The 139,915-nt window shown below is 42.9% G+C and overlaps 2 protein-coding genes across 8 annotated transcripts; one reads left to right on the forward strand and one right to left on the reverse strand.

Annotated features, from left to right (window-relative positions):
* The first annotated feature begins 38,929 nt into the window (after positions 1-38,929).
* Positions 38,930-91,779, forward strand: CREB1 (cAMP responsive element binding protein 1). 6 transcript variants are annotated; one of them, XM_084892976.1, is made up of 9 exons: positions 38,930-39,160; positions 57,732-57,853; positions 64,736-64,882; positions 65,617-65,658; positions 72,045-72,145; positions 74,609-74,751; positions 79,571-79,753; positions 81,634-81,784; positions 87,475-91,779. In XM_084892976.1, exons 2-9 carry the CDS (start codon positions 57,740-57,742, stop codon positions 87,617-87,619), a joined length of 1,026 nt encoding a protein of 341 aa, XP_084749102.1. In that variant the 5' UTR covers positions 38,930-39,160; positions 57,732-57,739; the 3' UTR covers positions 87,620-91,779. The 6 variants fall into 6 exon arrangements, with proteins under 6 accessions (XP_084749102.1, XP_084749104.1, XP_084749103.1 ...); XM_084892977.1 differs by having other exon boundaries at positions 38,932-39,044; XM_084892978.1 differs by lacking the exon at positions 65,617-65,658 and having other exon boundaries at positions 38,931-39,160.
* A 3,104-nt stretch (positions 91,780-94,883) lies between these two features.
* Positions 94,884-101,054, reverse strand: METTL21A (methyltransferase 21A, HSPA lysine). 2 transcript variants are annotated; one of them, XM_084892994.1, is made up of 3 exons: positions 100,057-101,054; positions 99,123-99,234; positions 94,884-96,716 (listed from the first exon to the last, which is right to left on the reverse strand). In XM_084892994.1, exons 1-3 carry the CDS (start codon positions 100,201-100,203, stop codon positions 96,319-96,321), a joined length of 657 nt encoding a protein of 218 aa, XP_084749120.1. In that variant the 5' UTR covers positions 100,204-101,054; the 3' UTR covers positions 94,884-96,318. The 2 variants fall into 2 exon arrangements, with proteins under 2 accessions (XP_084749120.1, XP_084749121.1); XM_084892995.1 differs by lacking the exon at positions 94,884-96,716 and adding an exon at positions 96,731-97,057.
* Between the last annotated feature and the right edge of the window lie 38,861 nt (positions 101,055-139,915).

Genomic DNA, 139,915 nt, shown 5'->3' on the forward strand with positions numbered 1-139,915 from the left:
TCTCTAAGATGTCCTTATGGTTAGCGGGGGCCGTGGGAATCACTGCTGGCTGATTCCTACAAATGGAAACAAAAGCCACAGGGTGGAGAGCCCAGGAAACCAACTCCACAGGCCTCTGGCGTTCACCTGCGCACCAGGATGATCCTGTTTTCTTGCCTGGAGCATACACAGAATGCCTGGTAGTGAGCCAAGATAACGGGACAGCAGCAGGAAGGAGCCCAGGTCCTCGGTGACACCTGCTCTGGACTGCCTAGCCCAGACCCTGGACACAAGAAGAAAACATCCCCTTCCTTCTCGGAGCCAGAGGAGCGAGGCCGCTCAGCCTTGCAGCTGAACATAAACCCGACTGAGGGTCCCTGCTTGCTGGGTCTGTCCTTTCTCTCCTCTTACTGGTTTTGAGAAGCATGTGTCTTCTCATTCTGCCTCTATGGCCACAGGCAGAGATATGAGGAGGAAAGGGGGGAAGAAAAACTAAAAGAGGTGCAATAAAACATTATTTATTGCACATTATGTAACTCTTACAAGTTTATTATTTTTGGATATTATTTAGAAAGAAAACAGTTGATATGTGATCACATTTTTTCCTGCAATGTCCTCCATCTGTTTATTTTGACACCACATTTTGATGAAATCACTTTTCGTGTTCTTTTCCTCCCACCGTTTGTTTAACAGGAGGTTTTTGAATGATCTCCCAATGGACTTTTCCAGTCGGTGTTAATTACTATCTCTTGCTCCATAACTGAACTCTATCATGACATCTAGGTATTTTGGACCACAATGGATAAAGATTATGTAGTTTATTCTTACAGTTGAAAACTTTTATCACTCCTAAATTACAGCACCAAAAAAGTTTCATATAACTTCTAAGGAATTCATTGACATGATCATTTAAAAAGTATTGCTAAAGGAATCAACACATTCTTTCAGATGTTCAAATAGTACCCTAGGCATCACTTAGATAGGCTTAGACTCATATTGTAGAATCAAAAGTATTTAAATCAAGTTCCACTACTTTATATATATATTTTTATTGATTTCGGAAAGAAAAAGGGGGAGAGAGAGAGAGAGAGAGAGAGAGCATCAATGATGAGAGAGAATCATTGATTGGCTGCCTCCTACACGCCCCCTACTGGGGATCAAGCCCAAAACCTGGGCATGTTCCCCGACCGGAAATCCAGTGTTGAACTCCTGGTTCATTGGTCGCTAAACCACGGAGCCACACCAGCTGGGCTAAAACAACCTCTATTAAAAAAAACAAAAACAAAAAAACTTTATACATTTCTTAACAGAGTTTAAAAAGTTAGAAGAGCTGTTTTTAAAGACCTTACAAAGTTGACATGTCAATATATCATCTGCTAAACCTAGTGACAGTTATTCATATATCTCAAGTAAAAACACCAGCTCACTTTTAATCGCTTCATTATTGAGCAAAAAAAAAAAAAAGGTTTGAGATTAAGAGTTATCATAATCATGGCCTTATTTGCCCAAACTCTTCACCGTTTAATGTGTGGACCTAACTTTTAACTTGGTCATGGGGGAAAAATGTTCCAAAATAAACTTACTAAATGAAGACCCAAACTCAAAAAAAAAAAAAAAAAAAAAAAAAACTTGCCTGGTGTTTATTTGAGTTATATAAACTCATAAATAACCAGGAGATGAGGCTCAGGGTTGATGAATTGCTGTGCAGCATGGGAAATTTATTTTCTAGGACAGTCTCTGGCTTTCAGATGCCTAAATTACATGCATGTCTTAAATACAAATGACAGTGCCAGCCAGGTAGCTCCAAATACTTTCTCCTCCTCTCCTCTCCGCTGTCATTACTTGGTTTCTTTCTTCTGTCTCTTCTTTCCTCCTCATTTCCCCAACTATGACCCTTGTAGGCTATTGCAGGAATCTCTGGAAGGGCCGTAGAAGAGGAAACAAAAGAAGATGTGAGGGAGAAAAGAGTAAACCTTCATCATCCATTCCTTCTGTCCCTTACAACTTCCTACATCACCTGTGGGGGCGAGAGAGCCTCCTATCACAGCAGATGAGGTGCCCCCGGACCTGGCTCCTGAGTATCTTTCCTAATGTCTAAGTCTAACAGGTTGACTATTCCTAAGAAGAGTCTTCCAGCTCAGCTTGAGCACCAGCCCAGCATGTGTTAGGCCCCTCCCTGAGCTCCTAGGATGTGCATCTTCCCCCTGAATTTAATATCTCCCTCTCTGCACAGTGAGCAACTGGAGAGCAGAAATACAAGTCTTTCCTTTGTATTTTCGGGCCCTAGCAGCCTTGCTTGGTGAATGGCTCAGGGAAAAAGGAAAACAAAGGTGTTGCTGGAAAAATATCTGTTGTAGCACAAATGAATGAGAATGAATGGCCCCGGGACCTCTGCAAATGCCTGTCTGCTCTAGCCCCACTGACCCATTGAAAGTTATTCTTTAGTGGAAGAAGGAAGATGAAGATAATTGAGTTACTGAGATCCAGAGTTATCAACTATGCTCACCTTTGTCTCCCAGTGGATAAGAAGCAGCAGCAGCTGTCACTGAAGAGGCCCAGACTTTCGGACTTTCATTACAGGGGTGGGGTTTCCTAAAAGAACACATGTGAAGATATGGCTATAGATAATAACAGCCAACACTCAGTCAGCCTTTATTCTGTCTAGATACCGTTACAACTATGCTGTAACTAGTGTAACTTTTAATTCTTGACTCAACTCCAAGAGGTCTTCATGGTCTCCCTGAATTAGAACAAAGAACACTTTCTCTGACTCATTAATATGCACTCAGCAGACTATTGCCATGCATTAGGAAATGTGTGTAGAATATAAAAAAAACAAACTCGCCCTAGCCTGCGTGGCTAAATGGTTAGAGCGTCAGCCCACAAACCCAAGGGTCTCGGGTTTGATTACGGTCAAAGGCATATACCTGGGTTGCAGGTTTCCTGCCCCAGTTATGGAGCATTCTGAAGGCAACCAATTGATGTGGCTCTCTCACACCAATGTTTCTCTCTCTCTTTCTTCTCTCCCTCTCCTTAGTCCCCCCTTCCTCCCACTCTCTAAAATAATCTTCCAGTGAGGATTAAAAAAAACAAAAACAAAAAAAACTCATAGAAACAGAGACCACATTGGTAGCTACCAGAGGCAGAAGATGTGGGGGTTAAATGGAGGAGGTCAAAAAGTATAATTTTCCAGTTATACGATGAATAAGTTCTGGGGATATAAGATACAGCCTGGTAACTATAGTTAACAATACTGTATTATATGTTTGAAAGTTGCTAAGAGAATAATTATTAAAAGTTTTCATCACAAGAAAAATATTGTAACTCTGTGATATGATGGTCATTAACTAAACTGATTATTGCAATAGTATATATAAAATGTTATTATGTGATCTGCCTGAAACTTACACAGTGTTATATGTCAATAATATCTCAATAAAACTGGAAAAAACAGAGCTGCTTCTAAAAGAAAAAAAATAAGTACGAGGACTAGGAAGGAGCATCGAGAAATGCGGAGTGAGAATAGTGAGATAAAAAGCTTATGCCCTGATCATCTACAGCCATATAAACATGCCAGTGTAAGAAAGCCTGAGAAGGAAGGTCCAAAAAGGAGAGCATTTGGGTTGGAATGATGAGTAGAGTCTTTTTTATCAGTTCAATTCCCGGTCAGGGCACATGCGGGGTTGCAGTTTTGATCCCAAGTAGGAGGCGTGCAGAAGGCAGCTGATCCACAATTCTCTCTCAGCATTGAGGCTTTATCTCTCTCTCCCTCTCCCTTTCTCTCTGAAGTCAATAAAAATACATTTTTTAAAAAACTTGTAATATAACTTAAAATGTCCTTTTAAGTCATTGAACGTGTTTCTTTCCTTCTTCCTTCCTTCCTTTCTTTCTTTCTTTTCTTTTTCTTTTCTTTTTTTTTTTTTTTTTCTGAAGGCACATTTATTCAGCTTCATGATCAGACTATGACATTTAGAATCCACAGCATGGGTGCCAAAAAAAAAAAAAAAAAAATCTACACGAAAACCCTTTGTTGGACTGCTTTACACTTTCCACAGAACAGAAACCAAAATAACCTGTTTTACAATTAGTCACAAAAACAGCCCTGGCGGGTTTCTGCTCATTCACATGAGTGTTGTCTGAGACATGTCTTTGCAGCAGCGAGGCCCTGCCACCACGGAGCTTGGCTGGGGTCACACATCTGTTGTAACCTGCAGCTGCCCTTCTGTGGCTCTCCTCTCCTGCTGAACATTTCCTGGCGGTAATATAATAAAACCTGCTGCCACTGCCACAGCTGCTGCTGCTGCTGCTGCCGCTGGAACGGCCACACCCACCTTGGTTTCGTGGTTTGGCAAAGAATTGGCCTCCACCACCACAGGGGCCAGCGCCTCTGCCTCCAAAGGGCCCTCCTTCCATGGGCTCCAAACTTGAAGAGCGAGGGTTGCAATTGCCAGATTCACTGCAGCCTCTGCCTCCTCCAGCATCACTTCCCCGATTACCAAATCCATGACAGCCATCTCACTGCCACCGAGGCCACCTCAGCCGCTGAAGTGTCCTCCATGACTGGAGTGTCATTTTCACCACAGCCCCTCCGTGACTGCACCCTCGGACACATTGGATGGAGTCAGACTAAACTCTGCTCCTGGGATGGAGGAGAAATGCAGCCTCATTTTGGGCCTGGTCCTCATTCACGGGTTGAAAAGGCTTTGTTTTTGTGTTTCTCAAGAGGACCGTACAGGTGGATGGTTCTCTAAGTGTGGTCTGGGGAGCCCTGCAGGCGGCCTCGGAGGCCCCGACTGTTTCACAATGGCACCCAGACACCCTCTGACTGTGTGACTCTCCTTCTCTCACCGTGTGTGGTGGTGCTTTTAGGAGGCTACTCAGCATGATGCTGCCACAGGCCGCAGGACTGTCCGGCCGTCTTCAGTGAAGCAGACATTAAGGCGATCTACAGGAAACACCAACCCATGCCGCTCTTCCAAACACTTTTGGAAAAACGTGATTATTTTTCATTTTATGGTGCAACCACTTTATTAGACATGACCAATGTCCAGCCTGGCTGGTGTGGCTCAGCAGTTGAGCATCAACCCAGGAACCAAGAGGTCATTGGTTCAATTCCCGGTCAGGTCTATCCCCAGTAGGGGTCGTGCAGGAGGCAGCCTAAGGATGTTTCTATCTCTCTATCCCTCTTCCTTCCTCTCTCTCAAAATCAATAAAAATATTTTTAAAATAGTGAAAAATTTTTCCGTACTCTACCACCCAGATCTCCCACTCCTCAGGAGAATTAGAATGTTTACGTAATAGAATACTACAATTAGAAAATGTGTCAATGGGCTTTTATTGTTCTGCTGTGAGTTAATAGATATTTTTAAATATTGAGTTTTAATTTACAACGTGGTAACTATCACCAGATAAGCATGAAAAGGTCTTTGGGGAACTCAATAATTTGAGTGTAAAGGAGCCCTCCTGACACCAAACAACGTGGACGTCTCTGGTGGAGGGCATACCTTCCTGTGGTCACTCCTCACTCCAATGAATGACAGCTGGCTTTTCCGGGTGCTTCCGGCCCTGGGCATTGTGCTCAGGGCCTGAGAGCACTTTCCCTTTGACCCTCAGAATACTTTTGCAAAGCAGGTACTGCTGTGATTGGCCCACCGGAGGGGAGTGGGCTGAGGCTGGGGCTGGGGGAGGGAGGGGGGGAGGGGGGGAGGGAAGAAGGGGGCAATCACAGCAGTACCTGCTCTACAGGAGTGAGCAGGGCTGCGGAAGGGGGGAGGGAGCAAGGGAGAGGGATTGATGGTGCCAAGGTCAAGCACTGGGACTGAAGTCTGGCCTTGCTGCCTCCAGAGTCCTCCTGCCCTTCAAGGTCCAGGCATCGTCCTCCCTCCAGATTTCTTCTCTTCGTCATCCTCTGAGTCAGTCACCTTGAAACCATCTACTCGTCTTTGAATCACCCCGTCCTTTTTCCTTGAAATGATTTGAACTCTCTTCCCAAGGCTGCAGACTGGGGGGCGGGGGAGGGGGGGGGGAAGGGGGGGGTCTCTGAGGCTGGCTTCCCGGCCCTGGGACTGCAGTGAAGTGACCAGGCCCAGGGGGCAGCAGGGCTGGGAGGCGATGAAGATGCACAGGATGGAGGCCTGGACACTGACCCTCCAAAGGGCAGCAGCTGAGAGGAGGAATATCTGCCAGACAGGTTCTAGAAGGAAAGACTGCCAGGCCCCGGAATGGGGTTCTTTGCCTCGGGCCTATAGGTGGGGAGGAAATGTTAAAACCAAACATCTGCTTATTAATCACATCCATCGCTGAATCTCTCTTCCTGCTCGCTGACGTTCTTCGTTCAGTGGTTTAATAAGCCGGTTGTGACGGGGTAATAACAACAGCCAACGTTTACTGGTGTGAAAGGGCTCAGACGCCTAGAGATGGGGCTGAGAGGACGCGGGCAGGAAGGGCCTTGAACCTGAGCTTGGATTTTACGTGGAGATTTAATCCAGAGAGTGACATGCTCCCACTTGTTCTTCATAAAGACCCTCTGGCCGCAGAGAGGAGGATGGGTTGCAAGGGAACAAGACAGGAGGCAGGAAATAACGGGGCCTGGGATTAGCAAAGAACAAGAAGGGATGGATGAAACCCAGTGATGGGAAGGCAGGAAGCGAAGATTAAAACGGTCTCTGGCATGTCCAGAACTACTGCCACAGCCTTCTCACCAGATTTCTCATCACCAAGGCTTGTTTCCTCCTAATCAACCCTGAACAACACCACCAGACTAACCTTCCTTTATTTTTTTTTAAATATACTTTTATCGGTTTCATAGAAGAAGGGAGAGAGGGAGATACAAACATCAATGATGAGAAAGAGAATCATTGATTAGCTTCCTCCTGCATGCACTGGGGATCAAGCCCCCAACCCAGGCATGGGCCCCTGATCAGATTTGAACCGAGGACTCTTCAGTCTGCAGGCCTATGCTCTATCCACTGAGCCAAGCCAGCGAGGGCCAAACTGACTTGCTTCAATACCACTCAGCACGTTGAGGATTACTAGATAGATGGCTGATTAAGTGTTTTGGCTTGAGCTGAACTGCCTGAGTTCAAATCCTACCTCAGCGACTTTACTGTGCCCTTTTCTGTATCTAAAAAATGAGGCACTGCCCTGACTGGTTTGGCTTAGTGGATAGACTGTCTGGCTGTGGACTGAAAGGTCGCGGGTTCAATTCCAGTCGAGGCCATGTACCTTGGTTGTAGACTCGATCCCAGTAGGGGGCATGCAGGAGGCAGCTGATTGATGTATCTCATCGTTTCTAACTCTCTATCCCTCTCCCTTCCTCTCTGTAAAAAAAATCAATATATATGAAACAAGATCTTTAAAAAATAATAAAGTTAAATTAAATTAATAAAAAATGAGATACTGAAAATAGTTACAGGGGATTGGACCTGCAACTCAGGATGGGAGCCCAAGTATGTAAGAGCACTCGTATCATTACCTCTGTGCGGTGATACTTCAACAACAATTACTATTGATAGATTAAATAGAGAAGGTAGCCAGAGACCCGGATGGCAGGACACACAAGCTTTATTGGAGGGAAGAGTACCCCTGCCTGCTGCTTCCACAGAGAGGGGCGGAAGATATCTAGAGCCCGGGTACAAGCACCTTTAAGGATGGGGGCGGGGCTCAGGGCACTCAGCACACGATGATTGGTGATTAGGGACCCAGGGACTTAGGAATTGGGGGCTTAGGGTATTTGGCAGGTGCTGATTGGTGGTTCAGAGCTCAGGAATGTCTGGCCGCAGGTGGGTTTGCGTCTGTCCATTAACTGGAGGAAGGGAGGATCTATCAACTATGATGGCATTCCTCCATTCTGAAACCTTCAATAGAAAGAAACCCTTCTTGGAGCTCCAGTGGTGCAATCAGTGACCGCGTGGTACTCATAAGAAGGAAACCCTTCCATTTCCATCTGACAGAATCCCAAGGCCGGCCTCTCCACAGCCCTCATAATCCGGGCCTCCCTCACTGCTCGATCTCAATTCATTCTATCCCCCCACGTACGTCCCATAAATACACCAGGTCTGGTACCTTGGAGTCTTGGTCATGCTGTTTCCCTCCTTGCAAATGCCTTTCTTTCCCCATCCATCCTCCCCAATCCGCCTGTCCCTTAAATGCTCATCACGACTTGTAGAAAAATGACTCCCAACGCAGTGACTGGTGACCATCCCCGGTGTAATCATTTCCCCCAAGCAGGACATCATGTCATTCCTACCCAGAGGCCATCATCCCGAATAACTCCCAGAGCCGCTCATGCTCAGCCCCGTCGCTGCCATCTAAATGCTAAGCACTCACTAAGAAGGTCTAGCATAAACGTGTCTTCTCCGCGCTTCATGGAGCACCGCGGACGCCCAGAAGCCCATCAATGAAAAATAGCTTTGATGCGAGGTACGTCTCATCGGGACAATCAGCCGTGAAATATTTAAAGGCTCTCTTGGGTTGTTAAAGCAAACCAATGTTGTGTATTAGAAAGAAATAGGGCCGCCGGCGGATGTGACTGAGTGCTTGAGCATCAACCTATTATATGAACCAGGAGGTCAGGGTCCGATTCCCAGTCAGGGCACATGCCAGGACTGCGGGCTCCATCTCTAGTGTGGGGCGTGCAGAGAGGCAATGTCTCTCTCTCATCATTGATATGTCTATCTCTCCATCTTCCTCTCCCTTCCTTTCTGATATAAAAGATATGTATTTAAAAAGAAGAGATAGGACCAAAAAATATATGAACCAATTGACCAAACTATATTTTAGGGGAAGCAAAGTCTCACCCGGAGAGGGACTTCATAAAGCACATGTGTCCTGTGCTTTATGTCCCTCTGTTTGTACAGCTTTCCTTAAACCACAAAGCTTTATAATAATTAACACTTATATTGGACTCCTTAAAATTCTCTTCCATGTTCAAACATGATGGTGTAGCCCTGGCCAGTGTGTATTGTGGTTAGGGCGTAGGCCCTTGCACCAAAAGGTCACAGGTTCAATTCTGGTCAAGGGTGTGTACCTGGGTTACAGATTCAATACCCAGCCCTGGACAGAGAGCATGAAGGAGGCAATCAATCAATGTATCTCTCAGACAATGATGTTCCTCTCTCTCTCTCTCTCCTCCCTCCCTCCTTTCCACTCTCTCTCTCAAAAAAAAAATCAATGGACTTTCAATAATAAAGATTTAAAAATAAATAATCAATGGAAAATATATCCCTGGGTGAGGATTAAAAAAGAAATGATAGTGTAATGATAAAATCCAAGTGTGTCTACAATGAGGCTTTCCACACCTGTAACTTACTAGAAATTCCCCTTGGTTGGGAAATTTCTGGGAAATGTGTTCCAGAACTTGAGATTCAGAAACCAAAAGAATTTCTATTTTTAATAAAAAATGGGCCAGTGTCCTAGTTGCTAGATGGGATGCTGTCTGACTCACAAATCGATAAAGCCAGTTAGCTCTCCAAATAAACAAACAAATGGATGGTCAGACAAGCGAACGAATGAATGGATAAATAAATAAATAAATAAATAAATAAATAAATAAATAAATAAAGCCTTGCGTGTTAAACCGATGCATCAGAGGCATTTAGTTTGCTTTTGGCTAGTAATGAAAGATTTTCTCTAAATAAATGATAATACCTCTGCAGAGTGCACGGGGCCCAGGGGGGAGTGCTGAGAGACAGAGAGCTGCTCTCCACGCTCTCAGGGAGGCTACGAGGAGGAGAGTGCATGAGGTGGCATCAAGCACCAGACCCTGTTCACCTCTCATTCATGGACTTCCTCAACCAACACTCACTGAGGCCCTGCTGTGGCCTGGCCCGGGTGGCTCTGCCCCATCCGCAGCTTACATACTAGGATCCAGCTTCTGGGGCTGGGGAGGAAGCGGAAGGACGGTGGTGGTGGTGGTGGTGTGGGAAACCCAGGATACATACTTCCCCTACTCTGCCATGGCAGCCCGGTCTATATGGTTTGGTTTCTGACTTGGTTTCCCAGGTTCTTCCTAACTTCCTAATATTTTCTCCCTGAGAATATTTCCTCTGGAACTGAAAGATTTCCCTGAATTTTAGCATGCTTAGATGAGTCCTATCGCCAATGCCTTTCCCCAAGAACTGGCTCTTATTTCCTGAGCCCATAGCTGCTGGCTAATGTCCAGTTGGGAATGGACTCGTCATGAAAAGTGCCTGATGCTAAGCGAAGAATCACCGTGGGTGCTTTCCAAAATTCCAGATTCCTAGGCCCTGACCCCAACCTGTTTAATTCTGTGGGAAGAGGAATTAAATTAATTCTGAGGCTCAGAAAGCCTCACGTGTGTGAGAGACAGGTGCAGAACACATATCTACTCAAACCCACCTTCTTCTGTGTTATAATTAGACAAATGAGAGGGTATGAGGTCATATTTGAGGTCATATTCCACCCCACCCCCTATCTTCAATCACAGCCTCCTGTTCCATGTCTGTTTCTTCAAGAAAGCAATCCTGGCCGAAACCGGTTTGGCTCAGTGGTAGAGCATCGGTCTGTGGACTGAAAGGTCCCGGGTTCAATTCTGGTCAAGGGTATGTACCTTGGTTGCGGCACATCCCCGGTAGGGGGTGTGCAAGAGGCAGCTGGTCGATGTTTCTCTCTCATCGACGTTTCTAGCTCTCTATCTCTCTCCCTTCCTCTCTGTAAAAAATCAATAAAAATATATTGGGTCGGCAACTAAGTAATTGCGGGTTTCACACATATATGGCTTCAGTTGAATTTTTAGGTTTGCAGACGTAGTACAAATGTAAAACACATTTTGTATTTGATAGTTGACTATTCAGCTGTTAATCAGTAAAAAAAGTTTTTTGATCTGTTTTGTAGTTTTTGTTTGGCGTTCGTTGAAAAATGGAAAATCAAAAGGAACATTTTCGTCATATTTTGCTTTTTTATTTCCGCAAGGGAAAAACGCATCACAAGCTCATAAAAAGTTATGTGCTGTTTATGGTGACGAAGCCTTAAAAGAACGGCAGTGTCAAAATTGGTTTGCCAAATTTCGTTCTGGTAATTTTTCACTCAAAGATGAAAGACGCTCTGGTCGTCCAGTTGAAGTTGATGACGCCCTAATCAAAGCAATAATCAATTCGGACTGTCACAGTACAACACGTGAGATTGCAGAGAAGCTTCATGTATCACATACATGCATTGAAAATCACTTAAAACAACTTGGCTATGTTCAAAAACTCGATACATGGGTTCCTCACGAACTGAAAGAATCACAGTTAACGCAACGCATTAGCAGCTGCGATTTGCTAAAGAAACGTAATGAAAATGATCCATTTTTAAAACGACTGATAACTGGCGATGAAAAATGGGTTGTTTACAACAATATCAAGCGGAAAAGATCGTGGAGCAGGCCAGGTGAACCAACTCAAACAACATCAAAAGCTGATATTCATCAAAAGAAGGTTTTGTTATCAGTTTGGTGGGATTACAAAGGAATTGTCTACTTTGAACTCTTACCACCCAACCGAACGATCAATTCTGATGTCTACATTGAACAACTAACGAAATTAAACAATGCAGTTGAAGAAAAGTGGCCCGAATTGACAAATCGAAAAGGTGTTGTATTCCATCATGACAATGCAAGGCCACACACATCTTTGGTCACTCGGCAAAAATTAATGGAGCTTGGTTGGGATGTTTTGCCACATCCACCATATAGTCCTGACCTTGCACCATCTGATTACTTTTTGTTTCGATCTTTACAAAACTCCTTGAATGGTAAAAATTTCAATAATGATGATGATGTCAAATCGTACCTGATTCAGTTTTTTGCTAATAAAAAACAGAAGTTTTTTGAACGTGGGATTATGATGCTGCCTGAAAGATGGCAAAAGGTCATTGATCAAAATGGGCAATACATTAAAGAATAAAGTTATTTAGTTCCATGAAAAAATTGTCTTTGATTTTCTTTAAAAAATCCGCAATTACTTAGCTGCCGACCCAATATTTTAAAAGAAAAGAAAGCAATCCTGGGTTACAGACTCCAATATCCATGACAGACAGAAGGGCACGGTAAGTGGCTGACTCGGTGTGTGTGTGGGGGGGCCAGGGTGGAGGGAGGCCATGCATGTGCAGTCCCAGGGGAGGCAGGGACTCTGGAAACCTGGAGTCCCTCCCTGTCCAAGCTGCTCAGCTGCTGCTGCTCCTCAGCTCCCACCAGCTCTTTCCCAGGGAGAAAGTGGGCCCAGATTCCCTGAAAGATCTAGATTTCCAGGTGAAATCTCAAAATGTCATACCACACTGCATCTTAGAGACGCGAGAGAGGAAATCCGAGGCTGGCCTTGAAGAAGCTCGTGGCTATGACGTGAACTGCCTACAGAGAGGGCCCTGTGGCAAGAACTGAACATGCCTCCGGGAGCCTTCAGGCCTGTAACCACGAGGAACCAAGTCCTGCCAACACCATGTGAGCTGGAAAAAGAGCCCAGTTCCACAAAGGAATGCAGCCCAGCAGCATTTTTTTATTTTTATTTTTATTGTAACTCCCACTTGATAGCCCAGTTGGGCAGATGTTGCGGGTGACCTGGAGACTCACTACTCATGAAGTGAGGGTAGTCTCCTGGGATTGAGCCCTTCACCTGTGGGATCTGACACTATCTTCACGTAGAGAGTGTCAGAACTGAGTTGAATTATAGGGCTTTTTTTCACATTCGGGGAGGAAACCACATGTGAGGGGGGGAATACCCTCACACCGGTGACCAGAGTACCAGAGGTGCTGTGCATGCGATAGTCTTGTGAGAGTAACGGAAAGACACAGCGGGGGAAAGACAGTTTTTCTGCTCATTGTGAAAGCATTGTGTAAGCAAAAAAAAAAAAATACATATTCACAAAAATAGATTGAAGTGATGCAGCAACCACAGGTATCGGGGGCCAGAGACCCGGCGCTCACTCCTGCCTTTGTCTCTGCAGCTGTGGCGCTGACCTTGCCCGCGTCTGCTGTCAGGCTCCCGTTTCTTGACACCTTTCAGTGTCCGCCAGAGGCTGACGTCCACCCTCCCAGCTTCCACCAGCTGCCAAAAGCCCTCAGCCCTCTCCCATCCCAGCACGTGGCTGACTAACCGGGAGGAGGAGGCCTCCAGGAAGGTCGCACAGATGCAGGGTGAGTGCCCCTGACATCAGACCAAACACTGCTCCATCCAGCTCCCCGGGCTTCTCCCCTGGGAGACCGGGAGCCTGAGTCCTCCCAGCCCAGCAGCCAAGCCCCCAAGAGCTCCAGAACTTGCCGGCAGGGCCCCGCCACGTCCAGCTCCATCATTTCACACCGAGAGGGCACATGCCTGGATTGCAGGCTTGATCCCCAATGCGGGGTGTGCAGGAGGCAGCCAATCAGTGATTCTCTGTCATCACTGATGTTTTTCTCTCTCTCTCTTCCTCTCTGAAATCTATAAAAATCTTTTTTTTTAAATGTTTAACTTGTTGAAATTTTTTTGGCCTGTTTATTCCCCTCTATATTTATCTTAGAGCAACCTAAGGAGCTTTTACCGAAGAAACTCAGCCAAACGCTTCTACAGACGACTGAGTCAGAGTTCTCAGGGGCAGGTCCAGGCATTGTAGCTTTACCTGCCCCTCCACACCCACAGCGAAGACTTTCGCTTACATCGCTGGTTGAAAACCTCGGCGCCTCTCTTTTGTGGATTTGAAGAAGTCTGAGGAATGGGGAGGGTGGGAAAAAATTGCAGGGGCAGCATATGGGGCACAGTGGAGATGAAGAATTCTGCTTGGTCGTATTAGGTAAGTGCAGCTTTTTCATCCGTGTACCTCACTTATCTTTGTATGCACGATGCCTGGCAGTGAGAAGCCACTAATACATGTGGATGAGTAGATGAAATCAGAAGTTACCTATGCAACTATGAGCATCACATGTTGCTGGCTAAAGGTCTGTGTAATAGAAATCAAACCCTAGTTTGTATGTTCTGAAATATCAGTGGTTGTGAGGTGTGACATCATTAATACTACTTTTGTATCTTTTCCCCGTGTACAATGTTGAGTCTATAATAAACACTTCATAAATATGCCTTAAATGTAATTTTTTTAATATATATTTTATCGATTTTGTACAGAGAGGAAGGGAGAGAGATAGAGAGTTAGAAACATCGATGAGAGAGAGTCATCGATCAGCTGCCTCTTGCACACCCCCTACTGGGGATATGCCCACAACCAAGGTACATGCCCTTGACTGGAATCGAACCCGGGACCTTTCAGTCCCCAAGGTAACGCTCTATCCATTGAGCCAAACCAGTCTCAGCGCCTTAAATGTAATTTATGACCACGTGTATTAAGTTTCCTACCGCAACTAGACCAAATTATCACAAACTCAGGGACTTGAAACAATGCAAATGGACCATCCCAGAGTCCCGTAAGCCAGAAGCTCGAAGTGGGTCTCCCTGGGCTAGGTGAGGTGCTGGCAAGGCTGCTCCCGGTTCTGGGGGCTCGGGGAGAGAACCCGTGGTCTTGTCTCTTCCAGCCTCAAAAGGCTCCCACGGCGCCTTCCCATCTTCAGAGCCGTCGACGGCAGGCCTTTCTCACAAGGCCATTTCTCCTTGTCTAACTTGTCTCTGCCTTGCTCATTTAAGGACCCTTGTGATTACATGTGACTGAATATTCCAAGATAATCTCCATATTTTAAAGCTGGCTGACGAATGACTTTAATTCCCTTTGCCAGGTAACATAACATAGTCACAGGCTGGGGGGAGGGGAGCTTATTCTGCCCACCACATCATGGAAAGCAAACAGAAAGGAAGAAGAATAGAGGGAGAAATGACAATGAATGGGCAGAATGAGGTGGTAATATTAATAACAGTAAGAAGATTAGAGAGTATAAGGGTTGGCACATTAGACTATAACATTTTGGAACAAAGCAAAAAAAAATTTTTCTATCCAAAGCAATCAGCTAAGTGCAAGTGCAGACACACACACACACACACACACACACACACACACACAGTAATATCCTGGCTAGCTGATGCCACAGCTGGGATAATACTGTCATGTCAAACATGATTGTCAAGCTAATCAGACAAACTAAACAAGAAATGACTGTCATGTTAGTAGCAAATGTTCTCAAGTTCCTTTCTTCCTGAAGGAAGATTAATTTCTTGCCCCTTCCAGTCTAGTGCGCCTCTAGTATTTTTGGAAAATGTCTAGGAGGCTGGATAAACGTCTCAGCATTTGTCTGCCCTGCTTAGCCTGTCCCTGTGTAGAAGAACAGCTAGGGACTGTCCAAGCGCCCTGCAGAGAGATGCAGCACGCTGGCTGAGTCAGAGGGGAGGCTGGACCACATCGCCCCCTGGTGCGGGGAAGCGGAGAAACCGTCCCCTGTGGCTACCCCACCTGGAGGAATTCCTTGACTTTGGAGAACAGTGTTGAGAGTGAGCTTCCCCGGGGGTTTCAGAAGCTACTTTTCTCGTTATTTTAAACCTATGTATTGGGAAATTCTCTAAAATATATTACACAAAAAGAATAACCATACCGAGTTAATACTGCGTCAGAGGACATAATAGCATGGAATAAATTATTCATTTCCTTGCTTGTGAAGAGTACTCTAAAGGCAATGTTAACAACGCTTTCTGGCTGTGAGTCTCAGTTCTTTTACTGTTCCGCAGAGTAGACAGAATACCAATATTCCTTTCTTAAAGGCGAAGGGGGTGTTTTTTGTTACTGCAGTTGTTTTGGTCTCTCACCTCCTCTGTTGCTGTCCGTGGTCACGTCTTGACTTTGAGTTGGCCAGTGTGGCTTCCTTTCAAAGCTTCCTTCCCTTTCTCATTTGCTGTGGAAACAGTAACCAGGATACCAAGCTAGTGAGTTTAAGTGACAATGAGGTTAAAAAGGCCCCTAGTAAGCTCCCTCTCACAAGCGTGTGAGATTTAAGACAAAACCCGAGTGACTCTGCACACAGGACCTCCGGTCCCATCTGGAATGTGTGACAGTTTGACATCTCTTTGGCTACTTGGGAGCTATTTTTACCTCGCTTCTATTTTTGCTCTGAATAGGTTAGTGTGAAACAGTTGTTTTGGCAAGATGGACTACTGCTGTATTTTTCCAATTTGCCGGAGATTTGAAAAGGGATAAACGTTCCTCAGTCCAGGGACCAGGGGAAGAGGAAAAGGATGACCTTCCAATGCTTAGGGCAATTTGATATGAAACCAGGGTTGCAGGCGCATTAAAGACCATACAAAGGATGGCTTGTCTGCTGATGGAAAACCACGCAGCTATGAGCTGAGTATACCACACATACACTAACTGGTACGTTCATTGTTGTGGGGGAAGTACACTTAACGTTTTTTCAATGCTGCTCTCCTTGCCCCCAGGGGACAGTTCTGAGGTATATGCCACAAGATCCCTCAGGCAATGCCAGCAGGACCTAGCTCATCACCTAGCACTGCCCCACTCCTGGTGTTTTATATGAGCGCTCTCTCTCTCTCTCTCTCTCTCTCTCTCTCTCTCTCTCTCTCTCTCTCTCTCTCTCTTCCCTTCCTCCTCAGTCCTTTCTTCTGCTCCCTGTGATCACTTCCCCAAGTTGCTGACACAAGCCTGGGTCCCAGGCTTTGCCTTTGACAGAAGCCACCTAACGACACTGTCGAGAGAGAAAATGGTATTTATTTAAAGCTGCTGCACCCCCCTCGCCAAAACCGGTTTGGCTCAATGGATAGAGCGTCGGCCTGCGGACTGAAAGGTCGCAGGTTCGATTCCCGTCAAGGGCATGTACATTGGTTGCGGGCACATCCCCAGTAGGGGGTGTGCAAGAGGCAGCTGGTAGATGTTTCTAGATCTCTATCCCTTTCCCTTACTCTCTGTAAAAAATCAATAAAATATATTTATTTATTTATTTATTTATTTATTTATTTTAATATATTTTATTGATTTTGTACAGAGAGGAATGGAGAGAGATAGAGAGTTAGAAACATTGATGAGAGAGAGTCATAGATCAGCTGCCTCTTGCACACCCCCTACTGGGGATATGCCCGCAACCAAGGTACATGCCCTTGACCGGAATCGAACCCGGGACCCTTCAGTCCCCAAGCCGACGCTCTATCCATTGAACCAAACCGGTCTCGGCTATATTTAAAAAATAAAAATAAAAAATAAAAAAAGCTGCTGGACCCACCTTGCCTTTCAGTCCTTAGGCCGGTGCTCTATCCACTGAGCCAAACCGGTTTTGGCCCGTTTCCCTTATTCTTGTGAGAACACCAGTCGAATTGGATTAGGGCACCACCCTTATTCACTTAACCTTTTACCTTCTTAGAGGCCTTATCTCCAAACGCAGCACTTTGGGAGGGAGGGCTTCCACCTAGGAATGGAGGGCGGGGGTAGGAACAGGGCTCAGTCCCTAACAGCTAGTAGGTAGCAAACACAGACAGTCTGACTCCAGAGCCTCTTTTTTTTTAATTTAATTTTTTGTTAAATCTTGATTGTTGAAAGTATTACATATGTCTCCTTTTTCCCCCATTAACCCATACTAGCCCACCCTATTGTGTGTCCACGGGTTATGCATAAATGCACACAAGTTCTTCGGTTGATCTCTTCCCACCCACCCTCCCCTGCCTTCCCTCTGAGATTCCGCAGTCTGTTCTATGCTTCCATGTCTCTGGATCTATTTTGTTCTCAGTTTATTTTGTTCATTAGGTTCCACGTATGAGTGAGATCACGTGACACCTGCCTTTCTCTGACTGGCTTATTTCGTTCAGCATAACGCTCTCCAGTCCCTCCACGTTGCTTCAAAGGGTAAAGAGATCCTTCTGATTACGGCAGAGCCTAACTCTTTTTGCGTGTATATTTTTCTATTTCGCTGAGGTAAAATTTAAATTTTACAGTTCAATAAGGTTTGAATAAACGCATGCATCTATGTGACCCACGTTCCTGGCAAGGACGATAGGGTGCTCCTATCCACTGCCCTCTGCCAGGCCATGTGCTGGCAGGAGGTAAGGCCGCGGAGCCACCCTGGCCCCGGAGACACAGCCTAGATTAGGCGCTATCTGCCCTGCACCCCCACACGGACTCCCGCCTGTGCCAGCCCCAACTTTGTCAGAAAGCACCTCCTCTCTGTGCGCCTCCAGTTTAGAAGCAGCTTCGTCCTCCTGCTGCTGCTGTTCTTTAGGTCATCTTGCCATCCACTGGCTTCCCAGCTCTTCCAGCTCCTGCATCAACAGTTATTTGCATTAGATTCCCCATTTCAACTATTCAGCCCGATGTCTCTCTACCTGGCCACACTTTCATAGTGCACTGATACCTGCCCACTGGTCAGGACTGGCTCAGAAACTGGGGGGGGAGACGGAGAGGGGTCCCGGGATTGGGGGGGGGGGGTCCCTCACAGAGGCTGGGAGGTGACAGGTTCGGAGGCAGAGGTTTCTCCAAGAGGATGTGAGATCACATAACGGTTGTTCGCCACACCTTGTTGGCGTCTGGGTGGCCCATCTTGCTAGCAAGTCAGTACTCTCCTCCAGTTCACTCATTGCCCGTGGCTCACCTGGTTTTCAGGGCTCACCTGGTTTTCAGGGTTCACCTGGTTTTCAGGGGCTCACCTGGTTTTCAGGGGTTCACCTGGTTTCAGGGGTTCACCTCGTTTTCAGGGGTTCACCTGGTTTTCAGGGGCTCACCTGGTTTTCAGGGGCTCACCTGGTTTTCAGGGGTTCACCTCGTTTTCAGGGGCTCACCTGGTTTCAGGGGCTCACCTGGTTTTCAGGGGCTCACCTGGTTTTAGGGGTTCACCTGGTTTTCAGGGGTTCACCTGGTTTTCAGGGGCTCACCTGGTTTTCAGGGGTTCACCTGGTTTTCAGGGGCTCACCTGGTTTTCAGGGGTTCACCTGGTTTTCAGGGGCTCACATGGTTTTCAGGGGCTCACATGGTTTTCAGGGGTTCACCTGGTTTTCAGGGGCTCACATGGTTTTCAGGGGCTCACCTGGTTTTTAGGGGCTCACCTGGTTTTCAGGGGGACCTCTCAAAGCGGTCAAGACTAGAGATGCTATTAGCACACGATTCTTCAGCTAATGTCACGACACTAAGCTGCTAATTGAATCTGTCCAATTGCCACGTATTTTCAAAAAACATATTTGTCCAACCGAAACCAGTTTGGCTCAGTGGAGCATTGGCCTGCAGACTGAAGGGTCTCGGGTTCGATTCCAGTCAAGGGCACGTACCTTGGTTGCGGGCACATCCCCAGTAGGGGGTGTGCAAGAGGCAGTTGGTTGATGTTTCTAACTCTCTATCCCTCTCTCTTCCTCTCTGTAAAAAATAAAAATATATATATATTTTTAAAAACATGTTTGTCCAAATGAGGGGTTTGGGGAGAAACCAGGGACCAAGGAGGGCACGACAGGGCACTCCGACACTGAGGAAACGTCAGCAGCTTGTGGGCACCCTGGCATGCTGCCAACCAGCTGGGCTCAAGGAGCATGCGGCCGCAGAGGCTGGAAAGAGGCAAAGTGCCTGGTCCGCTGTCCGTGCAGTGTGCAGCAGGCTCGGCTGGCTGTGAAAGCGCATGGAGTAGGCCCAGGACTACCGCAGGGGGACGCCCGCCTTCGGGTGGGCTGCACAGCTGTCTTGTCTTCCAAAGGCCTGTGGCTTTAGAAGGGAGGACCAGGGAGGACTGCACCCTGGCTCGCGACCCCACGTCCGGGACTTCTCCAGAACTGCCATGGGCGTGAGTCAAGCCTCCCGGCCTCAGCTCACACCACCTGAGCAGCCAGCCACTGGCCGGCCCTGACTGCAGGCCTGGAAGCCCCTCATTGGGGGGTCACAGGGCACAGACAGTCCCCACTTCTTCACCCTATAAGTATGTAGATCACTTCGGCCAGGTGTGTCATGAAAGGACCAGGCTGCTAATGGGAGGACCGTGATACACACCCCTCCTCTCCCCAACACACACACACACACACACACACACAAAAAAAAAAAAAAAAAAAAAAAAAAAGGAAGAAAGAATCCTGTTAGTCACAGAGCTTTTCATCTGAACCGCAGAGCAGGCTCTTGCTCTCCGAGAAGAATTAAATCGAGTCTCTGCACTATATTGGCTCCTCAAACAAAAGCAGCTTCCCGGAATGTAGCTCTTGGGAATGTGTGAGCTGGATTCGGTGTTCGCTGGGGAAAGGCGCACATTCAAAGGAGAGAGAGACTGGCCCTAAGCCAGCCAACGGAGTAAATAGCTTCTATTCACAAGAGGAAAGCCCAGGCCAGTGGGCAGTCCCTCGGCTGATTCACACCTGCTGAACAAACAGTGCCTCCGTCCAGGCAGAACTTTCCCACAGGGGGCCTTGGAAAAGGGGGTGAGGAGAGATACTTACTGCAAAGAAAGAATCACAGAAGTTAAAAATTATTATGAGAGAAGGACCTCAGATAAAACAAAACAAAACAAAATAAAAGACCGCCCAGTCGGTGTGACTCAGTGGTTGAGGGTCAACCAGGAGGCCATGGTCAAGGGCACACGCCCAGGCTGTGGGCTCAATCCCCAGTGGGAGGGTGTGCAGGAGGCAGCCAACCAATGATTCTCTCTCATCACTGATGTTTCTATCTCCCTCTACCTTCCTCTCTGAAATCAATAAAAATATATTTAATAATAATAATAATAATAATAATAATAATAAAGGAGAGATCTGAAACTGGTTTGGCTCAGAATAGAGCGTCGGTCTGCAGACTGAAAGGTTCCAGGTTCGATTCCGGTCAAGGGCATGTACCTTGGTTGTGGGCACATCCCCAGTAGGGGGTGTGCAAGAGGTAGCCGATCGATGATTCTCTCTCACCGATGTTTCTAACTCTCTATCCCTCTCTCTTCCTCTCTGTAAAAAATCAATAAAATATATTTTAAAAAATAAATAAATAAAATAAGGAGAGAGAAGGACCTCAAAGCAGGTAGTTGGAGCTATTTTAAGGGTAAAGAAATACTCTTTGTGGAAAAATGTTTAAGGAAAAAACAAACACAAAGAGTGCATGAGTGCATAGGATAGGAACAGAATGTTCTCTTCAAGACAAAAAGCCGTTATGAAATTGATTGTTTCAACATCACGTAATCCTAATGCATGCCACCTAAGCAGCAGTCCGTGTGATGTAAAAAAAATGTGGGCTCAGGCCCAGCTGGCGTGAGTCGGTGGTTCAGCACCAACTGATGAACCAGGAGGTCATGGTTCCATTCTCCATCAGGGCACTTGCCAGGTTTTGGCTCAATCCCCAGTGTGGGGTGTGCAGGCGGCAGCCAATCAATGATTCTCTCTCATCATGAATGTTTCTAACTCTCACTCCCTCTCCCTTCCTCTCTGACATCAATAAAAAAATAAAAATAAAATAAAATAAAATAAAATGTGGGCTCAGTACCTGACTCTGTCCACCATCCTTCATCCACCCCCTCCCATTTCACCCAGCTCCTGGCTTTAGCACCCCCTTCCTCCATAGTCATCCAGGACTCTCAGACATCTCTGAGAGAAGAGTGTTCCTCTAAATTATTCATAGTACAGTGCACCTGACTTCCCACCCATCCCTTCCCAGAAGTATCTGCTATGTAAGAATCCAGTGAAAACGAGCAAGGCTTGAGATATGACTCACTCCTGGTAAAACTTCAGGCGCTTGTAGAGATTTCCTTGGGGGCAAGGGGTGAGTCTCTTAGCCACGCCCTAAATGATACCACTTATAAAAATATTCTATCAACTTGGCCTCTTTTAGAGCATTAAACCACATTGTATCTGTGTGAGACCATTATTTTTAAAATGCTGACTTTCCAAAGTTGAGGTCGCAACTTTTCAATCAAAATAGCCACGCGTCTAAAGAAGGCCAGCAGAAAAATGTGGATGAATTTGTTTTTGAATCTGTGTTCTCCTCCTCATGTTTGAACTTTTTTATCAATAAAGGTATGAGAAAGCCTTTCTAAAACCCTGTTTGATCTTGCCACGCGTCTTTTCTACTGGGTGGGAAATGTTTTACCCAAGCCACACTCCGGTCCTCATAGGGGTAAAACCCCCTGAATGACAGATCTTGTGTCCACACTCACAATGATAAGGGGCTGCTACTATTATATAATACTGGCATCCTCACTCCTGACTGTGGCAGATACTGCCGGAGACAGCACGATACAACTGCGCGCTGCTTCTTCCATGTGCCTGTGCCATTCCTCCCATCAATAGCTGGTGTCCACTTCCTCCCCCCTGGAATCGGAGCTGGCTTTGTGACTCAGTTTGACCAAGAGAATCTGGCAGAAGGGACTGAGTGTGGCTTCTAGGCTTAGGTCTTAAGAGGCCTTTGAACTTCCCAATAGCTCTCGTGGGGCCCCAAGACTTCACGTGTAAGCAAGTCCAGGTGGCGGAGCAAAGAGGTGCCCCCGCTGACAGCCCCAGACGTGTGAGGCCATCCTGCATCCTCCAGTCCTGGTCACGACCAGGCAGCACAGGTAGAGCACAGGCAGGCCTTCTCCACGGAGTCCTGCCCAAATTGCACATCTATAGGATCATGAGCAAATGACTGCTTTCAGCTACTTTGTTTGGGGGTTATTTGCTATCCAGCAGCAGATAGCCAAAACACTGACCTCCTACAAAAATTACTGAATGGTGTACAAGTATCCAGATTTGACACGTAAAAGGTGAGATACTTGACCCCAGAAAGCATAATGTGTCTCAATACAAAAATGTAAATGATTAAAGTCTGAATCATGCTCTGAATCAGACTGTTCTGAATAGCCATCTCCCCTTCTTCTATGATGTGGTCCTGGACCAACACTGTCAACAAAACATGGGAATTTGTTTACAATGCAAATTCTTGGCCCACTACTGAATGAGAAACTCCAGGGGTGGAGCCCAGCAATCAGTATTTCAAGGAGTCTTGCAGATGATTGTGGTGCGTGCTGAAGTTTGAGAACCACTGCTCTATAGCAATCCGAGTTCTGATGTTTAACTGGCGAACCTGGCCACCTGCATAAAGACTAGCGAAGGTGGCTGGTAAAGGCCATGACTGAGTTCTAGCCACTTAGAAGCAGAAATGGGAGAATAGTTGCTCCTTTCCCTGCCCCTTTCACTAGAATTCAGATGTGGTGGCTAGAACTCCAGAAACTGTCTGAGATCATGAAGTGATCTGGGAAGTAAATGTGTGCATAGCTGAGCAACAAGATGGAAGGAGCCTGGGACACTATAGACATGCTACATTAGCTCTAGTCTGACTCCCTAACTTCCTGAACATGGGAGAGACTTGTATTTGTTTAAACCCCTGATTTTTAAAGTCCTGCCCCTCACTGTTAAAAATGATCCTAACTTCTACACCATCCTAACAAAGAAGTCCCCCCTTCCCCTCTCCTGAGATATTTTAAAAATTAAGAATAAATTTATTTTCTTTGCTTGTCACAAGATATCTTTTAGATTATTTCCTAGTTAATTCTTTTAACTCTCTCCCTATTTGACTGGAAGCTCCATGAGGGTGGTTTTGCTTTATCATTCAGTCCCCAGCATCCAACATACTTATGCCCTCACAGTACAGCCTTGGTGAATATTTACTGAGTCAAATGGACAGATGGAAAGAGAAATGTAAGCAAACAAAATTTTGTCCAGACAGTCTTTCAGCACTGATAACTCGACCAAGCCTTAAAATAAATCTTTCTTTTAAATATTCAACATGCAGCAAAACTATCCCTCCCTCTTTTAATCTGCATATAAAGCAATAACAATAATAACCAATAGTTTAATATGCCTTAACATGTGTCACGTACAAATTCCAATGGGGCATCTTAAAATATACCTAACCAGTACTCCTCAAAACTGTCAAGGTCATCAAAAATAGGGAAGTCTTAGAAACTTTCACAGCCAAGGAAGCCTAAGAAGACAAGATACTAAATATAACGTAGTATCCTGGATGGGATCCTAGAACAGAAAAGGACACAAGGTTGAAACTAAGGAAACCCAAATAAACTACAGACTTGAGTCAGCAGTAATAAGTCAATATTGGTTCATTACTTGTAACGAACGTACCATATTAACGTAAGATGTTAATAATAGGGAAACTGGGCATGGGGTGCCGAAACCGGTTTGACTCAGTGGATAGAGCGTCGGCCTGCAGACTGAAGGGTTCGATTCCAGTCAAGGGCATGTACTGTGGTTATGGGCACATCCCCGGCGGGGGGTGTGCAGGAGGTAGCTGATTGATGTTTCTAGGTGTATATCCCTCTCCCTTCCTCTCTGTAAAAAATCGATAAAATATTAAAAAAAAAAAAAAAAAAAACCGGGCATGGGGTGGGGTAGAAGATATAAGTAGTATATGTTCTCTGTACCACCTACTCATATTTCCTCTAAATATAACACTGTTCTGAAAAATAAAGTCTATTAATAAAATAAATATGCCAAAGACTTACATATATTAACTTCTATTACATACATACTCATAAAGACTAAGATAGATGCCATGATGAGCCCTTTTTTACAGACATAAAGAGTGTACAAAGTTCAGCTTCCCCAAGTCCTGAGGCTTAGAGTTTGTGTTTTTCCTGGATCAAAATTCATTAGATTCAGTCATTTAAATAATGTGGATTGGTTACTGTGCCATTCAGAGACTGAGCTTAGGAGATTCTATGAAAAGAATCAATACTGGAAAGGCAGATAGGGGTGTGTATCTGCCTACTGAAATTTAAAGGGCACAGGCAAGCATTGTAGAGTACACAACTCTAAAATGTGTTATATTTATATATTGACAGCACATACATCCCTCCAACGGCTATAAACAACTAAGCTTGACATCTAATTACCAAGAACAGTTATTTAAATATGAAGCCACCAGATGGTACATGTTGTTAAGGACACATAAATCATATTTCCTAAGTGACACAGCTGATTCGAGAGTGGATTTGTGTCTGATCCCAGGTACCAAAATAGCTAAGGCTCTATCTCTGAGGGTAATCCCTGGTCCAAACTGAAAGAACACCTCGAAGGAGAAAGATCTCTATGTCACTGCATTCCTTTCTAAAGATAAATACTGTAAACTTCCTTCGCCACTATTTTGGCTAGCAGGCCTGTACATTTCCCTTACTGACCACTATGTTGGCAAAGATGTGGCCCCTGGGCTGGTCAAGCTGACATTCCTGGCCCATGCAATCTGATCACGGAATGTTATGAGCGATCACTGATGATGTGGTACACCTGGACATACATAAGCCATGAAAATTTCTTTTGCAGAGTGTATTATCAATGGGGTTTGACTTCCATACCCTGAACAGCAATCAGGTTCCACTTAATAAGCTACGGGAAACAATACCCTATGGTTCCTTCAGCTGCCTCACTACTTATCCTTAAAAGTTCAGCTGACCTTTTTTATAGGAAGACTAGAGGCCCAGTGCATGGATTTGTGCTCCCGTGGGGTCTCTTGGCCTGGCCTGTGGGGATTGGACCGAAACCAGTTCTCCAACATCCCCCGAAGGGTCCCAGATTGCCAGAGGGTTCGACCCTGGTTGGGGCAGGTACAGGAGGCATCTGATTGATGTTTCTCTCTCACATTGATGTTTCTCTCTCTCTCTCTCTCTCTCTCTCTCTCTCTCTCTCTCTCTCTCTCTCTCTCTCTCTCCCCCCCTCCTTTCCTCTCTCTCTCTAAAAATTCAATATAAATATATCCTTGGGTGAGGATTTTTTTTTAAATGCCTACCCTTGTGAGGAAAAGCAGAAAATAAACTATAATAAATAAGTACATTTTATACTAGTTAAACAGTACTGATAAATGCTATGGAAAATTATTAATTAGAGGCCAAAATAGGTTTCAGCAAAGACTTGAGAGAGGTGAGAGAGTTACCTCTATAAATCCTGAAGAAGGAGGCTCTCAGGCAGAGGGAAGACCAGACTCTCAGGCAGGAGCAGGCCTAGTGAGACAGACCAGCCTGGAAGCCAGTGAGAGGGGAGCAGAACGCTCCAGAGGGCAGAGGAGGGAGAGGGCCGGTACAAAGACTCTGCCTTTTGCTCCTGGGAGCCGTGCCGGGTTTTGGATAGAGGAGACTTACTTTTGAGATTCACTGGGGCCACTGTGTTGAGAATAGGATTGCAGGGGGCCAAGACAGAAGCAGAAAAACCTGTCAGGAGATAATTACAGGTGAGGTCTGAGGAGGCCTTGGGCTAGACAAGTAGCAGTAGAGGAGGGCAGATGGAGCCGGATTCCAGAGTCGCAGTCTGAGGGGCTGTGGGTGGAACAGACAGAGGGGAGCCAAGGACTCCAGGGATGCTGCCCCGCCCCGAGAAACAGCTGCCATGGCCGTGCCGTGACCTAACGTGGGGATGGCCCTGGAAGGAGCAGGTTAGGGATGAGGAGCAGGGATTCAGAACAGAATATGGATGTGGCTGTGGTCTGAAAATACTCTGCTGGCACCTCCTGGGAAGAAGGGAGGACCATGAGGAGAGTGGGTGTCGGCGGTTTGAAAGAAAATCTGGGATTTAGCAGAAGACATTTTAAAAGTGCTGCGTTTCTCATTTCTCGCAATTGATATCACAGGCAACATTAGGAGGGGGGAAACCACACAGAAATCAAAAAAGTGATGCTGAAGAACTAGACTCAGTGATTTTAAAAAGCCATCTAAATAAGTCTAAACGTTCTTCGATAAATAAAAATAATTTTGGCCCTAGTCAGTTTGGCTCAGTGGATACAGCATGGGCCTGAGGACCCAAAGGTCCCGGGTTTGGGTTCAAATCCAGTCAAGGGCATGCACGTACCTCAGCTGCAGGCTCCTCCCCGGCCTAGGTCGTGGTTGGAGCTCCTGCAGGAGGCAACCAATCGATGTGTTTCTCTCACATCGATGTTTCCCTCTCTCTTCTACTCTAAAGAAAAAAAGGGAAAATATCCTTGGATGAAGATTAAAAGTGAAATTAAAAAAAATAATTTTTAGCCGGACCGGTTTAGCTCAATGGATAGAGTGTCGGCTTGGGGACTGAAGGGACCCGGGTTCGATTCCGGTCAAGGGCATGTACCGTGGTTGCGGGCATATCCCCGGTGGGGGGTGTGCAAGAGGCAGCAGATCGATGACTCTCTCTCATCGATGTTTCTAACTCTCTATCTCTCTCCTTCCTCTCTGTACAAAATCAATAAAATATATTAAAAAAAAATAATAATAATAATAATTTTTAAAAATATATATTTTATTGATTTTTTTACAGAGAGTAAGGGAAAGAGATAGAGAGCTAGAAATGTCGATGAGAGAGAAACATCGACCAGCTGCCTCTTGCACACCCCCTACTGGGGATGTGCCTGCAACCAACGTACATGCCCTTGACCGGAATCGAACCTGGGACCTTTCAGTCCGCAGACCAACGCTCTACCACTGAGCCAAACCGGTTTCGGAAGGAAAAAAAAATAAATTAAAAATAATAATAATAATAATAATAATTTTGATGATAAGAAATCATTGTGCAATAGTTTACTAGACCGTTTTTTCTTAGTGACACAAAATTGTCACCTATTGGATGTAATGAAATACAATAAAAATATCAAATACTTACTAATCGCTTACCCTCAGCCAGGGGCAGTGCTAAGTCCCATATAGGAAACTTTCCATCTTGTCCCGGTAGCAATCCTATGACATAGCTCCCACGCATTCTCCCTCACCCCCCTCCATCCCTTTTCTAGAGAAAGCTCCAAACAGCACAGAAAACCCTTGTGTCTTCTGCGCATCCCCAAAACTTTTTGCACGTTGCTATTTTGTTCCCCCTGGGAAGACATGATCAGCCTCTTATTGAGTAATTCCTCGCCTGTAAGAATTTTGAGAAGGGAATCCTTACCATGGGATGAGTAAAACTTTATCTGGCCTTGAGGCACCTGAAGTCTAACGGGCTGGACAAGTACATGAACGGGCGATATATTTCCTAACACGCGACGGCTGCCCGGCCCGCGGGGGCAGCAAGCGCCGGCAGCGAACCGACAGCGCAGGGCAAGCCCTGACGGGAAGGAAGAGAGGATGTTTGTTAAACCCTCTGGCTTCGGGGCAGCTCGAGTAAACATTCTTGAGCTGCAGCGAGCCACTTAGGCAGGGGTTTTATTACAGCCTTGTCATACCTTGCGGCATAACGGGCCACAGGGGCATATGCTACCGGACTAAAGACGACAGACCATAAGCCCTAAAAATGATTCCCTTCTGGCCGAAACCGGTCTGGCTCAGTGGATAGAGCCTCGGTCTGCGGACTGAAAGGTTCCAGGTTCAATTCCGGTCAAGGGCATGTACCTTGGTTGCGGGCACATCCCCGGTAGCGGTGGTGCAGGAGGCAGCTGGTCGATGTTTCTTTCTCATCGACGTTTCTAGCTCTCTATCCTTCTCCCTTCCTCTCTGTAAAAAACCAATAAGATATATTTTTTAAAAAATATTTCTTCTCTCCTTCCCCATCTCCCAACAAGTCACCTCTTTCTCAATTCCTTATAGGAGGAGGACGAGGGGATAAAAGTCTGGGTGGAAGGAGCTTTTGAAAACAGACTGGGTCCTTAGCCCCGCGCCGTCTTTGGGTGTTAGGGATGTAAATGTGTCAGTTGTAGGAGCTGCAGTGACTCTGACCTCCGACGCCACCCAGGTGCGGAGAGCCTTTCGTGACGCAGACACGGGGGTGCTTCCTGGGACGGGGTTGGCGCCGCTGCATCCTGCCGCAACACGAAGGCCGTGAGTCAGCGGTGCTGTTTCCAGCATCACCAAGACAACGCACACGACTGAACAACCAAACAGAGACCAGGAAAGTTTAATCAAGATGCATGCGAGTCCTGGCCGCTGAGGCTCCATTGGCTGAGCTTCGTCCATGCACCGAAAAGTCACTGGTTCGGTTCCCAGTCCGGGCACATGCCCGGTTGCAGGTTCAATCCCCAATAGGGGCTGTACAGAAGGCAGCCAATCCAATCTCTCTCTCTCTCTCTCTCTCTCTCTCTCTCTCTCTCTCTCTCTCTCTCTCTCTCAAGATTAATAAAAACATATTTTTTAAAATAAAAAAAAAAGATGCATGTGAACTTCAGCCTTGGGATTGACCGTTAATGACGACTTCCTCCTTTTCACTCATATGTTGCAAGAAATGTCACTCTTCTGGAGAAGATCCGGGCTCGGGTGCTTCTGAAATACCTCCCCTGGCAAACTGTATTCCACATTATCACACGACAGCACCAGTTTGCAAGCCCCAAAGACATGCAGTACAAATGTTTTGTTTCCTTTGAGTAAGTACAGGGTAGCATGGGCATAAAACCTGAAGGAAAAGGAGTCAGAAACTAGTGAGACAGTTTAAAAGGCGAGAGAATTCCAATCTTTGTATATTATTGTTACTATTTGACTAGCAACACTCACCTGAGAGTAATGCAGTCAAAAAACTAAGAATTTGGACAGGACTGAAAGCTTGTTAACCTTACAAAGTCAAATGTCTCCACCTTCCTAGGGTTAGTGATGCTGTTTTCCCACGGCTCCTCAGAAAATGCCGATATTTCCTTTGGGTTCTTTCCAGATATGGTATTGAGAGGGCAAGCAACATGGAGGATGAGGAAAATGTTATGAACATGGGGAATGCTGGCCTCAATATGCTTCTGTTTGTTCTATATAAAATTCTCAAAATATAACTGTGGAGGGAAATGTTGCATGGGTCATTTGCTGATGGTTCTAGCACAGTAATTTCCCAAATATATTCAGCCCAAAGCCTTAATTTTATATCCCAGATCAATGCTTCTAAAATTATCTGTGGCAAAGGACCATTGTTAAAATCCTCAACAGAGGATATTCATTGATTTTTATTTTTTTAAATATATTTTTTGATCTTTTTTTTAAAAATATATTTTATTGATTTTTCACAGAGGGGAAGAGAGAGGGATAGAGAGTTAGAAACATCGATGAGAGAGAATCATCAACCAGCTGCCTCTTGCACACCCCTATTGGGGATGTGCCCGCAACCAAGGTACATGCCCTTGACCGGAATCGAACCCGGGACCTTTCAGTCCGCAGGCCAACGCTCTATCCACTGAGCCAAACCGGTGCCGGCTATTTTTTGATCTTTTACGAGAAAAGGAGAGGGATGGAGAGTGAGAAACATCGATGAGAGAGAAATATGGATCAGCTGCCTCCTGCACACTCCCCACTGGGGATATGCCCGCAACCAAGGTACATGCCCTTGACCAGAATCGAACCCAGGACTTTTCAGTCTGTTGGCCGACACTCTATCCCCTGAGCCAAACCGGTTTTGGCATATTCGTTGATTTTTAGAGAGAGGGAGGCATGGCCCCTAATTCCCCAAACTGCTCTGGGCTTGTAAAGGGCAAACTGACTTCCTTATTAGTGATATCCCTCCTGCGGGCACTTAGGTATCCACTTCCTTCTCCTGCCGAGTCAGCTGCCTTTCCTGCAACTGTCCTGTCTTCCAAACATGCATTGAATTCTCTCAACTATTTTATCTCCTCCTTTCCCATTTTGCTCCCTGAGGGGCTGTAGTAGAATCTTATTGCCACTGTAACAAATTACCACAGACTTCATGGCTGAAGACAACCACAGTTTATATTATCTTACAGTTCTGGAGGACTGAAGTTCAACATCAGTCCAGGGGGCTAGAATCAAGCCGTTGGCAGGAATGCAGCACGTGAGGCCAGTCCAGGGAAGACACTGCTTCTTTGCCTATGTGAGCTCGTGGAGGCCGTCTGCAGCCCTTAGCTCAGGACCTCATGTCCTCTCTTCAAAGCCAGACTGGAGCATCTTCCGATTTCTCTCTCCCCTGCCTCCCTCTTCCCCTTATAAGAATCTTTGTGATGACATTGAACCCACCAAAATAATCCAGGATAATAGGCTATCTCAAAATCTTTATCTTAATTATATCTGCAAAGTCCCTTTGACCAAGTAAAATAACATATTTGCAGGAATTAGGACAGGAGTATCTATGGGGGAACCATACTCTATCTACCAAAGGGGTTTACACTTGTCTTATTCCTTTACTGTGAGGGGTCAGGAATGAGCAAAGCCAAAGCATGTGTTCAACCACCTTGCTTAACCAGAAGCCCCAATAGTATGTGTCCTGCTTCCAATCCCTGGGGTTTTTGTTGTTGTTGTTGTTAATCCTCTCCCAGGGATATTTTTTCCCATTGATTTTTAGAGAGTAGAAGGGAGGAAGAGAAAGGAGAGAGAGGGGGGTGTATATTGATTGGTTGCCTCCTGCACACCCTATGACCGGGGTCTGGAGCCTGGGAAGAGCCTGTAACCCAGGTATGTGCCCTTGACCAGAACTGAGCCCGAGACCCTTCAGTCTGCAGGCCAACGCTCTAACCACTGAGCAAAACCAGCCAGGGATCCCTGGGACTTGTATATCTATTTCTGAAATAAATATAATGATAGTGTGGGAATGATAGAAATAAACAAATATTACAAAAGCCTTCAATCCATACACAGGATTAGGATAGGCCCCAAAAATGTTTTCAAAAGCCCTGAGTGCCACTGTTTGGGATAAAAAAATGGCAGAGTGAAAATGGAAAGAAAATGAATAAAAGTGGAAAACAGAACAAAGGAAGAAGAAAAAAAGATTTTGAAGGAGGTGCATATAATGCAGTTATGAAATATGGTTATTACTCAGTAATATGTGTGATAGCCATGAACTCGTAGCCAAGATCAGAGATAGGAACAGAATATGCCTTTCTGTTCCCATCTCTGATCTTGGCTACGAGTTCATGGCTATCACACATATTACTGAGTAATAATCAATTTAGAACTTCCGAGTCTATAGTATAGACTCGGAAGTTCTAAATTCAAACCCAATTCTCAGATTTACAGCTTGATCTCCCACAAGTCAATCCGGTTGGCTGTATGGCTGAGGAAACTGAAACCCTGAGAAAGTATCTCGCTTTAAAGGAGCAGATATAGATAGAAGAGGGAAACATCACATAACAGCTGAATGTCGGCTGAATTGGAAGCCAAGAGCGGCACTAATTGGAAACCAGCTTTGGGGCGTAGACAGTGATAACATGAAAACCCAACAACTGGGAGGCAGATGAAAGGCAAGCTACCCTTTCCATTTCTAAAAAAAAATGGACTAGCCTGGACACAAGAAAAATCACCTTCATGCATGGTTTTGATTGAAGATAGTCTATAGAAATACAGCTTTTATTCATGCGAAACAACTGTTCTGAACTGTGCCCTCACAAAGATTACCATCTAGTGGAGAACTAGACATTAAACAAATAGCAGGAAGTTGTGATAGGCACTTTGATGGAACAAAAAACATGTGTTCAAGCACCTAAACCAGACTAGGGTGTTGTTAGGGACCTGGGGAAGGGAAACGGGGTGTGTGTGTGTGTGTGTGTGTGTGTGTGTGGGTGGTGGTGGTGGTGGTGGTGGGAGGGCCGAGGGGAGAGAAGGGACTTAGGCAAGGCGCTCAGGAGCAATGCCATACCATTCAGAGCTCAGCTAGAGAGCAGGAGCCAGGCAAGCAGAGATGAAGGGGAGCGGTTTGGCAGTGTTTCAAGGAGCCTCCTCCTTCGCCTGGAGAGAGTGAAAAGGTATCTTGGAAGCAATTTAGCCTGATTCCTGTGTCATGCATGACAATGGCAGTAAGGCTGATGCAGGAAACAGTACTTGGGTTACTATGGTGCTTTCAGCAGGACAGAGTTGCATGGATGGAATTATAATTATTTTGCTTTCTTTTCAATGCAAAGCCCTCCCCACTCCCCCACCTTCATATTCCACAACCAGACAGTGGAGCACCATGGCTAAGAATGCAGGCTCTGGGGCCAGACTGCCTGCCACACTTCTCCACCCGCTGTGCTTCAGCCTGCTCACCTACAAAATGCTTCTAAAAGGACTGTTTTCCTCACTGAGTTATGAGTATTAAATCAGTTAACACATCGGAAATGTTTAGAACAGTTCCTGGCACAAAGCAGGCACCCAGTCAATCTTCACTGGTTCCTGCAGCTGGATTTACTGCCAACCACGGGTCTTTTTGAAATTTCTAGATGGAGAAGAGGCCACTTCGTTTACATGGCATTGCTTTCAGTCACAGGAAAGATGAGGCTGCAGCTTACCACTTGGTCATCATCAAGATAGAAATGAAAAGCAACCAGAATCTTGCTGATCGGTTCTTCAATTCTCACTCTGAGTGGGGAGATATGAAAGCTTCAAAGAAGTCCCCATTTCTTTCAGGTTACATTAGCCCCCCCTTCTCCACTGGGGGTGTATGCCAAGACCCCCAGGGGAGGCCTCAAACCACAGAGAGTACCAAACCCCGTGTGTACTGTTTTTTTTCCTATATATAAATACCTATGGTAAGGTTTAGTTTATAAAATAGGCAGGAAAAAGAGATGAACAACAACAAATAATAATAAAGTGAAACAATTATAACCATACACGGCAATGTAAGTTATGTGGATGTGGCAGTAAGTAAAATAAAGGTTATTTGAACACTTGCAAGTCCTGTCTGTTTAAGCTAACCAAACACCAGGAGATCAGAGAGGAGATGGAGTCTCACAGGCCTAACGTAAGAATTGTGGCTTTTTCTAAATGAGATAGGGAGTGTCTAGAGGTTTTGAACAGAATCATGGGGTGGTTGGCTTTATGTGTTGAAAGGATCACGCTAACCGCTGTGCTGAAAACAGAATGAAGGGGAAGGGTGGCTGATATAAAATCCTAGTCAAAGGGGACAAAGGCTGGGACCAAGGTGGTGTGAGTGGAGAAGGGAAGAACAGGATTTGACGACAGATTGGATGTGGGGAGTAAGAGTAGCTGAGCTGGCCTCTGCAGTGGGAATGATGAAGTTGCCATAACTGAGACAGACCAGGTTGTAGGTAGAGAAGGTTTTTGAGGGGAGGGCAATTAGGAGTTTAGTTTTGGACATAATAGAATCAGAGGTCTATTCAACATCCAAGTAGAGATGCTGAGGTACTTGGATATACAAGTGTGGATCTGAGACTAGGGACCTGTGAGCGTATTTATCCTATCGAATGCCCTTGACTGAATGCCATTGACTGAATGAGATCACTAAGGGAGAGAGTACAGAACAGGTACCAGGAATCCAGGGACACGCAATGTTAAGAGGTCAGTGAGCAAAGGAGATTGAGAACAGTGACAGGAGTGGAGGACAAAGACCAGGAGAGTGAAGTGTCCTGAAACACAGAAGAAACAAATGTAACAAGTGAAGGAAGCCTTCCAGGGGGAAAGGAGTGATCAACTGTGTCAAATGCTGCTCACAGGTCCAGTGAGATGAAGACTGAGATCAGGCCATTGGATTAAGTAACGTGGAGAGATATGGTGGAATGCTGGGGGCAAGAGCTAGTTAGAAGATAAAAGAAAAGGAATTGGGGAAGTAAATAGAGTACTCTTTCAAAAATATTTGTTGTAAAGAGAGCAAAAATTAATTGGACAGTAGCTAGAAGAGGAAGTGGAAGTAAAGATGGGGTTTGTTGTGGTTCTTATGTGTAAGATTAACTTTAAGAAGCAAATACACTGAATGGCCAGATCATTATATATTTATATATCTATCTATATCTATATCTATATCTATATCTATCTATATTAGAGGCCCGGTGCATGAATTCGTGCATGGGTGGAGTCTGGCCAGCCAGCCAGGGGGAAGGGACATGGGCAGTTGTCCAGCCTGCCTGCTGGTCGAACTCCTGGTCGAGGGGACAATTTGCATATTAGCCTTTTATTATATAGGTTATGCACTGAGTGGCCAGATTATTATGCATTCAGAGATCATAATAATCTGGCCACTCAGTGTATATTAACCTAGGTGGGAACTGTAACTGGTAAACAGATCAGGAATGGCTATAACAAATCGGTGCTCCCTCTTCTGCTTTGAAAAAACGATTCGGAAAGTACAATTCAAATCACAAGGTTATTTCATGAGCATTGATAACACTGATAGCACTGAATCCGTTTCTGAGAGTACATGGCACAAAGCAAGTGCTCAACAGATACTTTTAGAATTGAAGAGAAAGGTCACCATGGCTTTGGGGTTAGATAGGAAAGCAAACTGAGTCATGAGAGGTGATGCACCAGAGTAGGCAGGGTCTGTGAAACTTGAGATCGCAGTGAGAGTGAGAATTAGGTTCAACAGTGGAAGCAAGAGAGAAAAATAACAGGAAAAGGAAGCCATGGTTAGAGGAAAGTTCTCAAATACCACTTTCTCCTTGAAGCCTTTTAGAATCTTCTCATGAGATCGCCACCTTTTCTGGACCTCTCTCAGGCAGTTATCTTATACCATGTCAAGTTATATCCACGTGGTGTTCTCTACCTTCATCTCCCCAATATTGACCATATTTTCCGACTGAAAAACAGTAAAAAACTAAAGTAATTTCTAAGTCCCAGAGACAAAAAATAGATGCTACAAGTTTGATGTTTCTATTGTTTATAGAGATGCTAGAGTAGAATAAATGAAATTGGGAGACTAGGTTTCAAATCTGAAGCATATACAAAATGTTTACTAAGATCAATTGCATTTGAGTGCCTGGATGATTAAATGAATGAGTGAATGAACAAAGTGAGCCAGGAGAGAAGATTTACTAACTGAGGCCCGCTGGTCTGACAGGGGGGCACAGGTGAATGTGGGAAGTGGGTCTGCAGTCAGAAAGCTCCTAGGAAGTTAGCAAAGTCACCAAGATATGAAGAGATGATCATATAAAGAAAGGTCAGGATATGAGGAAATTTTAAACTAAAAAATGACCATATTTGGTGGGTGATAAATATAGGCTCTGAGTAAATAATTCCAAGATTTTGGTATCATGTATAGGGACAGCATAAGAACAGGGAAATGGTAAACTCAATTTTGAAATGTATTTGACACAAGGATGATATATACATGTAAAAGCTAGTAACACTTAGTATGTGCCAAACATTTTGTCAAGCATGCTTTCCATGAGTGAATTTAATTATCACAATAATTATCACCTATGATGTAGGTGCTATTATCATCTTTGCCCAAACTCACATAGCTAGTAAGTGGATGAGCCAGGATTTGATTTCAAAAATATTAAGGAACTTATCCTGGGACCACACGCATATTCAATATTTATTCATTAAATATTGAACAAGTACCACTGCATTCTAGACATTGTGCTGGTGCTAGGGAAGGAGGTAAATATGACAGACATGGTCCCCACCTGCACAGACCTTACATGCGCATTAAACAAGTAGTTACAATATGATGTATCAGAAAAGAAAATGTTGTTGCAATTAGGTAGGAGTAGGTGACTGAATTCCAGGGGAAGGGAATGGATGGTGTGCGTCAATGACTTGAGGTGAGAGCCTACACTAGGGAAAAAAAGAAAAAAAGAAAGAAAGGAAGGAAGGAAGGGAAAGAGAGAGAGAAAAAGAGGCCCCCCCCCCCAAAAAAAAGAAAAAAGACTAATATAAAAAAGATTAATATGATTGGAGTGCAGATAGGGAAGCTGGAGAGAATGACAAGCCCCGATGGTGGAGGGCTGGTCTCCATGATAAGAAGCTCAGACTGTGTTCAGTAAGCAAAAGGGAAGCCACAGAAGGGATTCCAGCAGGAATCATGATCAGATTTATATTTTTAAAATTACCGCGGCTGCAGTGTGGGAACTGAATGGGAGTGAAAGGTTTGTAGGACCTGCGTGGTAGTTATGTGCAGCACTTCGAGCAAGAGATGCAGGCGGCAGGACTGGAGCGGGGGTGGGAAAGTGGCCGCAGGAATGGAGAGTGGCCACAACCCCGCTTTTTAAGGCGCAGGGGTCTAGGGGATTCTGATGTGTGTCGGAGCCATGCTAGGTTTTTGGCTTGAGCTCAGTAGATGAACAGGATGCCCTTTACTGATCCCAGGGCTCAGGGAGGAAGGTTTTGGAGCGACTGTAACATACAGGTTGAGTTTGACATGCCCCAGTCATCCAAATGAAACTGTAGCAATGGCAGTTAGAAATATGAACCCTGAGTTCAAAAGCAAGATCTAGATTTGAGTTACGGGATGGACAGCCTTTGGCAGAGGGTATGTGGAGCTGCTGGAGGAGGGTGAGATCACCTAGGAGAGTGCACAGGGTGGGACTCAGGAAGAGGACCTCGCTCAGCAGAATGCTGATGTTTAAGAGTTGGATAAAGGAGGTGAAGCAGAGGGAAGAGCATATTCACTTCAAGGTGTGGTCAGTAGTGCCAAATGCTAGAATCAAGTCTTGAAATATGGGGACTGAAGACTGTCTGTGACAAATTAGAGTTGCTTCAGGTGAATGACTGGAATAGACGCTAGACAGAAAAGGGTTAAGTAGTGGCCGTGAGACAATGTCCACAGGGTAAGAGACCATTGGAATTACCCATTGGAGAAGGATTTAAGGAGATAAGTCTTATTTACTTTTAGAAATCTTTATTGTTGAAACTATTACATAGGTCCTCCCCCTCCCCCCTCCCATTAGTCTCTTCCAGCCCCCTCCTGCCCCTCAAGGCCCTCACCACCCCATTGTCTGTGTGCATGGTTATGCATATATCTTTTTAAAGAAATGAGAGACTTAAGCATGTTTATTGATTTATTTTTCAAATACATTTTTACTGATTTTAGAAAGGGACAGAGAGGCACACACAGAAACACCAACGATGAGAGAGAATCATCCATTGGCTGCCTTCTACATGTCCCACACGGGGGATGTTGGAGCCTACAACCAGGGCATGTGCCCTAACCAGGAATCCAACCCGTGACCTTCTCGATACTCAACCACTCAGCCAGGCCGGCCAGGCAAGCATGCTTATAGTAAGATGGGGAAGCCGGGAGACTAGAAAAGGTTGAATAACGGAAAGAAAAGTGGCTATTCTTTGGCCCAAAGTCCCTGAGAAAGCAGCCTGAGATCGATCAAGAGAACAGAGAAGGGCAACTGTCTCCAACAGGAAGCCAGTAAGGGGCGGAGCTCAGACTTGCACCATGTGGGTTTTGCTTCCTAAAGGCAGGTTAGCTTTCTAAAGGGCAGAAAGACGCTTATGAAAGAGGACTGCAGAGCTCAATGCAAAGGAGACTGAGAGATCAGGATCGCGGCCTTGGGTGCCCTCTGAAAGCGCCATCTCAGGAGCTTTGAGGCAGCGGAAGACACCCCGGCGGGCTTGGGGCGCGGTGGGCGGGGAAGGACAGGGTGCAGCGAGTGCACACCGCGCGGCAGAAACCGGCTGCGGAAAGAAAGCGACACAGGAAGGTGCCAGAAAAAAAAAAAAAAAAGAAAGAAAGAAAAAAAAAAGGGCGGGCGGGCAGGTGTGTGTGTGGGGGGGGGGGGGGGGAGAGAAAGCATTTCGAAAAATTGTGGAAGAGCAACCTGGGTCAGGGCAGGTGATTGCTCAGAGGCCCTGGGCGACCCTGGCTGCCCGCGCAGCCGGGCTGAACCCCGCGAGGTGCTCCAGGTCCCAGAGCCTCCGCAGCCCCAGGCACCTCCCGCCCCGCCCCCCGCCCCGCAGTAGAACAGAGCGGCCGGCCGCCGCCAGCTTTCTCCGCGGGTGCTCGGAGCCCGGCCGCCCGGGGAGACGGAAAACCCTCCCCCGGGGCTCCCGAGCCGCGCCGCGTCCCAGCCAGGCCCTGCCCCGGGCCCCGGGCCCCGGGGGCGTGGGCAGCCGCCTTCCTCCGCGGCCTCGCCAGCCTCCCGCCCTCGGGTGCAGCCCAGACCTCGCGGCGCGCCTCCCGCGTCCGCCCGGCGTTTGAAAGTTCGCGCCCGCCGCCGCCCCGGAGCCCGCCCGCCGCTTACCGCCGCGGGAGTTTCCACCCCGCCGTCCACACCCCCCTGGGGTTCCCCGCGGGCCGCACACCCCAGCCCCACTTCCTCCTGCACGTTTCCGCCGGCGGGTTTTTAATCCACCGAAACGCGGCGATGGGGCTTCGAACCCTCCTTCCCCCTCCTCCCCCGACCGCCCCACGCGGGTCCCAGCCCACCCTTCGCCTTCCCACTCCCGGCGGGAGAAGCCCCTGCGCCGCGCCCGCCCGCCCGCCCGCCCGAAGGGGAGCCGAACGCCTTCGGCAAGTTCCGCCGCCCGCGCGGGGGGGGGCGGGGCCGGCCGAGCGCCTCCGGGCGGGCTCGGCAGTTTCCGGGCGCGGCCGCTGCGCACTCGGCGCTGGGCGGCGCTGGCTGCTCCCTGGCTGCGGCTCCTCCGTCCGCGGCGGCGGCTGCTGCTGTGGCCCGGGCGCTGGGAGAAGCGAGTGCTGGTGAGTGACGCGGCGGAGGTGTAGTTTGACGCGGTGTGTTACGTGGGGGAGAGAATAAAACTCCAGCGAGATCCGGGCGGCGAACGAAAGCAGTGACGGAGGAGCTTGTACCACCGGTAAGAGGAGCAGGAGGAGGAGGCAGGAGCCCGCGAGAGAGCCGGGGGGCCGCGGGGGGAGCGGGGAGGCGCCGGCCGGCCGCGCGCCGAGGCCTTCCCCCGCAGGAGGGGCCGCGGCAAAGATGGAGCCTCCGCCCGAGCCCCACCGCCTCGCCGCGGCTCGCAGCGAACAAAGAATAATGGCGGCGGACCGGAGCCAGCGGCGGCCGCGGGCGGCAGCGACTCTGCCTGCAGCCAGCGGCGGCGCTCATGGCGGGGGGCGGCGGCGGGCGGGGTGGCGGCCGGGGACGGGCTGCGGGCGGCGGCCGGGCGGCCGGGCGGGCGGCCTCCGGAGCGGGCGCCGCGTTCCCGCCGCCGCCAGCCGCCGGGCCGGGCCGGGCCGGGCCGGGCGCGGAGCCGGAGCCGGAGCCGCCCCAGGGGGAGGCCGCGCGCCCGGCCGCCCGGCCCGATCGGGGCTGGCGCCGCCGCTGCCCCCGGCGCCGCCCGCCTCGCCCCCGGCCCGCCGCGCTCCGGGCCGCGCCGCCGGGGCCGCGGGGGGCGGCGGAGGCGGCGGAGGTGACGGCGCCTCCGGCCCCGCGGCCGCCGAGGGCGCCCGCCGTGCCCGCTGCCAGCGCCCCGCGCTGCCCGCGCTCTTGGTGCAATAAAGTTCGCATCCCAAGGCTGGTCCTCGTCTGCGTTTTCTTCTTCGTGCCCGTTCCCCCCTCCGCGCCGTCCGGGGGGACCCTGTTCCCTCCGCCCCGGGGAGCCCTGGGGGGGCTGGGGCAGGGTTTTAGGCAGCTTTCGCTCTTTCCCCTTCACCTCTCTCTCTGTCTCTCTTTTTTAAGGCAGTAGTCATGGAAATGCATTCTTTTTGGGAGCAAGGGGTTGCTAAGAAAATAAAACATTTCTCCCAAGTTTGCAGCAGTTGGGATCTTGCAAAAGGGAAGCTGGCGTTTGAAAAGCAGTTTCGCTTTTAACCCTTTTTTTCAAGAAGGTGATCACTTGAGACCCATCCTGGTGAAACACTGGGTGTCGAGTCGGTGTGCTTTTGCTTTACATCACTTTGTGTGCATGGTGGTGTGTGTGTGTGTTGTTTTTTTTGCCAACCGTGCCAACTGGTGTGGGTCCTCTGCATCCCTCCACCCCGCCTCCTTTCTGCCATGTTTCCCACACGTTTCTGTCCAAACTGAAACGTATTGATGGACGCTAATTCTAAAAATGGGTGTTTTAAAAATATCCGTTATTCTGTCTCCCAGGCGGTGGGCAACCCTAACCGGAGCCTTGACCATTGAAGCCACAAGGCTTATTATTATTATTTTTTCTTCGTTTGCAAAAGGCACGGCCGGAAAGTCACTAACACAGTAGAGATTAAAAGCTAGTTTTTAGAGGACCTGCCGTACGACCCGTTCAGGTGTGTCGTACCCTCTGTGAGAAGTTAGAATTTCACTCTGGCCTTAGCTCCCATCAGCTCTGCCTCATGAAGGTTTTGTATAAAAGATACTTTTGGTTGCCAGCTATTGAAATCTTTCACATTCACTGCTTATTTCCAGATTTAAAAAAAAAAAAAAAAAACAACAAAAACAAAAACGGTTATTGTTAGGTGTTGCAAAAGATGAACGAATCATTTGTTTTAAAAACACTTGGTCTGCCACATTTCACTAGCCCTGTAGTTACTATTCAGAGTTTCTGTTAGGAATAAAAACTGATTGGTAATAGAAGCCTTCTTGTTGCCAAGTACTTTTTCAAAACCTACTTTGCTGTATTGCAAGTCTTTAAAAAAAATAATAAAACACGTTAGCAATTTGTCATTGTTGGAAAAAATTAAGAAAATGCAATAAAGACTTTTTCCATAAGGACCGAGGAGATGATTTTATTTGACAAACACTGAGGAAATTACAGTATTGATGATGTTATAGATGACTGTTTTTCCTTAAGAAAGGTCTGAAACCCAGCATCAGTTGAGTAATGTTTTTCTCCTACAGAGACTATAGGATAACAACTCTTTCTCTGTGACAATTTAAACTTTATCTATAAATTCATAATCTGTTAATCCTTAGCAATTCCAGGTGAAACTTTTCAAACTTTTATATTAATTAAATATGTGAACCTTCACATGGAGCATGGTACTAAAAATTATACTTCTACCCCCTCTCACGGACCAGTAAAAAAAAAAAATCTCAGTTAAGTTTGATTAATTTATTAATGGACATATATATTCAGAAAATGAATCTTTGACACAAATTGACTGAAAAATGTTAAAAGGCACTTATGGGATTTAAAGCTAATACCTCTTTTGAATGATTTTTTTTTTTCACGTAAGAGCCTGAGAAAACTTAGAAACCTCATCTATAAAATGGCAACTTCCTTTTTCTGCTTTCTAAAACTTATATTCTTGATTAGAGCTGATAAACAGAACATTTTCTTCAAAGAGAAGTAGCTTTAGTTTGTCACATTCGAAGACGTTTTGGAATATAATATGGTTATATTAAAACCGAGTACAGGATGGGGAAAATAGGCTTGCAGTTGGGCAAAAATAGGTTTACAGTTGTGAGTACAAGAGTTTATTCTTGTATTATAATTTATTAATTATGGTATTATTATGTCATTTTCCATATGAATAGCAACCTACTTTTGTCCCACATGTATGTATGCCCCACTTCATGTCAGTTTAAAAATAGTTTTCCTCTTCTACAGAAGAAATGTTCTTGTAACTTAATGCTTACAATGTATCACTGAAATTTATAATTTCATTTATTCTATAAACACCTTACTAGATTCAGTTATATGCACTTGTTTATATCAGCCTGTAACACATTCTCATAAGCATATCTTTCTTGATGTACAGTATCACTCACAGTGACAGCTTTTTAATTGAATAGCGAAGAGCTCAAATCTGAATGTAAGAAATATAGTAGATAGGGAATAGAAAAAAGGCAAGGGTTTTCATTTTTATGTGTGAACTCATTTCTACTGCAGTTCACTGGAGACAACAGTTGGTGGTAATTCAAGGATTTAGCTAGCATTCACTGTGAGAGAACATAGTGGAAAGAGCATTAGGTGTTAGAATCCCTGATGACACTATTGTCATGTGCCTACCCTCAAGGGAATTTGTGACTTGCCCGGAAATTTTTTGATCTTCCTCAGCCTCAATTTTCTTATTTGTTAAATTAGAATAATACCACCTTTTTAATAGGGTCATGAGATAAAGTACCTCCTTTCGGGACTCAGTGATAGATACTCATTTTTAAACTTTATTTTAACTTCCTAGCTGTGGGACATTGAGCTGGTTTCTTCTCCATACCTCAGTTTGCTTGGTCATAAAGGTACCATATCCACCTCAAAGAAAAGTGGGAATTAAATAAAGTAATACAGGTAAACTTTACGTTAAATAAGTTAATACTTATTAAATGCCAGGCATTTCACATGTGCCCAACAAATGTTTTCTACTTTTAAATTATTCATTATTAATATTACTATGTTTAATACACTGGAGTAGAAGCTACAGCAAATCCAAAGATGAATTGCACTGTCTTGTCGCTACCCTAAAGGAACTTTGAGGACATGATGACTAAGGCAGAATATCAAAAGAAGGAGGGATCATACTTGGTGAAATAATGGAAAAGAGGAATATTACAGTTTTATATTTTCAGTTTTATTTTTCAATGTCATTCAGATAATTCATAATTCAAAAGAAAATTTATAGAAAAAGTGTGTGTGTGTGTCTGTCACCCCCAACCAAGTCATCCGAGTATTGCTAATTATTCTCTCAGATGTATATATTCATACACAAGCAAATAAATACATACTCTCCCCCCCTTTTATACAAGTGATAGTCTACTATATACACTATCATATCTTGCTTTTTTTCACTTAATATTGCTTAGCAAAACTTCATTTTTGTTTTTTAACAATGAGGCATTTTATCATATGAATGTACCTGTATTTATTAACCGGTTAGTGAGCTGATTTTATTTTTAGGTCTTACCTGACCCTTTAAACCAAAGGATCTATCATGCATTTATTTCTTTAAATGAAAGAGATTCATTTGACTGATAAATAACAGTTTCTGACAGGAAATTGTCATTTGAACTTTATTACCTTGTTAGGTGTTAGTGCATGAAAAGGCAAGTAGGCTGGGTAAGGGTTAACTATGGAAGTGAAGCTCGCCTGAGTGTAACTCCTGTTGAGGCTCTTTATACTCCCTCCTATTGCTGTTTCAGCCAAAACATTCTCGATAGTTTTCTCTCTAAATGAGAGAGAACATCTCATGTAGTTCAGTCCGTTAAAAAATGTCTTTAGTGATTTTTCTTTTTAGAGAGGGATGGACAGAAAGAAACAGTGAGAAAGAAACATTGACCGCTTGCCTATTGGGAATGAAGCCTCACTCCCGGTGTGTGCTCTGACGGGATGGAACCTGTGGCCTCTTGGTTCCTGGGCTGATACTCAGCTGCTGAGCCACACCAGCCGGCTCAGCTGGGCAGTCTTTTTTTCTTAAGCAGACTGTTTTCATGGGAAATTTTGGCCCAGTAATGCTGATTAGGACACTAGCTCTCTTCCTGTACTTATTTTTTACATAGTCATTAACTTACTCTTTGACGATTTTCTAAAGTTTTTTAGTGTAATTGTCAGTTTTATATTTAACTAGAGGCCCAATGCATGAAATTTGTGCAAGAGCAGGCCTTCTTTCCCCGGCTGCCAGCACCAGCTCCCCTCTGGCACCCGGGACCGGGCTTCCCTCACAGCCCAGCTTCGTCCAGAAGGTCGTCTGGAAGGACACCGGTCTAATTAGCATATTGCACTTATTCTATAGAATATAGATGCCTAAATAAATAGTTTCACCTCTATGATTCTGTACTGAGATTTTGCTGTTTAGATGACCCCACCTCACCCCCAGAAGTCTTTGGTCTACCAGTTAGACCAAGAAATACTTCAAGTAGAGCATAAAATTAGGTTTCAGCATCTCTATCCTTTTTTTTTTTTTCTCTTCTAAGCAGCATTTAACCATAGTACATTGTAAATAAACATGCTGCTTATTTATATTTATATATGCTATATATATTTTTTAGTTGATTAAAGTTAGAAAGAAAATGATAACTAATAATCTAGCAGAAGGGACATAGATAAGCTCCCTGTCTTCCAACAAACAAATCATTAATTGATGCTGTCTCGGTGCATCTCATTCTTTGTGCACTCAAGTTGACAGTTACACATGCTGAAGTTTTTAATGTAAAAATATTGCCTTACTATTATTTTGAGGATTTGTTGGTGTTTTATGTAAAATACTAATATGTGCTTTTTTTTAAGTTTATTTTTTTATTGATTTCAGAGAGGAAGGGGGAAAGAGACACATCAATGATGAGTGAGAATCACTGATTGGCTGCCTCCTGCATGCCTTCTACTGGGGATCGAGCCTGCAACCCGGGCCTGTGTCCTTGGCTGGAATTGAACCTGGGAACCTTCAGTGTGCATGCCAAAGCTCTATCCACTGAGCCAAGCTGCCTAGGGCTAATATGTGTTGTTTTTATCTGAAACATTTACAAAGCACTTTTAAAGACTTGGGGGGCTAATTAAAGTTTGTGCCGAAACCGGTTTGGCTCAGTGGTAGAGCGTCGGTCTGCGGACTGAAAGGTCCCAGGTTCGATTCCGGTCAGGGGCATGTACCTTGGTTGCGGGCACATCCCCAGTAGGGGGTGTGCAAGAGGCAGCTGGTCGATGTTTCTCTCTCATCGACGTTTCTAGCTCTCTATCTCTCTCCCTTCCTCTCTCTAAAAAAAATCAATAAAATATATTTTAAAAAAAATAAAATAAAGTTTGTAAAGGCAAAATATTTTTCTTCTGGAACATATGTCTGTGTGTTGCCAGGGAATTAAATAATTCCTCAGAATATGGAATCGTTGAATTGCCTTTTGGAGAGGAGGTAAAGATAATGAATTAAAGTAACAAACTGATAAGGAGAAAATGGCTGTTTTCCTCTGCTATTTGATATAAATGCTAAATCAGTCATTGTATAGAGGTTGCCCTGGTCAACTTTCTGAAGTCTTAAGAAGGAAGTATGGTTTTAAACTTAATCTGCACAATCATATTTATAAATGTAGGTTTCTGAGACATTTGAAACTTAGATAAGAAGAGCCATTTATTTTCTTTTTAAAAAATATATATTTTATTGATTTTTTTTTTTTTTTTTTTTTTTACGGAGAGTAAGGGAGAGAGGGATAGAGAGTTAGAAACATCTATGACAGAGAAACATCCATCAGCTGCCTCCTGCATACTCCTCACTCGATATGTGCCTGCAACCAAGGTACATGCCCTTGACCGGAATCAAACCTGGGACTCTTTGAGGGGCATTTATTTTTCTTATTCAGAATGCTCTTCTCCTCTTAATATACAATCTGAACAAATAATCATCGGGCCACTCAGTGTATGCCTCTGTGTGTGTGTGTGTGTGTGTGTGTATGTGTATGTGTATTAGAGGCCCAATGCATGAATTTGTGCATAGATGGGGTCACACTGGCGTGTGTGTGTGTGTGTGTGTGTGTGTGTGTGTGTGTGTATTAGAGGCCCAATGCATGAATTTGTGCATAGATGGGGTCACACTGGCCTGTGTGTGTGTGTGTGTGTGTGTGTGTGTATGTGTATGTGTATTAGAGGCCCAATGCATGAATTTGTGCATAGATGGGGTCACACTGGCCTGTGTGTGTGTGTGTGTGTGTGTGTGTATGTGTATTAGAGGCCCAATGCATGAATTTGTGCATAGATGGGGTCACACTGGCCTGTGTGTGTGTGTGTGTGTGTGTGTATGTGTATTAGAGGCCCAATGCATGAATTTGTGCATAGATGGGGTCACACTGGCCTGCCTGATGATCGAACTCCTGATTAAGGTAACAATTTGCATATTAGCCTTTTATTATACAGGATATACACCGAGTGACCAGATTATTATGCGTTCAGAGATCATCATAATCTGGCCACACAGTGTATATACGCCCGAGAGAAATAACTCATGTCTTGTGTCCTGTTTGCTTTGTTTTGCATACTTTGAGATCTGCTAGACATGGCCCTGTACAGATGTGTTGTTATAATTTACCCAGAGTTTTGTTCACTTGTCTACTAAGTTACCAACAGGAAGAGGGGACAAAATTAATCATTCATATTCTGGTGTTTATCCTAACAGAGAAGAAGACAGTTGTCCAGTGATGAAAAATTACCTTTATATAGTTATTCTTGAAGCTAGTTACATGAATATCAATTTTAAAAGAAAAAAGACAAAAAACACCATAGTATTGTAGTACTCCTTGAAAAAGTTTTAAATGCCTGAGTTGCTTTTTCTCAGGGTTGCGGTAAGGTAATAAAGGAGATGAGCTGCCTGAATCAAGATGAAAAGAGCACATTAAGAGTTTTCTTTGTGCTGCCGAATTTATCTAGGATCTCTGAAGAATCTAACGAGGGGCAAAGACTTGGAGTGTAAGAGATGGATATTGAGGGTGTGTGTGTGTTTTCCCAAAAGGAAAGAAGTAAAGGCTGACATTTGGTTGGAGAAGAGAGGATTTAGCAGAAGTTAAAATAGCTAAGTAGTGACCTGGATAGAAGTAGGCGGTGATCCTGAAAGTTGACTTCTGCCAGTAGTAAAAGAAATTGTTTTGCGCAAATATTAATGAATCTTCTCTAAAACTAAGATTTAGTTCTTTAATTTTAAGTGTATTCCTAATGAACTAGTTATCTGCATGTGAGTTTCTAGTTAGAACTATATGACAATATTAGATATAGCTAAAAATATTTGTAGTTTAGCCAAAGCTGAATAAACATTATCTTTTTTTTTATTTTTTATTTTTATTTTTTTCTAAAATATATTTTATTGCTTTTTTTACAGAGAGGAAGGGAGAAGGATAGAAAGTCACAAACATCGATCAGTTGCCTCTTGCACACCCTCTACCAGGGATGTGCCCACAACCAAGGTGCATGCCCTTGACCGGAATCAAACCTGGGGCCCTTGAGTCCGCAGGCCGATGCTCTATCCACTGAGCCAAACCACTTTTGGCAAAAACATTATCTTTTAAGGTCGTCATCTCTGTATAAGTGATTGACAGTAGGAGATTGAGAAGTATCTTGTGTTTTTTTAAAATCACTGAAGCAAAAAATATTGCTTGTTCTCACTTTGTATTCTTAAATGGGTATTTTTTAAAAAATATAATATCAGCAGCTTTATTGTTTGCTCTGACCAGTATTAGTAATACTTTGGTATTACTTACTGACTTTATCAATCTAGTCCTTTATTCAATGAACATTTTTTTAATTGATTTTTTTACAGAGAAGAAGGAAGAGGGGTAGAGAGTTAGAAACATCGATGAGAAAAACATCGATCAGTTGCCTCCTGCACCCTGTTTAGTGGGTATGTGCCCATAACCAAAGTACCTACCCTTGATCGGAATCAAACCTGGGACCCTTGAGTCCGCAGGCTGACGCTCTATCCACTGAGCCAAACCGGTTAGGGCTCAAAGAATATTTATTAAAAAACTTTTTGTAGTTGATGAAATAATCACAAGAAAATTTATTCAGTTAAGTATTTTTATAGATATTAAATGAAGGATTGCTCTAGTTGGTATTAAATACTAAAGCCTGGATTATTTGGCTCCCATCCTCGAGGAACTTATGGTGTAGTGGAAATGATGGAGATGGGGTCACATTGTGTAAGAGGGAATGATTTATACAGGGCAGAATATCAGTTTTCACTACTGTGCTGAAGGGCTATAGGAGCTTAAAAGAGAAACAGTTTAGTGAGGGAAAGTTTTGTGAGAAAGAATTTAAACAATACTGAAGAACTTAGATAAATAGAGATAAAAGAGTGTGTATTCTAGGCTGTGGCAAGGACAACAAAAATGAAGACATGGAAGTAGAATAAACCTAATCTGCTCACAAGTTGGTGAAGAAAGTATTACATTAACTATAAATCTCTCATGGGAAACCCTGAGTGTGAGGCAGGAAGCTTTAAATTTCATATAAGAGGAGGAACAATATAAACAGGAATGACATAAATTGGGCTACAACATAAATTTCCTGACTCATAATTCACTCTCCTTCATGGTAGATTATATTGCAGTGTAAACACTGCACATCATAGGTATTAGTAGTTTTATTTAAATGTTCACGTACCATACAATCTACCAGTTTCAAATGTACAATGTATTGGTTTTTAGCATGTTCAAAAAGCCGTGCATCTACCACCACAGTCACTTTTAGGTTATTTTCATTACTTCCAAAAGAAACCTAGCATCTCATAGCCATCACCCCTCAATCTCTGCATACCCCCAGCACCAGACAGCCAGTAAGTCTATTTTCTGTCTATAGATTTACTTATTCTGGACATTGCATATAAATGGACATATACAGTAAGTTTTTCATTGTGTTAACCGTTTTCACTTAGCATATGCTTTCAAAGTTCATCCAAGTTGTAATATATATTAGTACTTCATTTCTTGATATTGCTAAAGATTCCATTTTATGGATGCACATTTTATCAATAAATTCATGACCTTTGGACTTTGGGGCTATTGATGAATAAAACTGCCATGAATATTCATTTATTGCATATTAGAGGTCTGGTGCATGAAAATTCATTCACTGGGGGTAGGGAGTCCCTCAGCCTGGCATGCCCCTTCTCACAGTCCAAGAGCCCTCAAGAGCAGAAGGAGACCCTGTGATCAGGGGAAGGTGACGCCCCCATCACACCTTTGCTGCCACTGCCGGCAGCGCAAGCCTCAAGCCTCGGCTGGGCAGCTGCCATCGCAGCTTGCCTGCACTTTGGGCTGGCTTGGGTGGTTGAGGGGCTAAGGGCACCTGCCTGCCACCACTGCCCCCCAACTCTGAGGGGTCTGGGCGCCGCCATCTTGTGGCTTTGGGCACTGCCATCTTTGTGATGGTGTAATGGTCAATTTGCATATTCCCTCTATATTATGATGTTTTTATTTCTCCTGGATACTTGTATTTACTTAGGAGTTGTTGTTGAATTATATGGTGGCTGTTGCCGAAACCAGTTTGACTCGGTGGATAAAGCGTCAGCCTGCGGACTGAAAGGTCCTGGGTTTGATTCTGCAACCTTGGTTGCAGGCACATCCTCAATGGGAGATGTTCAGGAGGCAGCTTTATCTCTCATCGATGTTTCTAACTATCTCCTTTCCTCTCTGTAAAAAATCAATAAAATATATATTTTAAAAAATATGTGGTGACTGTTGAACCATTTGAGGAACTGGCACTTTGCCAAAGCTACTATACCTTTTTACATTTTTATTGGCTGTGAGGGTCTAAGTTCACATCCACACCAACACTTGTTATTCTTTTTCATTATAGTCATCTTGGTGGGTGAGAAGTGGTATCTCTGTAGTTTGGATTTCTCTAATGACATGATGTCTAGAATCTTTTCATGTACTTAATGGCTATTTGTATATTTTTGAAGAAATATCTATTCAGATCCTTAGCCCATTTTTAAATTGGGTTAGTTGTCTTTTTATTGAGTTGTAGTTCTTACTATTCTAGAAACAAGATACATGATTTACAAAGTATTCTTTCATTCTGTGGATTGTCTTCTTACTTTTTTTTCCCAGCCAAGAAAGTAAAGGTTTACCAATTAAGGAAATGCTGCCACACCCAGAGACACAGGTGCCCTCATGCTCCAACACCTGGCTTCCTGGTGGCTTAGGGTCCTGATTGGGGTCACACACTATCACACTATTGATTGGTCAGTCTTTTCACTTTCTTTCTTTGTTTGTTTGTTAATCCTCAATGGATATGTTTTCTGTTGATTTTTAGAGAGTGGAGGAGGGAGGGGGAAGTAAAACATTGGTGTATGTGTGTGTGTGTGTGTGAGAGAGAGAGAGAGAGAGAGAGAGAGAGAGAGGGAGAGAGAGATCTATTGGTTGCTTCTTGCACGTGCCCTACCAGGCCAGGCATCAAACCTGCCACCCAGGTACATGCCCTTGACCAAGAATTGAAACCAGGACCTGTCAGTGCACAGGCCAAGGCTCTGACCAGGTCTTTACTTTCTAGATGATGCCCTTTGAGGCACAAAAGTTTGTAATGTTAATGATTTCCAGTTCATATATTTTTCCTTGTTTTGCTTGTGCTTATGGTGTCCCTATCTTGAGACATCATAAATTCTTATTTAATTACTACAGCACTAGAAGCCTGATGCACGAAGATTCGTGCAGGGATGGGCCTTCCTTCCCCTGGCTGCTGGCACCACCTTCGCTGTGGCCCGGAGCTGCCTTCCGCCTTCCTACCCTGCCCAGAGGTCCAAGCAGCTGGGGCAGTGCTGGCCGCCTGTCGTCCCGCCCCAGCCACTTGGCTCCTGCAAATGCAAATCAACCCACCATCTTTGTTGGGTAATTTGCATACCCATTTCTGATTGGCTGGTGGGCGTTGTGAAGGTACAGACAATTTGCACTTTTTTATTAGTGTAGATTTTCTAAATATCCCTGAAAATCCAGACAAATAGGACATTATTTGATGAAAAATAACAAAAGCCACTAATGCATATTTGTCCTAACAATCCCTTGAACTATAGCTATCCCTCAACTCACAAATAAATACTCCCCCTCTGACCACACATTCTCTTTTCGTTCTCTCACTCACACACTATCTTGCAGTCTGACTTCCCGTTGGCAGCCATCTTCGCCTCCACTACTAATGCATAGTTGGACTTATACCCTGTCTCCTCTGGACTTCCATTTATTCTGTGTGCAGATTCCTTAGTTGGAGTAACTGATGATGTTTCTTTTCATCAGAAAAAGTCAAGAAATGACAACTTTAAGTGAAAAATTTTAAGTACTACATTTGAGAATTATTTGTTATGAGAGAATTTATTATGACACTTGTGTGGGTGTGATGTATGACTCATAACTTCTGCTGCGTTTGGGGAATTCATTCTTTACAAACTTTTACCATGAAGAGGGTAGTAACTCCTTTGTTTATACAATAGCTAAATTGAGCCCTGGAGAATTTTAATAATTTATTGCTGCCCTGGCTTGTTGACCGGAATCGAACCCGGGACCTTTCAGTCCGCAGGCTGACACTATCCACTGAGCCAAACCGGTTTCGGCACGTGGGTTCAATTTTGGTCAAGGGCACATACCTCAGTTGCAGGCTTGATGGAAAAATATCTTTGGGTGAGGGTTAACAAAAAAATAAAAATAAAATAATACCAGAATAAACTGTTTCTCCATCCTCAAAACTGTAAACCTACTGTTGTTTCACTCTATATTTTATCCATTGTTAGCTTGTAAGCTCAATGAGAAAAAGATTCCTGTTTGCTTCTTTTTAGTTCCCATAGGTTTTAGCAGAACACTTACATATGTAATAGGCACAGAACACGTATTTGTTTAATGAATGACTCCCTCTTGCAGGGTCACAAATTTAAAAGGGTTAAAAACAGTGCCCCTTTAGAGTTGCACAGTTTAAAGGAAGTAGAAATATAAATTTCATATAATTAAAATGTATTCAATTTGCAGATTTATTTTTTTAAGCCAAGGAAGTTAGGTTCACTTTTCATTGCTTAAAAAGATTTCATAGTATGGATTTTTATTAACCCTGATGCTTTATTAACTCATCCTGTCCCATCTATGAGACATGAGATTGTACTAATTAAAATGACTTTACCAGAAATCATTACTAGGCTGGTAAAAATGGTACACCTAATTGAAAGTTTAGACTTGATGCTGATTCTTTTAGCATTAAAAATAAAGTACCTGAGTTTGAAGTGAGCCTTTTATCAAAACTGTACATAAACTCTTTGCTATTGTCTGCATGCCATCTATCGTCTTTATATATTAACCATGGCTAATTTTTAAGTATAGTCCCAATATGTCCTTGGTTCCATGAATGCTTGGGCTTTTTTTAGTAAGAAAGACATAGTTAAAATGATTAGTATGTTGCTTAATATGCAGTTCCATTGCTAAGTGCAAAGAACTCTTAACCTTTTTTAGTATTGGAGACTATGTGGTATAGCCCTGAACAGTATTGTAAATTCCTTACAAATCTCTTAACATCTCTAGTTCTTTATCTAAATCAGTGCTAAAATCAAAATTCTTGTCTTACGATTCCTACTATAATATGCTGACTCACTTCAGGAGAACTGAATTTTCAATCTTCCATGCCTGATTTGTAAATAATTAGCCAAGAATATAACATTTTGAATTAGTTTAAAATAGAACTATTAAAATAATAAATTGTTGATTATTTTATAAACTTATTTTTCAAAAGCACTTGGACACTGTTCCCATTTGAATCATGATTTTCACAAAGTCCCTCTGGTTTTGTTGAGTAAGTGGAATAGGTCACAACTTCTGTGGGTCTTTACAGTTTCAGCATTGAGGTAGTTTATGAAGCAGAATTTAAAATTCGAAGACAGTTTCACTCTTTAGTCAACACAAAAATTGCTTTTCTAGAAGTAACTATGTAGGAGGTGTATCTTTCCTTGGAAAACAGTTCAGCTCCAAAACTCCACTTAGTAGAATTTTATATGTAGAAGTATATATAGGATCACTTCTTTGAAAGGCTTATGGTGTAAAAATCTGGAAACATAGTTTCAGATGGGTGTTTTGGAAAGAAAGGAGAATGGGAAGAAATGGGATAAAAGGTTATCTGAAATAATGCATAGTCATAGTTGCAGTAGTCTTACCTGCAGGAAAACAAAGCATATACATTTTGCCAATACTTAAAAAATAACAACTTTGTTTTAAGAAAGTACTAAAGTTTTCTTATTGAAAGGTACTATAGATGAATTAATTAGCCACATATTCAAGGATAGTTGTCATAAATCATGCAGAACATTTCTATAAATCAAATAACATTTTTCTAATTAACTTATATTAAATACTTTGAGGGGACAGTATCTTTCCTATAGTGCATGCTATATATTTAAAAATAACTTGGTTTATTAAAAATAACGTGCAAATAATTTGGTATTCACAAAATTGCAATAAATTAGAAAATATAAACAATGAACTTAAAGCAGTTTCTCTGAGTTCAATTCAGTAAATGTACCGAGGTAATTAATATTAAATAACACTGAAAAGATTCCCCTGCTGTATGCTGCCTTCTTTTTTGGTAGCATTGGTACAGGCATTTTTAAAAATATATATATTTTTTTTTATTGATTTTTTTACAGAGAGTAAGGGAGAGGAATAGAGAGCTAGAAACCTCAATGAGAGAGAACTATCAATCAGCTGCCTCCCACACACCCCTTACTGGGGATGTTCCTGAGATCGAAGTACATGACCTTGACTGGAATTGATCCTGGGACCCGTGAGTCTGCCGGCCAATGCTCTATCCACTGAGCCAAACCAGTTAGGCTGGCATTTTCTATTAATACTAAGAATTTATAAAAATATATAAACACATTTTCAGATTGTATTTGTCTTATAAATGATTAAATCTTACCAATTCAAGTAATTAGAGAATTAACTTCATATATAACTTTTCTTGCCTTCCTTTAATACAAGCATGTCAAACTTGCAGCCCATAACGAATGTTTTTGCTGCCCCGCCAATATAATGGTATGTAAGAAATGTTTTAATAAAAATTTCGTGACTTGCCGAAACCGGTTTGGCTCAGTGGACAGAGCATTGGACTGCAGACTGAGAGGTCCCAGGTTTGATTCCGGACAAGGGCATGAACATTGGTTGCGGGCACATCCCCTGTGGAGGGTGTGCAGGAGGCAGCTGGTCGATGTTTCTCGCTCTCTATCCCTCTCCTTTCCTCTCTGTAAAAAAAAAATCAATAAAATACATTTTTTTAAAAAATTTCGTGACTTAATTTTTACAATGACCTGTTACACATAATTATTAATAACAAACAAACTACAATGTTCACTAATGACTGATTACTATAATCGTGTTGCAGTTCATTTCCCTTTCTCGCCTTATGTGCAGGCGAGCCATTTCTCTCCACCAATACTAGCAGTGAATATTTCAACAGGCAATTGCAATGTCATTAGTCTTGTACTGACTTGCTAGGTGTGTGCCACAGGAAATATTTTGCTTCTGGAAATCAAGAAAAATAAGTTTATTTGTGTTACGCTTATTAATTTGTGCATTTATCCAGTGTCTGGTAAGTTAATGTCCAAGAAAAAGTATTTTTATTAAAATATTCTATTTTATGTTAACGATTACTCATTCAGCCCTTTGTATTCAGCATGTCTCTATTGAAATAAACCTACATTTCTATAAACATTAAAGCTTTTGTTTTTTGTGGCCCATATAAACTTAAATCTTGTTTATTTGGCCCGTGTTAGCCTTTGAGTTTGACATGCTTGCTTTAATACCTAGACTAGAGACTGAGGTATGGGTTTGTTCTTCAATTAAAGGAGAAAGACCTTGGTAAGAGGACAGAGAAAATTATTTCTGAAAATTATGTAAGAATACTTAACTTGATAAAGACACCAGTTTATTTTATTTTATTTATTACATTGTCTGTTCTTTTACTGTTTTCCTAAAAATGTATATAACCTCATTTTGTTAAGGTGTGATCAGTATAATCTAATAAAGCTTTTATAGTTGAAGTTGATACGTGTATTGAGTGTGTGTACATTATATACATACTGATATCTATGTGTACACATATATTTGAATTTGTGGTATACCTACCTGGTTTCAGTGAAGATACCTTGTATTTAATACCAGAAGACTATTATTAGCATCAGAAACCTGGAGCATTATTAAATCTCCAGTATTGATTTTATAAATCTCATTGTGCTAGATTGGGCATCCTATATAATAAAGAGCTAATATGCAAATGGTTGTCGCACCATAATGGCTCAGACACTCAACACTGGGGAGAGAGGAATGGGGACCAGCCAGGCTGTAGCCCAGGAAAGGGACAAGCCACCAACCCCAAAGTTCCAGGTGCCAGTGGCTGCACCTGTGGCCCAGGAGAGGCACAAGCCACCTGACCTGTAGTCCTGGGCGCCAGTGCCTGTGGCCTGGGTGAAGCCATCTGCCCATGGTCCCCTGCAGCTGTGGCCAGCCCGAATGTAGCCAGCCTGCGTCCCAGGTGCCTATGACCAGCCAGAGGAGGAAATCCTGGGTCCCTGATGCGGGGCTAGGCAGAGGCAGTTAGGGACAATCAGATCGGCAGGGGAGCAGTTAGGGGCCATCAGGCAGGCAGGCAGGCAGTGGGATTGGGGTGATCAGGCAGGCGAGTGGTTAGGAGCCAGTGGTCCCAGATTGCGAGAGGCAGTTGGACATCCCCCACGGGGTTCAGGTTCGAGAGGGTGCAGGCTGGGCTGAGGGACTCCTCCCCTCCCCCGCCCCCAGAAGGAATTTTGTGCACTGGCCTCTAGTATACTATATAATAAAATCCTAATACATACTTCACCAGAATTGAGGAATGACTGGTCACTATGACATGCACTGACCACCAAGGGGCAGATGCTTAATGCAGGAGCTGCCCCTGGTCGTCAGTGCGCTCCCACGGGGAGTGCCGCTCAGCCAGAAGCCGGGCTCATGGCTGGCAAGCACAGCTGCCAGCTGTGGCAGGAGCCTCTCCTGCCTCTGCTGCAGGCAGGTGGACATCCCCTGAGGGATCCTGGACTGTGAGAGGGTGCAGGCGAGGCTGCGGGGTCCTCTAGTGATGAAGGTAAATGACAAATATGTAAGGTTAACAACCAAAAGAAAAATTGGCCGGGACCCATTTGGCTCAATGGATAGAGCATCGGCTTGGGGACTGAAGGGTCCCGGGTTCGATTCCGGTCAAGGGCATGTACCTTGGTTGCGGGCATGTCCCCAGTAGGGGGTGTGCAAGAGGCAGCTGATCGATGACTCTCTCTCATCGATGTTTCTAGCTCTCTATCCCTCTCCCTTCCTCTCTGTAAGAAAAATCAATAAAATATTTAAAAAAGAAAAAAAAAAGAAAAAGAAAAATTGTACAAGGAAAAAAGTAAAGGCAAAGGCAGTGCAACATAGTTATTGATTAGTGGAAAGCTGAAGTCTGTTGTTTAGCACCTCAATGTTTTACCGCTTTCTTTAGTAAGTTAATCTTAACACTTTAGAAAATTAATAAGGACATGTTGAAGGTGTTAAGAATGTGTTAGCAAGGCTTTCAAACAGTTATGATATCCTAAAAACTAAATAATAAGTACCAAATAACTGTAGAGAGTATTATGTGTTGCTCATAGATGTTTCTAGGTATACTTCTGCAAAATATTTTTAGTACTACATTTGAGAATGACAAAATAGTTGTTTAAGTTTTAAAGTTATATGCCCAAATGTGCCTTTTGCTATGGTTACCCTGGAGACTCTAAACTAATGCTTATATGACTTCCTTAAATCCTTGGACTTCTGGATTGGTAAGAGTTCAGGAGGAACATACTAGTACACTATGGAATATTATGCAGCTGTAAAAAAGAGGGATCTCACCCACCCTTTGGGACAGCATGGATGGATCTGGAATGTATTACGCTAAGTGAAACAAGCCAATCAGAGAAAGACAAATATCACATGATCTCACTTTTTTATGGAATCTAATGAACAAAATGAATTGACCAACAAAATAAGACCCAAAGCATGGAGGCATGGGACAGACTGACATGCCTTGATGTGGTAGTGGGGGAAGAGATAATCAAAGAACATACACTTATATGCATAGCCCATGGGCACGGGCAATAGGGAAGTGAAGACCTGGGGGAGGAGTGGTGAGGAACTGGGGAGAGGAGGTAAAGGGGGGGGAGATGGGAGATATCTGTAATACTATCAACAATCAAAGGTATTTCAAAAATAAAACTTTGCTCCTACCAGTTTTCTTATTAGAAAAGTTATCCTTCCTCCAACAGTTATCAGAACTATATTGCAGAGCACATTCTCTTATTTTAAATGTCATGGAAGTGCTCATTTGGCATTTATTGGGATGTTTACTAACCTAACTTCTAAATATCTACTATCGTTACCGTGTAAAGTGATACAGCCCTATTCATACATTTCTTGAAGGCTTCTAAGATGGAAAGGGAAAACTGCTTTATCTTCTCTGAAAATTAAGTGAAGGGACTATTAAACTATTTAACAACTATAATAGCAGTTACAGTGAGAGCTATGTAATGAGTAAAAGACCCTCTCCAAGTAGCTTATAATTTTTCTGTCTCTCCCCCCCCCCCCCCCCCCCCCCCCCCCCCCCCCCGCCTATAATAGGAGGGAATACTCTTCTAGGAGGTATCATGAAGCCAGTATCTCATAGGCCCTATCATCAGCTCACTTCTCTCTGCTCTCTCTTCATACCTGATTGGTACAGTTTGAAAAGTTACAGCTTTGCTCCTTCCCTCCCCTTGTCAGTAGGGGAGATTCATGGGAGAAGGAATAATCTAGTTAGAATAATCTCATTGGGAAGAAATGGCAAGGAAAAAGTGTTTTTCTTTTTTGAAGGTACTGAAACATTTACAGCTCAGCAAATGTGGACAAGTTTTATAATAACTAAGCTACATTATATTTTAACTGGATTTGTGAGTGTATTTGCTAACCTAACCACCACATAATACCGATTAACTTGAAATTTGCCTTTGAAGTCACAGAAGCACAAAGCGCTGTAGTGCTTGTAACACTCCTCCATGTTATTGTAGGTGGCTAAATGACCATGGAATCTGGAGCAGAGAACCAGCAGAGTGGAGATGCCGCCGTAACAGAAGCTGAAAACCAGCAAATGACCGTTCAAGCCCAGCCACAGATTGCCACACTAGCCCAGGTATTAAATAGATGGAGAGATCCCAAGTTGCTTCTCGTCTGAGAGGAATATGTTTCAGACAAGAGAATTTCGTTTTTATTAGAGATATGCATAGAATGAGCACAGGTATTCTTAGAATATCACAATTCCTATTTTAGTATTAGACTAATTTTAGAAATGATAGTATTAATTCAGTTCCATATCAGGAAAAAAAAGTGATTTGTTAAACACTGATTCCCTGTTTGTAACAACATGATTCAGAAAATCACATTTTAACTAGTGGGCAGATTGTCTCTCTTTTTTTTTTTTTTAAGTTTTTCTTTTTTTTCTTTTTTAATATATTTTATTGATTTTTCACAGAGAGGAAGAGAGAGGGATAGAGAGTTAGAAACATCGATGAGAGAGAATCATCGATCAGCTGCCTCTTGCACACCCCCTACTGGGGATGTGCCAGCAACCAAGGTACATGCCCTTGACCGGAATCGAACCCAGGACCTTTTAGTCCGCAGGCCGACGCTTTATCCACTGAGCCAAACCGGTCCTGGCAGATTGTCTCTCTTAAACAAGGGAAGAAAACAGAACTTTTTTTTCATATCACGCAAATTTATTTTGGGACATAGGAACACAGATAATCTGAAAGGCTAAGTTTATATGTGCTTAAACTAAAAATATAGGATAAGTAAATAAATTGACACACAAGTAAATTTCAAGGATGATAGATTTTGTTTTCTGTATATTTTATTTTATTTTTTTTAAATATATATTTTATTGATTTTTTACAGAGAGGAAGAGAGAGGAATAGAGAGTCAGAAACATCGATGAGAGAGAATCATCAATCAGCTGCCTCCTGCACACCCCCCACTGGGAATGTGACCGCAACCAAGGTACATGCCCCTGACCGGAATTGAACCTGGGACCTTTCAGTCCGCAGGCCAACGCTCTATCCACTGAGCCAAACCAGTTTCGGCTGTTTAATATAATTCATGATTCTTCTTAAAAATATATATATATATTATTGATTTTTTACAGAGGAAGGGAGAGGGATAGAAAGGTGAAGGGAGAGGGATAGAAAGTTAGAAACATTGATGAGAGAGAAACATCAATCAGCTGCTTCCTGCACCCCCCCGGGATGTGCCTGCAACCAAGGCACATGCCCTTGACCCCTTGACCTAATTCAAACCTGGAACCCTTCAGTCCACAGACTGACTCTCTATCCACTGAGCCAAACCAGTCAGGGCCATGATTCTTTCATTTTATCTTTGTCTGAAAGTCTGTCTCTAAGGTGGTATTCTCTCATTCTTATTTTTTGTTCTTAGATGTTTTTTCTTAAATAGTTTATTTTATTAACTGTTTGAACATATATGAGAAAGATTGCTAATATAAACACTAAATAGCAAAAATAAATATGCTAGGTAAGAGGATGATATGTGAAGTCTCCGGAAGAAAACAATCCTGGTAGAGGCTCCGGGATATCCTACCTCAGCTTCCCAAAGAATCCTAAAGCTTTCCCAGAGGACTCACTGAGCAGGAATAGTGTCTTGGGAGATAGAGGGCTAACCATAGATGGTTACCACACTGAGTTAAAATGTGGGCCAAAATTGGACTTCCAGCAGGAATATAATTGGGTTGATCTGTCTTCTGAAAGCACCCAGACCCACTTCCGGCCTTGAGGAATAGAAGACACTTGAGGATGAAGTAAATGTACTCATCTGAGGCAGGTGCAGGCACAAACCAGGAGTACCAGGGCTTTGTCAGTACATGGTTGGAAAACATGCACACACAACAATCTGGGCTCGTCCAAGCATTTGGCCCTCTAGTAAGAAGATACAGTGCCACCGGGGATCTTGATGGTGACAGCGCTTAACATGTCTCTCTCTCTCACATCACACTATTCTTTCTGGCCTGATGTCATTCTGGAAATTCCTTTTCCCTACTGACTTTCTTGAGAAGTTCATGTTCTTACTAATTAGATAGTAAAACATGATTTCCAGTGGTTTCTTAAGCAAGTTTGGGTAAAGAATTCTTGGTAAAGAAATCATTTTTCTTTCAAATTTTGAAAACAAGTCAACTTCTAGTGTTGCTGTTTGAAAGACTAAATGCATTTCTTATTTTGTAACTCTGGTATCTTAAAAAATCTCATCTCTGTTCCTAGTGCTTCATTATTTCATTAATTGGTTATTAGGACCTTGATTTGGACAATTTTTCATCCATTGTCCTATGTATTCAGTGGGCCCTTTTGTAGTGGGAATTCGTGCTTTCAATTTTTTAAATTATTTGGTTGATGGCTTTTTCTCTCTAGGATCCTTGTATTACAGATGTTATACCTATAGAACTGTTTTTCTAATTTTCTCATCTCTTTCCTGTTTTATATCGCTTTGTTCTGTTTTCTGAGAGATTTCCTCAAACACACATTCTAACCCATCTGTTGAGTTTTTTAATTTCTACTGTCATGTTTCTAAGAGTTCCTTTTGTTCTCTGAATAGTCCTTTTGTGTTTTAATAGCATCCTGTTTATGTTTCACAGAGGCAATATTTTTTCTTATATCAGAATATTAATTAGATTTTATTTTAAGTTTTCACCTCTGCACTTAGATTTTTCTTTATAGCTTTTTCTCCCTTCCATTTGTTCTGCTCTTCATCTTTTATATTAGAATGTGTTTTGTGATTTTCTGTTCAGATTTAAAAGTAGGAAACCAAAAAGCTCCATTGGAAGCTCTGTGGATATGTTTGGGGCTTATCATGATAAGTTGTGAGCTTCACTTAGGGTGACTGGCAGTATATTTTAGGTCTTTTTTCTGCCCCTTGACATTGGTCAGATTCCCCAGAGAAAGCTTCACTAATACTCTGCTTGTATGCTGAAGGTCTACGAGCCAAGTGAGAGAAGACTGAGGTTTAGTCCTCCACCTTCAGCAGTGCCCGCTGTTAGGCAGTCAAGTCTAGAGACACTCTATCCAGGAAATCTCCGCTTCTCTGGCAGCATGGGGTACCTTAGTTCTCTCCACAGGGGGAGGAGGGGATTCAATTGCTTCTGAAACAGCCTTCCTTATCCTTAGCCTCTCCTTTCACTCCACCTTCCAGCGTGTCTTAGATCCCGAGCCCTTAAGGATTTTATGGAGCAGACTATGCTTTCCCTATCTCCACCTTTCTGAGGCCTTCTAAGTTTAATACCATTCATCCATCTGCTTTCCAGCCTTAAAATTTCTTTTTTTTTTTTTAATCCTCATCTGAGGGTATTTTTTTCCATTGATTTTTCAGAGAGAGTGGAAGGGAGAGGAGAGACAGAGAGAGAGAAACATTGATGTGTGAGAGACACATTGATTGGTTGCCCATCCCCACCCCACCTGACTGGGCTGGAGATCCAGCTTGCAAATGAGGTATGTACCTGCCACCCTTCAATCCACAGACCGATGCTCCAACCGCTGAGCCAAATCAGCTAGGGCCAGTCTCCAGATTTCTTATTCTTTTCCATTGTCATGCTTGCATGATTATGCCTGTAAAAACAAAATCAGTTTAACGAGATTTAATTGGAGATTCAGGAAGGAGCAAAATTATTACACACCTGTTGAATATGTCATTCTTACCAAACAGTCCTCTAGCACTTAAGACTTTTGAAAACAGAGTGGCATGATATTTGAGTTTTAGAAAAGCTAATTCCCATTTATATATATTTTTGTTCTTTTTATCCCTAATTACAGTTGTTTTCACTTGCTCATCCAAGTCTGTACATACATCATACATTGTCAATATAATTTCCTCTTGTCATTCTAATATCTGCTTTTGTTTCCATTGTTAGTTGTTTTTATTTTATTTTTTTTAAGATTTTTAAATTGAGTTTGAGAGAGAGCGGAAGAGAGAGGGAGAGAGAGAAACATTGATGTGAGAACAAAACATTGATCTGCTGCCTTCTGCACATTCCCTGCTGAGGATTGAGCCACAACCTAGGTGTGTGCCCTGACCAGGAATGGAACCAGCAACCTTTCTGTGCACGGGACGACTCCAAACCAACTGAGTCACTCCGGCCAGTATTTATTGTCAGTCTTTAATACTAGAAAAATATAATAAAATAGTGAAATCCAAGATCAGTGAACAGGAAAAAACATTTCAGCCTAACTAATGAAGGGAGAAAATCTAAAACAATAATGAGATGTCTTATTTTATTTTTAGAATTTGAAAAGGGATATATTGTTGGTTTTTATTATGAGAATGTAAATTTTTATGAACTTAAGAGTTGGATATAAGGGTAATTGTTGTAGCTTCTTGAAATAAACAAATTTGAAAACCTAAATATGTCCCTAGCTGGTTTTGCTCAGTGGATAGAGCATCAGCCTGCGGACTTAAGGATCCTGGTTTTGATTCTGGTCAAGGGCATGTGACTGGGGTTGTGGGCTTGATCTCCATTAGGGGATGTGCAGGAGGCAGCCAATAGCCAATCAGTGATTTTTCTCTCAGAATTGATGTTTCTATTTTTCCCTCTCCCTCTCTGAAATCAATAATATATATAACCTAAATATAATAATAAGTAATTTATTGAATAAATTATATACTTTAAGTATTATGCAGCCATTAAAACAAAGGAGACTGTTAATGGAATGGGAAAAATATTTATAGTGGATTCATATGATAAAGTAGATTCCATGATAATGTATTATAAAAATTGAGTGTATATGTTTCTTAAAATCACCTAGATCTACAGCAAAATTATAAAAAGTGGTTAGCTCTGAGTGGTAGGAATATAAGTGTCTTAAATTTTTGTGTGTCTATATTTTATAAACTTAAAATGAGAGGAGCCATTATGTAGAATGGTCAAGGTAGAAAAGAAATTATTCACTGAGTTACTTAGCATGTTATATTCGCCCTAGAGAATAGTCAGAAGAAAACATAATTCAAATATTAGAAGAGCTTTCATATGGAATTGAATTATTATGAATAACAAGATTGTGGTTCAGTATAGGGAAACGTATCTTTGGGTCCATGAGTGTTTATAAACACGTCCCTATGTAGCTAATGGAGGGGTAGTCCATGGACCACATTTTGAGAACCAGATAAAACTGAAAAAGAGAGAAAAATGACTAATTATCAAGGACTTCTAACTGTCCAAATATGGGTTTAACCTCTACCTTCAATAGAGATCTCCACAAGTGTCACAGTCAAATATCAGATCAATTCTTTCATCTTCCACCACCACCCCAACCACCCAAAAGTTTCTCCTTACTTCTTGGTTCAGTTGATAGCAGAGTCTACCATTTCTTACCCAAATATGAAATATATGGATTATCTTTCATTCATTTCATATGGATCAACCTCATTCATAAAGCCCTTACTGGTCTGCCTCCTGAATTTTTATTAAATTGCTTTTCTCATTCCCATCCCTACCACATCTAGTACCTTATTTCTGCCTTCATCATCTCTCTGAAACTTTTTAGGCTTTCTCAATTGGTCTCCTAGCCTTCACTTTTTTCTTCCTGTAACATAAATATTTTTCACACCACACAAGAGAGATCTATCTAAAATTTAGCAAACCTCACCATATGTTCAGGAGTTCAAAACCCTTCAATTATCTTTCCCAATCTCCTCAAGATAAAGTGCAAGTTCTTTAATATGACATATATAAGAGTTTTCATGACTAGCATATTCACTCCTGCCTGCCTGATATTTAATCTCCTTACTTTCTACATTTTAGAGTAAAACACGTCTCCAATGGTACTGACTGCTTGTCATTTCTCTCTGCTATCTACAGATCGTGCCGTTTCTCTGCTTTTGCCAAGGCTAGTCTCTCTGCCTGGAATTCTGTGCTTCTAGCAACATGCCTAACTTGTTTTCTTTGTTTCAAATTTATATTCTTCCCTGGTAGCCTCCTCTCTTAGGTGGGATAGGATAGCTCTCAATGTGTTGATTTTTATCTTTGCAAAACTCATTATTTCACTGAATTATATTTATTTGTGTCCTTTTCCCCATTTCTTCACACACATACCCCAATCTATATCTTTCTCATTTTTGTAGTTTCAGTTCTAACATTGTTCTTGGCATATAGACCCCCAGTAACTGTTTACCAAATGAGCAAGTAAAATTCCTACCCCCAAATTTGAGCTAGCATATGAATACTTAAGTACCATCTGATAGACATCGCATAAGAGCCCTTTGTTCTTACATATTGACTGATTAATAGTGCCTTCTTTTGTGCCTCAAGGGGGGAAATGGTTTCTCTTATATTTTCTAAACTCTGCTCATTTATTCCTACAAGAAGAAAATAAATCCTTAAAATATCTATTACCAGTTTAGTGATTTATTTGGGAGGGTAGTAGAAATTTTTAGATTATTATTACTATTAATACTTTCTCATTAAAGAAAGGCATACTTGTAATTAGTTTAAGGTAAAACTATGCTGTGTATTATAAAATGTGTATTTATTATAGACTAGTAGCTAAGTTTTACCCAAGCTTGAAAGCAATTATACTTGAGAATGTGGTTTATTTAATACGTGACATTAAGAAGACTTTTATGTTTAAGTCTAAGATATTGCTTGACTTTCGGTAAATTACTTAATCTTTGAGCGCTTGATCTGTTTCTAAAATAGATATAATCCTGATCACCCAGGCTTGATATTTTTCAAGAGTAAAATGAGAAATTGGGTATGAAAGCAAGTGGGAAAATAAAAAGCCCCATACAAATAAAGTAGTACTGTATTTAGTTTTTAAAGGAAGTCTATTATATATTTTGATATTACATTAAAATAGTATTTTGGTTTTTGTCATTTGGGAGGAGTTAAAAAGTGGGGCTGGGGGTGGTATTTGAAGTCTTTTTATTTTTTAATAATATTAAATTTAATCATTAGTTTCTTTCATACATGAGTACTCCCAAGAAGGTATCTGTGATGGTGATTTTTTTTCCATGTTCAACACAATAGGTATCTATGCCAGCAGCTCACGCGACATCATCTGCTCCCACCGTCACGTTAGTACAGCTGCCCAATGGGCAGACAGTTCAAGTCCATGGCGTTATTCAGGCGGCCCAGCCATCAGTTATTCAGTCTCCACAAGTCCAGACAGTTCAGGTATGTGTATAAAAAGTTCTGCATCTATTTTTATAACTGTGATTTATAGTCATATCTCTCTTCTTTCATTAGTTATGAAAATAGGGGCATTATGTAGTTCAGAATTTATTTCACTTCACAAGAAAGGAATATGCTGCATATACCCAAGAATAGACATAGATGAAAAAGACTTTCTTAAGCTATAGAAGAAAGAGAATTGATTGGGGGAAACCTTTAATAAGTACATGGGATAAAATGAAAATGTTTGGGAGAGACTGTAAGGCTCATGAGCCTCAAGGAAAATTGAGAAATAAAATTAATACCTTTATAACTATTTTCTAAACATGCAACTAAAAAAATAAACCCTTGCCTAAAATTAACTACTAACCTTACCTAAGATATTATTTTAATTTAGAGATTACATAAAGCATTTGTAATACCAGCTATGTTTAGGGTTCTAAGTTACAGAATATAACTTTGAAATAATGATATTTCAGAAAGTGCACCTTAAGAATCAGGGATTATACTACACATTATCTCATTCTTTAGAGAGATTGTTTCTTTGAGTTGGATCCAAAGGAAATAGAGGCATGTAGACCTCTGAAGGTGACTACTCAATTGTAGGGAAAACTTAGAGCAGTATACGTACAATCTTTGTGGTGAGCTTATTGAAGGAAAAAAAAAACAAAAAACTTGAACATTCATTCAAGTAGGCCATAACCCCAGCCTCCCATTTCATATTTTTTGCTTCACAGTCTTCCTGTAAGGACTTAAAAAGACTTTTCTCCGGAACTCAGGTGAGTCCTAGGTCCTAGATTTGGAGAGAACTATTTTTAGAAAGGAAGGTGAGAAATTTTTCTTTGTCTTTGTCCTCTGTAAACATGGGGTTCAGCTTGGAATAAAAATCTTAGAGATCTTATAAGTCTAGCCAAACTTGTTACCTATCCAACTCTTAGTCTGTAGCTTAATTTCCCTCTATGTCTTTTCTGCCTTCCTCCAAATTGTAACCCAGCATTGTTTTCAAAGGAAGGAAGGTCTTATTATCTCCTGAAGTAACCAATTTATAATTAGGGATAATTGCTAAAATATTGTTCCATGTGATGAACTAGGTATGCCTTACTTTTTTTTCTCTTTTTTTCTTCTTTTAATCCTCACCGAGGACATTTTTTCCATTGATTTTCAGACAGAGACCAGGTATGCCTTTTATCAGGTGATCCCAGCCAGTTAAGCAAGTTTTTGGTTTTTTTTAAAACATATACCGTTTATTTTATTGATTTTTTTTTACAGGGAGGAAGGGAGAGGGATAGAGAGAGAGAAACATCAATCAGCTGTCTCCTACACACTCCATACTGGTTATGTGCCACAACCAAGGTACATGCCCTTGACTGGAATCGAACCTGGGACCCTTAAGTCCGCAGGCCGATGCTCTATCCACTGAGCCAAACCGGTTAAGGTCTTTTAAGCAACTTTTAACTCCTTTCTGTTAGACTGCTTCCTATTCCTCATCTCCCACCCCCTTCCCATTAAAAAAAAAAAAAAAAATCAGACCAAACAATTGCCTATTTTTCTTCAGTCATTATTATATGGAGTAGCTTTGATTCCTCATTACTATCCTCGTTGTCTTCTTGTGGGTGAGCTCTGGGTTTTCCTTGGGCATGGTAGCCAGACTGATGGGTGTTTGTGGAGGGGAGAAGTGCCTCCTTTGTCCTGGGAGCATTCTGTTGATGTTGAAAGGACTTGTTAGATCTTGTCTGCCATGTTATACTTTTGTGTATTGAGCTGCTATTAACGCCCCCACCTCCCAGCCCCCACCCCCGCTTCATTATATCCTGTGTTTTGGGCTTGCTGGAACACTTAGTGGGGGAAAAGGGTGTTTTCCGGAGAAATTGTCAAATTGTGGGAATTTCCATACTGGAAGATACCTGGAAGGGAATTTTTTACCAAGTAGGAGTCAGTATTGCCCAGTTAAAAATGGAAGAATTTGATATTTCTATGGAATCACAGAAGATGGATTACAGTCTCTTATACTTTGCCTCTGTTTTTATTTCATTAATGTTATCTTACATTCTCCATACTATGCCATTACCAATTCCCTGCTCATATCTTCTTCTTGATAATAGTAGAAAGATTCCAAGGCTCACATTAATACTTTTCTTTTTCACTTAATAGTAGGAGACCTTTCTATAAAGAACATCAAAAAATTACCAAATTTATACCCACAAAATTGTTAAAATTACAGTTTTTGGTAATAATATGCGATATTTGTTTATTCTTATTTTTAATCTTTATTTTGTAACAACAACAATAACAATAGTTTAGGCCTGGGGGTCATAGGCCATTAACTGTGGAAATGGATTCATCTTTTCAAGAATACGTGTTTTTTTTTCCATTAAGGTGCGTTATGCCTATAATTGAAAGCCTGAATTCTAGGAACAGAGACATAAATATAGTATTTTTTAAAAAGGGCCTAAACCATGGAGAATCTATTACATTTTAATGGTCACTTCAGCTGGTTAACAGTAAGTAGTATTAATAACTAGGAAGTAGTTTACATCAAAAGAGGTGATCCAACAGTAGAGAAATGGTTTCTCAAACTTCTAGATGGGAGAATAGTATTATTCTAGAACAGCATTTCCAAAATATACAAGGCACATTTCTCAGGTGTGAGAATAACATATTAGGACTTCTGTTTATACTTTTTAATCTAAGAATATCATAAACTAAGCTGTAGTGATATTTCATTTATTACTTGACATTGGTACCCTAACTTTACCTTATGTATACATAAGAGTTAAATCTCACATATTATGGGAGTGACATAAATGAATAGAAGTTAACAGTGGCGTCCTCATTGTTAAGTGCAGCCAAAAATTCACTTATTTTATAACTACATCTCAAGGGGTCTCTTTTTTTAACAATAGCAGATTTTAAATCATATTTCAAAAGCCCAAGCTTAGAATCATATTTTTTGAGTCACTGTTACAAATTATTAAATGATTTTTGACAAAGCACATTAAAGCAAATCATTCACTATTAAAAAATGAAATGATTTAAGAAATTTACAGATACACTTTAATATTTATACTTGCTCTATCTCTTTAAAATATTGTTTTATATGTAAAATTTACAAATAAGAAATATATGCTTATGTAAATTTTTCTTATTTATAAGGGAGATCTGTAGATCAAAAGTGCTTGGAAGCTATTGTTCTAGATTATTATTAAACATCTTGATCCACTGAATAAAAAACTGCCTAAGCCATGAGTGGGAACCCTCCCCAGGAAAAGTGTTTAAGTTTCTCAGACTATGTATAGTTTTCTCAGACTATGTATAGTCTGAGAAAGCATCTAATATTATCAGTGCTTTGATTTTCACTGATATTTTATTTTAAAATTAAAAAAAAAAATCAGAATAGGAAGTTTTCCCCTCCATATCAATAGGAGGTAAAAGTTTTTAACAAAGTAAAAGAGAGTTGAGAAATACAACAAATGGTGCCATCCACAGCCAATAGAGAATATGCTAATTGACTGTCACATCCTCACAAAGATGGCATCACCCATGGCCACAAGATGGTGGCACCCAGTCCCCTCAGCCCATCGCATCCAGCCAAAGTCCTCCAGTCCCCTCAGCTCCGCAGGGGAAGGCAGTTGAGGACCATCAGGCTGGTAGGGGAGGGCAGCTGGGGATGATGATGCCAGCAGGGGAACAGTTAGGGGGCTGTCAGTCAGAGTGTTTTAGAGCCAGTATTCCCGGATTGTGAGAGGGATGTCCCAAATTGGAGAGGGTGCAGGCTGAGCTGAGGGACACCCCCGCTCCCCTGTGCATGAGTTTCTTGCACCGGGCCTCTAGTTGACTTATAAGTGGCGAAGGTTAAAAATTTATTTAAGGAGCTCTAGAAGGGGTTTACAAGTGGGATGACAGAGGATGAGGCTCAACGGAGGTGGTCTATCATTGGAATGAAGTAGTCTATATTTAAAATTGGGATGTAATTTTTCATGATTATTTTTAATAGCCTATTAAGTATATTAAACTATAATTACTAATACTATCTAATAAAAGGGTAATATGCAAATTGACCACCACTCCAACACACAAGATGGCTGTCCCCATGTGAACACAAGATAGCCACCACAAGATGGCCTGCAGGGGAGGATAGTTAAGGGCAATCAGGAGGGAGGCAGGCAAGCGGTTGGGAGCCAGCAATCCTGGATTGTAAGAGGGATGTCCCAGATTGGAGAGGGTACAGGATGGGTGAGGGACACATACACCACCACCCTGCCTGAATTTCGTGCACTCAACCTCAAGTTTTTATTTATAAAAAGGATTTTTAAAACTATTTTTATTTATTTCTAGAGAGATAGGAAGGGAGAGAGAAAGAAACATCGATGTGAATGCAGAACATCAATTGGCTCCCTCCTGCATGTCCCCCCACCAGGGATTGAGCCCACAACCTGGGCATGTGTTCTGACTGGGAAATGAACCTTAAGGTACATGGGACAATGCCCAAACAACTGACTACACCAGCAAGGGCACATAAAAAGGACTTTTAAAAAAAAAAATTTATTGATTTCAGAGAGGAAGGAAGGAGAGAGAGAGAAACATCAATAATGAGAGAGAATCATTGATCGGCTGCCTCCTGCATGACCCCCACTGGGGATTGAGCCCACAACCCAGGCATGTGCCCTTGGCTGGAATCAAACCTGGGACCCTTAATCAGCAGGCTGATGCTCTATCCACTGAGCCAAGCCAGCCAGGGTTAAAAAGGACTTTTTGATATGATTTTTATTAGTCTCAGAAAGTGGGTCCACTGGATGTTTTTGTTTTTGTTTGTTTGTTTGTTTGTTTATTTTGGGTAGATAATTCGTAGAAATTGGCCTCATAGTTCTAAATAATTACAATATGGTAAGTTAATTCCTTTTGTCTGAATTTACAAAATATTTTAGATCAGAGGAAGAGTTGTTTTTTTCCTCCTACTAAGAGCAGTAGATCCACTGAGTTTGAAAAATTAAAGGCTACATAAAAAAATAACATTAATTTATTTCATTTTGAAACTTGTCATGTGGGTGGCTTACGTAACATGTTTTGAAGTTGTTTTCATGACGTTCAACCTGGGAGAGTGTGCCTAAGTCACTGTATATCCTTAAGAAAAGGTTGTAAGGATGAGAGTCAAACAAGGCAGAAAGAATAATAGAGGACCTAAGATTCTGAGAAATATTAGTGAAGGTAAACACTTGTTATTCCTTGAAGCTCTGACCTGTTAAGGCCTTTCACAGCTCCTCATCTGCTCTACCTCTGTGAGAAAGTCTGTGCAGACTACACTGAGTGGGCTAGTTACAGCAGGTCCAGATTAGTGAGAAATTGTTCTGTGTGCTCCTTTGGCAGTAACTGTAGTGTTATTACTCCACAGAGAATCACAGTAAATTCAGCCTTGCCCATCTTTTTGTCTGTCATTTCTGGATTCCTTAGATGTTCCTGTTATATTTTAGGTCTTAAGGACTATACTGACATTTTAAAGTGAGTGCATATCACAAAGCCCTGTCAAAAAGAGTGCCTGCACTCTAACTCTTAGGCTCAGACCTTGTACAGAAAGCATGTTAAACTCGCAGCCCACAACGAATATTTTTGCAGCCTAGCCAATATAACGGTATGTAAGAAACATTTTAATAAAAATTTTGTAACTTAATTTTCACAATATCCTGTTATACATAATTATTAGTAATGAACGACAACATACGCTAATGACTGATTGCTATGTAGTGTTGCATTCATTTCCCTTACACGCTTTACGCACAGGCGCACCATTTCTCTCCACTAATACTAAGCAGCGAACATTTTAGCAGCCGATTGTTACGTCATTAGTCTTGGACTGACTTGTTTGGAGTGCACACCAGGAACTGTTTTGCTTTTGGAGAACAAGAAAAATAGGCCTATTTGAGATACACTTATTGATTTGTGCTGTTATTCAGTGTCTGGTAAATTAATGTTCAAGAAAAAATATTAACTTTTATTAAATATTCTATTATTTTATGTCAACGATAACTCATTTATTTCAGCCCTTTGTATTGAGCATATCTCTATCAAAATACACCTTCATTTTTATGAAAATTGAAGCTTTTGCTTTTTGTGGCCCATATAAACTTAAACCTTGTTTATTTGATCTGTGTTAGCCTTTGAGTTTGACATGCTTGATGTACATAGTACCTTAGGGATTTCTCTGGTTCCTCTGAATATGTTTTTTCTTACTGTTATTGCCATAAATTCTGACCGAGAGCTAACCCATGTAGACCCTTTAGCCCTGTTTAAATCTCAATCTCACTCTGACAGCATCATGCACACCTAGTTCAGGAGAGAGCAGGAGGCTCCTGTTGGAGCAGACAGGGAAACTTGGCAGCATAAATCTGACAGAAAGCTTGCCGAGGTGAATGAACTTCTAGTCTGAAAGTGGTCTCAAAACACCCGTGGGTTGCTGCTCCTGAAAAAAACTGGTTTGAGATTGGAACCAATAGGATTTGGGTGCCAGTAAGGATGTCTAAAACTGAGAGGACAGGTACTGACAGTGACTCCACTCCTTCCTAGCTTTGTGGCTGGGTGAGTTTCTTCTTTGTGCTTGAGTTTGCTTAATAAAAATTGTAGATTACCAATTTTGAACCATATTTATATGTAACAGAGCTTCTTCCTAATTTACTACTTAGCCATCTGGAATTTATTGGGGTGTCACCAATCTTATTTGTACACTTACAAATATATTTATAAGTATTTACACAGTAGTTAAAGGAAAGTATTGGTAAAGTCACTATATAGACTTATATGACCAAATATTTAGTCACTTTTGCTTACCTTCATGTCAGACACTTTATTTTACTTGGTAAACTGTTTCTAACGACTGACAGGTACTATCGATGCATTCAGGATTGATTACATGAAGTCCTGGAAGAGATTAAACTGAATTTGGATATCACAAAAGTGTGGTTTTGACGATTTTTTTAGGTCTTCCGACTTCTATAGAATAAGTAAATGGGAGGGGAAAGTGATCGTGGAGGTCTCTCATAAAAAGGGATTTTATTAATCTACTGAAGCATGTATAGGCTTATGTATATCCTTTTTTATTTGACTTTTTCTTGAAATTCATAAATATTTTATGGGAATGAAATTTGATTATCAAGATAAAGTTCTTTATTTTCAGATTTCAACTATTGCAGAAAGTGAAGATTCACAGGAGTCAGTGGATAGTGTAACTGATTCCCAAAAACGAAGAGAGATTCTTTCAAGGAGGCCTTCGTACAGGTATGGAATTTAATCGTCAAAAGAACTTAAAATCAGAGATATAAGGAAAACAATTAGCTGCTCACTCAGGACCCAGGAGCTTACTTTCCTTCATCGTGAGTAAAAGAAATTGGAAGCTTATCGTACAGAATAAGTGCACTTCTTACTCTGAACAGCCCTGGATAAACACTGATATTTTTTTTTTCTGCTTCTGTTTTTGTAGATTATGCTGGCTACTGCTTTTCTGTTTAAAAGTTGGAAATATACTTAATAAGGTTATAGTATTTTTTAGTTACATATCACTTCTGACACTGTACTATTCATCTACTTAGCAATACATGTGCGATGGTACTTGGCAGATAACTGTTAATAGTTGTTTCAAGGCGATGCTTTGCTGATAACCCCTAATTTTAGGGGCACCTTATAATAGTTTTAATAATCAGTTAGAGAAGTTACCTGGTCCATGCCTTGCCTCCACAATGGACCAAACCGGACTAGAGGCCCGGTGCACGAAATTCGTGCACAGGAGGGTGGGTGTCCCTCAGTCCAGCCTGCACCCTCTCCAAACTGGGATTAATGCAGACTGGTTTATTGGAAATTTAAGATGTCAAAAATTACTTGGGTTAGGTTTTTTCCTCTCTTTTGTCATTATGTTATTAATTTGAAATATGGTAAAATTCGTTTTTGTTTATATTCCATTTTTAGACTTTCACCATCCTTGTTGATATTATTTTCATTTGTTCTGAATATGTGAAACATTAGCATGATTCTGAAAGTTAGAATTGTACCAAAAAATATATACATATACTCAGAAGTGTCCCTGCTCACTCATTTCTTCTACACTTTTTTTTTTAAAATATATATTTTATTGATTTTACACAGAGAGAATTGAGAGGGACAGAGAGTTAGAAACGTCGATGAGAGAGAAACATCGACCAGCTGCCTCTTGCACACCCCCCACTGGGGATGTGCCCACAACCAAGGTACATGCCCTTGACCGGAATCGAACCCGGGACCTTTCAGTCCGCAGGCCGACGCTCTATCCACTGAGCCAAACCGGTCCCTGCTTCTTCTACACTTTTTTTCCTCAACCATCTCCAGTTGATGCTAATTTCATCAAACTCTGCCCCCCCCCCTTCCCTCTTTCTCGAACAGACAGGGAGATAACATGCATATTTTCATATTTCACTTTCATATACTAAAATACCATGTGTATCCACTATTGGGATGAACCATAATTACTCAACCATTCTCCTATGTGTGGGCATACGGATTGTTTCTGGTATATGCTGTTACAAACAGTACTACCATGAATACCCTATGCATACATATTTTCATGCTGTTGGAAGTATTTCTTAAGGGTAAATCCCTTGGAGATTGCTATGTAAACATACAGTTTTGTTAGATGTTGCCAAATTCCTTCCATAATGGTTAATCTGATTTTATACTCGCAGCATTAGTGTATGAGTGTCTGTTTTCTCATGGCTTTGATATTTCACCCCCATCAATGTTTAATTGGCCCTTTTGTATGTAATATATGTAAACATTTTCTCCTAGTATTGATGATATCTCTTGACTTAATTTTTTATATTCTTTGTCACACAAAATGATTTTTAATTTCATTAATTATTTTTATTAATCTCCTTTTATACCCAGATTTTTGAATCACAATGTTTACATTCAGGTTTAAGAAAAATTAATCTGGCCCTAGCTGGTTTGTCTCAGTGGATAGAGCATCTGCCTGCGGACTAAAGGTTAAATTCCAGTTAAGGGCACATGCCCAAGTTGCAGGCTCCATCCCCAGTGGGGGGCAACGCAGGAGGCAGCCAATCCATGATTCTTGCTCATCATGATTCTCTCTCATCGTCGATGTTTCTATCTCTCTTTCCCTTCCTCTCTGAAATAAATAAAAATATATTGGGGGGGGGGGGGGAGAAAAATTCATCTGTGTTTATCTGGTCCTTATATGGTTTCATTTTGACATATAGATCCCTGATCCTTTTTTAGTTTATTCTTTTTTTTAATATATTTTTATTGACCTCACAGAGGGAGGGAGAGGGAGAGAGGGACAGAAACATCAATGATGAGAATCATCGATCAGCTGCCTCCTGTATGTCCCCCATTGGGGATCGAGCCCGTAATCCAAGCATGTGCCCCCGACTGGAATCGAACCTGGGATCCCTCAGTCCACAGGCCGACACTCTATCCACTGAGACAAACGGGGCTTTAGTTTATTCTTATAAATTTTTATATTTTTATAAAAAAAAAAAATGGTTCTCAACCATTCTAATGCCTCGACCCCACATATGGTTGGGCGCCACACAATATGAGGAACTGTATTAAAGGGTCGCAGCATTAGAATGGTTGAGAACCACTGCACTAGTTGCTGCTTCCCAGTTTTCTGACCTTTTCCTATTAATGTATTTAGCTAATACTACTAAATGTCACTTTTATTTTAATTAATATAATTCTCTATTTTTCTAGGAAAATTTTGAATGACTTATCTTCTGATGCACCAGGAGTGCCGAGAATTGAGGAAGAGAAGTCTGAAGAGGAGACTTCAGCTCCCGCCATCACCACCGTAACGGTGCCAACGCCGATCTACCAGACTAGCAGTGGACAGTATAGTGAGTAACAGATATTTCTGTTTTGGAAAGTGAGATGAAAAACTAATGTCTGCATTTTCCTTTAAGGAATTATAAAAATAAAAATGCCAATTCTTTTCTCAGTCTCGTTGTCATTATATTTCCTTTACTGTTTAATACGCTAAGTTCTGTAACGGCAGTATTTTCTTTTCTTCAGGGTTTTAATTTGGATTGCTCAAGTATGTAAGCCCTTTCGATGGCCCTATGTTTGATGCCGATGCATGGAGAGTCTTAGAAGCTTTTTGAACCACTACTTCAGGTTTTTTAATTTTTTTTAAATACATTTTTATTCATTTCTGAGAGGAAGGAAGAGGGAGAGATAGAAACATCAATGATTAGAGAGAATCACTGATCAACTGCCTCCTGCGTGCCCCCTACAGGGGATCGAGCCCACACCCAGGCTTGTGCCCTGAATGAAATCGAACTAAATTGTGGCCTCCTGGTTCATAGGTTGGCGCTCGACCACTGAGACACCGCGGTGGGGATATTTCTTTTAATATGAAAGGAAGTGTAGTGAAGTATGATAATGGAAGCATAAGGGTTGCTGAATTACATCCTTTTGGCTTATAAAAAGCAAAAGTTTCTTCTGCAAAATTCAAAGTTTCCATTTCTGTTATAATACTTATCTTTTACCTAAATAGTATAATAGTATAAAGTAATTTTTTGAGTTCTGCTTTTGTTTGATCAAAGGCATTTGTGTGAGTGGTACTTTTTTGTTCTTTTTTTCCCCCCCTCGTATCTTTTTGTCTCCTAATGTGCCTCATATTGATTATATTTTCCTTTTGATTTGTTCATTAACTTCAGTACTGCCTGTTGTTTTTTTCCAATACCTTCCTTAATTATAAATTAAATGTACACTTTGAAACTCCTTTCCTGCATTAGTTTCCTAATACCCTGGGGAAACCTATGTCAGGAATATGTATAAAAGTTTGACTCCAAGTTAATAGTTTTCCAGTTATAACTCAAACTTGGTTTGCATTTCAGCTGGATTAACAACAAATTTGCAAGTAGCAGACTTTTTAGCTCTCTCAAAGCTGAAACTTTTCATAGTAAGTAGAAGGAAGGCATTTTTTACTAAGTTTATTATCCACTCTGTAAATTTAATGAGAGTTCAGTTATCTTTTTCCTTTCTAAGTTCTTTGTTGGCAGAGATAAACAGGTACTATCTATGTACATGTATGTGTGTATTTCTTAACCTTATAACCAGATAATTTGTGTTATTTAAGATATGTGTTCTAAGACATAGAAACATGACCTTTATTTTTTTTAAAAAAATAATTTTTTTTTGAAGTATACTTTTATTGATTTTCCACAGAGAGGAAAGGAGAGGGATAGAGAGCTAGAAACGTCGATGAGAGAGAGACATCGACCAGCTGCCTCCTGCACACTCCCCACTGGGGTTGTGCCCGCAACCAATGTACATGCCCTTGACCGGAATCGAACCTGGGACCTTTCAGTCTGCAGACCGATGCTCTATCCACTGAGCCACACCGGCCTCGGCCATGACCTTTGTTTTTTTCCTGCTTGAGCACGCCTGGGGGAGAGAGCATGCCCCTCTGAGTGACGGTGGTTTGCTTAGTGAAGCAAGTCCGGCTTGAACTTGGAAGCATGCTCTTTAGGAAAAAGGGACATCGGAATCTCAAATAGGAAAGCAAAGTTCAGAAAAGTCAATGTTTATGTTTAATTGGGCAAACTGCTCTCCTCCAGCAACTGAGATTACTAGTTTTTAAAGGTTTTTAAATCTTAATCATTAACTTTCTTATTCTGAGTGTATATATACACACATGGCCTTGATGGAACTGACATAATGTTATGTTCTTGATTGTCATTAAGAACCAATATAATGCCTACTTACATACACAACATTTATTTGTATTTCTTAACTTATAAAACGAACACATGGTTGTGAAAATCAAGTGGTATAGGTTCAGATTATTAATAAGAAGTAAAATTCTTTTTCACCCCTTCCCGGTAGTAAAAATTTGGTATATATTATTTCATTCTTTTTCTTTCTATTTATACAGACACATGTTATCATGTATTTTTATACAAGTGAGAACTGCATTATTTATATAGACATTATATACACTAGTTATGTGTATTGTGTCTTTAACAGCTATATTGTATTTTATTGTATAAATATAATATTTATTTAAACAGTCTCCCACACACACATACTGATGAACATACAGAACATCTCTAGTGTTTCAAATAATGCTATATGAACATTCTTATATATGTTGTAATGTCTTGGTGAAGTAGCATCCAAGGAGTAGAATTGTTGAATCCTTCCCAGTTGCCTTTCCCAGTGGCTGCGCCAATTTTTGTTCCTTCCATAAATTGGTTATGGTTTTTATTAATACTGTTAGTAATTTCATACTTGGTTCACTGTCTCTGGTAATAAAGTCTTGAAAGATTCTATTTTTAGTTAGAAAACATGTGTTTATCATTTTGAACTTGAATTTTTTGTTTCACTGAACAAAACTATAACAGATTGTTTTCCTTTTTATTTTGGCTACTGAGAATCTCAGCTAAGTGTATGTTTAATTACATTCTTTCCATCTAGATTTTCTGGTAGGGTTATTATTTACACCTAGAGACACATCAGTCACTTAACTTTTATCTTTTTCTTCTTGTTTTAATGAATTTAGTTTTATTGAAAGCTATCTGAAATCCTTTTGGAATAATTAAGAAATAATTATTGTATAATAAATATTGAGAAAAACCATGTTTGGTAGAATCAGACTTCAGTTTTCAGAGTACTTTCATATACATTATCTCATTTGATTTTTACAACAATTTTACTTTAGTGGCTAGAACCAGATATTTTTATTTTTACAGAAGAGATAACAGATTCAAATAACAGTTTAGTGATGGAAGTTGGACTAGACCCCAGATCTCCTGATATCTAGTTTTCTACTTCTTTCTCCCACCTTGAGTTCATGGGTAGGTAGCCAAGAAAGCTGTATGTGTTAAATACAATTGAATTTGCTTATTAATAAACTCTATACATGAAAAATTGTGGCTTGGTTCTCTTAACCTTCTGATTCTTTCAAGTTATCTTGCAATATTAATCTCAGATTTTTTTTTTATCATTGTCAGAAATAAGTAAAACTTACAAGATTAGCTAAAGTGAATGGGCTGTATTTGCCAGTATCTTAATTTCTACAGCTATTATTTGTAAACCAGATGAAAGCCATTAACTTTTATTATTTCTTGACTGAACAATAGATAATCAATTTTCCATATTCGGATGACTCAGGATATTAGTTACTAGAGCTAGCTGAGAGTTAATCCCAAATTAATTCCTTAGGGAGGGGGGCAAAAAAAAAAATCAATAAAATATATTTTTAAAAAAATTAATTCCTTTCTAACACACAAAAAGTAGCGTGCTTAAGTCAGACATGTTGACTTGTTTAGTTAAAAATCTGTTATGCAATTTTATATGTAATTAATTTTTAGTCTCTTTGGAAAACTTGAACTCAAACAGGAAGAGAGTCTAGAAAAGGATCCAACTATCTCAATGCTGGCATCCAAAGGATTACTTCTTCCAAATAAAATAATGATCTGTTTCTTTTCATTAACTTTATGCACTCTCCCATAAAGGTGAATTCATCTATAGTAATTCTATAATAATAAAAGCATAATATGCTAATTAGACCAGGTGAAGCCGCTGAGACAGAGGCTGGTGGCCACCACAGAGGCGGGGAGGGGAGGGAGCCTTTCCCCGGCACGAATTTTGTGCCTCGGGCCTCTAGTTGTCTATATAAAGTGAAATATCTAATAGCATGAGCCAAAGTTGATTACTTTGTAACAGATGAATGATGTGTGGTTAGTTAGTAAATAATATTTTTATTTTTTATTTTTTTTATTTATTTTGAATATATTTTATTGATTTTGTACAGAGTGGAAGGGAGAGAGATAGAGAGTTAGAAACATCAATGAGAGAGAGTCATCGATCAGCTGCCTCTTGCACACCCCCTACTGGGGATGTGCCCGCAACCAAGGTACCTGCCCTTGACCGGAATCGAACCCGGGTCCCTTCAGTCCCCAAGCCGACGCTCTATCCATTGAGCCAAACCGGTTTCGGCTAAATAATATTTTTAAAAATCCTATATGATAATGTGTGGATAAGTAACTTAGAAATAGCAATCAAGTTATTTTTCTTTAGATGATGATCTTAAGCTCTGATTTTAAAATCCATGAGAGACTAATAATTAAGTTCCGTGGGACATTTCAGTGGTTTCATTGAGTGGACTTTGTTATGGTTGTGTATTGCTAGCAGGTTAGAGAAAAGAAGGTACTACTGAGCTACTTTATTAATTATGTATTAAGACAACCATTTACTGGGTGCCTATTACATGCCCATTATTGCAGTAAGAATATGTAAGTAGAGAAGAAAAACCACATTTCCTATCCTCAGGAAATTGAGTGAGATAGCCAATACTAAGCAGAATATTAGGTAGGTAGTGCTAGAATAAAGCAAGTATGGTACCTCCTCTAAACCAAAAAAACTTCCAAAGGAATTCTTACGTTTTCTCATTTAACTACTTTTTAAAAAATTAACAGGCATTATTATAAATTATAATGTGGTACGTAGAGTGCATTTATATTACAGAAATTGATTGTGGGTTTCCTGAGCAGAAAGGTACTTCAGAGTACCAAATCCTTCTTACCGGTGTTATTTGCTGTTATAGTTTCTCCGAGTTTATGTCTCACAAATTACTTTGAATTTAGTGTGTTGGAAAAGTCCTATATGGTATTAATTAAACTTGTAACAATAAAATTCATTGGGTTTTAGTTGCCATTACCCAGGGAGGAGCAATACAACTGGCTAACAATGGTACCGATGGGGTGCAGGGCCTGCAAACGTTAACCATGACCAACGCAGCCGCCACACAGCCGGGTACCACCATTCTGCAGTACGCACAGACCACTGATGGACAGCAGATCTTAGTGCCCAGCAACCAAGTTGTTGTTCAAGGTAAGTGAATTCAGATTTCACAGGTATGGTACATTCTTTGAGAGGTTGAAAGTTTGTAAGCTCAGAAAAAGTAAGTATGATACTGTAAAACACTGTTGAAATGTAAATTTTTCTTCATTATAAATAAATTTTCCACTAAATCTTCCATTATTCTAGTTAGACCAAAATGTCATGGCATAAAAACAACTATTTTCAGTTTTAAAAATATAACTTCTATTTTTAACACCTCTAGAATTTGGGGATAGGAGAAATGGGGTAGGATAAATGGAAAGACAATAAAATCAGGAGTTAGGAAAGCTAGATTCTAGCTTATATTCTGCACAGATGTGCTATGTGACCTGGAATAAGACTCAGCTTCCCTGGACTCATTTTTTTTCCTGTGTCAAATGGGAGAGTTGTACTGATAAGAAACTGGAGATTCAAATTTCTGTTTCTCTGCTGTTTTATTCAAAAGAAATTTACATCATCATCATCTAAGATTATCATTTTTTTGTTTCTGATGAAAGCATTGTATTCTGAAAAAGCTTATACCGGTATGTAACTCTGCTGGTCTATGTAGAAAAGCAGTAGTTAAGTCCTTGATGAATTATAGTAATAGCTTTTTTTCTATTTAATTTAATTTAGTTTTGTTTTTCCGATTTGTTTCAGGAATCTTTTATGGATAAGAGTTGATCATTTTTCTTTTAAACTATTTATTTTAATATTTTAATACATGGTTTATACCAGATTGGAAATTTGCATATTGAGGAAATAAAAAATGTTTCTGAAAATGTTTTTATTGATAATATGTTTTGCCTCTGTTAGGTAATGACAGTTGTGCCTCATCCCCTCATCATGGAAGATAATTTTTAAATAATTCTAAAACATCAATTAGAGAGAGTCATAATTTACTTAAAGGGCCCTAATGTATTTACAGAATATATTCTGTTACTAAAAAATAATAGTTGAAGAAGGTAATATTTTGCTTATTAATGGGAGTAAAACACCTTTTCACTTTACATGCAGGTACTCAAAAATTGTAAAGCAGGATGTCAGTGAATTTGAATTCTGAACGTCAGTTTGAAGATGGTAACATGTTTAGTATATAAATCTTTTCCACTCAAACTACACATTTTAATTGATATTAACAAATATGGATAATTTTATAAAGACCTTCAAATTCTCTCAGATAATGTTAGGTTCCTTATTCTTACGAGGGCATATTACTAAGCTGTTTTTAGAAGCAGTTTGACCAGTAGTGATTATATTTCTTTTCACAAATAATAGATCATTTAGTTAGAAGAATAACTAATACATTAAACGATGTTTACAGATGATATAATTGTCATCATTTGGTATATTTTTTCATACTTGGTTTTGTGTCAATTAGAAATTTATAATAGTTGACCATAATGCTTTATTTTTTCTTCTATTTTGCTATTTGATGAAAAAATCATGGTCGTTTTTATGTCGTGGCAAGAGTCTACTTGAAATTTTTTAATATGAATTTACCAATATCAAAGGAAGACATTGAGGACTATATCTAGGAAGATGAACCAAGCTGTGCCCTGCTTACCTTTTAGACTTAAGGTTTGTAAGCATGTTAACAACAGAATAGAACTGCATTCCAATGAAATATAAATTAAAAATCCACCAGATGTAGGTTAAGACCTCTTCCCCCAAGGCTCTATACTAATAAATACATTAAGTTGGGAATTATTTCTCAGTAATTACTTCTCAGTAATGCTGATTCTTTCACCATTTTAGTCAGAATCATGTTTCTCTCCCCCCCCCACCCCCCCTTTAATCCAAAATGTATGTTTAGATTGATGATTGCATACCTAGTTTCACAGGGCACAGTGCTTCCATGTCTTACAGCCCATTCACCGTTTTCTTTCCAGCGGCCTCTGGAGATGTGCAGACGTACCAGATTCGCACAGCGCCCACTAGCACCATCGCCCCTGGCGTTGTTATGGCTTCCTCCCCCGCGCTCCCCACACAGCCTGCTGAAGAAGCCGCGCGGAAGAGAGAGGTTCGGCTAATGAAGAACAGGTACTTACATTGTTTACTGAGATGGTTGTAAGTCGGCTACGTCTTCACATTCTTCCAGATGTGTGTCTTTTACATCTGCTGACAATAGGATATTGGTGCTGAATTTTTTCTGGTAGAATTGATGGATCTTGCTAAAACTTCTTTATTTAATAAACTGCACTTACGAAATGGCTAACAGTATTATGGATTAATCTTTGATCATAAAGTAGTATTCTTTTTCTGCAATTTCCCCATGAAAGGTTTAGTGCACAATTTGCTATATATTCATTATGCTTTAACCAACTGGCTAGTTTGTTAAAAAAAAAAAAAATGTTTGTTTTTGCCTTAGATGGTTTGGCTCAGTGGATAGAGCATCAGCCTGGGGACTGAAGGGTCCTGGGTTCCATTCTGGTCAAGGGCACATGCTTGGGTTATAGCTTGATCCCCAACAGGGGGTGTGCAAAAGGCCACTGATCCATGATTCTCTCTCATCATGGATGTTTCTGTCTCATCCTTTTCCTTCCTCTCTGAAATCAATTAATATGTATGTGTGTGTGTGTGTGTGTGTGTGTGTGTGTGTGTGTGTGTGTGTGTGTCCCTAGGTCCCTATTGATTTTAGAAAGGAAGGGAGGGAGAAGGAGAGATAGAAATATCCATGATGAGAGAGAATCAGCTGCCCCTGCAAGTCCCCCACTGGGGATTGAGCCCACAACCCAGGCATGTGCCCTTGACCAGAATCGAACCTGGGACCTTTCAGTTTACAGGCAGACGCTCTATTCGCTGAGCCAAACCGGCTAGGGCTGGAAATATATATATACGTATTTTTAAATTTGTTTCTTTTCATGAGCAGTATGTTTCAAGATCAATAGTTTCATGTATATTATTAAAATTAAATGTTAGGCTGAGACCGGTTTGGCTCAATGGATAGAGCGTCGGCTTGGGGACTGAAGGGTCACGGGTTCGATTCCGGTCAAGGGCAGGTACCTTGGTTGCGGGCATATCCCCAGTAAGGGGTGTGCAAGAGGCAGCTGATCGATGACTCTCTCTCATCGATGTTTCTAACTCTCTATCTCTCTCCCTTCCTCTCTGTGCAAAATCAATAAAATATATTTTAAAAAATAATAAAATAAAAAATAAAATTAAATGTTAAATTTTTTTGTAAAATAGTAAATGTATGATAGCTAATCCATGGCTTAATGACTATTACCTTTACTCAAAATAGTAATAGTTTAATACTTAAATATTCTTTGAAAATAGATTGTCTAAGAATACCTTGTAATTGACAAAATTTTAAAATAGAATTAGTCATCAACAATACAAATGCTACATATCATAAAGTAAGTTCATAGCTATAAATGATTTTGTCATTTAAAAACAATATTTTTATTTGCTTATATTTACCTTAGGATTTTAATATTAATAAAATTAAAATGAGGTATATAAAGATATAACAAGTTATAAATTGGTAAAAATATGCCTCTGCTGTTAACCCCAAGAATCTTCAAACACTATGAATAAATCGAAAGAAACAGAGATTGAACATCAAAGATCTGAATTCAAGTCCTGTATTTACCCCTTTTACTGTGATTTTAGAAGAACATATTAACCTTTTAAACCTCAGTTTTCTCTTATAAAACAGGAACCCACAGCCCATCCAGGGTTGCATATTCCAGAATCTAACATAAATGGAATCATACAGTATATAGTCTTTTGGATCTGGCTTTTTTCATAGCAAAATGCATTCAAGATTCACTAAGTAGTGTTGCATGAATCAATAATTGGTTTTATCTCCGATATTTCATTGTATATATTTACTCTGGTTTACCCTGAAGTTCATATTAGTTGTTTCCAGCTTTGGAGGATTATGAATAAAGTTACTGAGAGGAACAGTAGTATATATTTAACTTTATAAGAAAACAGCCAAACTGTTTTTCCAGAATGGTTGTACTATTTGCCCTCCCACCAACAACGTATGAGATCCAATTGTTCTATATCAAATGTGAAATTGTTTTACATTTAGGCCTATGATCCCTCTTGAGTTAACTTTTGTATAAAGTGTGAGGTGTGTCAAGTTTCATTTTCTGTATATGGACACTCATTTTCCTGCATTATTTGTTACAAAGACTGTCCTTTCTCTATTGCCATTGCACTTTTGTAGAAAATTAACCGACTCTATTTGTGTGGGTCTGTTTCTGGACAAATGTTGATGGGAAAGTGATTAAAATCCTCTTTTTAATTTTTTGAGGATTTGCTATAGTGTTTTCTATACTGGCTGCGCTATCTTATTATACCTTCTTACCAACAACGCACAAGTTGTTATCTGCTTTGTGGTCTGTGTCTCCCCTTTCGTCAATATCATGCTATCTAGATTACTATTAGTAATCTTTTAATTGGATAATATGAGTCCTCCAACTTTGTTCTTTTCTAGAATTGTTTTAGCCATTCTGGTTCCTTTGCATTTTCAGATAAATTTTAGAATCAGTTTGTTGATGTCTATGAGAAAGTTTTTATTAGGATTGTGTTGAGTTTATAGGCCAAATTGAGGAGCATCTTAACAATACTGATGCTTTCATTCTGTGAACACAATATATACTCCATTTTCCAGTATACAGGACTTCGCTCCTTTCTGGAGATTCCAGGAGAGAGTGTCTCCTTGCCCTTCTAGTGTCTAGTGGCTACCTAACATTCCTTGGCTCATGGCTCCTTCTCCATCTTCAAAGTCATCAGTGTAACATCTTGCTGTGTCTTCCTTTTATAGTCATATTAGAGGCCCAGTGCACAGAATTTGTGCATTGGTGGGAGGGAGGGTGTCCCTCAGCCCAGCCTGCACCTTCTCCACTCTGGAACATCGCTCTCACAATCCAAGACTGCTGACTCCCAACTGCTTGCCTGCCTGCCTTCCTAATTGCCTCTAACTGCTTCTGTCTGCCAGCCTGATCACCCCCTAACCACTTCCCTGCCAGCCTGATTGATGCCTAACTGCTCCCTTGACAGCCTGATTGCTTCTAACTGCCCTCCCTTGCAGGCCTGATCACCCATAACTGCCCTCCCCTGCAGGGCTGGTCTCCTGCGCCGCCCCCCCCCCCCCCAACTGCTCTCCCCTGCATGCCTGGGTCCTCCCCAACTGCCCTTCCCTGCAGGCCCAATTGCCCCAACTTCCTTCCTCTTCAGGCATGATCACCCTAATTGCCCTCCCATGCAGGCCTGGTCCCTCCCTACTGCCCTTCCCTGCTGGCTATCTTGTGGCAGCCATCTTGTGTCCACTTGGGGGCAGTCAATTTGTATATTCTTCTATTACATAGGATCTTCTGCCTCTCTGCCACTTTTAGAGACCCTTCTGATACATTGGCCCCACTCAGATAATAATCCAGGATAATTTTCTTATTTTAAGATCAGCTGATTAACAACCTTAATTCTGCTTGCAGCCATACTCCTCCTTTACCATGTCAGTAACATATTCACCGGCTAGTGACTTAATGGCTTGCTAAAAAATATTTATTACTTTTAATATCTTAGATTTTTTAAAAACTTATTTTTAATCTTGGTAAGAAAACATGAAGTTTGCCATCTTAGCCATTTTTAAGTATACAGGCTCAATAGTGTTAAGTATATTCACATTATTGTGCGACAGACTTACAGAACTGTTTCATCTTGCAAAACTTATACTTCATAATAAACAACTTCCCTTATTTCCCCCTCCTTCTCTAGTCCTTGGTAGTCACCATTCTCCTTTCTGTTTTTATGAATTTGACTACTTTAGATACTTCATAGAAGTGCAGTCATAAAGTATTTGTCTGTGACTGCTTATTTTACTTAGCATAATGTCCTCAGAATACATCCATGTTGTAGCGTGTGACAGGATTTCCTTCATTTTTAAGGCTGAATAATATTCCATTGTTTATATATATACCACATTTTTAAAATGTGTTCATCTATGAATCAATACTCAGGTTGCTTTCCTTCTCTCTCTTGACTATGGTGAACAATGCTATTAGAAACATGGGTGTGCAAATGTCTCTGCAGTATCCTTCTCAATTCTTTTGGATATATTCCCCAAAGTGGGATATTGCTGAGCCACATGAAATTCTCTTTTTAATTTTTTGAGGATTTGCTATAGTGTTTTCTATACTGGCTGCACTATCTTACCTTCTTACCAGCAACGTACAAGTTTTTAAATTTCTTCACTTCCCCATCAACACTTGTTATTTGCTTTTGTTTGTTGTTGTTGTTGTTTTATAGTAGTCCTAATGGCTGTGAGGGTATTCCTCATTGTAGTTTTGATCTGCATTTCTCTAATGATTAGATTGATATTGAGCATTTTTTTTTTTTATATGCTTGTTGGCCATCTGTATATCTTTGGCCATCCGTATATCTTTGGATAAATGTTTATTCAAATCCTTTGCCTGTTTTTTAATCCAGTTATTTTGTTGAGTTGTAGGTGTCCTTTGTATATTGTGAATATTAACTCCGTATGATTTGCAAATATTCTCCTATTCTATAGATATCTCTTTTACTCTGTTCATTGTATTCTTTGATATGCAGAAGTTTTTAAGTTTGATGTAGTCACATTTTCATATTTGCTTTCATATTTACTTTTACTTTGTTGCCTGTCCTTTTGGTGACATAGCCAAGAAATCACTGCCTAACTGAGTTGTTTTAAAGCTTTTCCACTGTTTTCTTCTAGATGTTTTAGGCCTTTAATCCATTTTTATTTAAATTTAGTATATGGTATAAGATAAGGGTTCAACTGTCTTCTTTTGTGTATTTTCTCAACATCATTTGTTGAAGAGACTTGTGTTAGATTTTTTAAAATGCTTTGAAATAATGAGTTTGTGAGATCTTTCTATTCAAAGCAGGGATGGGGAATGTCCAGCCTGCGGGCCATATAAGGCCCATGAAATCATTTGGTCTGGCCCTGCCAATGCATTAAGGGTGAGTTAATTAATTATTTGACCAGTGCTCGCTTTGGCAGCACATATACTAAAATTAATTATTTGACCAAATATAGCAGGCTAATTTTCAAGTTGATAATTTGTGTGGCCTGCAGATGATGTTACAAATTATCTAAATAGCCCTTGGCAAAAAAAGGTTCCCCGCCCCTGATTTAAAGGATGATTTTTCACACTAAAATTTGCCTTAATCACTTATTAGTTACTGATATTGATAGAATTTCAAGTTTTATACTTATGATGCAGAACATTTTTTTAAAAAAATATATTTTATTGATTTTGTACAGAGAGGAAGGGAGAGAGATAGAGAGTTAGAAACATCGATGAGAGAGTCATCGGTCAGCTGCTTCTTGCACACCCCCTACTGGGGATATGCCCGCAACCAAGGTACATGCCCTTGACCGGAATCGAACCCGGGACCCTTCAGTCCCCAAGCCGACGCTCTATCCATTGAGCCAAACCGGTCTCGGCTGATGCAGAACATTTTAATAAACATTTAAAAATACGATTTTTAAGTGACTGTCCAGCCCTTTTGGTTGTGGAGTTTTCACATTTGGGGTGTTTTGAATCAAATTTCTGTGGTATATTAAAATTAAATGTTTTATGTAAGGCAACTTCCAATTCATTCTGTATTTCTTTCAAATGCTAAATTTATAATATATTAAAATAACATGAGCTAACTTTCTAAAAAAAGAAATCTATTCCAACTCACAATAAATGATATAGAAATGTTACAAAATATTTCCTTTTTGTTGCTTATAGGGAAGCAGCACGAGAGTGTCGTAGAAAGAAGAAAGAATATGTGAAGTGTTTAGAAAACAGAGTGGCAGTGCTTGAAAACCAAAACAAGACACTGATTGAGGAGCTAAAAGCACTTAAGGACCTTTACTGCCACAAATCAGATTAATTTGGGATTTAAATCTCACCTGTTACATTGGACAAAGAACTGGCTTGGCCACAACCAGAAAGACAAAATAAACGTTTTATTTTCTAAACATTTCTTTTTTTCTATGCGCAAAACTGCCTGAAAGCAACTACAGAATTTCATTCGTTTGTGCTTTTGCATTAAACTGTGAATGTTCCTAAACCTGCCTCCACTTTTTCCTTCAAGAAGTTTTCGGCACCAGGAATCATGAAGAGACTTCTGCAATTCATCCCCCATCCTCCTCAAGAAGTAATAATTGATTGACTTTGTAAATTGATGGGGGAAATGAGGAAAAGAAAACATTTTTTAATTTCAAGATTTGTGCTGAGCGCCTTGATTGCCTTAGGGACAGAATTACCCCAGCCTCTTACGCTGAAGTAATGTGTGGGCCACATGCATAAAGTAAGTAAGGTGCAATGAAGAAGTGATTGCCAAATTGATGCTTCTACAGTTTCATTGTGAATTATGTAAACTCATTAAAAGAAATACCCTCTAAAGAATGGTGTTGAAGAAAGTAAGAATGAATTTGGAGTGCTTTCTATGTACAATCTCTTCAATACTGAAAACATCCTTGATTCTTAAAAACATTCTGTATTAACTACAGCTCTTCTGTAGGGCAGTTGTTGCTTCTTAATTTAGTTGTATATGTGTTCAACATTTTTGAATACATTAAGAGAAGTAACCAACTGAATGAAAAGGCATGGTATTTTAATTTTAAATTAAATTGAAATAAATGTAAGTACAAATTTTGTTTTAGTTCAAAATTCTTAGTAAAAAGATGCTTTACTCAAAACCAGCCCTCTGAGTTATATAGCAAGGTTTTTAAATAAATGTTTTTGTCATCGCCTTCAAAAATATTTATATTGTCACTCATTTACTTAAAAACAATTTCTATTTAAACTGTTCCCATTTGCACTTACATTATACCACCAGTAGGAAAGCCTTCAAAATGTTAAGTAAAGCAAAGTGATATGTTTGTTTATAAAATGTGTAGGAAAATACTTATTTTAAATCTTTTCCGTATTAACATTCTTTAACAGAATATCTCTACTGAATTTTTTTAACGAAGTTGTAAGAATATAGCTCTGAAAAGTACACTATTAGATGTGACAAGGGAAGTAATTTTCTTTAGACATGTTTGAATGACTGCTGTATTCTACAACATTTAGATTATTATTCTTGCAAAGTATCCTAAAAAAGATAATTATGCTTTCAGTTTCCAGTAGCTATACTAGTATGGTCTTTGTCATTCTATAAAGGAGATACCTTTTTTAACTCCTGACTAGAACAGTCTGTGCTTGTATGTATCATACATTGTTTCCAATACTACTTTTTGTTAATTATTCATTTGATCACTAAGCCTGGTAAATCTAAAAATTACTCTTGAATAGAAAAATAAGACTAATAAAAGAAAAATAAAACTAAGGTGAATTTAAAAAATTGGAGACTGACATAATGTTAGATATCATTTCTCATTTGAGAAGGTTGTTTCTTTTAGAAGAGAGTCAAGAAAATTAATATTTTATGTTTAGTTATGGATTATTTTTTAAAGTTTACTTTGTTAATGTGTTAAAGTATGCAGATCGGTATTAATTATTGGGTCCATTTTTAAAAGTGAAAATTTTAATTAATAGTTGTAAAAGGTATATTTTTGTTTGTAACAAACCACTGTCTTTTTTCAAGGATGACAGAGTTTATGAAGGAGTATCATCCTAAGAATTGAGTGATGTAGTGTATTTTGACAGTATACCATATTCTCAAGAAGGCTTTCAAACAGTTGTAAAGATTGATGTTTATCCTGCTGAGCTAATGGGGAATGTAAAAATTACTTGTATACCAGTATAGAGATGTCATTTTCCAAAATTGGTTAACAGAAACCAATCAAAATCACAAATTTGTTCACCAACTAGAATTCTTTCGTAATTAGTCAAAGTGAACATTTTGAATGTCATAAGCTTTATAAATGAAAATTGCCTAGTATTTAGCAAGTTGTAAATGGAAGATATTTCTTTTTTAAAAGTTAGGCTTTCTATTTAATTAGAAATTTGGTGGTCCTCTTAATCCCTGATGAATCAAGGCAATCACTTCCATATTAGATGGTTGGATTTGTAAGTTAGAAAGACCAGTCCTTTATACCTGAGGATGATTGCACTGGTTTGAAGTCAGTTACTTAAATGGTGAGATAACAAATGTATTCTGTTGCTAAATCTGTTTTAGACCTTTGGAGAGACTTGAAGATTTCAGTTTATAGAAATTAAGCATCTTTTGTGCAGATTTTTTTTTTTTTAAAACAAGAATTGGGGGGGAAAGTTAGTTTTTATGCATGCAACTTTGAGAATTTTTATTAAGAAAATGACATAATGAAAAAAATATTGTAGCCAAGAACATAAATGGCAATCTTACTAGTAATAATTGTTTTTTTTCTCTTATGTTGGCCAAAAGGGAATGGAAATGTTATCATAGGAATTTGTACATATGCTACTGATTTGCCTAGAAAATAGTTTGGTATCACTTTGCAAACATAGGGCCATGTGGCACTTTTATCTATAGGACAGAATAACTAATAAAAATGAAGTGGGAGGGGTTTATTTTTGATATTACTCTTATTAGTTTTCAAGCTTTGATAGTGTGTAACTGAAAAGTGGTTTAGAAAGGGCTAGCTCCAATGTGTTCACATTAAAAAATTGATATCAGATGTAATTTTAAGTTCATTCTCTTTCAAACTGAAGTACCATATTGGCAACCATAATACTGTCATAGGTGCTCTGTTCTTTAGATATTCTCGGGGGGAATGGCATTTGTATGATATATGTGTACATATATACATATATATATATATATATACATACAGTATAGTATATAATCTGAAGCTCTGAGAGCTCTTAAGTCAGGAATGCCGAGTATTATAGTATATTGAGATTAGGTGAAATTTTACATTTTTGCGTTTTCTAGTGCATACCTTTTGATAGTTTCTTGGACTGCGTTACTCCAGCACTCATGATTGATTTTTGTCTTCTAATTTTCTTCCAAGTGTTTTTTTTAATTATCATTATTGTTTGTTTTCTTTGGCTTGATATTTTTAAACATGTTACTAGTCACTTGAAAACTCCCTCCACCCCAGAGTATTTGGTTTTTATGCTTTGTCTCTGGCAGCTATAACCGTGGTAAGAACATTTAAAGATAGCTTCTAGAAGGTACCACTCATTTCAGAAATCATCCTGGGGCAGGAATTTTGGTCTTTTCGTTTGAGCAGGGATTTTGTCAGAAAATGTGTTTCGTGGAAGGTCAGCAGCAGTGCTAGTATCTGAAAGCACAGTGCCAGCCAGCAGGCTGTCCAATCAGAAGTCACCTGGCAGAAGTTTATCTCTGTCTCTCAGGCCTAATCCTTAGTATCATTCGGACCATTCGGGTGACATGTGGAATTATACAAAGGCTTAGGAAGAAATAAGTTTGTTTAAACCAGGATGCTTTTACTTACTTGAAGTGACTTCAATCTAGATTCCTTCTTTTCATTTTTAATATGTTTTAAATTCTGTGATCAGATACAGTCAGCATAAATTCGTCTCTTTATTTTGAAGGTTAAAAAAAGGCTGCTTCATTTTGCAGGATTAAATAAAGCTTATATCTTAAAGTTAAGATTTATTTTTCATTAAAGTGTGTTTTAGAAACAGTGACTATATACATTTTTAGTTATTTTCAAGAGGCTTTATTTTATTGCCTTTGTAGCCCTGAAGACTGTTGGTATATTGTTTCCCATTGACTTAATACAAAAGTTGTATATTTGTTTGGATTATATTGACATTATATTCTTTGTAAATGTTTGGTATAACTTGCACTTTTAAAAATTACCCGGTTTGGGTATCATCAACTTGAGAAATTCCCTCATCAATTAATTGTCAACTGACTTATGTCTTTCTCCTTCAAATAATGGGACTTTTTAAAAATGAAAACTTTTCATTGGTTAAAATACTTTAGCACCTACAGTCTAGCCTTCTAGTTGTAAAAGAAAAATACCAGTAAATTAGATTTGTCTAGCCCCATTAACTAGAAGATGAGGCCCTTTTCTTTTTCATCTTGGATAAAGATGGGAAGAAAAGCAACTCAAGTGAATAAATATTTCCAATTTTAAATGAGTGTCTTATCCTCACCCCAACATTAACACTGTCTATAGAATGCCAAGATATCCATGGATTTGTCCAGAATGGTAAAAGAATTTTCAAGGCAATTATTGTCATAGTGGAGGCCACATGTAATCATTTGACTAAATTTACTTCACTTAAAATTGGCCTGGTTAACGTCAAAGAGATGCTGCCTAAATTTGACTGATTTCAGATGCGGAGGGAGAAAGAAGTGCTTAGTAAGCCTCTGGGTGGAGAGAGGTGGGATAAAATTTGCTCACTCCGTTGTACAAAGCACAACCAGACTTGTGAGTGGCTTACTTGAAGTGACTTCATACATCTTGAATACTTTTAATGTTGATGTGTTGACTTTTTTAAGTTGACTGCACAGTCACTGTATGTACTAGGAACTGGTTTCCTTGACTTTCTAGAATCATTGGCTAAGAGAGGCACTAATCCCTGCGGGGTTGAACATACCCTGAAGCTGAGTCAGTATGGAAGAATTTCAAATAAATCAAACAGGGTGCTGCAGTTCCATCTGTCTCATGCTCATGGTAAGTTCTTACTGATTAGTGAATGTAGCTTAAGCCTTTGTATGTGTCCTCAGGGGCAGACTTCAAGAGGGACCAGATAACGTTTAAATGGAGGGATTATATTTCAGGTGTTTTAGCTTGAAATTTATTTTTAAAAATAAAAATGGGGGGGGGGGGAGAATAGAACAAAGCCTGTGAAGCAAAATTGATAATATAAAACAGGCAGAGTTGTTTAGCACAGAGAAAATATTGACCTGTCTGCATTCTGGTACTGTGGGTGCAGGTCCTAGCTTGGTATAACGATACATTTTTAATTCTCACCAGCAAGAAAAAGGAAAAGGAACAGTCTTCAGAAAATGTCTTTGAAAGGGTCAAGCAGTAGGGAATTCAAATGTTACCTACTTTATACAGGCATTATTTAATATTTGCCTACAGAAGTATAGTATTTCCAAGCTTCTGTCTGAGAAGCATTTCAGAGATGTGGAAGTAAATCAGAGATAGTTGAAAAATTGGTAAGGATGGGAGAAAATCCCTGCAGCTTAGCTTACTTAGTTGGCCAAGTGAAACGATCTAGCATTGTGTTTGGGAGGTTTTATTTTCTTATGTTTTTAAAGCTGAATCGGTAAATGCTTTATAGATGTATTTTTATCCAGGTGCCACTCCAATTTGTGTGTGTAATAAAATTATTTATATTAAAAGTGGGAAATAATTTGTCGGCATTTTTCTGTGAGTATAGATTTATCAGGGGTGGCAAACAAGAGTGCTAGTTAGCAGTTTTCCGATGTAAAGTTGTTCCTAACCGATTTGTCCACATGTTGGTTATCATCCCCACCCCAAAAAGGAATGATCCTAACCTGGATGTATCACTTGAAAATTTTTAGAAACAATAATCAGGGAAGTTTCTAGAGAGAAAGGTGTTTGCGTTTTTTGGTTTTCCTTTGAGGACTGGGGTAACAAATACCTCCCCCCAAAATTATCAGCACAAAACAGGGTATTGATTTTCAACTCTGATGTTGCTATTGGAGTTGAATACTAAATAAAGAACTATAATGAGGAAAATACATTTCTAATACAATTTCCTACATTCTAGAAACATCCCTGTTTTAATTTTTTTACTTAAATCTTTTTGTGCTTTATCTGTGTAAAGAAATAAAATGTACTGAATTATAAAGCATTTTATTAACACTATGTACATAGCTGGTTTGTGTTCAGAATGGTAGCATTGCTTTGTATATTAAAGTGATCCTTGTGAATTTGTGAAATATTGTCATAAAGTGCTTTTTCTTACTGTAATCTTTGTGGTAAAAACTGTCATTGCCCTTTTACACACATTTATGTGCAGTCACATAAAACATGCTTTTAAAAACTCAAAGTCTCTTTTTTTGGGATGGGGTCTCTAGTTTTTTGCTAGTCGTGTTAAGCTATATTTTCTTGGACTTATGTTTATTACTTTTGTTAAATGAGCAAAGGTTATGTTAGAATATATCACAAGCTTGTGTTGCAGAGCAACAGGAAACTAATTCAAGCAACAAGAACATATCTTCAGTTAATTTTCCTGTCTTCCTAATTTTTAGCACAAGATTTCTTTGTGCAGTAAGATTGATCAGTGCCCATTTGAAGATTCGGAGATGTTACTGCCCTATTGAGACCACCCAAGGGAGACATGTGACCAGCTCTCTGATGTCATAAAACGCATGTTTGCATTGGAAGAACAATAATTGCTAACTTCTCAGGTCCCCTTATGATTCTGAAGTTCTGTGATCCTATAAAAGGAGGGAATGTGTTAATCTGCTCCTTGCTTAAAGCATATGAATAAAAGATTCATACTATTGACTCAGTTTCTGAAAACAGCAGTTGCACTTATTCTTAAGTACACGATGTGTTTATGAAGCCTGTTACACCTGCCATTGTATTAAAGGAATTTTCTGACTTTTTTTTTTCTTCTATGGAGAGTGGGCACCACATAATTTATTATACAGACAGGCATTTTTGAGAGTGAAAAGGGGATTTTAATAGGGACAACGGACATGAATGAACTGAGCTACCTGGCCAGGGCTTATAATGCTTTATGAAAATGTAAAACAACCCTATCAGTGCTTTCTTGGTAGAGCTCTCCACCCCAAATCATTTTACATATATCATTCAAAGTGTGTGTGTGTGTGTGTGTAGATATGTATATATTATTTTATTAACTTCAGAAACGGGGAGAGAGAAACATCAGTGATGAGAATCATTAATCATTGATCAGCTGCCTCCTACATGCCCACAACCTGGGCATATACCCTGACTAGGAATTGAACCGTCACCTTCTGGTTCCTACGATGCTCAACCTGAGCCATGCCGGCCAGGCCAAAGTTTAGGGATTTTAAAGCAAAGGAGGTGAATACAATGATTTCTAATAGCATGCCTGAATGTGATTGGCCTTTTGTTAGTGCTGATATTGCAGGGCTCCTGTTACTTGTTTTAAAAGACCACATTCATGCACAATACTGGCATTTTATGGATTTGGTAAACAATGCGTATTTCTATTTCTTGGGCATCTATCAGAATTGTGTTGAACTGATACATCACAGAATACTCAAAACTTAATTCACCTTTATTTTTAAATATATTTTTATTGACTTTAGAGAGGAAGGGACAGACAGAAACATCAAATATGAGAATCATTGATCAGCTGCCTCCTGCATGCCCCCCACTTGGGTATCAAGCCCATAATTTGGGCATGTGCCCTGACCAGCAATCGAACCTGGGCCCCTTCAGTCCTGCAGGCCAACGCTCTATCCACTACTAAGCCAAACCGGCTAAGGCTTTAATTCACCTTTATTAAATCCTCTATTTACAATATGGAGAAAATAACTTTAGCAGGTATTTTCATATCCAAATACTCTTTCAAAGGTTAAAAGGAGGTCTTGTTTCTGATGTTTTACAAAGAAAATCTGTAACATCAAATACCATACGGAGACGATAATGATTTTGTGGTCTACATATGTTAAGCTTTTACATCATAAAAAAAGGATGGGGGGATGTTGGTTCATCAGGTCTATCACAAAGATAATCATGAAACAATGTAGCAATCATTTAACCCAAAGAGAAATTTGTCTAAATGGAATGCATCTTTTTCACTCAACAAATTTACTACCAAACACGGGGAGGCAAAATAAAGGCAGAGCATTGGTGGTCCTCGGGAAGCTCGGTGACCTGAGGGACCCAAACCAGCAGTGACGAGTGCCCTCCAGGAGGAACTTCTCCTTGGAGAGGAACCTCACGGAGGGCTGAGATTTAAAACTTGTTCAATGTCATCCTGTGCACTCTGAGGAGGCAGGGAAAGCCCAGGAAAGAACTACAAAAACATCTGAGGAAGGGGAGAGAAGGGAAAAGCTGTGGCTTTTGATCTGAAGACGATAGATAACCTAGTCAGAGCCCATGGAGGTCCAAGGTTTCACATGCTTTCAAAAGTAGCTGAAACGTTATTTTTCCTGATTCCCTTTGTTCATATACCTACAGCTGAAATTAGTCCAAAAAGCATGCTATGAGACTAGGGAACTTGCGTCCCAATCTTCAAACAACTGAAAGTTTTTAAGACCGAAACAGGCAGACAAAAGGTTTCAACAGCACTAACAGCTCAGGGAATGTATGTTAAACCTTGTCTTATATTTGGAAAATTAGGAAAATGAGCTCAACATGTATCTCAGAATGTGTTCGAAGTGATTTGCATGTTGTAGGATCTCACTAAAGAAAACGGGCTCACTGCTTTGAAGATGCCGTTACGCCAGCCCTTCACGGTACCAGTGAAAACCGCTTACCAGGAGGGAGCACATGGGATACAGGAACAACAGGGACCAGAGCTCACCCTTTGGAATGTTAACTGGGTTTCAGAGTGAGGGAGATAATGACTACAAACTCACAGCAGTTTGTGCCTCGAGAACCTTTGGTTAGACTCTGTTCAGTAAGCCATTTCATGGTTAGATTCCCCCAGCTAAGACCTTCATGGACAACATTTAATGACAATATTCCTGTAAGTTGCAGCAAACTACAAGCCCTCCCTCTGGCTCCTCTTCTGGGCTTTGTAAACATGGACGTCTTTCTCAGGATCATAGTGCACCTTCCTCACGGTAAACTGCCTCTCCAGCATCGCTAGGAAGTTGCTGTCCCGTTCGTAGCGGATCCGGCAGGCTAAGAGGATCACGGACTGGCTGCCGCAGAGATGCACCAGAGTCTGAAGAAGGTCTGCGAACGTTTCTTCTAAGTAGATGATATCAGCTCCAAGTATCAAGTCAAACTCTCCGGGTGAAAAGCTCCCCAGATCCTGCCCCCAGGTCAGCTCCTTCACCACGGCTCTGGGCTGGACATGCAGGGGTAAGTTGGCTTCAACATTTGACTTAAGAAATTCTAGTGCTACTTTTCGATCCGTGATAGTCACCTGAGCACCTAGAACGTGGGACAGAGAGAGAGTAATGTCCCATCAGTACAACTAACAGGTCTCGGGTCCAGTTAAAGGGCAGGGTGGGGTCTGTGACAATCCCCCTGATGTGCAGGTCATGCCCCTCCGGGCCATTAGAACACTGGCCAGTGGCTCCTCCTGCACAGCCTACTGTAAACGCGAAACTTAGAAAGTGCAGGGTCCCCAGCGACAGCAAGCGGGGGCATCTCCATTCTACAGGCAGAGCTGGCCCTCCCTCCAGAGGTGTCTACCTCTACGTGTCATTCATTAGGCTGCACTCTTGGAGTCAGGAGGCTTCTGGGTGAAACGGAATCCCACAATGAAAAATCTGGGAGCAAATGATTATGAAGATGACAAGACAGCAGAAACAAGGGGAGGGCTACTTTCTGGGATTAAAGCTTTAAAAAGAACCAAGGAGATTAACTGGCTACTAAGAAATCCTAGTCCGCCGAAACCGGTTTGGCTCAGTGGTAGAGCGTCAGTCTGCGGACTGAAGGGTCCCGGGTTCGATTCCGGTCAAGGGCATGTACCTTGGTTGCGGGCATATCCCAAGTAGGGGGTGTGCAAGAGGCAGCTGATCGATGACTCTCTCTCATCGATGTTTCTAACTCTCTATCTCCTTTCCTCTCTGTACAAAATCAATAAAATATATTTTAAAAAAAATCCTAGTCTACTCCTTATGTTGTTAGAAAGCAGCCAATCTATATGTATTTATGTTACGAGAGAGAGACAGAGAGAGAGAGAGAGAGCGCGTGCGCGCAAGGGGTTATTGAAAAATGGTAAACTTAGAAGTTACTAGGTGGTGGTGTACTCTCTGGCTCTCAGAAGCATACCCCTGCCTTCCCCTTCCTCCTCTCCCTGCCCGCACCCCCCAGACCCCCAGGCCTTTTACTTTTGCCTCTCTCTCTCCTAAGATCCAAGGGCCCTTCTCCTGCCTCTGCGTCTTGTTTCCTGAGCCCACGCAGCCCAGCTGGCTCACTCCTGCTACCTCTGTGACTTTCTCAATGATCATTCTCTCGCAATCTGAAAAGAAATTACTAGGCTGTGGGTTAAAACGTGGGAGCATGTCCTGTAAGTGCCAGGTCTCCACGTGCAGTGTATAAAATTAGTGAGGCAGTATTTTACTAATCTCTTCCTTGTGGGTTTTGACTGTGAACAAAAGACCCACCAATTCTTTGAACTAAAATATGTGAGAGAGGCTGAATCCTTAAAATAAAGCTCCACGTAAATTCAGCCCTGAACCGACCCTGCTCATCTACATTAGAACAACAACCTGGCATGTGTAATCGATCCTGTGGAATTTTGGCCCTATCAGCTCTGGAATTTGAAATTCTGTCTCATTCTCTCCTAAAGTTCCCATTGGCCCCTTCTTCAGTCCGTTATCTTCGCATGCACTCCCCCGGCTTCCGGAGCTGCTGTGCTAAGCACCGTTTCAGAGGCAGCTGTGCCCAAGGTTTCTTATCTTGAGCTGCGACACTAGGTGAGGACGGCATGTAATTCACTCGGACATTTGCCGTCCTGAGTGTGGGGCTGTGAGCATGTTCCAGTTGTCAGATGTGACAAGCCCGGACCTCCCGCTTTGTCTGTCCATTGCTAGGCAGCCTGGGAGGGGAGGCGGTGATCCTTCATCTCTGCCGAAATCAGACAGCCTTTCCCAGCTCGACTCAGAATTTTACCTCTGATTTCTTATATGCAGTATATATGTTGATTGATTTCAAAAGGAAGATAGAGGGAGAGAGAAACATCAATAATGAGATAATCATTGATCGGCTGCCTCTTGCATGCCCCCTACTGGGGATCGAGCCTGCAACCAAGGCATATGCCCTTGACCACAACCCTTCAGTCCGCAGGCTGGTGCTCTATCCACTGAGCCAAGCTGGCTAGTGCTATCTCTGGAAATACATATTTCTTTTGATTTTTTTACAGAGAGGAAGGGAGAGGGAGAGAGAGCTAGAAACATCAATGAGAGAGAAACATCGATCAGCTGCCTCCTGCACACCTCCTACTGGGGATGTGCCCACAACCAAGGTACATGCCCTTGACCAGAATCAAACCTCTGGGACCTTTCAGTCCGCAGGCCGACGCTCTTATCCACTGAGCCAAACCGGTTAGGGCTCTGGATTTTTAACAGTCGGAGAGCACTGTGCTCGCCATTTCAATAGTTCTCTGATGTAGGCCTCCTCTGCTTCTGACCACTCGGCGTTCCAGTAGTCTTAATAGGATCCTGACGACGGCTGATCATTGCCCCGGAACATCTGTCAACTCCACAAACATTCGAGTGGCCCCTGGACAAAAACCCCCACCTCCCAGAGCCTGCACGCGAGTGAGGAAATAGACACTAACAGGCTTTAAAAACAGAATATCCACCCAGGATGGCCCGGCGCCGCACTCACCCAGCAGGGCAGCCACGATGCCCACCAGCCCCGTGCCAGCACCCAGCTCCACGGCAGAGCGGCCCCGGAGCTCCACGGCTCCCATCTCCAGGTACGTGGCCAGGACGACGGCCTGCGTCCAAACACGGGGGGGGGGGGGGGGGGTGACGTCAACCAGTGCTGGGGTTGACATCATCGTCAGGGGCGCCGGCAGGAGACATCCTGGCACCCCTCTCCCGCGGCCAGGGTCCACACCCAGGCGATCAGCACGCACGGACGCAGGTGCTGCGGGAGGAGACCAAGGTGACCGCACAGAGCAAGCGCGGCCCAGCGGCCCACAGGCCCCGATGGGGACGGCAGTGGTCCACGACGCTGCCTACAGGACACGGGGTCACTGCTCACACTCGAGGCCCCCCAGACTCCCTGGCACGGACAGGCTCTGCAAAGAAGGGCAGCTGGGGGGGGGGGGGGCAGGACCCAGGTCTGCAGGGGAGAGCAGTTGGGGGGGACCAGGCCTGCAAGCTTAAAGGAGAGAGCATTGGCCTGTGGACTGAAGGGTCCCGGGTTCAATTCCAGTCGGGCACATGCCTGGGTTGCGGGCTCCATCCCCAGCAGGGGGTGTGCAGGAGGCAGCTGATCAGTGATTCTCATCATTGATGTTTCTCTCTCTCTCTCCCTCTCCCTTCCTCTCTGAAATCAATTAAAAAAAAACTATTTTAAAAAAAGAAAACACATGACCTTCACTTTGGGCTTTATCATTTTGCAATATCCTTTGTGCATTATTTTAACTTCCCTCAACTTTCCTTTACCCACCTTTACAATGCAGTCTCTTTTGGGGAAGACGATCAGGAAAGTGATTCTAGCGGGCAGAGTATTTTTGGAGGGGATGGGGTTGTGAAAATATTTAAAAATTGAGCATGGTGATTTTACTTTAAAAAATCAGTGATTTGCTTACCGCGTCCCAGACCACGGCTGCGACTCCCAGCTGCCTCCAGTCCTGGCGGATCTGGATGGTGTGGTTTGCGAAGGAGAAGGTGGCGAGAGGCTTGTGGAATTTCTGCAACCCCATTTCCGCCGACTCCTCGTAGGGCACCAGGGCCATGTGCACTGCCAGCTCTCCGCCTCCTCCAACCTGCTGGGAAAGGATCCTGCGTGCTCTGGCCAGAGCGGTTCTCTCAGGCGGTCCCAATGCTTTCTTTAAGGTCCTTTTGTGGATTCAAAGGAATGCACAGAGATGTGGAAAGCTTTTGTCCAATTCCTTTTCCATGGTTCTCCCAGCCTCGTGGGAAGTGAGACGTGGCTCTGAATTCATCCCAAAGGGGGTCTTTGGGCAAAAGCGCCCAGACCGGCACAGCTCCTGCAGGGCGCCTGCACACTGCCGGTCAGGACCGGGGGCTGGGGCCTGAGCGGGCGGCGGTGCCGGCCCAGGACCCGGCAGAAGGCGGCGCTCTCCGCCCCGCCAGGCCGCAGGGAGCCCCGCCCCGGGGGCAGTGTTCCCGCCGTGGGTTCCGGTCTGGCCTCCGCCCCTCCCCGCTGGGCTCACTGTGCAGCCACGGGCCGCGCCGGCACGGAGACCCAGGCCGGCTGATGGACCTCCTTCTGGAGGCCGGAGCCTGGCCGGGAGGGTCCTGCACCGACCGGGTCCTCCGCGGCGAGGAGGCCTCCCGGGTCCCCCAAACCTGCCCGCCCGCCCGCCCCTCCACGGCGCCCGCAGGCGCCACTTCCCTCCCCGGGCCCGCAGCTCCCGGGATCCGGGTGGAGATGGGAGGTGGAGATGAGAGGCGGCGGAGGGGCCCACGGGGCCCTTGGGGACCCCAGGCCAAGCGGGGCGTCCACCCACCCGGGGCGCCAGGGGCTGCCTGGGGAAGGGCCCAGGGGCGCGGGGCCGCCCGGAGCGGGCCGGACACACCGGGTGCCCAGGAGCCGCCCGGCCGCTACTCACCTCCCAGCGGCCACGTGGTGCGCGCTGCGCCCCGCCCCCTGCGGCTGCGGAGGCGCCGGAGGGCGGGGCCGCCGGGCGGGGGCGGGGCCGCCGGGCGGGGGCGGGGCCGCCGGGCGGGGGCGGGGCCGCCGGGCGGGGGCGGGGCCGCCGGGCGGGGGCGGGGCCGCCGGGCGGGGGCGGGGCCGCCGGGCGGGGGCGGGGCCGCCGGGCGGGGGCGGGGCCGCCGGGCGGGGGCGGGGCCCGGCCGCACGCGTTTCTGGGCTCCCGGCCGCTGGGACCGATGCTCGCGGTCGCTGGGGGCGGGGCCGGTGCGCGGGCCGGGAAGCGGAGACGTGGGACGCCGCCTGCTGGGCGGTCGGCCGCACCCCGGGGCCAGGGTGTTGGGCCGCGCAGTCAGTCTCCGCCGGGGGCAGCGCTGGGGAGAGCGCGGTGGCCGGGGCTGGGGACGCGCGGGCGGCCGGGGAGGGAGCGCCAGCGTGGCCCTGGCTGCGCCGCGGGCGGCTTCCACGCTCTGGTGTCTCTGGGGGCTGCGGCCTCCCCGGAGCGGCGGCCGCTGGCAGGGGCGGAGAAGTTCGCTCCGCAGAGTCGGGGTCCCCCGCTCGTGCCCGCGGCACCCGGTGCGGTCAGAGCGCAGACGCCGCCGGCCCCGGGCGCCCGGCCCGGGCTGTAGAGCGGGGCGCCGCGAGGACCCGGCCCCACCTGGCCCGGCGGAGGCTGCGGACCAGAGGCTGCAGCGAGCACCCCAGGGTGTGAGCACACGGGAGAGGGGAGAGATGCCAGCTTTCCTCTTCTGCTCGGACCCTGACCCCCGGCTCCGTCACCCCACCCGCCGCCGCCCTCAGGAGCCTCCCCCGGGCTGCACGGTGCAGTGAGTGCACGCGAGTGCTTTCGCCCCGGCACCGGCTCCGGAGGGCCGCCCGAGAGTGCGGGTGCGCCGGGACCGGCGCGGGGGTTTGAAGAGCTTTCCCGGGGATTCCCTGGCGCACCCCCGCTCCCATCCCGCAGGGGGCGCGCCAGGCCTCTCCCCGTTTCCCTAACGGTCCAGCAGGAGGCTGGGCCTGGGGGCGCAATTGAACTTTGAAGGTCTGCAGTGAAGGTTATTATTATTATTATTATTATTATTATTATTATTATTATTATTTATTTGCTGGGTTTATTTTTATTTATTTTTAATATTTTACAGGATATCTTTTTGAGAGCTGCTTTAAGTTCACAGTAAAACTGGAGAGGTGGTCCGGGACCGGTTTGGCTCAGTGGATAGAACGTCGGTCTGCGGACTGAAGAGTCCCGGGTTCGATTCCGGTCAAGGGCATGTACCTTGGTTGCGGGCACATCTCCGGCAGGGGGTGTGCAAGGAGCAGCTGGTTGATGTTTCTCTCTCATCGACATTTCTAACTCTCTGTCCCTCTCAATTCCTCTCTGTGTAAAATCAATAAAATGTATTTAAATTTTAAAAAATAAATAAATAAATAAAAATAAAACTGGAGAGACGGTGCAGAGATTTCCCTTACCTCCCCGCCCCCACACGTGCATAGCCTCTCATGACCAACATCCCCACCAGAGAGGTACGTGTGTTACAATCCATGGACCTAACAGACACATGAACACGCAAAAACCAGTTTGCCTTAGGGTTCATGCTTGGTGTTGTACATTTTATGGGCTTGGACAACTGTGTGATGAGGTCTACCCACCATTATGTTACCACGCACCGTGGTCTCGCTGCCCTAAACATCCTCTGTGCTCTGCCTGTCCAGCTCTCCCGCCTCCGCTACTCCTGGCGACCACTGATCTCCTCACTCTTCCCGTAGTTTTGCCTTTCCCAGGATGCCATACAGTTGTAATCATGGAAAACACAGCCTTTTCCAGTCGGCTTCGTGAACGTAGCAGTGTGCCTTTAAGGTTCCTCTATGTCTTTTCATTGTTTGGCAGCTCATTGCTTTTTAGTGCTGAGTAGCATCTCATTGTGTGGCTGCACCGCGGTTTGTCCCCTTACCAAATAAAGGGCGTACTGGCTGCCTCCAGGTTTCGGCGATGACGAATAAAGCTGCTGTGAACACCCATGCGCAGGCTTTGGTGTGCACCGAAGTTTGGTTACTCCCTCGGGGAGCCACCAGGGAGCATGACGGCTGGATCGCAGAGTATTTCAGTTTCCTAAGAGACTGCCAAACTGTTTCCCGTGCTCACGCCACGTGGCCTTCCCGCCAGCAACGAATGAGAGTCCCCGCCGCTCCTCAGCCTCACCAGCGTTTGGTGGTGTCAGTGTTTCGGATTTGGGCCACCTTACTAGGTCTGTAGTGACATTTCATTGCTGTTTTTGTTTTTTGTAAATATATTTTTATTGATTTCAGAGAGGACGGGAGAGGGAGAGAGAGAGAAACATCAGTGATGAGAATCATTGATTGGCTGCCTCCTGCAATCCCCCTATTGGGGATCCCGCCCGCAGCTCAGGCATGTGCCCTTAATTGGAGTCAAACCCCAGATCCTTCACTCCACAGACCGCTGCTCCATCCACTGAGTCAAACCGGCTAAGGCTACTTTGTAATTCCTTAATGGTCAAAAGCTCAGTATCTGGGGCCCAAGGGTCTGTGTCACTCAAATCCCAGCTCTGCAGCTCCCTAGCTGTGAGGCCTAGCGGGTACCACACGCTCACCTGTGCTCCATTCCCCCATCTATGAGATGGAGATAATGTGCCTTAGCTGGTTTTGCTCAGTGGATAGTGTCAGCTTGTGGACCGAAGGGTCCCAGGTTCAATTCCTGTCAAGGACACATGCGTGGGTCCCAGGCTTGATCCCCAGTAGGGGGCGTGCAGGAGGCAGCCGATCAATGATTCTCATCACTGACGTTTCTCTCCCTCTCCCTTCCTCTCTGAAACCCATAAAATATATTTTTAAATGAACATATAAGAAGGGGATAACGTGCTGACTAAATTAGTAAACAGATAGTAACCCGAGGTTAACAGGAGCTAATTTGTCTAAAGTGCTTAGGACGGTGCCCAGCCATCAGGGAACGCCATGCCAGTGCCAGCTCTTCCTGTAGGGTGTTTGGGTGGGGCTGCCCTCAGCCCTGGCTCCAGTCCTGGCCTATGACCATTTCCTTGTCTCTGACCTGGGCTGGCCGGCTCTGAAGCGGGCAGTGTGACCAAAGCTGGCTTACTCACCATCCATCCAGAAACTCACTGGGACTCTCAGAGAACCGGAGCGTCCGCACAGACAGAAGCCAGCGTTCCTGCAGGTCATCTTGTCCCAGGAGGGCTGAGCCGGCAGCGGGCGGAGTGGGCACAGGTGCCAGCGGAGGGAGCCGCGGCCTCCTGGGGCCCGGTGAGCCCCTGGGCCCCGCTGGCTGGGGATGTTCCGTTATCTGAACCGTTAAATCCCCTCATTAGCTTACGCCGGCCTGAGCTGCTCTCAGTGTCGCCTGCAAAAGAAAGACGATTCTGATTCCTTCCGTCTGGACGGTCCCTGGACAAAGGGGGTGGGAAGTCGCTGTGTGTGAGTTCCTCCATGTACTGAGTGAGCATGGGACCGAGCCGCCGGAGGCAGGGGGCCAGGCTCCAGGTGGCTCTCCTGGCCCGAGCCTTTCCTGGCTGCACCTGGGCTCCTAGCACCCATGGGTCACCAGGGTAACCTGATCCTACAGTTCCCTTTCCTGCTTAAGCTGGTTTGAGGGCCTGGTTTAGGCAACCAGAATTCTAACGGCCAGTATGACTTCTGTTGTTTGTCTTTAGGACGTAATGTAGACACATACAAATGTTCCGTAAGGCCCTTGTATATAATTTGGTGATGGCGAATTTCTATCGTATTTGCCAAACGGCAGCTTTGATCCTGAGAGATGGGCCTGTGTTTGAAAGACAAACGTCTCCTCTTCATACTCACTGTCAGCAGATAACTTGCGTTAACACAGCAGATAACTCCACCCGGTGAAATGGAAGCATGATCTCTGGCTACACCTTCCCTGTCCGTTCTAGGATGAGGAAGCAGCCCCTGCTTGTCCCCCCAGCACCTCCACACACCCAGCCTGGGAGTTCTGTCCCCTCCCCAGTCCTGAAGGGGCTGTCCCCAACCTGTTCCTCCAGTGACTTCTTTTTGCCAAACAACAAGAGTCCCTGTTATCTCGAAATGCAGGGTTTTAAGAGTGGTGCATGCTTACTGCCTTTGGGTTTGTGGGAGAGGAACAGCCTTTTTACCCTCAAGGTTCTCCTGGCTGGTCTAACAATCACACCCACGTGAGACAGATCAGCAAGAGAAATTCACCAAGCTTAATACATGCATATGTACGGGAGCCTTACATACGAGAGTCAGAGACCCCACATGCAAAAGAGGTTCAGAGACAGCAAGGGGGACTGAGGTGTAGAAGACATCTCGAGTTAGGGATGAGGTTGGGTGCTTTAAGGACCTCTAGGATCATTGCAGGATGACAAGAACAGATGCTTAGTGAATAGACGTTTTTGTGCCGTATAGATTCGTCACGGCTCCTAATTTAAGTTCTTCTAAGTCAGTGGTTCTCAACCTTTCTAATGCCGAGACCCTTTAATACAGCTCCTCATGTTGTGGTGACCCCCAACCATAACATGATTTTCGTTGCTACTTCATAACTGTAATTTTGCTACTGTTAATGAATCATAATGTAAATATCTGTGTTTTCCGATTGACTCCCAGTCAGGAACATACCTAAATTGTAGGTTCAATCCCGTCAAAGCACCTATAGGAAGGCAATTGATTAAGGTTTCTCTCATCAATGTTTCTCTCTCTCTCTCTCTCTCTCTCTCTCTCTCTCTCCCTCCCTCCCTCCCTCTAAACACAAGAAGTATGTCTTCTGGTAAGGATTAAAAAAACAAAAAAACTATCACTTCCACACAAGCCCAGGGCTCTGCTGAGCAGCCACAGGGCTGCAGGGAAAGAGAGGAATTTGAGATTACACAACTTGACCCCCAGCCCCACACTTGTGCTAGGCCCTAATCAGGAAACCCTGGGCAAGTCCCTGCCACTCCTTCACCGTATCTGTTTCCTCATCCGTAAATGGGAGTCAGAGCACCGATTCCTCCCTGTCTACTTCCTTCCTGCCTGTGTGACCGGGACTAGTGGGTTCTGTGCTGTGTTTCCATGCCTCACCATCGTCCTCTGCAAAACAGGGGTCTTACCGCTGTCACCGTAAGAAGTGTTCAAACCCACAGAGGATTTTTATGAATTTATTGGAGCCAAACTAACTTTATGAATTTATTGATAGCCAGGAAGCAAAATCTCAACGGATTGAGAAGGCACTCCCAAGAATGGCAGTTTGATGTCCTCATTAGAACGAAAGGAGAACGGTTGCATGAAATCTATCAGTGGCAGATTTAGAGAGGAAGGACAGGGACTCTCTGGGACCGGGGAAAGAGTGAAATGGCGGGTACAGGATAGTTCATTCATGGCACAGGCAGGTGGTATGCGGTGAACCAGAGAACAATGAGGGGCCTGTGTGACCTCAGACTCCGGTGCTCCAGTCCGGTGACGTGTACTCTGAGGGGTCTGGAAGAGCAGATTCCTCCGACATTTCAGTGGTGATGTTATCTTAAATGCAAAAAGGCGCCAGCCCGGCTCACGGAAGGTGGAGACTGACCTTCGTCAAGAGAGCGATGGGCTTAGGACGTGACTTCCCGTCCTGCCTCGTGCTTGGTTAGGAATTCCTATGTTCAGACCATCACCTGTGGTTACCTTCAGCCCCTGAGTTAATAAGGCTGCCATGCAGACCTCCCCTGCGCCTGTCAGGTTTGGTACGTGGCCCCTTTATCCACACATGACCCTGCCTGGCTCAATGTCAGGAGGAGGGAGGTTGAGACAGGCTCGGGCTTAGACCAAGAAGCACTTACTAAATCATTGCTGTTGCTTCATTCCTCGTTGTTGTCTGCTGCTCTAGCTTTTCCTTGTCAGCAAGACTTGTAACCTCCCTACCTTTCAGTGCCTATATTTTTCTTTTTAAAAATCATTTCTCTTAATTCTCACCCAAAGATGTTTTTATTGATTTTTAGAGGGGGGGGGGGATGGAGAGAGAGAGAGAGAGAGAGAGAGAGAGAGAGAGAGGAGTCAATTGCCTTCCAAGCGTGCCCCAACCTGGGGAATCAAACTCTCAACCTCAGTATATGCCCTGACTGGGAATCGAACCTGCCACCTTTTTTTGTGCATGGGATGCCACTCCACAAATGGAACCACCCGGCCAGGGCTTAGGACCCATATTTTTCAATCTGTTGGCTCACTGCTCAGGTGGCTTTGGTGACCAAAGTGTCTTCAAGGGACCGGCCTTGGTACTCATTCCCCCCCCCCCGCCCCGGAAGGGCCCCGATTGTCCCCCTCCTCAGCCTTCTCCTTGACTCCTCCACAGCCCAGGCCGTTGCCCTGGGGCCTGCCTCAGGCCACAGGATGCTGTGAAGGACTTGCATCAGAGCATGTGTGGCCTAGGGCTACCGTAGAAAGTGCCACAAACCGAGTGGCCTATAAAAAACACCCGCTCACAGTTGTGGAAGCTGGGGGTCTGCAGCCAGGGCGTAGGCAGGGCCAGCCTGCCTGCAAAGATTCGAGGGAAGAACCGTCCTTGCCTCTTCCAGCTCTGGCTGTCCTTGGCACTTGGCTTGTTGCAACGTAACCCAGCTCGGCCCCCATCCTCACATGGCAGCCTTCTCGCTGCGTGTCTGCATCTCCAACCTCCCGCTCTTTATCAGGACGCCAGTCATTGGATTCAGGGTCCCTCCTAATCCAGTATGACCTCTTCTCCACTTCATCACATCCACAGAGACCCGATTTCCAAGTGAGGTCGCATTCACAGGTACCAGGTGTTAGGACTTCAACATACCGTGCCAGGGGACATAATTCAGCTCGAGTCACTGGATTGTGACATGAATAAGAAATGCCCCATCATTGAAGTAAGCCACTGAGATCTTTGCAGGATTTAAACTCATGTGCTATATGATTCAGTGTCCCATGCTTCCAACCACTATCCTACTCTGGTTTCCACTTTAAAATGGTTATAAAGCAAAGCCATAGTGTTTGTTGTTGTTTGTTTGTTTTAAAGGTATTTTCATTAACATGTTGCCCTCATTTATTTTTCCTTTCTAAGGGCAGGTCCTCTGAATACAGTGGAAGGAGAGGGCTCTAAGGGAGAGGCATTGGAAAGATTAGACATTTAAAAGATTAAAAGGGTTAGGGTAGGGCGGAGAGGGGAAGGCAGTCCAAACAAGGGAACAGAGAATGCAAATACCTGCGGGCAGAAGAGAGAACTCATCCGGAGGGCAGTGTGAGCCAGGGGAAATCACACCCAGGACGGGAACGTTTGAAGTAGCCATTTCTGCATTATCACTACCAAGCCTTCTGTGAGAGGCCAGGAAACCTAGGGAATCCCAGAGGTGAGCTGACTGCCCTTGCTGACACGAATGTGCAGCCAAAGAGTGACTGCCCTCGGGATATTCAAGAAGCTTAAGCAATAAGGGTCAGTTGGTGCCACAGAAAGGTAACCATATCGGCTCCTGGCATAACCATTCCCCACCATTTTCCCAAGCTCTCCTCTAGCTTCTCAATGTCAAAGCTCTGCCAGACCTCCCTGCCTGGAGGACAGGACAGAGCTGCCCGGATCGGCTCTGAGGGACTATGCGGCGGGAACAGCAGCGTTGGCTCCGGCAGCTGCGTGGCAGCTGCTGCCCAGGCCCTCGCTCAGCAGCACCGCAGAGGCAGCAGCGTGGGCAGGAGCTTCCAGGCTTGGGTTTGCAATCACAGCTGTGCTCTTCAGAGAAATGCTGAATAAATAGTTGTTGATGAATGTGTGGAGGTTCAGAAGCAGTCACCCCAAGAAGTGCCTCAGTGGTATACACATTACTCTGAGCTAAGGGCAATTTTAGCTTCAAACGTTAGATAAACGTCTGCCCCCTCCCTTTCTCTGACCCCACCTAGAAGAACTTTGGTGCTTTGCCCACAATAAGAGATGAGCAGAGTCGAAACCGGTTTGGCTCAGTGGTAGAGCGTCGGTCTGCGGACTGAAAGGTCCCAGGTTCGATTCCGGTCAGGGGCATGTACATTGGTTGTGGGCACATCTCCGGTAGGGGGTGTGCAAGAGGCAGCTGGTCGATGTTTCTCTCTCATCGATGTTTCTAGCTGTCTATCTCTCTCCCTTCCTCTCTGTAAAAAATCAATAAAATACATATTTAAAAAATATATCATATTTAAAAAAAAAGAGAGAGATGAGCAGAGATAACTTGTTTTGACCTCGCTGTAGGGCAGGACAAAGCTCTGCTTAGTCAGCCTCTGCTCTTTTTCCTACAATGACCCTTTGGAGCCTCCTAGCTCAGGATGTCTTATATGCCCATGTTCCTTTTCTGTCTCTGCATGTGGGGTCCCTGACTCTCATGTATGTGCGTTTCCCATACATATGTATGTGTTAAAACTGGGTTATTTTCTCTTGCTGATCTGTCTCATCTCATATAAATTATCTGACCAGCCAGAAGAGCCTTGAGGGTAGAGGAGAGTTTGTTCCTCCTCCCCAAATGTGAGATTCAGTATCATCACACCAAATTACTGCCCACCGCACTGTAAGAATTTTTTAGTTCGAATTCCACGTGTTAGGTGCCTTCGAGTTAACGATGCTGAAGAATCAGTGGTCACTTGCATTTTTTTGTACATGTTTCAGTAAGCTGGGCGGGGAGGGAGGGGGTGTCAGTAAAATCCACAGGTGTGCTATCCATTTGTGCAAGAAGCTACTGACTGTTCAAATTTTGATGCTGCCAAGAAAAGGGATGGAGTTGTCCCCTGTTCAAAGTCCATGTGCCTGATGCTGCAAACGGCCAAAACCCCAAATGTCAAAGAAGGGAAAGGGTTATTGATTCTCAAGGCGCCAACCAAGAAGATGGGAGCCCTAGCGGTACCTCACATTCATCTCCAGAAAGTGCAGACGCAGGCTTCTTCTGTGCCGTGGGAAAGAGAAGTGGGGGTGGTTAGTGGTGACTGGCCGTGGCTGACATCTGGGTGGCCCCGGGGTCTGAGGAAGATTGTCCTAATCGATGTGAGTCAGAACAAGTTCCGGTATCCTTTGCTAACCAGTTCATACTTCCTTCATCTCCTCGAGCTACAGTGAGAATTCCTCTAACGCTTAGCCTGTCTGTACGCGAGGCCGAGCGGAAGCCGTGAGCCGTCAGGCCATGGGAGCCAAGCAGGCTTCCAACAAGGTCAGAGTTCAAGCATTTCATTGCCTCAGAGCCGTTTGCCTTTTCATACTCTGCATGCTCATTTGTGTGTAACTAGAAAAGTGCGTTCCATGTTAAGTAAAGAGAGCAGTAAATTACCCATTAAAAATGCTCGCTTCTAGTTCTAAAACAACTCGTGTACGCACAGCAGGGCCCTCCTCACATGACACAGGGCATTTGGAGGTCAGCTTTTCCGATGAGATGGGGGGGGGGGGGATGCCTACCCTGTTTCCCCGAAAATAAGACAGTGTCTTATATTAATTTTTGCTCCCAAAGATGTGCTAGGTCTTATTTTCAGGGGATGTCTTATTTTTCCATGAAGAAGAATACGGTACACATTTATTGTTAAATGAAAAAAAAGGAAATTTATTACCTGTATACGGTACAGTAGTACGGTAGATGTCAACACAAACCAGACAAACTGTGAATCCTGCAGTATCAAGAATTTACTCAATGACAATCATGTCATCATCTTCTGGAACATCATAACAATCCAATTCCTGAATTTCCTGGTGAATTTCTTTTGACTCCATTTCTTTCAGAATCAGTGGACCAAATCTCTCATGTTTAGCAATAGCACTGTCTTTAAATGAGTACTTCTTGTCAAGGTAGCCTGCTCACTGTGTATTTGTAATGCAACTGTCCGCTCCGCCTCCACACAGAAGTGACGTCAGGACTCCACGTTACGTCACTGGTTGCTAGAGGCCAGCCGGGGCGGCCCTAGTGACCAGTTTACGGTAAATTAATTTCATTCTGAGACAGAGCCTAGGGGGGCCTTATTTTCGGGGGGATTCCTTCTATTTCACTCAGAAGGAAACCTGTAAGTACGTCTTATTTTTGGGGAAACACGGTATGCTGGTGAGACCAGGAGGATGCAGCATTAAGGGGCCAGGCAGACAGCTTTGGCCTGGGGATATATTTTGTTAGTTCCACACCAACTTGGCCCTAATTGTGTTTTGTTTGTTTAGTTTTAGTGTCAACTTTTATTTTGATTTATTTTTTATAAATATTTTAATTAATTTTTTTAAAGAGGGGAAGGGAGAGGGATAGAGAGTTAGAAACATCGATGAGAGAGAAACATCAATCAGCTGCCTCCTGCACAACCCCTGCTGGGGATGTGCCCACAACCAAGGTACATTCCTTGACTGGAATCAACCTGGGACTCTTCAGTCTGCAGGCCAATGCTCTATCCACTGAACCAAACCAGTCAGGGCTTATTGTCAACTTTTAAAAAGTAGAAAGATGTCAGATAAAAATCAAGATACCTGGCTTTCCTTGAAATGTTGAAATATCTGGGGAAAGTGAGTCTAAATGCCCACAATGGAGGCAGAAGAAAGCAAAACAGAGAATCGGTAGGACTGGATCAAGAACAAAATGGAGCCGAAACCGGTTTGGCTCAGTGGATAGAGCATTGGTCTGCGGACTGAAGGGTCCCAGGTTCGATTCCGGTCAAGAGCATGTACATTGGTTACGGGCACATCCCCGGTAGGGGGTGTGTAAGAGGCAGCTGGTTGATGTTTCTAGCTCTCTATCCCTCTCCCTTCCTCTCTATAAAAAATCAATAAAATATATTAAAAAAAAAAAAAAAGAACAAAATGGAAAGCCAGGCCAGTGTTGCTCAATGGTTGAGCATCAACCTATGGACCAGGAGGTCACGATTCGATTCCCAGTCTGGGCACATGCCAGGTTGCAGGCTCGATCCCCAGGAAGGAGCTTGCCGGAGGCAGCCGATCGATGACTCTCTCTCTCCCTCTCCCTTCCTCTCTGAAATCAATAAAAAATGTCCACATATCTTTTAAAGAGTAAGATGGAGAGACACTTCTCTTACATCGGTGGGTATGGGATGGTTAATAATGGACATTTGTAGCACAGCGAGACAGTGTGGAGGAAGTAATATCGCAGTGAGGGGGTCTGTGTTCTGCTCTGGTGCAGCGGGCCTGCCTGCAGGGGTGTGGGAAAGGAGAAACACGGACATTTCAAAGGTGTATATCTTAGATGCAGAAAGACAGTAGACAGGCTCACTTACGGTAAAGATTGCCCTTTGTAGGGGGAAAATGTTTGACCTTTGTCTAGGAAGCTACAGGCCTCGGATGTGGCCACCCGCCATGCATTGCTTTTAGTTAGGAATTTTTGTGCTCCGACCATTTTATGGTTACCTTCGGTCTCTAAGTTGGTAAGGCCCACCAATTCTCCCCTCCCCTGAGCTTGTCAGGTTTAGTATATGCCCTCTCCCCCTTTTTAAAGACTAGCTTATTGATTTTGAGAGAGAATCAATGTGAGAGCGCAACATTGATTGGCTGCCTCCTGTATGCTCCCCATCAGGGATCAAGCCAACAACCTGGGCGTGTGCCCTTGACCGGGAATCGAATCAGCAACCTCCCAGTGCACTGGATGACACCCAACCAACTGAGCCACACTGGCCAGGGTGATGGCCCGTTTCTGTGCTGACTTCCCTGAGAGCAGGAGCAGCCTGAGGTCAGTGAGGTGGCCACGGAAGGCCACTCTTTTATCTTTTAATATGTGTTTATTGGCTTGAGAAGAGAGACGAGGGAGAGGAAGAGAGGGAGAAAATCGATGAGAGCAAAACATCGTTCGCCTGCACGTTTTCCGAGGGGCCTTCTTGATTCCCGATTTAGTCATGATGCCACTGGCAGGCAAATCAGCCCACACCTGCACAGGGTACCACTCCGTTGTTCTCCAAGAGATCAGCTATGGAAAGCTCCTTAACAGGAAATGTTTCAGAAGGGCGTATGGAGAATCAGAGGGGCTAAATATAGACCTGTATTTCCAGGACTGAATACGCAGAAAGAAAACCTGAGCAGAAAGAGCTGAGTGGAGAAGCTTTCTCATAAAACAGGTCTGTTTGTGTGTTTCTCAGCAGGTGTGAGTGTGCATTTTGCTGTATATGTGAATTTCTGGAACACTAGCGTTACCTGCAATTTAAAAAAAAAAAAAAATCTGCTAATGATGCTACAGGTCCTTCCGATGCCGTGGGATTATGGAAGGACCTGAAGCTGTACCCACTTGTGTTAGAGGTAAACCCATTTGGTTGCCTTGTAGACTTGGAAATGATCAAATAGAACATGGACCTTTTGCAACAGAAGTTTTACATTTAAGACATTTTATTTCTTATTTATTTATTTTATTTTTAAAAAATATATTTTATTGATTTTTTACAGAGAGGAAGGGAGAGAGATAGAGAGCTAGAAATGTCGATGAGAGAGAAACATCAACCAGCTGCCTCTTGCACACCCCCTACCGGGGATGTGCCCACAACCAATGTACATGCCCTTGCCCGGAATCGAACCTGGGACCTTTCAGTCCGCAGACCGACACTCTACCACTGAGCCACACCGGCTTCTGCACATTTAAGACATTTTGAAGAGTAAGATTTAAAGAGACATACGCAGCTGGCAGTTGTAACGCTCCTTCTTGCACAGTGATTGTCTCCTCCCGGGTGTCTGTAGGAAAGTGGGGTGTCTCCTGTCCTGGCAGGTGGGTTTTTTCCAGTTTTAGGGAGGCAGACTTCCTCCACCACTGGCCAGCTGGTGTACAGACCAGCACTTTCTGTGGGGTGCCATCGAGGGCACTTTAAGCTGCTGTTTTCATAAACAGAATGCAGTGCCCTCTGATACACCTTTATTTATTCTACTTACTTTTTGGAAATGTTGGTTGTGACTCAGTAAATTTATTTTTATGTGCCACTGATCGGCCCCCAAACATGGGTCTAGCCCTAACCGGTTTGGCTCAGTGGACAGAGCATCGGCCTGCGGACTCAAGGGTCCCCAGATTCCAATCAAGGGCATGTACCTTGGCTGCGGGCACATCCCCAGTAGGGGGTGTGCAGGAGGCAGCTGATTGATGTTTCTCTCTCATCCATGTTTCTAACTCTCTATCCCTCTCCCTTCCTCTCTGTAAAAAAATCAATTATATATATATATATATAAAGTGGGTCTAAATCATAGTTCATTTGCTATGAGAAAATATGGGTTCAACTTTTTGTTTTAGAAAAAAAAAAGTATTTAGAAAATGTATCAGAAACAATATACCCATGTTCACTAGCATTTTTACGGGGAACAATCAATGGTACAGAATGGGCTTACCAAGTAAGTCAAACAGTGTAGACATGAAGATAAATTAATAAGGAGAAAATACCTCTGAACAGAGTCAGGAGTGGGGCTCCATGGGGATGCTTGCTTATTGAGATGCAAGAGAAATAAAATGGGTGAAGGAGGAGGAAAAGGAAGCACACTGAGAGGAGAGGAGACAGCAATTTCAAGAAAAACCGAGGACCAATTTTCTGGTAAAATTATCACCTTCCTTTCACTCTTAAGCTTCACTCGGGTGTTCTACTGCAATATCCAGTCTTCGGGAAGTGGACTGAGGTTTGATTTGGAGGGATGATGACCCCGATCTTGTTTTGTCTTGATGACATTTTGGGAGGAGCTGAGTAGCTCCAGGAAATAATACCAGCATTTTACAATGGAAGTCTAATTGGAATGTGAATAAAAGTGCTATTGGCTAAAGGCCTGTATCAACTGCTTATGTCTTACTTGAAAATCTGACCCAAATATCTGACAATGAAACACAAATATCTTCCATCTTGTCATTTTCCCCCCCACAGTTATGCCATCTGGCTCATTTTGCCAGAAGAACACTTGGCGCCCACATTCAACCAGAATGGCCAGCAGTTCTCAAAACATCTTATTTTCTCTTTGCCAAAAACAAAGTAACAACTGATTTCAAAGAGTAAGTATTTAAGTAAAACAAATGTCTTGAAGGTGGCATTTTTTTTTAAATTAAGAAAATAGGATCGGAAGAGCATTTTGGTGTCATCAAATATCTCAAACCATGTTCTCAAGTATGACCTAATTTACATTTCTTTGTGTTTGTCCCTGAATTTTCCATATAATTTAACAAATACCATTTGAACTCCAGCTACATGAAATGGAATGAGCCAAGCACTGAAATGGCTCTAACTCTGTAAGAGTTGGGTTTTGGTGGCTTAACCCAGTGGAAGTTAAGTTCACGCCTACTTACCAGCTCAGCGATGCTGTTGTACCTGGAGATCCAGGGTTAGGGCTCCTTCCATCTTTAAAAAAAAAAAATATATATATATATATATATATATATATATATATATATATATATATATATTTATATATATTGTAACTTGGATGTATGACGTGTCAGCCAATGCAGTCCCTGGCGGGGCCGCACTTTCCTGCAACAACCTGACACTCGGGAAGGGAGGCAACACACTTGAGGTCTCTGTCCACGTAGTGCAAGGTGTGTGGCTTCTACAGTCAAAGAACCTTCGCCAGAGCAGAGGAAAAAGGTCACAGGAGAGAAATATTATGGAAGAGGTGGCGTTTGAGGTGATCCTCGGTTGACAGAACTGCCAAACCGGTTGGTAAGAGGGGCTGTCCGGTGGCTGAGGCACTAACAAGGCATGGAGGTGGGGAGGGAAGGTTGAGGACCCAGTTTCCCTGGAGCGAAGCTTTGCATCGGGAAGAGAGCAGGCGTGAAGAGTCACTGTTGGGTAAAGCCTGGATTGTCCGGAGAAAGCGAATCCCATGCCTCCGTTATCACGATTGTCATGCATTCTGCACCCTGGGCACCGGACAAGGATAACATTAATCCCTGACAAGTAGCAGACAAGACGTTCAGGAGGCAGGGGTTTCATTTTCCATAGCAACAATAATGACCGCATCAGATTGCATTTACAGGCCGTGATAGAGTCCAAAATTTCGCATTTGTTCCCCTGTGAGTTGATATTTGGGAAATGCAATCAGACTTTCTCCTTCTCCCAAACTGATTTCACATAGTTATCTAAGGATGCCAGGGGAAGCCTGACGCACTGACTCCACAGCCAGCGGGGCCTCCTCTCAGGAGGGACAGGACCCTCCCAGAGCTGTGAACTCTGAATGCCCACACCAGACCCTGCACATTCCATAGATGTGATCTCCTTCTTCTTCAGCAGACTGTGTGGCCACCATATTGGGGTCAACAATGGCCTGTGATTCAGACCAGACATTTGACAGGCATGAGTGAATATCTGTTTGGTAACATTTAGGTGCGGAGAGAGAGGAGGGGCACATAGAACAGCATGGGGAGCCGTAGGAAGGGAACAGGCCTAGAAAGGGAACTTTTTCTGAAGCTGTGCTGGTTTCTAACACCAGTGTTCTGTGAATTGTGACTTTGAAGTCTATTTCTCCAAGTCCGCGGTGGCTTTAAAATACACCCAGGTAGAACACTTAAGAAACGCTGATTGTAAGTGGGGTCGGACCATTTGCATTGTGCTGATGCATCGCTGTTGTCTTTCCATTTTGGAGCAGGGTAGGAAAGAAAGAAACAAATAGATTTCAGAGAAATGCTGCCACAGGAGTCTTACTTGAGGTCGTTGACCTCACCTGGTACTTTCTTATTCTTTCCATTCCATTTAATGTAATGCAGTTTTGCAAAACTCTTTTTTAAGCCATTGTTACTTTGGTTTAAAATAGTCTATGTAGGCATGATACAGAGTTTAGGTATACAGAGCTCTTAATATTATATATTTAATCTTATTGGCTTTATAAAATAAAAATTATAAGCAATAATTTTCACAACAATCCATTTTTTATAAATTCACACTCAAGACAATTTTCCACTATGACATTAACAAAAATGTTAAAAGGTAATATTTAAAGTTGGTGAGGACATTGTGAGATGAACATTCTCATTTATCGATGCTATTAATTGAAATAAGAACAAACTTTCCGAAAAGCACAGACCTGGTTGTGGGTTCAATTCCCAAATGGGTGCATAGGGGAGGCAACCGATCGATCTTTTGCACATTGATGTTTCTCTCCCTCTCCCTCTCCCTTCCTCTTCCTCCTCCCACTCCCCCCCCCCCCCCACTTTAAAATTAATAAACATATCCTCAGTGAGAACAACAACAAAAAACTTGGTTAGTATCCTGGCTGGGCCTCATTTTAAAAGTGGGGATAATAACCCTTCTCTCAAAAGCTTTGAAAGGGGTTGAAATGTGATAACAAATCGGAAGGTCTTCCCATGTCGGCTGGCATGGAGTACCTGCTTCACAAATGACCTTTTTCTCAGTAATCCAGCACTCGCTCAGCACGTTGCTGGGTTGCGCTGGACCACCGGTTTGCAGGCGCTGGGTCTAGACCCCCATTCTGAGCCCTGCAGCTGGACCTGGAGGGGGACTTCTATGAGGACTGAGCCACTAAAGCTCTGAGACTTGAGACAGGGGTTCAGGTGGGACCTTGGTGCAGCAGCACGTGTGGCCAGGCCTTCGGGGTTCTCTAGGCCAGCGGTCGGCAAACTCATCAATCCACAGAGCCAAATATCAACAGCACAAGATTGGAATTTCTTTGGAGAGCTACATTTTTTAAACTTAAACTTCTAACACCACTTCTTCCAAATAGATTCGCCAGACCGTGGTATTTTGTGGAAGAGCCACACTCAAGGGGCCAAAGAGCTGCATGTGGCTCGCAAACCATGGTTTGCCAACCACTGCTCTAGATCGTGCTGAGAGAACCAGGCGGCACAGGGAATCAAGCAGGGCACAGGCGAAACCTGAGCAGATGCTTTTCCTCCGAGCCTGCTTGCTCACCTGACCACCAGACTCTCTTCCTCCTCCCTTCCCTTCAGAAAACAGTTAGCAAGACAGATTACGTGACAGTTTGTGCTTGGCGTCGAAGTTTGAATAGTAAATAAGCGATTGGGTCTAATTAAAAACAAAACAATTTCTTTTTACTGATTTCAGAGAGGAAGGGAGAGAGAGAAAGAAACACCAATGATGAGAGAGAATCATTGATTGGCTGCCTCCTGCACGCCCCACACTGGGGATGGAGCCCACAACCCGGGCCTGTGCCCTGACCAGGAATGAAACCATGATCTCCTGGTTCATAGGTCAACGCTCAACCACTGAACCAACGTCGGCCCAACTTGGCCACAGTTAAAAAAGGAAGAGTTGAAAGCAGTGGCCATTTTAAAGCTGGGAGGAATATGGCCACACCTGCGTTTCAGACAGCAGCCTCAGGGCAAGGATTTCCAGGGTTGGTGGTGGGAGGACTGGAGCCTGGGAGAGCAGTGGGAGGACCTTTCATGGTAGATGAGGGTGTGATGAGCTCAGAGAAACAGGAAGGAGGTGTGCCGGCGCCTGGGAATTCAGGTGCGGCTCTTTGTTCCCGAGTGTATAACTGTGGACACTGCCCCCTGGGCATCCTGGGCGTTTTCCAGCTTGGCATGTGGTCAATATTGCCCAGAGAGATCATTTGATTCAAGAGTCAGGATCACATGGACTGCTTGTGCTCTGCCCCTTCCTCCTCCCTTCTCTCTCTTTCTTTTATTTATTTCTTTTCTTTTCTTCTTTTTGAACAGTAGCATTGATTCTCTTGAATACTGTCATTCATATACCAAGTTACAATTCTCTTAAAGCCAATTAGAGAAAGTACCGATTCAGGGAATATCTCTGGAAATTCAGTAACTTTCTATTTATTTTTCTTTTATCTCCATTCCATGAAATTTCCCAACAGTGATATCATTCTCCAGAAATGCGTCCTGGGTGAAACCTTTCTGCATCTCCACAGTTGAGAAAAACAGTTGCAGTGAATGCTTGCTTTGTACAAATGCCATTGGCACGTGACTTGTGGAGAATGCGTCATAAGGGATGAGAAAAAAACAAGGCCCTGAAATTCAGGTGCTGGGGTCACACAGGGTTCTTTCCAGGGAGGGACTGGGAGGCATACCACACTCTTGGCACGATTCACATTTTCACTCAGCAGAGTAACATAGTTCTTTATGTCATTGGCTTTGGGGGTTATTTGTGAAATGTGGAAGTTATTGAATGCCAAAGGCCAAGAATTTCTTCTGAGTTAATCATGAGTGGCCTTCAGTAAATAATGTTGCTTGTTAAAAATCACCCTTTGTATTACAATTTACAAACCATCAAATCCCTTGTTTTTGTCCTTTGTTATTTCATTTACTGCTTCAAATTTAGATAAATTGTAATTCCACTGAAGATGTTATAACTGCTTGTTTCTGTTTTCTGCTGCTTTGCTATGACTTAATTTATATTTTTATTATTAAATCTATCCAAAGCTTTTTTGTATACTATAAATTAAATTGTTTTTCAATATTGCTAGCAACCAGAAATAAATCCAGAAGGGTTTTACATCCCATTAAAGTAGATAATTTGCATATTTTAAAAAATACTAAACACAGTATAAATGTGAGGGAATTTAAGCCAAAGGGAAAATTTTTTTTAATATATGTATTTTTTCATTGATTCCAGAGAGAGGAAGGGAGAGGAAGAGAGAGAGAAACATCAATGATGAGAATCATTGATCAGCTGTCTCCTGCATGCCTTCTACTAGGGATTTAGCTCACACCCTGGGTATGTACCCTGACTGGGACTTGAACTGGGACTTCCTGGTTCATGTGTTGACACTCAACCACTGAGCCATACCAGCCAGACCAGAGGAAAAATGTTTTTCATTGAAGAATATTTCAAGTACAATAGTCACATAACTAATTTTCTTTTGAGGTACATTTGGATAGGATCCAGGAAAATGAACCTTTGTAAAGCAGATGAGTGTTTTATCTGAAAACATGGTCCACTTAAGAAACAAATGAACTACCAAGCACTTATTTAAGTGTCTATGTTCGTAACTGAGGCACAAATTATACTCAATAGACGCTTCATGCTAAGAAAAGCCATGACGGATATAAGATGAGTGCCTTCCTAGTGATTATTCTCTTCAGGGGCTAGAAAATAACTACTTAGAAGGATTATGCATGAGGGTAATTGTTCTTTAAAGGAGAAAAACTAAGGGAATAATTATAAGAATGAAGAAGATATTTCCTAACCACCTGGCACTTAAACAAAAAAGGGAAACTAGTATTTTTTTTTTTTTTCCAGAAAGACTTGGAAGTAATACCACAAGACAATAGTACACACACAAAAGAATTTTCCAAGAAGAAACCAGAGATTATGATATGTTAAAGTTCTTTCTAGAGCCATCAGCAAGATGTGTTTTACTATTCCGGTCAATCACCTTTAGTTGACATTCCTACATAGCCACAGTGGAAGGACACACCCAGCTCTGAGGTCAGTCATTGGAAGCAGGAGCTGTCAACAGAAAGACATTTCCTGCCAGGGGGTGGGCCGAGTGGCAGTGGAGAAAAGCAATTTTTGAATTTCTTATTTTGGTTAATGCACTGAAGGAATATTAGTACGCTAATAAAGGTCTGTATCTATGAGCCTACATAGCCTTTATTCAGTTATCATGTCACTGATGTTCTCTTCTGCTGGAGTGGTGGTTATTCTTAAGTCTGTCATATCAGCCCCTGCACTGTGCCTACTGGAGGTCTCCAGCCCTGCCTCAGAGGAGCTGCGGAGCTGGGCAGATGTAAGATGGCTCCTCCTTCTTTGTCATTCATCACATCATTCAAGAAGTGGAGTCCGTGTCCCTTCCCTTCAGCCCGGGCAGGTTCCGTGACAGCCCTGATCAGAGGCTACATGGCAGGAGCGGTTCAGTGCCTAGGTCTTCATAAACGGGCCGCTTCCACTTTCTGTCTCTTGGAAGTTCACTCTCGAAGCCCTGAGCCACCGTGCTGTGAGGCCACCAAGCCAGCCCCACGGAGCGGTCCTGTGCAGAAACAGAGGCCCAGCCAGCACCCAGCTGTTCTAGCCACGCTGGTCCACGTGTCTAATCTGTGAGTAAGGAAGCCATCACGTGACCCCTGCCTCAGAAGCCATGTGACTACACCACCAGCATAGTGGTTAGACAATCCTATACTTGACAATGTTTTCAGTACCCACCTGGCACCATCCATAGTTATTACAGTATTATTGACTGAATTCCCTCTGATTTACTTTACATCCCCGTGAGTGTTTCATAACTAACAATTGAATTGAGGTTTTTAACAAGCCTCCCCAACCCAGAAAAGATGAATAATCAATCCTTCAACACACATTTTTCTTTTACTTTCTATTCTTGAGATTAAGATTCTAGATCCTAGAGTTATCCAAAACAGTATTATATCTAGTTATCTATAGCCAGAGACGTCTTTTGTCATTTCTACAGAAACCTCTTTGATTAGTCCCGGCCCTCACTCCTCCACATTGGCACAATAGGCATGATGAGAAGCAGGATATCAAGGCAGAGACATACATAGAAAATCCTTCCTACTACTTTGTATGTTGGTGGGAATTTGTATCTATTTTTCCTTGTCCGTGAAAGCATTTAAAGGTAGGAGTGTACTTCTTTGGTTATAAGGAATTTCTTGCCTTTTTCAAAAAACTAGGTTCAAGTTTTATTTGATATTGTATTAAGTAACGTTTAGTTTTTAGTTTTAAATTTAGGCAGTAACCCTTAGCCATAGAAAATTATAAAAACTCAAGAAAGAAGGGGAAATTCCAATTTGGAAATTCCAATTTGAAATTCCAGCTGCTTTATGGGTGCCTTTAAAAAAAAAAAGTGCCTTGAAGAACTTCTGACAGTGGAACTGGGTGGGGAGGGAGGAAAGGGAAGATAGCAGGGCATTCCAAAGGTGGAAGCAGAGGTGTGGAAATAAAACTATTCAACATGGTTCACAGTGTCATCAGAGAAAGGCATGGATGGGCTTTCTCCATCGCTGGGGGGAGTGGGGTTCTTGGGGTACGCTGGGAAAAGCTTTGCCAGAGGCCCCCACCAGGGGGGTAAGATAGAGTAGAAAGCTTTGTTTTTGTGGAATGATACCCCTGTGTCTCTAAAGCCCCGCTTCCCTTAGTCCAGTCCTGAAAGAGGCACAGCTGGGGCTCAGTAGAGCTAACAGAAAAGCCAGTGCCCAAGGTTTTCCTTCCATGCTGGAAACGGATCGGTACATTGGCTAGTCGCCCATCAGTCCATTGTGTGGGGCCCGTGGCCATGAGCAAGGTGGGCGAATGCAGAGGCGCAGGAGAGCAGGCCCCTGCAACAAGAGTCCCGAAAACACGAGTGCGAGCTTCTTTGTTTAGGAGATTACATACCTCAAGTCTTCCTGAGCTGGCCGCAGCCATGCCTACCCTGGCCAATAACCTGTTCCCAGGTGTGACGGACAGACAGGCCACCTTCCCTAGGTCCCCTGGACTAGACTGGGCATGTTTCTCTTCTCCCACTCCAGTCCCTTCCCCCAGAGATCCCGGAGGAATAGATCGGAGGCGGCCTGGGGAGGGTTCCACTGCAGCCTCCAGGCAAAACTGCACAAATGACTCTAATGTCTGGCCTTCCTTTTGCTCCTTTCCAGTTATTTACACGTAGGTTGTTTGCCCGGTTCACGGAATAAAGATGGACACAGATAAGGCCAGCCGTGAGTTAAGATGAGATTTTGGAGATCATGAATGTTAGGCTAATGAATTGGGCGTTTATATTCTGCAGGAAGTGAAAATCCAAGTTTCACATTTGTCCTTAAAAATCTCCACTTCCGGAACAGCACATAGAAGCACAATGTCATATTTGAGGCTCACTATTTGTTCATTTCCTGTGAGACATTTTTGAATATAAAATTGGAGGAAAGACTTGTATTTAAGTTCCTTCCTGATTTTTTTTTGTTTTTCCCAATGGGGAGAGGGAAAGTTACACACTTATCTTCCACCATTGGACACAAGCAGAATTCCACATCTGTGCCCAGGTATAAAACACAGTCACCGACACAGCACTGTCATTACAACAGAAAAAATACTGTGCTGCTCGAAGAGCGCATTTACAGTCAGTAAAGATCCTTGGTGTTGTTATCTAAGATCTGAGAAGCTCGTGGTTTTGTTTGTCCAGTAAGGTGAAAGAACTTTTTAATTTTAAATCTTAGGTTTCGTTTTTCTTTGTCTAAGGCCTGATCCATTGCCAGTGGTGAGTCAGAGGAGATGTCTGAACTAGTCCATGTGTAGTTATCTGTGTCGTGTCTTATCTTCCTTGGAAGGCTAGGACTGTTTCTTACTCACCTACTTCTTTCACAATAACCTAGCGAAGTGTTCCTATGTGAAATGTTTGCTGAGTTATATAAAAAGGTTTCCGCTATCTGTCAAAAATGCAAGTCAACAAATAGCATTTTGTGATGTGGATATGGATGTGAACGTTAGGCTGGTGGTTGGAATCATAAGGCCACAAGCAACCCAGAAGTTCCCTTACCCCTTTTCCTTGACTGGGAAAGCTATTAGCCAAAGGGGAAAGAAGTTCTGGTAAAGTTAGTTATCTTTTCAAAATAGTTATAGAAAATAAAAAAAGATTTACGGACAGAAAGTGGCTATCATTAGCTAAAAAGATTGAATAACAGAAGCAATATCACTGAGCCTGCTCCCCAAAACCCTAAAAAGAAAAGAAAAGATGTTGGCCAGTGAATAACCTACCGGGAGCGTGGGGATAAGGAACGCTACATATACCTTTTGAAAAATGTCATCCTGAGTGAGAAGGTTTAAGGAGTCTTCTCGCTTTTCATTTCTACCCCACCCTCCACAGGCCACCAGAGTCTCCTCGGAGGTGCTCTACGGGTTTCTGTAGGTGTTTCTGTGGGCCGGACGCATGGGAATCTAAGGAAGACAGCATGACAAGTTGGGCAGGAAGTAGCCTTCATAAAAGTTGTCATTGTCACCAGCCCAAAGAGAAGAAAGGCCCTTGTCCTAGGTACGTGTCTGCAGGAGATACATAGGTGCTGTTCTGAACTCAGGAAACAGGAGGGATTCTCGGAACTCTTCCTCTCTGGGGTTCCTGGACATTCCTTCTCTTTTCATCACTATTATGTTATAGATCCCCTGAACTGCACCATCGCACTGAGTTAGACGTGCCGCAAGACACAGCTCTTAAAAGACACAGATAGATGGTGGTCAGGCTCTGAGTGGCAGAACACATGGGGAGATATAGGTCAAAAGGTATAAACTTCCTGTTATAAGGTGACTAAGTTCTGGGGACTTAATGTACAGCCTCTATGCGGTCTCCATTTTCCATCCTTGATTATCAGGGTTCTCTCCGGCTAGTCTTCAGTTGATTTTTCAGAGTGGTTTTCTGTATTTTAGTTATATTTCCAGTTTGGTTCTGGCAGAGTGTCAAAAAAAAAAAATATATATATATATATATATATGTAATTGATTTCAGAGAAAGGAAGGGAGAGGGAGAAAGAGAAACATCTATGGGCTGCCTCCTGCATGCCCCCTTATGGGATCAAGCCCACAATCTGGGCATGTACCTGATGGGGAATTGAGCTGGAGACTTCCTGGTGCATGGTCAATACTCAGCCAACCAAGTCACACCAACCCTCGCTCTAATTATGTTTTTTAATTTACTGTCAAACTAACTATGGCCATAAATTGAAGTGCCATCATTCTGATCAAATAAAGCCACAAATTCAAGTCATCCAGGCAAGTCATAACACACCTTTTTAGTTTTTATAGTCAAAGAAAGCAATAAATGACAAGGGCTATCATGCAATAAAGCTGTTATCAGTCTGTGAGAAAAGCCCTTCATATTCGTAGTTACATTATAACCACACTAACCTAATAAATTCAGATGCCTTTTATATGTTAGACTATTTTCCCATTTCATTCCTACCATCCCTGCATGAATCACACTGGGTAATCTGCTATAGTTTAGAAGATTTTGGCCAATGGTCAACACAAATGTAAGTGATAGCACATGTAGACTCGTTTCTGAAATAACAGGGGAGATTTATGATGAGAAGTTAGTGATACGTGTGGGAATTTTAGTAGCCGTGGAGTTGAGATGCGGAGGAATTGGAATGAGAGGGTTAGGCCCACCTATTGAGCTAAGAGAAGGAAATTTTAAAGAGAACCACTGGATCGAGATTCTGCCTGAAAAGGGGAACTTGAATCCCTGAAGGTTTCAGATCCGTGCTGGCCCGGATGCCAAGGTTTGCCCAACGGACACGTAAGGGCCTTTGGCACTGGGCAACTTCTGCTGTGAAAGGAGTACTGACTCCTTTCCTTAGGGGACCCTCTGAAAGCACTGAGGTGACGAGTGACAAAAAGAGCTTATTTTCCGGCTGATGTGGCTCAGCGGTTGAGCGTTGACCCAGGAACCATGAGATTGCCAGTTGATTCCCAGTCAGGGCATATGCCTGGGTTGCAGGCTAGATCCCTGGTGGAGGCCATGCAGGAGGCAGTCAATCAATTACTTCCTCTCTCATGGATGTTTCTATCTCTCCATCCCTCTCCCTTCCTCTCTCTCTAAAAATCAATAAACATGTATTTAAAAAAAGAACTTACAAAAATCTTGGTGATGTCCTACACAGCAAGAAACAAATTGTGTGTGTGTGTGTGTGTGTGTGTGTGTGTGTGTGTGTGTGTGTTTAAAAGGATAATTCCTATCATTGCTCCCTGTTGAGGTGTCATATAATTGAGGAAAATTCATTTTTAGGGATGACAATAAAAATCAGAACCTAACAATCGTCGGTGGGTTGTGCTTATCTATACTCAGCCCCTCTCTGCCTTCAATTTCCCATCACCAGTGTGGAGAATGGGGGTGCAAATGCCAGAGATCTCAGGCACAAGAGAGGCCACTGGCATGGCGAGGGTGCACAGGTGAGGGTGCTTCATTGAGGTAGGTTCCATTTACCCTTCAATGAGCCCTTTGCCTAGGTTCAGGACGGGACTTTTGGTGAGGGAAGAAGCTCAATTAATTTCCCCCTTATGGTAACTAGGCAACCATAGCACATGCTTTACAAATTATGTCTTATTGGGCTGAAGCTGCACTTAAGGATTAATCATAAGAAAAATCTTAGAAAAGGTACAGAAAGTAAATCTATCGATAGTTTCCTGTTTGTCTTCATGAAGCATGGTGCTTACTGTTTAAGAATCACATAATGGTTTGGCGTGGAGGGTGGTGAGTAGAGTCCAGAGTAACTTTCTAGCTCTTTTGCCCACCGCAACGCACATGAAGGATGATGGTCTTAGAGCAGTTCTACTAGTAAATAATTTAAGGAAGTTTGATCCTGTTATCGAACAGGAAGAGCCTTGGATTGATTTTCAAAGGCGAAAAAGTGAAAGCCTTTCATGCTCTAATTACTGTTAATGACTAATCTCTGTGACTCTCCTCAACATAGATGGCCACACACCAGGAGAGCTAATAATACAGCACGAGACACTCTTGTGTAGAAAACTTTTGAAGACTCAAAATCCAGCTGAGGCCGCTCTTCCCACTTCAGAGTTCCAAGGGTTCTGCAGAGCTGTTCCCACTCCCAACAGTAGGATTTCTGGATAACTCCCCAGCCCAGGACAGGAAATACTACCTAGGTGCCAAACTAGGAGGAATTGCTCAAGACTAGAGCAATATGGGTATGAGATGATGTCAAAGAAGTGCTGGGAACCCTGCACCCAATTGTAGGTCGGAGTGACTGTGGGCTGACATTTTAGTACGGAACAAGGATGGAGGCCATGGCAGAGGGCTCACACCAGGTAAGGAGCTGGAATCAAGACCTCTGCGTAAGAACAGGATCCAGGAAATACCGACCCTCTGTGACCAGAGCATCAGATAAACCACATCCCTGGCCTAAAGGAAGTATGTGCCTTGGGCACTGGGTGCCTAAGAAGTAATTTCCTTTGAGAAATGAAGACTCCCTGCAAAGAACTTATATGCATATATGGATATAGACAATAATGTGGTGAAGGTCTGCGGTAGGTGTGTCAGGAGGGTTAGGATGGGGTACAAGGTGGGGGGAAAGGGAGACATCTGTAATACTTCCAACAATAAAGATAAATTAAAGACAACTGTAAAAATTTTAAAATTAAGTTGGAAAGAAATTATATAGATTTAATAATAAAAGGCATAAGGTATAGAGATACATTTTTGCAGGACAAGAAATTAAATTATTCCAGTAATGGTTATTTCTGAATGGATAAAAAAGGTTGTAAAAAATGTATTAGGTCTAAATTTGTCCTGTTCACATGGCATGAGAATACCGAGCCCAGATATTAATATAAAATAGATTTTGAATAGAAGGAACCCCTGAGAGCTGTGACAGAAGCAAACGCAAAATCTCTCTCAGCAACGCTTTCATGACTCAAGGCCCCTTGCTAAAGATGTGCTCATAATTAAAAATTATAGACTTCATAAGAAAACTGTGAGGGTCAGAACACGATAAATGGGAGAATTAGCACCATAAGAACTTGAGGTAATAGAGAGTAATTAAAGCAACCAAGTGACAATAAAATAAAACACAAGTAGGAAAAGATGAAAGGAATGGGTTGCTTAGTAAAAGAAAGAGATGTTAGCCCTGGACAGTTTGGCTCAGTGGATAGAGTGTCGGCCTGCAGACTGAAGGGTCCTAGGTTCGATTCTGGTCAAGGGCATGTACCTTGGTTGCAGGCACATCCCCAGTAAGAGGTGTGCAGGAGGCAGCTGATCGATGTTTCTCTCTCATCGATGTTTTTAGCTCTATCCTTCTCCTTTCCTTTATGTAAAAAAAAAAAAAAAAAAAAATCAATAAAATATATTTAAAAAAAAGAAAGATGTTAGAATATGACATAAATGGACATATATTCCTCCAAAGTCACTAATTCATAATGGATTCAAATTGAAATCAAAGAATTGAAAGTAAATGACATTATTTTTATTATTATACTTTGGAATAAATTATCTGTAGGGTTTATGGAAACTCAATTATGTGATCCTCATAAGATTATGTTTAAAAGCATCTGATGGGTTTAGTTTAGGTCATAAATGCATAAACATTTCACTGATTTTTCAGCTACTATATGAATAAATTATTTTTATAGGAATGTTTTTCTAGTTTTTAATTTTTTTCTAATTATAAAAACCATCTTTATTATTTGAGGCAAATTCTGCAAAATGGAAAAAAAAGAAAAAATTAATAGTCTCTCTATCCTGAAAGGCAATTAACATTTTAGTATATTTCCTTCCAGTTCTTGCTGAGCAATGTGTCCTTATGGGGCTGAACTTATACTGAAATAACATGTAGTATATTCTTTATTTTATAAATATAATATGTCATAATCATTTCCCCATAGTTTTAAAACTTGTTAAAAATAAAATTTAAGTGGTTACATAATATTTTCTCATGGATATATCATGTATTTCATATTACATATATCAATTGCTTCAACTTTTCATTGCTATAACTTTGCAAGAAATATTTGTACATGTCTTTTTATATGTCCTTAGGTATATAAGGATTATAGCTAGGATTTTTTTAAATCCTAGGAACAAGCCTTGATCTTCTACAATTTATGTTTTCAAGTGTATTTTATTTTAATTCAACAAAATTTGTTGAGTATCTACTACATGCCAGACAGCTTTTTCCTATAAAGCTATGATGGTGTTTTTTCCTCTCATTGTCAAAATCATTTCTTGTACTATAGAACATTTGGTGTGCGTGTGTGTGTGTGTGTGTGTGTGTGTGTGTAAAAGAGGAAGCATAGAAATGAGGGGATTAAGCTGTCCTCTTGTTCAGTTTTTAGGATCTAAACCAGCAAATAGAAAACAACGATTAGAAGAGTATTTGCAGAGCACTTCCATTTGAATAAACAAGTTTACTGGTTAGATGCATAGGTGACCGAGTGTTGGTTTATTCCATTTGGCCTTTAAAATATGTTTGCAGTGACCCAGCCAGGCACATCAGACTACCTCCTTCCCAGACTTTCTTCTCCTATAATTCTAGGATTTGATGACAACTTTTGTAGCTACATTTTGATAATTATGTTAGCTTACCAAAATGTCTACTCAACCAAAACCCACCTATTAGAGCCACAAACTCCATCTCATCTATTTCAACTGAGAGGGACAACACTGACCCTGTGATCAAATGAACCAAATTTACTCCACAGCAACCATTTTTAAAAAATTAAAACATGGATGTCTTTTACACCAGGCGGGGCCGGCTCTATTGCCAAATTCTGTCAAAAGATGAGGCAATGAATGTATGTCAAATGGTAATTTAAAGCAATAGAAATCTATGGAATAGCTAACCACTATGTTGAATACCTGAAGCTAATATAATATTGTAGGTCAACTATAATTAAAAAATAAATAAGAATACTCCACAAGGGAAAAAGACATAGAAATGACTGCCACTTAGGACTTAAATACCGTAACGTTCCTTAACAATGTTCAATGGTGAGGAAGAGGAAACTCAAACTGAATAACAGGAAAACGACAAGCTGGTTTTCATTCTGCAGGAACAGTTTCTCTTCTGTTTCCACCACTAGCCTGTGACGACTCAAAGATCTAAGAAATGGCTGGGATCAGAAGCCACGAGGGTAGATCCTGAGCCCATGTCTCCGAGCCCCGGGCAAGTCCATACAAAGTGAGGCTTTCTGGAGACCGCGGATGATGCCTCTTCGGCAGATTTCTGAAGACGGCAGCTTCTTCACTCTGTCTCGAGGCCAGAACCCTGGAAGGTGCAGAGACAAACAGCCTGTGCTGTCTCCTTCTCACCTCCTCTGTCTCGTACGTGTATGGCGTGTTTCTCCTGTTTCAAAACCCGATGAATGGCACCCTCACCATGTGTTCACTTCTTCCTTGGAGTCAGGATGCACCTTTCAAACTCATCCCCACGTCCCTGTGTGCTCAAATGGAGAGGATATGGAGTTGGGGACAGGCAAGACCCGGTTTGTTTTTTTTGGCCTCACTTTCCTCATCTGAAAAATGGGAGAACAGTGAGCTCCTCGAGGAGGGATAATGACACACGAAGGTCACTAGACACAGTGCTTGGCACACAGTCATTGAGCGGCTGCGAAGTAAGGAAGAGACTGAGCGTGGAGCCGGACTGCCGGGGTTTGAGTGCGGGCTGTCCCTAACCGCTGTGTGGCCTTGGGCAGGCCCCTTCCACTCTGCACCTCCATTTCCTCATCCCTAAGACGGGAACAAAGAGAGCGCCTGCTTCCTGGGGAGGTTTGAGGAAAGAATGAGTTAATACGCGGACAGCATGAAGAATGGCGACTGGCACACAGTCAGTCCTCAATAAAAACCTTAGCCATTCCCTAGAATAAAAATGAGCAAATTGTTTTTCCCATCTCATGAGGTTGTTGGGAGAGTTATATAAAACAACCCACAAAAGTACATAAGAAAGCTTCTAGTTCATATGAGGTACTCAAACTTTGGTGATTATTCTGACTATGATTATTGGTATTTTACTCTATTGCATAGTTCTGTCGTATATGACAGATTTTTTTCATTTCTACCAACAATGACGTGTTATTAGTAATTAATTAGATGCTATCATGAGTTGGCATAAACCACGGGTGGACAACATCTGGTCCATGGCTGTATAAGGCCTGAGAAATCATTTGATCTGACCCTGTCAAGGCAACCGCAGGCCGTACTCGAAATTCAATAAATCTAGGAGATTCTTCATCGCAACATGAACTTATAATAAGTGAATTATATTAAGCAAGTGATGGTACAAGAGATATGCCCAAATAGCCTTTGGCAGAAAAACGGTTCCCCACCCCTGCTATAAACAGTGTTTTCTTATATGTGTGAGGAAAGATCTGAACTGACAAGAGTTACAATAATATAATGAAAGAAAAACACGCCATGGATTTGCCTCTCTTAAAATGCCTTATTTTACTGCTTCCCAGCTCTGAAACACAGACTTTCTGAGTTTTCAATGTTTTACTGTGCGAGTGAGTGAAAGATATATTTGTTTCCTTCAGTGATTTGAGTCAGGCCCTGGTAATCAGCTAAAGTGAGCTCTGACACTCTGGAACAGTGTCTGCTGACAGAAATATATTTGGCATCACCGGGGGAATTTCAAACTAGGGACAGACAATGTCATGCTCCCTCAAGCCCAAGATGACAGTATTATTGTGGAGTACAAACGTGGCTAAAAGGTGGTATGCTGTCATTTCCGTACTGAACACAGGGTCCTGTTAGTGTCTAGTTAGCAAATTACAAAGATTAAGCTCTAGTTTTGCAAATCAGTTCCCTCCCTTCCCTCATCCCGGAGGCATTTCTAACTCACTCATCCTGGAAGGGGTGGGTTCACTCGAGGTTTTCTTTTGGCCTTGCCTCAGTATTTCTGGTGCAGACAATCTCCTAACGGTGAAATTACACTAAAAGTCTAAGAATTCAGAAACTGACCAGCCGGGAAGGAGGCATGTGGCTCTGGGGCTTTTACATAGCTCTGTATTTTTCTGAGGGAAGAAGTAACACGAGGAGGTCCTTAGTACTGAATAGCCCGGCTTTGTCCCCTTGCCTGGGTTTCAGGTTTCCCGAAGGCCTTTCCGAGGTCAAGAGGAAATAATAAAGCAAACCAACCCAAAAGCAGAAAGAAAAAGAAATTCCAAAAGAGGTTTACTGAATTTGTGGGTTTTTGTTGTTGTTTTTAAATAAGAGTTTGGGCCCTAGCTGATTTGGCTCAATGGATAGAGCATTGACCTGTGGACTGAAGGGCCCCAGGTTAGATTCTGGTCAAGGGCAGATGCCCGGGGTTGCAGGCTCGGTCCCCAGAAGGGGTGGGAGGGGGAGGTGCAGGAGGCAGCTGATCAATGATTCTCTCTCATCATTGATGTTTCTCTCTCTCTCCCTCTTCATTCCTCTCTGAAATCAATAAAAATACATTAAAAAAAAAAAAAAAAAAAAGAGTTCGGGCCAAACTGATGACACATGCCCAGGAGCAAGATATCAAATGTCCTCTGTGGTATATTTTATTTTATTATTGTTATTTTTTAAATTCTCACCCAAGGATATTTTTCCATTGATTTTTTTTGGGGAGTGTGGCTCTTCCACAAAATACCAAATGTAGGTGCACACGTACAGTGCGATCGAAACTTCGTGCCCATGCGCAGAAGTCAGTTTTCGGCCTGGGCGAGTCTGTTTTGAAGAAGTGGTTCTAACGCTGAGCCACACTCAAGGGGCCAAAGAGCCGCATGTGTCTTGAGAGCCGCCGTTTGCCGACCACTGATCTAACCAACTGAGCTCCATGGCCAGGCCTTGTTTTTTGTTTGTTTGTTTGTTTGTTGCTATCAGTTTTATGGGTTTGTTGCTCTTTGAGAAAAACAATCAGTTTGGTCTCTTGTTTTCCATGAATAATAATCCAAATGCAGCCTATAGAAGAATGACAAGTAAATGTTAATAGAAACAGTAGGCCTTGGGTAGGGGGCTGTGCAGAACATGGAAAGACTAAGTAGGAGGCAAGAGTAAGTTACTTACATTCTTTTTCAAAATACGTGTATTGTTGAAAGTATTACAGATGTCCCCTTTTCCCCTTATTGACCCCTTCTAGCCTGCCCCTCCTCCCCCACCCCAGGCCTTCACCACACTACTATCTGCGTTCATGGGTTATGCATTTATGCATACAAGTTCTTTGGTTAATCTCTTCCCACCCACCCAGTTACTTACATTCTTAAAGGAAGTTACTGATGGGGCTCTCTCCAGGAGAGAGGACTCCTCAGTAACAGGAGGGGGCCGGAAGCTAACAAAAGCCTCCTGAGAGGAGCAGGCAGTTCAAAGTTCAGCCAACACTGGCTGTGTTATTGCTCAGGTGGCATGACCGCTGACTTGAGAGGAAATCAGGAGATGTCCAAATTGGGCGGGGTAGCCATTAACTTCATTCCCATACTTGAGTAATGGAGATTGTCCACTTCCCTGAATTTTTATTTGCAGATAGGCTTTCATTTCTCCATTCCCTGGGAAGTCAGGAATGAGGAAATGAGAGAGAGAGAGAGAGAGAGAGAGAGAGAGAGAGAGAGGAGTAAGGTGGAATCTTGGCAGTTGGAACGATTGAGTTAGGAAAGCTTGAGTTGGGGTGAAGATTGGAACTTGGGTCTAAAACACAGGGAGAGGGAACAGACACAAGGGAGGGGAGGGGTGGCAACCAGCTGGCCTTAGAATGGGAGAGGAGCGGACCTGCTGAGTGATCCTGTGGAGAAGGACTCATTGAAAAGTCAGGGCTTATGTTAAATTACTGTTTATCAGATTGGGCAGCAGGACGGCCACGTGGGATGAATGCCAGGGGGAACAAGAGGGCTTAGCACCTGGGGCCAATGTCCCCGATGCCCCTCCCCCGGCTTCTCACTGCAAACTTGTCAGACACACTGCTAAATAATTCACTTGATTCATAAGAGGGTTACACATATTTTGGTACATCTAGTCTGGGCTTCTCAGGAGCCAAGGACCTCTGTTCAGGTGTCAGGCTTGATGGTCTCCCGTGGTTCCCTGTTTCCCCAGAAATAACCTGAAGTCCTTAAGAGTGCTCTAGGGCCCAGTGGCACCCTGCTTCCTCTTCTAACCTCATCGCCTCCCATTCTCCCCTGAGAGACTCCTCCAGAAACCTGGCTCTGCTTTCCTCCACGGCAGAGAACCAAACTCCACTCTCCGGCCTTTGCACTCACTGCTCTTCAGATACCGCAGGGCGAGCACCTTCTCACGTCATTCGGACCTCTCTCTCGGCCCCTGTGTTAGATACGGCTGCCGTACAAAGTGCCATAGACCAGTGGCTTACACAACGGACATTGATTTTCTTACAGTTCTTGGGGCTGGAGGCCCAAGGTGAAGGTGCCTGCAGGATTGTTTGCTCCTGAGGGCCATGAGGAAGGACCTGCCCCAGGTCCCTCTCCTGGGCTTGTAGATGGTCCTACCTGTTCCCTCTGTGCTGGGGTCTACACTCCCTCTTTTAAAAGCTCACCAGTCATAGTGGATTACCTTATTCTAACTTGTCCCATTCTAACTTATTACTGTATTTTGAGGTACTGGAAACTTGGACTTCAACATAGGAATTTGGAAGGTTGGAGAGCAGGCTCAGTTCAGCCCATAACAGCCGCTTCTCAGAGAAGGCTCCCTGATACATTCTAAACAGTATTCCTATAGGCTGACACACTTTTGTTCATTCATTTTTTTAAGGCCTCTCTTTACTTAAATGTCAACCCTAGAGGTCCCAATTCTTTGTTTTGTTAATTGATATATCTCTAGTGCTTGGCTTACCTAAGCCTGGAGAGTAGCAGGCCCTCATAAATATTCATGACCAAATGAATGCATCTTATGAAGCCATTACAAATTACTCTGCAAAATAGCAATGACAGAGAAAGATGGTAAAGGTGTACTATTTTTCTTCCTAAAGCAGTTTTACAAAATGCATGTGTAGCATAGTTTTATTTTGAAATCATATACATATCATTTATCTTTATTAAAATAAAGCATGGAGGGCTATGCAACAAAATACTAACAGTAGTTGGCTCCTGGGGTGGGGTTTTGATTTAGTTTGATTTCTCTCATTTATGTGTATTTTCTCATTTCACCCTTGATTATATTTTACTTCCGTAAGAAGGAAAAAGACAACACAACTTATTAAGTTATTAGAAAATATTTTGTCCGAACTTTTAATTAATAAGTGAGAAAAAAATACATGGTTTATCTTTTTCAATGCGGAACGGTGGGATACACAGCAGGCAGGCAATTGCTCCCAGCCCTGTGACTGAGATCACAACCTGGGGAGTCCAGCCAGCTGCATTCAGGTCTCCCTTGGCCCTTCCTCAGGCGTATGTGTCCTGCATACTGGACCTAAGTCTCTCGCCCATAGCCTGGGGTGATAACGGTACACGCAAGACTGGGGCTGTCTCTAAACTCTGGAGCAGACTGGAATTAGAGAGCAGTGATTTGGAAATTTGAGGACATGAAGAGTGAGAGAGCAGCCCAAGTATTCGGCTCTCCCTTTATTTCTCCTAAAGGGCAGGCCAAGCACTGTCCAGATACCCACACCTTGCTTCTGGACTCAGGACCTGGACTGGGGGAGGTGATTAAGGCCCTTGCCAAAGGTGCCAAATTTAAAGAGACACCAAAAAACTGACTAATCAAGACCAGTCAGATTTTAGTGGACTATTTTTTTAAATCATGTTAAAATCTACAATGAGCAAAAATATCAAAAATCTTAATAAAGGCAAGTATGACTGTTTTCTCCTGTCCCTCAGGATCCATCCCTCCGCACAGCTCCCCAGCCAGCCATAGCCTGAAGGTAGGGAAACCTTCAAGAATTCAAGTCATTATTAATTACTACTTAATTACAATCAATTATCCAATTATTCTGAGTCACAGAACTGGCTTGGCTCACTCTCTGACTGTCTGGCCTTCAGTCAGAGCCCTGGAAGGCTGCCAGAAGGGAATGTGTATTTTTCTAACCCTGTTCATTTCTTTCTCCTCCTCAGACACCTAATCCCAGTGGCTACCTAATCACAGCCTTGGCATCTCGCAGAGGGACTCCGAGGGGCAAAGTTTTTCCTGCTCTTTTATAGAAACAGAAAGTGCCAGCAAAGCATGGTTTTTACCCAAAAGAGCACTGAGCAGACTTTGCAGACGATACAGACTCCGCTGCTTCTGGGAGAGGGCACGCTGACCTTGGCAACAGCAAATAGCGTGTTCATTCCATCTTTTTCCCAGGAGAAGGGAAAATCCTTCTGCGATGAGGCCAGCTGGGCTTCCTGCGGAGATTCTGCGGGCATTAGTTTGTGCATGTAAAGCATTTCCCGGTGCACATTCACATGGAAATTGCGAGTTAAAAGGAGCAAAGATAACATTTAAAGCGAGGTTGCATGCAATGGTTTTGTCTGACAGAGGACAATGCATCTGCTGATACCATAGATTCTACGTTGCTCTATTGGAGTAATCACTAGAGAAAACTAGAATGTTTTTAGCATATAGGTTTCAGAAAATGTCTGCTCTCTTCTCAGTTCGATGTAACATAAATGTTGTTCTCAAACACATACATCGAGGCATCACGGAATAAACTTAACCTTTGGCACATTTGTTTCTGAAAGCACCGGCAGAAATCTGTTTCTGGCTACTACAACACTCAGAGACCAGAAGGAAGGGGATCCCTCGGGTGCCAGGTGGTGTACAGGACTTGGAGCAAGTTCAGTGTCCTCCATTGTAAGGGGATGTTCCGGGTGAGCTTACAGCAGTGAAGAAACTGGCTTTGAAAGTTTTTATTTTTTATTCTTATTGAAGGAATGTTGCCCACCATACTTTTCCCTTTTTAAATTCACGCATTTACATTAAAAAAAAAAGTAAAACACTCGGATTATATCGGGTGTCTCCCCTCCCCAAATGAATACATACACTTTGAATAATGTTAAAGGCAGTCTACTAAAATATATTTCATTTTCAAAAAGGGCTATCAGCTGTTAACTTATGTATATATTTTTGGGGGGCACATGTTGCCGCTTTCACAGGCCAGGCACCTGAATGGGAGGGAAGAAGCCGTTATGGACGCAGGAGACATGATGTGGAGAATTGAGCAACCCAGCTGACACCTGGAACCGACACTCCAGAGTATGGCTCCAGCTGAGCCATCTAGGCCAAGCCAGCTGCTAGATACACTCCCGCTGAGGCCCTGGGCATCCTGGAGCAGAAATAAACGGTCCCCAATGTGCCTGCTTGATTCCCTGATCCACAAAATTGAGAGCGTTATAAAATGGCTGTCGTTTTGCCGCAACCGGTTTGGCTCAGTGAATAGAGCGTCGGCCTGCAGACTGAAAGGTCCCGGGTTCGATTCTGGTCAAGGGCATGTGCCTTGGTTGCAGGCACATCCCCAGTGGGGGGTGTGCAGGAGGCGGCTAATTGATGATTCTCTCTCATTGATGTTTCTAGCTCTCTATCCCTCTCTCTTTCTCTCTGTAAAAAAATCAATAAAATATATTTAAAAAAAATAAAATAAAAAATAAAAAATGCTTTGGAGGCCCAGATACAAAAATCAGAGGCACAAACAAGGATAAAGAACGCTAAAAAATAAGGATTAGTTATAACAGCTCCCCAATTCTGATTGTTGGTATTCTCAATTCCACTTTTTATTCATTCATTCATTCATTCAAGAAAAGTGTATTGAGACAGCTACAAGGCAGAGATTATACATAGTGCCAGGGACTCAGAGAAAGAATAAAACAGGTCTGTTCTTGGGGAGTGTCTAGTTTGATGGGGGTGTCAAACATGTAAGCAGTTTCCCTGCCACACGATTCAGGGCTGCTCTGCAGCAAGGGTTGGCAGAGAACTAATGGCACGGAAGATGCAGAATCTTCCAGCCTTGAGGGAATCAGAGAAGCATTGCAGAGAAGGCTCTGCCTGGAGATAAGCTTCAAAGAACAGGTAGAATAAGCCACAGACACAGACAATAGTGGGGTGGAGGCCTGGGAGGGGTGGGTGTGGGTTAAAGGGAGTCAATGGGGGAAAAAATACAAAGGGGACGTCTGTAATATTTTCAAGAATAAAATAAATTTTAGGAAAAGGACCAGTAGAGGTATACTAGTTGGCCAAGGTGGGGAGGCACTAATGCTACGGCTGTGAAAAACAGGGCAGGTTGGATTTGGACACTGTGGTCTCAGTTTTCCTCTGCTTTTCCTGGGCAGAGTGCTGCTTGCATAACCATTTTTTTTTTTTTTTTTTAAAGAGAAGTATTCTATCTGTGTGGTAAGTACAACTGAGAAGGAACAGCTCATGGGGTGTGGAGGATTAGTCAACCTAGGCTCATGGAATGAGCACCCTCCCGGCCTGGCCTGCTCAGCAGAGGAGCCAAGGCCTTAGATCCCCTCCCCCTCCCCCCTGCCTCCTCTCCCCCCACGGCAACGCAAACAAAGTTTTTGGTTTGTTTTTAAAAGCGTGCTTCCTGGTCAAATACGACTTTTTAAATTTTTCAACTACAGTTTATACTCAATATTCCGTATTAGTTTCAGGTGTCAAATGTAATATGACTCTTCAAATAGGTTTCCTGGCTTCTTAACATCCATCCAGTTTGCTTCTGATAGAAAAATTCTAGAGGTGCTTCAGGGCGGATGCTATGCTGTGAGGATTAAAACAGACTTGTCTCACCCAGCCAGCATGGCTCGGGGGCTGCGCGTCTACCTATGACCCAGGAGGCCGCAGCTGAATTTCTGGTCGAGGGCACACGCCGGATTGCCAGCTGTGAGCTCCATCCCCAGTGGGGATCTGCACCGGAGGGCAATAGGGTCGTCCTGGGGAAAAGATGGCCCAGAAGCCTCTGAGCATTGTTTCTAGGGGGCAGACTTGGTTAAAAAGACTTCTTCAAGCTTCCCTGCTGTCAAGTTTAACGAAACTCCTACAGCGTTTCTAACATCAGCCTGATCTGAGGAGGCTGCTGTCAAAAGGATCCTAGGAGAAAGAGGAGGAGAAGTTAAATTACTGCAAGAAAAATGGTTCTAACTTCAGTAAAGCCGGGAAGGGGCGGGGGTGGGAACTGAGTGGAGGCAGGGGAAGTGGGGGAGGGGAATGGGGACACTTGTAATAGTGTTAACAATAAAAATCAATATAAAATAAATATATTTTTTAAAAATATGTTGTATTGATTTTTACAGAGAGGAAGAGAGAGGGATAGAGAGCTAGAAACATCGATGAGAGAGAAACATCGACCAGCTGCCTCTTGCACACCCCCTACCGGGGATGTGCCCACAACCAATGTACATGTCCTTGACCGGAATCGAACCTGGGACCTTTTGGTCCGCAGACTGATGCTCTATCCACTGAATCAAACCGGTTTCGGCTAAAATAAATATTTTTAAAAGTAGATGGAAGGCAACGTTTTCTAGCAAGGGAGAAAATGTATGGAAATCTTATCCTTTGTAAATAATATGGAAGAAGCAGTTTGAAGCTTACAGACAGTGTGTGCCCAAAGGAAGCTTCTGGTGCCTGGGTAACACCATCTAGTCTGGGCGTCCCTGGTTAGTTCTGGATTAACTGGAGGATAAGACCAGCAGCAGAACTTGGTATAATTGTGAGGGCTGGGAGCAAATGTGCCGTAAGAACTGAGAGAGGCTAGCTATCCTTGTTGCCGCTCACTGCCAATCATTAGACAGCCTTCACACCAATAACTGAGTGCAGTGAGCCCGGGAGTGTTCCAGAAACTGAAACCCAAGTCTTGTGAAACGACCAGTTCTCAGGTTGAGTTGGGGCTTCCCTGACATCAGCTTCATGCGTTTACAATCACGTTCAGAGGATGTGTTCAAAGATAGTCATTCCTTTCTGTATTAAAATTGACTTGTGCAAGAATGGATAAATGTAAAAAAAGAAAAAGAAAAAAAAAAGGAAAAAGAAAAAGAAAATGATTCTTTTCAGAATTTTCCGAATGACAAGTTGGCTGATGGATTGGTGTTCTGAGTTTGCAGATTTTGTCAAAGAAAAAAAGATAAATTGAAAATGAGAGAGAGAGAGAGAGAGAGAGAGAGAGAGAGAGAGAGAGAGAGAGGAAAGAGAGAGAGGATGAATCTGGGGACTCCTGCGGTGGAAAAGCGCTCCGGGGAGGGGCTCGCTGGGTCCCCCCTGGCTGATGAGGAGGCGGCAGGGTGACGTGTCCTCCAGTCCATTCCCGGCACAGTCACAGCCGGTCTGCGAGCTGGACCACGGCCCCCGGGGGCGGCCACGGCGAGCCGCCCGCGACCGCTAACCCGTTTGGAAGGCAGAGCGGAGCAGCCTCTAGTTTCAACAACGGTCAACGAGTTAGGGTAAACGAAGTCCACTCCCGAGCAACTACATCCCATCAGTCCGCTGTCAGATCCCGGGGACCCGACTCGCTAAGCGCCTGGCTTCTCGCTGACCGGGGCTTCGCGGAGCCCAGCGGCCGGATGGCCGCCCTCCGCTCCCCGCGGGACCCACCGGGCGCTCCGGGCGGCGCGCGGTGCACGGAAACCCAGGTCCGTGGAGCGCGCGCCGGCTGGGGGGGCGGGGCCGCCGGGAAAGGGGCGGG

The sequence above is a fragment of the Pipistrellus hanaki genome, assembly GCF_964339955.1.
Source record: "Pipistrellus hanaki genome assembly, chromosome: 8".
Taxonomy (NCBI): domain Eukaryota; kingdom Metazoa; phylum Chordata; class Mammalia; order Chiroptera; family Vespertilionidae; genus Pipistrellus; species Pipistrellus hanaki.

Bases quoted from the DNA above. Each gene is read 5' to 3' on its own strand.
- CREB1 (XM_084892976.1), top strand. From the start codon at position 57,740: ATGACCATGGAATCTGGAGCAGAGAACCAGCAGAGTGGAGATGCCGCC. The intron at 64,883-65,616 runs GTATGTGTATAA...TTTGCTTCACAG, and splicing joins CACAAGTCCAGACAGTTCAG to TCTTCCTGTAAGGACTTAAA. The intron at 72,146-74,608 runs GTATGGAATTTA...CTATTTTTCTAG, and splicing joins TCAAGGAGGCCTTCGTACAG to GAAAATTTTGAATGACTTAT.
- METTL21A (XM_084892994.1), bottom strand. From the start codon at position 100,203: ATGGCCCTGGTGCCCTACGAGGAGTCGGCGGAAATGGGGTTGCAGAAA. The intron at 99,235-100,056 runs GTAAGCAAATCA...GTTTGGACGCAG, and splicing joins CAGCCGTGGTCTGGGACGCG to GCCGTCGTCCTGGCCACGTA. The intron at 96,717-99,122 runs GTGAGTGCGGCG...CCCACGTTCTAG, and splicing joins CATCGTGGCTGCCCTGCTGG to GTGCTCAGGTGACTATCACG.